Source organism: Mytilus californianus, unplaced genomic scaffold (assembly GCF_021869535.1).
Source record: "Mytilus californianus isolate M0D057914Y unplaced genomic scaffold, xbMytCali1.0.p SCAF_4, whole genome shotgun sequence".
Classification (NCBI taxonomy): Eukaryota; Metazoa; Mollusca; class Bivalvia; order Mytilida; family Mytilidae; genus Mytilus; species Mytilus californianus.
In genome coordinates this window covers 29,515,439-29,635,422 of record NW_026262690.1, presented here as the reverse complement: position 1 = coordinate 29,635,422, position 119,984 = coordinate 29,515,439, and the positions used below count along the sequence as shown (strand labels likewise).

Here is a 119,984-nt window from a genome sequence, read left to right as displayed (position 1 = left end):
ATCACCATTCAGCCTGTACATATTTATGTCATTTTAAGTAGTTTGTCATAAAAAAAAAAAAGAAAAGAGTATTGAGATTATATGTCACTATTTTTGTGACCAGATACGTTACCAACTTTTAATTAGACTCTACATTTATCTTGAAAGAATAGTTATGTTGCTTTTGAAGTGTTGGTCCATAGTTGTAACCAAAACAAAGTTATTTTATGTGTATTTATAACGATAAGAAAATTGATAAGGTACTAAACTAGGAAATGGATTTTTACGTTAATTTTTAACAGATACGTTACTATGGAATCGTTTGCATAAAAATTAACCACTTGCATGGGATCCATTTAACTGCATACATATGTTTTTACATATTTGATCTTCCTTTTCAACAGCAGAAAATGTCCTGTTATTAGAAAAATACTTGAAATAAAAGACAAAGAATATTTTGTTTAACAGATACGGTACCAAAAGTTACGTTACCATGTTTTGATTAACGATGAAATACCGGTACTAATTTTGAATTCAGACATATGAGCTATCTGCTTTAATATTTTTTATATGACCGCAAAAATTTTGCGTTCTTATAATGCTATCACGTCGTCGGCGTCTGGCATTTGGTTTCCGGACGATAACTTTAGTTTAAGTGTATGGATCTCTATAAAATTTAATCAAAAGGTTCAATACCACAAAAGGAAGGTTGGGATTGTTTTTGGGGGTGATGGTCCCAACCTTTTAGGAATTAGGGGCCAAAAAGGGGCCCAAAACAAGCATTTTCTAGTTTCAAGACAATAACTTGTGTATAAGTATTTTGATTGGTCTGAAATTATACCACAAGGTTCAATACCACAAGTAGAAGGTTTGGATTCATTTTGGGGGTAATAGACTATGTTCATATTATCGACTTTTGACTCCGGATTATATAATTTGTCGACTGGTTACCTTGGACATCATGGTACCAAGTCAGGTAAGAGCAAGCTAAAGAAGTTAAACCAAGCGTTCAATCGGTACAATTTTGGGGGAAAATTACCTGCTTTACATTTTTTTTTCACTACAAAATCATCGGAAAACAATAAACTTTCCCCTCAAATTACACCGATTATATGATTGATTTTACTCATTTTGGTTGCTCTTACTTGACCGAGTACCATGATGTCGAAGGTAACCAGTCGATAAATTATATAATCTGGAGTCAAAAGTCGGTAATATGAAAATAGTTTATTGCCCAAACCGTTCACGAATTAGGGGCCAAAACAAGCAATTTTCTAGTTTTCAGACAATAACTTGTGTTTAAGTGTATGGATGTCTCTTAAATTGTACCACATTTTACAAAAAGACAATTTCAAATTTTATTTTGTTGGAAAAGAGGGGGGGAGGGGGTAAGAAAAAAAATTTTTTTGGGGGGTCAATTTTTGTTCCTCAAGATTTAAGAAATTATCAATTTTCAAAAAAAAAAATTGGGGGTCACAATTTATTTTGCTAATTCTTTGTATATAGTCTGAAAACAGATTTACTAAGTATTGCACAACAGCACAGTGTATTGCACAACAGCAAGAAATCTTCAATTGAATATAAATTCAAATCATATAACCAATTTCAAGTTCTTTGACTGCATTTATTCTGTGTCAGAAACCTATAATGTGTCAAATATTTAATTACAATCCAAATTCAGACCTGTATCAAGCTTGAATATTGTGTCCATATTTGCCCCAACTGTTTAGGGTTGGACCTGTGCGGTCGTATCCAGCTGCGCTAGGCGAAGCTTTTTTTTGTTTTGTTTGATGTTAAATGAATTATATCATTAATACAACAAGTTATGAGCTTTGGTACCAACAGGATAAAAATAATGTTAAAGTATTGTAATTCAGGTTGCAAACATTGAGTAACGTATTTGTTTCCTATGGTAACGTATTTGTTGCATGCATTGAACAGATATGTTACATCTTATATTGTATTGGATTCGTTAAAGTAATAAGCGTTACGCTTACTTCTTTTTTCAAATATTATATATATAAAGTTTATTTATAATTAATAGTTCCAGAAACAATATAACAGAGTTTTCAATATCAAAGTTGTTTTCTCAACAGATATGTGATCTGTTCGTTTCCAAGTTGAAAATAAGATAAGATATATAAACAGTTGAAAAAATATATGAAATTAACAAGAGCAGTTGCTGATAATTGATATTTTAACATATTTGGATTATATCTTGATTCATTTTTTATTAAGAACAACTAATTGTTATGTTTTTTAGTCGTCACAGTTGTATTTGATAAAGATATGGATTCAAGAACAAATTATAAACTTTTCATGGTCTTTCATCAAGATTTATGACTATTGATAGAATCTTAGGTACCTCTAGAATAGTTTTGCGAGTTGCGGAGGGTATAATGTTTTTGACCCGTCCGTCAGTCCTGTTTCTTGTCATCGCAACTCCTCTCAAACCACACAACAGAATTTCACGAAACCTTTTTAGATAATAAGGACATACTATGTAGTTGTGCATAACGACAGGAAATTGCAATTCAATTTTTTTTCCAGGAGTTACGCCCCTTTGAACTTATTTGCCCAATATACTACTGCAACCTTTTGTCATCGCAACTCCTCTCAAACCACACAACAGAATTTCATGAAACCTTTTCAGATAATAAGGACATACTACGTAGATGTTCATATCGACAGGAAATTACGATTCAATTTTTTTTCCAGGAGTTACGCCCCTTTGAACTTATTTGCCCAATATACTACTGCAACCTTTTGTCATCGCAACTCCTCTCAAACCACACAACAGAATTTCATGAAACTGTGTAGATAATAAGGACATACTATGTAGATGTGCATATTGATAGGAAATTATGATTCAATTTTTTTTTCTGATACAATTTTTTTTTCTTACACTTATTTTATTTCTCCAATGACAATGTGGGGACGTGGGGTATGTGAGCGCTCTCACTAAGGTTCTTTCATTTTTACAGTAAGAGCCAAGATCAAACGGTTTGGAATCCCTCAAATCATATATATATATGTATCATTTGCGCATAATTAAAAGTTTGTTTACACACATTTATTTTCCAAGTATAATTTTGGCGAATGGTCCCAATATGCAGAGAATTAGTGATATATAAACTGCTGATATTTTTTATTAACACCTACACAAATTTTATTTAGGGAAAATATTAATGGCAGCACGTTCTAGCTCATCTTCAGTCTGAGGTTTTGTTGTTACTTGTCCACCATAGCTGTCATATTGTGTTCAATTATTCTTAGAACCAGGCAATTTCCTATCTCTAGATATTTCTTTTGTCTAAAAGATACACCAATTTGCCTATTAAAAAAAAACCTTATTAAATTAAAAAATCTCAATGTGCTAAAAGTAAATTGATCCATTGGCTACTGGTAATGGCAGATGGCAAAAAAATGATTTTATTTATTGACCTATTTTTTATGTGAATAAGCACAGGTGTTTGTAAAAAAATTCCTAACCTATACACCTTTAAAATATGACAACTAAGTGTCTGTGTGAAGAAGGCCAAAAAACAAATGAAAACCAAATATACTACCTGTAAACGTTTACAGCCAACTACAAACATTCCAGAATTATTATTCAAAATTTACAGCAAACTTGTTCTATGGCTTCAAATTCATTGTTCTAAGAAATGACAACTGTTTTCTTGAAAACAGAGGAAAGATGACATGAAAATAACTCAAAACTTTTCCAAAGGGTCGGCGACATCATTTTAATGGTCTAATTTGAAAAGAGTATACAAAGTCCGTTCCCTCTATGAAGAAATCCCCTGTAGGAACCTTGTATAATTTTAAAACTGGAAAAGTATTTCACGAAGTCGAAGGGGACTTAAGGTTTGCACTTCGTCCGTCTGTCTGTCTGTCAATCTGTCTGTCCATCCGCCAGTCCGGCAATCCGTTTTCCACAGTTTTTTCTTCGTGCTTGCAGATATTGGTTTGATATTTGGTGTATTGTTTTATCAGGACAAGTTACAGATCAAGAATTTTGTTCCGGTCTGATGATTTTGTGCAGAGTTATGGTCCTTGGACTTAGAAAATTCACTCAAATAATCAGTTTTCCGCACTTTTTTTCGTCATGCTTGAAGATATTGATTTGATAATTGGTATATAGTTTTATAATGACAAGTTACAGATCAAGTTCGAATTTTGTTCCCGTCTGATGATTTTGTGCAGAGCCTGGAGTTTTCCGCACTTTTTTCGTCATGCTTGAAGATATTGATTTGATAATTGGTATAAAGTTTTATCATGACAAGTTACAGATCAAGTTCTATTTTTGTTCCCGTCTGATGATTTTGTACAGAGTTATGGTCCTTGGACTTAGAAAATTCACTCAATCAGTTTTCCTCACTTTTTTTCGTAATGCATGAAGATATTGACTTGATATTTGTTGTATAGTTTACACCATGACAAGTTATAGAACAAGTTAGCATTTTGTTCCAGTACATTGAATTTTTAACCGGTAGGGGACTATGTACTATTGCCATGCAATACTCTCAGAATGCTTGTTTTTGTCGGGAATGATATAAATCCTAATTAAAAAAAAATCAAACCATTTTAAAACATGGACTACTGCTGTGAAATTCAGTATTGAGGCAATGACATTTTTGAGATTTTTGTTTTTCAGCCATTTATTTTATATAATCATTAACTGTGTAAGATTGACACATAGTTACTGATAGGTCAATATGAAGGAATTAAACTGACCCAGGAACAAGTCTAAGTTTTGTATACTAAAAATTCAGAAATTAAAGGTCAAGGTCAGTATGTTACTGCATACACAGTTTTGTCAATCTTAGTGATACAGTACAAAATTATACACCAAACTCAAATCAGACAATGCTTTACTATCACAGGGATCAAAGGTGAAATTCAAGGTCAGAGTGACCTGACTTTGATATGTGATTGGTATATGACACATCCCAAGCTCATGATGCAACTGCATATACTAAGTTTGTTTAACCTAAGTTTAACGGTACAAAAAGTAAGAGCTGGACACAAATAGGACAAGGTTTTATTACCATAGGGGGTCAAAGGTCAAAGTCAGGGTCTGAATGAACTGACTTAAGAATGCAACACATCCCCAGCCAATGATGCAGCTGCATACCAATTTTGGTTATCTTACGTTTTACGGTACAAAAGATAAGAGCCAGACACAAATTGAATAAGATTTTACAGACGGACGGACGGACATGGTGATTCCTATAAACCCACCCACAAACTTTGTTTGCTGGGGTTTTAAAAACGAATTTTTGTCCTGGGTTAGCTATAAAGAGACTAATTTGGTCGTTCCCTAACATTAAGTTAAATACTTCACAGGCGCTTGGGTACATGATTTGGATTTTTTTCATTGTTTGCACTGAATATTCAATTTTTTATTTTTATACCACATACTGAACACCGTCAAGCTTGCCTTGCTTGGTTTTGGATGAATTTATCCACCCTGAAAATATCCTTTATGTTTCTATCCATAATATTAAGTGCAAACAATGTAAAAAAAATCCAAATCCTGTACCCAAGCGCCTGTGAAATGGTTTGTTACTATTTTGTCCTATTTTGCGCTTGCGAATCACAGGCACTTGTCTCTGAAATTTTTTGTCCCCTATATACCTTGTTATTAAGGTATATAGGGGTTAAAACAATTCAGAGACAAGTGCCTGTGTTGCGAGTACAGGGTTGGTTATGTATACTGACAATGAAGCTGTAGCGACATTGGAATCGCTTTGTTAATCCGAAATTTTAAAGTTCTTGTTCACCGTAGTATGGAAGGTTTTGGTTGGTAGGATTGGGGCTTGTATAGACGCTTGACAGTTTGTTATAACTATTTGTTGTAGTTAATAGTTGGTAATAAATACATAATTTCTGTTATTTCATATTTGTTTCTTGTTGTAAATACACCAGCTATTCCATCTAGTGTCCTGTCAGGAAAACGCAAGTTTACAGTTCGTTAATGAAACGAAGAAAAAAAACCCGTACAGCTGGGAGCACACTCACAGACCTCCTTTGCCAGGCGCGTAGCTACGTTTACGTCAAAACGCCTGGGCGTACACATAAATTTTAGAGAAAAAAATATTCTAATCTAAATAAATTAAAAGAACTGGTTAAAAGCCTTTTAATTCTTTCCTCAATGACTTGTAATAGAAGAAAAAAGTGACGAAATTTACTTTTTAATCAAATGGTATTATATTATATATTTGTTCATTTTCTGTCAAAGTGTGAATGTTGAGCCTGTGACATTTATGTCGCGAAAGCGAAACAAACCGATCCTAGATTCCGCGTCGGCGTCGGCGTCGTCAACATTTAGGTTCAGTCTGTGGTTAAAGTTTTTTTAAGCATTAGTAACTTTGTCAAACCTTCATGGAATTTAATGAAATTTGGACAGAGGCTTTTTTATGACCAAAAGACAGTATCCAGAGCATAATAAACATACATTTTTCTATTTTTTGCCGTATTTTACTAATAAAAGGACTTTGTTGTTTGCAGTTAATAAGTAGATACAGTAAGATAGTCTTAGGTTAAAGTGTGTTAAACATCAATTACTTTGTCAAACCTTCATCGAATTTTATGACAATTTGGCAGAAGCTATTTTATGATTAAGAGATTATGTCTGAAGCAAAATTTTGAAAGTAAAATAAAATTTTGGAAAAATTTACTGACAAGACGGACTTATTTTTATTTTATTTTTTTTGCAATTAACAGACTGGATTAAATTTTTGTGACATGTTAAATTTGTAAACCTTCATAGATTGTTATGAAACTTGGATATAAGCTAATTGTTCAATATCATGAAAAAGCATCGGAAAAAAGTTTGATTTTTTTTTAAATCACGCTTTTACACTGACAGCAGCTATCCCAGGCGAGACACAGGGTTCCACTAAACCGGCCTTACACATTTTTATGTTACACCTGACCATCTATAAACATTCATCATTTCCTGTGTCCATAAACAAAATTTGTGCATAAAATGGGAGAAAATAAGATGAACATATTATTGAATAAATAATAGAACAACATTGAAATGGAAACTCTTTGCTTTTGTTTTTATTTTTGTCGATTGCTTGTTTAATTCAACATCTCCTTTTAAACATATTATAAAGTGACTGCTTTGGACATTTTTCTCTGAAATCTATGACCATTAGATTCAAAATAACTGATAAATTAAACATGAAAATAAACAAATTAGACTCTAAAGTATGTTACTATTGATGAGTTTTATGACAGAAATGGCATTTCTTTTCTCGATAACGCGTGAGGTTCCTGGGGCTTCACCCCAACGAACCTCTTACCAGGAAGTCCTTTGACCTCAACCCGCTGGTGGCCCTCATGTCCCTCGCCAAGGATCGGGCGTACACTTAAAAATGGCCTAGCTACGCCACTGTTTGCCTCTTTTCCTTTAACAGTACGCTACAGGGACTCTTTTCACAAAAAATCTTACAACTAAAATTGATCGTAAGTTATACTGAATTGTTCATGACTTACGAGTGTTTTTACTCGTAAGATTTTTTGTAAAAAGAGTCGCAGGCGTGTATCTTTGTGCTTTGGGGTAGTAAATAAATAAGAAAATTTTATTTAAAGTAGGATTTGGTGAACAGTTGTTTCATCAGCAACCACACTTTCCACATTATTCTTCATCATTTCGATAAATCTTCGTGTACAACTATATATATCTGTTGCAGTCGTTGCAATGCGTCTTTTCAGCAATACCGAAACCTAAATCATTGTACTTTGACAATCATTGTACTTTGACAATTACGAGATTGATCTGACGTCCCATGGTTCCAGCAAATCCAGCAAAAAACGTCAGACGTCAGAGCAATCTCGGACTATACCTTTGACATGCAAAAGAAAGATTAAAACCAGATAAAGTATACCACCAAGCTTATAATCTCTCAAACAAAAGTTTTCAAACGTTAATTAAACCACATATTTACTGAAACAAAAGGTAGTAATTGTTTATTCCATATTTCGGGAGAAAAACGTATTCAATGACAGTCTAAGTATTTCTTCATACAATTTGTACAAATCCTTGCTTCATCTAAACCAATTTTACACCAAACAGTTTACTGAAATATACATGTAAAAGCATGTGAAGTTAGCGCGGTGAGTTTTTCTCTCAAATACAGTACAATTCATTTAGAAAAACATACTACAATAATACAAATATGAAATAATCTTCAATATTTTAACTTATATTCGCTCACTTGAAAAATAAGAATAGAGAGACAGTATATATTAACTTTTCAAGTGTTGTTGTAATATCGTATGGATAGGAGTTAATTTTTTGAGGCAGTGACTATTTTGCCGGCGATTTCATCGATATAGAGTTTTGCTATTTTGCCTGTCTTAATTCAGATTTGTCAGTATATTATGTACGAATCGAAAATCTGCAGAACTATACACTTAAAAGGCATTAGCTACGAGATATAAAAAAAAATAAAATATGATTATTTTTTTGTTCAATCATTGGGTTATTTTCAAAAAATGTCGAATTTTGAATTGCAAAATTGAACTAACGTTACTACTTCAAACAACCCTCTTCATAAGCAAATCGAAACAAAAAGTACTTAAGGAATAACATATAAAAAAAATACAATCTTGATAATGTCATACAAGAATATATTTAAACATTTTTTGATAGGGGGTGCAATATGTTATAGAGAAAGTCCAAATAACTGTCCATTCCTGGGTAATAGTGGAGCGGAGGCCCGTAGGGCCGACGCCCATTATTTCCCAGGAATGGACAGTCATTTGGACTTTCGCTAACTTAAAATACACCGTAAATATTAAGAACGAATCTTTAGATTATAACATTTAAAAAAAAATTATTTCATTTTGTAATGGTTTTCTTTTCATTTCCCCGTGTTGTACCCAATAATCCACAGGCAAAATAAAAAAAAAAACTAGTATTTATGCATATATGTTAATGGATTACTAGTATGTGTGTTTTTCGTTTGATAAATCTTGGATGTAGAATCGTCTGATAAAAATGACATGGTAAAATAAAAACTAGAATAAATTTCCAGGTATGTAACACTCTAGTATAGGTTATTTAACTAATGAGGGTGTGCTCGATTATAAATCATATTTGAAACAAAATATGATTCGATATTTCAAACCATTCTATCTATTAGATCAAATAGAATTAAACAACAAAACAGTGTTTCATGTTTCATGCATAACCCAACATTTTTTTCTTTCCCTTTGCTCATAACAACGAAAAAAATGTTATGCATGTTTTAGCGGATAAGTCTTAAATAGCAATACAAGCAAACTGAAAATATTTTTCATTATATCCTATTATCAGAAAGGAGGCAAAAAGTTTTAGAAAAAAACCCGAGCGATTAAAAACATTTCTAGATTGCGTTTTGTAAATCTTTTTGATTTCATTAAAACATTTCAAGATTAACGCTGTCATTTGCACTACCGATGTAAGTGTTATATTTGCCACTGGACAAAAACAACAGTAAAGGAATTCGATTATGTTACGCGTTTCTGTTGAAACTGAATTGAATAAAAATCCCACCCAATATTTAATTCAAGTCTTATTCAAATGTTATCCATACCCCCTCAAATTCTATTCGTTAATACTATATATTCAAATTATAACAACAAAAAATCTAATAATATACAGAATACGCCATTTTGACCATTTCAGTTTCTTGAACTATTTATTCTATTTAACCACAATATTGTTGTAGAAACTATCCGAGTAATATTTCTTTTGTTAATGTACATTTATCATTAAATAGAACAAACGATTTTTGCTGTACAAAATCAAAATACAACACTTCAATTTCAATGATATCTTAAACAGTAAAATAAAAATCAAATCTGTAAGTGAATATAAAAATAAGAAAATGTAGTCTCCACAAGAGACCTAATGATACAGAAATTAACAACTATAGGTGACCGTACGGCCATCAACAATGAGCAAAGCCCATACCGCATAGTCAGCTACAAAAGGCCCCGAAATGACAAATGTAAAATAATTCAAACGAGAAAACTAACGGCCTGATTTATGTACAAAATAATGAACGAAAAACAAATATGATATACGGCAACAAACGACAACCACTGAAATACAAGCTTCTGACTTGGGACAGGCACATACAGAATGTGGCGGGGTTAAACATGTTAGCCGGCGCCCAACCCTCCCCCTAACTTTGGACATTGGTGTAACAGTACAACATATGAACAAACTATAAAAATCAGTTGAAAAGGGCTTAACTCATCCGATAGATACTATAAGTACAAAAACAAGTAACAAAAACACAGAGTGGACGTGGCAGGGTACTTATACATCCCCACAACAGTTCTTCCTGTCCAAGTTGACACAAAAACTTTGCTTTTTGGATCAACGGTACTTTCAGATGAGCAAAATAGTCTTTTATTTAGTTTGGTGCAGAAATATATTATTAAAAGTAAACGTTTTAACCCTTGATGTTAATGCTACATCATTCAATAGGAACCCAAGCATTTCACACTGTATACATTACAAAAATTCATGTTTATTTTTTTTTTCTTCTTCTCTTAAGTATTTTCCACCTTTTTCATTTTCATATTCATATATTTATTACAGAGCATGCCAGTAATTATATTTATGTATTGTTCAATAAGTGTATTATTTTTGTAAAAGAACAGATTTGTAAAAGCAAATTGCTTGTTTCTGAATCCTTGATATTTATTTCATTTGTATAATATGGTTTAATGTTGATTTATCTGAATAAATATTGTTTAAACTAAAACAGAATATGGATAATGTTGTGGAATTTTAGTGAAAACGATACCATGCCAAGAAATCTAAGCTAAAAATTCCGGTAGACCTCCTACGGCACCCATTAGTAGTTAAAGATTTGATTTCATTCAACAAATTAATTTATGACCTTCATGTACGTGTCGCTTAGAACACAGCCATATACCAAATGGTCAATATTAATCATCCATGTAATTTGCTCTATGGGATATTTGCAGAATTTCAACGGAGGCAATTTCTTGGCATGGTTAAGTTTTTATATTTAGTTTGGAAAGTTTTTGTTCTATTTCAGGTCCCGCGCGCGTCTTTGTCTCGCGCCATGTAGGTTGTGGCGTCACGTGACGAGGCTTTATAATAGCGAAAACTTAAGCATTTTTATTTCTTTTTAGGTGGGGACGTTGGACAGACAACATGTATAGCATGGAATACACACACTGTATTTCTTTTCTCATTGTAGGTAATTGATGTTTTGATCAAAGTTCACGAGCAGTGCATGCTTTGGATTTAATTGATCCTGTGTACATTTAAAACACGTTTATCGATTATTTTCATACAATGTACATTTTTCAGCACCAGTTTGTAACACAGATTTGTATTTTAATCTAGGAGCAGACATTTTATTGTAGGATTTCATTGACATTTACGGAGCTAGCAAGCGATTTTTACGGCATTGCAATTTCTTTTCTCTACGAAAATTCTTGGGCGGTGGCTGCACAACGTTGTTATATGAAGATTTAATACATGTATACCCTGCTAACTGCAGATTTTGAGGTCAATTGGACATGTAGTTTTCGAGAAGATCACATAACATTCATGTGGATTTTTTTTTTCTGAAGAGATTTAATAAAAATATTAAAGGACAAAAAGTGGAGTTGTCGTTCGTCTCCGTTGACAGGATAGCACACATGCAGCTTCATTCAAGAGTTGTAAGTGGAGGGTATAAAAAAATGGGGGGGGGGGGGGGGGGGGGGGGGGGGGGGAAGGGGGTCCCAGGGAGACATTTTGTGATATAAACGGTGCATAAGAATGGTTAAAAACGCTGATTTATAATATAAATCAATTGCTTTAAAAAAAGCAATTGTAAACGGTCTTTCTCCCTTTGAAACATGATTGATTGATATGTGTGTGTGTGTGTGTTTCTTTCTTTCTTTCCTTCTTTCTTTTTTTCTTTCTTTCTTTCTCTAAGGTGTCCATATTATTGTGTTACCCCAGTATATGTTATACAATGGAATTACGACTCGCAAATAAAAGTTGTTTATTAATAATAAGATATTTGGTGTTCATTGTTTTACTACGATCCTTATTTAAAAAAAAACTCCATTATCAGTCGTTTTAGTAAGTTTTCATCTCCATTCATTATCGCGTTTCGTCCTTTAGGATTATTTCCATGGGTGAACACTTTTTAAAAAAGTGCCCATGGAAATATCCAAAGGGCAAAACGTCCGGATGAATGAAGATGAACAAAAGAAAATAACTCTCCATTCCTGAAAAATAATGGAGAGTTTGAACAAAAGATTTACATCACAGGTGTATTTTAATTTGTCTCTCCTGTTACCATGTTCAAAAGAAATTTCGGGTTATTTAGAAAAGGTTTCGATAAAATTTTAAGCTTGTTTTTCATAGCCAATAAGATGGTTTTCAAGAGTAAAAACTTCTATATATTTTCATTCTGTGTAATGATAGATTATTTGTCAATTTTCCATGTTGTACTGAAAGTTACCTCTAAAAAATTAGTCTTCAAAGGTTATAAAAATAACCACCAGCAACGCAAGTCTAAGAGAGCAATTCATAATGTTCAGCATTTTTTTTTTCTCTTTCTAATAAACCTAACAGATGTCAATCGTAATTAAAATGCTTGAGCAAACATTTATACAAACAAAGCAAGTAAGCCAACCAAACCTTTAAACTACAAGCATTAGGAAAATAGCCCTAAAAGGAAAAGAATGGCAACATTGAAATTGAAACAAGGGTGAACCATTCGTTGACTGATTCGATCCACAAAATTGTCAAAAAATCATTCGTATACAGACAAACGATGATTAACTTATTTTTGTTTAACCTATAACATGAAATCAAACAGACCTAGGAAAGTCCACTTGCACGAGGACGCTATCTATTTATATTTATGTTTATGTTTATATCGGGTTATATGACCGTCGGCAGTCTTTGGAGATCATCTCGATGGTTAATTAGATGGCGTCTAGACTAAAATACACACGAAATGCTGATACATATCATCGAGTCCATGCATTATTAATTGTTTATTTCGGACTTATTGTAATTTGGATATACGCTTTAGTATATGAGAATTTGAATCGAATCGGTGAACATGAATTTGACAGCTAATGCCCCTTTATGTTAATAAGAAATCTCTAAAAAATATATTTTCTTTAAAAAATGTATAACGTCACGGTAAATAAATTGCACCGAGTACCCACATTGCACCTATTTAGCAAACATAGCAGCGAAAATCTTAGTTTTTTTATGGGACTAAACAATTTGTATTTTTTATTATTTGACATTTCAAATAGGTTAATATATTTAAATATTCACAAAACGTTCACAGTAAATATCAACAGATGAAGTATTCACCGGAAAAAGTCAAATCTACGGAAACGTCGCCATACGACGTTCACAAAAAAATCATCTTTTAAAAATGAGCAAATAAAATATGTTACGAACATCCATTTTTTAAGAAATAAATAGTAAGCATGAACTAATGTCAAATTTTTCTAAATATTTGAAGAAATAAAACAAAACACCTGTTATTTGATTTTTAAGGATGTGAATTTAACAATGGATGCAATTTGGGTACTCCTCATTACAGGATCATGGATCGTTTGAAAACCCCATTTTTCTATGATTCAATGTGGAATTAAAATTAAATTGGCGGAATTAGATAGTAAATAAGGATACATTTACAAAATAAACACAGAATGGAAACTTTTGTCTGGATCATGAATAAAAACAGGTTAAAAAACTGTCAAAATAGATGCAATTTGGGTACCCTCACGTTACATGAGTAAAGCATGCATATTAACTTTGATATTATAACGAAACATATCCCATAAGTTTTGAAATTAAAAGTAAAATTCAACAACTTCAAAATGCTTTACAAGTGTTACAAAACCAGTGCCTTGCTTTTGGTGCATTTTTCAGTCTTTCACAAGAAAGATGCTGCCATTACACACATGAACTGCACATATTCTATTATTATTGGTTGATAAAATATCTCCATTTTGACAGCTCCGTCAAAATGATAGCCACTGCCAATTTTTAAATATTTAAACTAAATAAAAATATTTAAAGCTCAAAAATGACCCAAAGTGTCAGTGGTTTTGAACTGTATAAAATGAAATGGGATAGTGATAGATTTGTGTTTAGTATCCAGTGGCAAATATAACATGCTTACAGAACGATATCACTCCACGACAGACACGCTGAGCCGGATTTTTACTTATAGAGTTGTCTCCCATGAATGATCTTAATTCCAGTGTAAACAACGAAGAGTGTGGTTATAACACCCGGAAAAAATTAAATCACACAAAAACAAAGGTCCTGTTTGTAAGTAGCGTTAAATACACAATTTTAAACTATATTTACACAAAGAAATGTATGTGTCAACAGAATCATACAACCACATAGTACGTTGAATAATAAGGTAATGCCACCTACTATGATCTACTATTGAATTCCATATATTAAAAGGAATATTCGGCGAGTATCATATTTGGAATCAAACATCCCAACATAAATGTAATGTTTTCAACTTCGCGTTATACCTATAGAAAATAACATTGTTAATTGCTGCTGGGACATAATATATTAGTATAATAGTCCCAGATTGCTGTAACCATTAAATATACAGCATAACTAGAGCATGATAAATGCAGGATAAGTCTCTAATAAATGATAACCATCAATGCAATTATTTTCTTGTATGCTTTTAATTGTCAACCCCTAATGATAATTTTATTTTGTAAGGTAGATGGCCTGTGACCCCAATTTTTATTTTTATTTTCTGAGAGCACAATATAAACATGAGCCCCCTCATGGGGGTGTCCAAGTAATCACACAATCACAATTTTGTTGCCAATATAATCACATAATAATTTATTATTTTTTTAAACAAGATAATCAAATAATCAAAAAAGCAGTCCTAGATAATCAAATAATCTTGAGATATTTGGTCTGGTAATCAAATAATCACTATAAAAACTGCCAAGTAATCACATAATCATGAAATATTTGGTCTGGTAATCAAATAATCACTGTAAAAACGGCCAAGTAATCAAATAATTAAAAACCCAATGAGGAGGCTCAAACATGATAAAACTATCCTCTCATATTTTATTTTAAAATACTATCTTTTAGTTTTTTCTCTATTCACACAGAATAGGGTTTTCATATACATTGTGTATAATCTATACAAAATCTGACAATGTTGCACACACTGTAGCTTGAAAAAAGCTTTGTGGCCCATACTTTTTATCATATTTAAATAAAAAAAACATTATAAACTGCATTTGGCAAAGTATAAAAAAATTCTAATGTTTTTTTAATTAAGATCCACTCCTTTTCTTGCTACAAAACAAATAAGGTAAATTTACTGCATTTAAGAATAAAAGTTAGATAATGTGAGTTATTTCCCCTTATATCGTGTTTATGGCTAAGTTAGAAAAAAAATCAAGAAAAAACATTTTGTGTTTGTAAAACAGTTGTAATTATAAGATAAATTACACAATTTTCCTCAATTGCCTTCCTCTTTCAAAATTTGCATAGTTCATTAAAGATCTAGACCGATTTTTTTCTGCTATTTTACAATCAAAGAAGGAATTTAACACCTGATCTACCTTAATAGCATAAAAAAAATACAAAGTCAAATAGATTGTAGTGGCAATTTTTTTTAGTTTTCTAAGAAATTGGCCTTAATACAGTCCGACTAAAAGCCATCCCCTATTATCCACTTACTCACAAAGGCAAGTGGATAGTGGGAGCTGGCTTAAGTCAGACTGGCCTGAATACACAACTTAACCACATTGCTGCATGCAAACTGATATTTCTCCCAAAGTAAAAGATGCAAGTAAATAATTATAGATTATCGTTGATCATCTCAACGAGATTGATTTTCTCGCTTGAGCTGGTACGGCGAAAGCGAGAAAAGCAATCGAGTTGAGATGACCAATGATAATCTGTTTATCGCTATTTTACCTATGCCGACGTTGTCAATTTCATTAGCAACGGCACGTGCCCCCTTAGTTTCTAGCAATAATTTTCATATCACTCGATTCCGCTGAGAAAGGAAATTATCAGTCAGTAAGATCAAAGGAAATTTTCGTAAAATAGTGATAATACAAGTTATTGTTGTTTATTTTCAGGATCTACCCATTTATCTACTATAGACAGTTATGGCAGATTGTGGTTGGTTATGGAGTATATTGTGGGCCATAATTTTATTGGTATTTGGATGGCCAATTGGATTTATTTGTGCAATATTTTACTGTTTACTAAGTCCATTTGCTGCATGTTGTCATGGATGTAATGAATTAATTAATTTATTAGAAAGAGGAGTAAAGTTACCTCTGACTTGTTCTCAGAATATGGTGAAGGGAAAATCTATGTGTTGATAATATTGCAATTAGCATTATGGGTTAGATAGACAGGTGCTTAATCAGGAATCTTGTGCAAGTTTTTGAAATATGTGTATGAAGGATGGATCCAAATTTTATAATTTTTGCACTTAATATATATAATTGTCAAAGTATTAAAGTGATGTACTGGTATGCATGGTATGTTGTGTTCTTATGTTTGGATGAATAACTTGAGCTCATATTCACTGGTCTTTCTAATGCTTGTCATCAATAATTTTAATCTCAGTTAACATAAGATCTCTTGTAATTGTTGTTATATATATTTATAAATATACTATAAATAATGTAGTTTTTTTATACCACAAATATTTTATGTTAAAATGTAATTATTTCATGTATGTTTCATGGTTGAATACCTTCACATTTTGTATACATATTCTTATTCAATAATTAAACAGTGTCGCTAGAATTATTTCAAGCTTACTTATTAGCTTACAAAATAAAAAAATGGATCAGCATTTCAAATGATGTACATTATGTTAAAGGTCAAGAAACAGTACATTGTATATGGGTGATGACACAGATTTTGTAAGATTTTGCAAACAACTTTGACATGTTGAACATTAACTGAAAATTATAAAATGTAATTCATTTTATTATTATATTTGCTATTTAAGATTGAATATAAATCTTTAAATACATCGAAATAGGTGTATATTTTAATAGAATTCATGTAAAATCTGTGGAAAACTGTCTAATATTTATCTTTCAACACTATTTTCAAAACTTAAACCTCAATATTTTCTTAAATATTGATGTGATGTTGCTACATAAATTTCCATTTCAAGGATGCAAAATAATCATAGTGTTCATTTATTAGCATATATCACTCAATGTTGTGCCCTTGGTGAAAATTACCACAAAATGAATCATTAAGGAGAGACATCATGTTTCACGGGCGATAACTTAATGCGGTTATGAATGTTTAATTTCCCGTTGTTACTAATTTTGTCTTTGATGATGTCATAATAACAGAAACTAATCACATGGCTAAAATATGAAAAAGGGTAACATTTCCTCTAAGAACAATCGATGGATTTTTTATTTTTATGTTTTTTTTCAAGACAGTTATAAAAAGTTATTTACTCATTTTATTTGCATTCCATACATATGTACATTTTTTAAAAATATAAATTTCATGATATAATCAGAAAATTAACCAAATTCAATATTTTTTAGAAGTATTTTGAGTTCAAAATTAACATGAAGTTATATACAAAATCTTGCAAAAAGCTGTGACATCACCTGTTTATTGTAACTTGTTACTTAACCTTAAACAAGAGTTTTTCAAATACATAACAACCGTAAATTCACAAGGTCTGCAGATATATCCTTCTCAGACATATTATTCTGAATCCGAGCTGACCAATCTTTGCAACTCCTAAATGCTGCATGCCTAGTGAAGAAGCATCAAATACCAATTTTCAAGCCTAGTTTGACCAGAGCACTCCATACAAGCAAGCTTCTATGAGACCACTGAGCCTTTTGAAACTTCAGTTTGAAAAGGGCTGAAATAATTGTCACTTGGAAGTAAAATCTAATATGAATCAATGAATGGAAGATATTAGTTCAGCATAACTTAATAATCACATGGGTCTGTTTACACCCTTAAATGTATACTGCACTTGCTTGTAGGTCACTTTCTTTTGCAAGAAGTTACTATAATTTCTTAGATGAATCCTAACACCAAGTTCTATGATTCAAGTCAAATGAAAGCATTAACAAAATTATTCAACTGTTTTGGAAGTAAAATATTACATTGATATACTACCAGTAGTTTGAAAAGTATGTCAGGATGACTGCATTTGATATGGTTGAATCCACCTACTGTATCTAATACATGATTGCTAGTTAAAAGTATTAGAGAATAAACTCAGATTGATTGATGGTTAGTGTTTAATGCAACTTTCAGCACTCTTGGCTATAATTTAGCAGCCACATTTTATTGGAAGAAGCCAGAGTACAGTACCCAGAAAGAACCACCTTCGGCAGAAAAACTGTCAAGTAAGATAATTGATCGCACTTGCTACAAAAGGGGTTCAAACTCACTATCAGTGTTTTCCAGCTAGTGATCACCATAAACAAACTACACTAAAGCTGAGGTGGATTTTGCTTTGTCCAACTGCCCACAGGGGGAGTGGGCAGTGGGTGGGCAAAATTTCTAGCTTGTCCACTCTGCCCACCCATAGGAATGGGCATGCAATTTCTTTTGTTGAATCAAAAGACTTGCATGTACAATCAATTGAAAAAAGCAGATCACCATTTGTATTCAATATTTTTACAAAAAAAAAGAGAATATAGCTAGAGTAGGCACAGGTGGGCAGGTGGATAAAGCAAAATCCACAAGGGCTGTTGTGTACTTAAACCACTCAGCCACTGATAAACTCAGATGAAAATAACCAAAGTCATTGAATAATGAAATGAAAGTGACAGTGACCTACTTTAGTTTGCAGGAAATTGCTGCAAGTATGCAGGTATGCTCCTACAGATATAACAAATTATTTGATTTGGTTACTTACTGTCTGAAAATAAAATATATAGACTTTGCCAGTGTTAATGAAGCATGAAATGCTGGGAAGTTACCCTAAATGTAACTCTTCACAGTCATAGTGTTAGGGGACGGCTTAGGACCTTGTACTATCCTGTACATTTAAACAAAATTCTGCCGCACAACATGCACTCGTTATTTGCTCAGATTCATTCATTTGCAGAGAACAAAACCTAGGTGAATGAATGGATGTAATTTTCAAGTATATATTAATTATTGACACTTTGACAACACTTATCACAATGATCAAGGGAACAAATTACAAATGTAAAATTTAACCTACCGGTAGTCGGATAAGCACTATCTGGGTTTAGAAACTGTCTGACACAACCAAATTCATGTACCAGCATTTGATGAAGGTATATTTTTGGTAAATTTGTGTGCCGACATTAGCAACATCTCAAAGAGTAAGTCTTGAATTTGGAACTGTTATCTGCCTCTACTGTTACATACACCCTTAAATGGCAAATAAAATAACTAAAACAAACCGCATTATTGATTTCTGTTTATTTCCCTATTTTTTATGGAAATTAAGTATTCCTAAGACATAAAATAACTATTTAACATTTAACAAAATGAGCTCATTTAGTAGCCTATAACATAAGATTGATTAAAATAAAAAGTATGACCTTTTGATTTTCATATTCTTGAGACAGAAAACTTATACTTTAAAATGGTTTAAAATATCAAAAATACAAAAATGTATATGTGTTATTTGTGAAAAAAGGATTATATCTAATGATATAATTAAATAAATCGTTAATAAGTCTAATATGTTCTAAATGACAATGTGTTTAACTACATCAAGTTTAAACAAATCATTACAGAATGTTTCATTTACAGCATTTGTAAACACATAAAATAATACATTTGCAAAAATGCACAGTTCTGTGTTATATTATATAGTAAATAAAATGCTCCGCTGGGGTGCAGCTTGATACGACCGCAGAGGTCGAACCCTGAATAGTTGGGGCAAGTATGGACACAACATTCAAGCTTGATACAGCACTGAATTTGGATTGTAATTAAATATTTGACACAGCATAGGTTTCTGACACAGAATGAAAGTGGTCTAAGAACTTAAAAATTTTCAATTTACCTATTCAAACCATATCATTATTATTTGCTTTTATATATAAATCAGAAATAACCAATTTAAAATGGAAAATTCTGAAGAAAAAAAAGGAAAAAAAATCCCCCCCCCAAATTTTTTGAACCCCCTTATAATTCATCACCCCCAAACTCAACCCCAGCCTTCCCTTTGTGGTATGGTACCTTGCAGTACAATTTCAGAGAGATCCATACACTTGAACACAAGTTATTGTCTGGAAACTAGAAAAATGCTTGTTTTTTTTACCCCTTTTTGGCCCCAAATTCCTAAACGTTTAGGGCAATTACCCCCAAACTCAAACCCAGCTTTCCCTTTGTGATATGGAACCTTGCAGTACAATTTCATAAAAATCCATACACTTACACACAAGTCATTGTCCTGAAACTAGAAAAATGCTTGTTTTTTTGCCCTTTTATGGCCCCTAATTCCTAAAATTTTGAAAGAATTACCCCCAAAATCAATCCCAGCCTACCCTTTGTGGTATGGTACCTTGCAGTACAATTTCAGACAGATCCATACACTTGAACAAAAGTTATTGTCTGGAAACTAGAAAAATGCTTATTTTTAGCCCCTTTTTGGCCCCTTCTTCCTAAGCTTTTTGGTCAATTACCCCCAAACTCAATTCCAGCTTTCCCTTTGTGATATGGAACCTTGTAGTACAATTTCATAAAGATCCATACACTTACACACAAGTTATTGTCATGAAACTAGAAAAAATGCTTGTTTTTTGCCCCTTTTTGGCCCCTAGTTCCTAAAATTTAGAGGCAATTACCCCCAAAATCAATCCCAGCATTCCCTTTGTGATATAGAACCTTGTGGTACAATGTCAGAGAGATCCATACACTTACACACAAGTTATGTCTGGAAGTTACAAAAATGCTTATTTTTGGCCCCTTTTTGGCCCCTTATTCCTTAACTGTTGGTACCATAACCCCCAAAATCAATCCCCACCTTCCTTTTGTGATATAGAACCTTATGGTAAAATTTCATAGAGATCCATTCACTTAAACTAAAGTTAGAGTGCGAAAACTAATGTGTCTTCGGACAACGACGCCAACGTCATACCAATATACGACCACAAAAATTTTTTTGCGGTCGTATAAAAACTGTTCAACATAATATACAAAATATGCCTGCTATATCAGTGTTAAGGAAGTTATGAAATAAAATCCACCTTACACTTTTGCTTCAAACCTAATTTGCAATAAAAATACCAACAATGCACAATGCAACATTAGAGCAAAAACTTTACAATAATTTATGCATATAAATAGGCACATTTTTAAACTTGTGTATATCTTTTTCTGGACACATTTCCACAAATTTTGACTTTTAATCCCCCACCCCAAGGAAGGAATGGTTTGTAAAATAAAAGAAGAATATGTCCATGGGACACAGATGCCCCGCTTGTAAATATGTAAGAGTCAATGTACTAATTTCTTTGAAACTTATTAAACGCGGAAACAATAAATTCTGCAATTTTTCCATTTATAAAGGGACATAACTCGAGAATGATGAAATTGATGCCACCCAAATTCAAATTTGATCTGTTTTTGGTGGTATTAAATAAGTATTGTGTATAAGTTTCATAACATTTGTTTAAGGCAAACTAAAGTTAGAGAATTGAAAACAATTCGGGGGCATACATACGGACAAGGGTTAAACCTTAAATCATAAATAAACTGTTATCACAGAGATATGTCTCGCCTTTTTGTAATTTTGATAACGCAAATGTTGAAATTAAAATAGCAATGCTTTAACACATAAGTTATGCAAATATTCAAAGTCGATGAACCATGACTGAAGGTACATGGCTAAACAATCTCCATAAAAATAAGATATGCCAATGCTAATACAACTGCATACTAAATACCATTGACTTATTATAAGTCGTTCCCTTTAAACAAACCTAAAGACAAACACTAACTTGTAAACTATGTAAAAGTTTCAAAGTCAATGAACCATGATGAGGGGTGGGCTATATAATCTCCATGGAAACGATACTTGCAAATGCCAATAAATTTGCATACCAAATATCGTTGACTTACCATTAGCAGTTCATCTTAAACTGATCTAATCACAAACTAATACATGTAAACTAAGCGAAAGTTTCAAAGTCAATAGACCATGACTGAGGGGCGGGGTCAAATATTCTCCATGGAAATGAGATGTGCTAATGCTTATACAACTGAATACCAATTAACATTGGCCTACCACTAATGGTTCTACTTGAACTGACCTAATCACATTGTTGATGCCGCCGCCTGAAACAGCATACCTATGTCTCGCTTTTTGACTACGTCAAGGTGAGACAAAAACAGAACTTTGTTCTGAAATGTATGCTTAAATGCAAGTAATTCTGCATAATTGTTTCTCCATTTTGGAATTTTAAAATATGTATCATGAATTAACTTTTCTGCAGATCATACTGATGAATAAAATAACTATATAAATAAAATGAGACCTAAAATAATGAATGGTGTTTAAATGAGACATAAAGGTATCTGTACAACGAATTATAATACATGTATAAGATAAGACTATTTACAATAGGAACTAATTTGTACAATGAATAAAATATTTATTTTTTCATGAAAGATAACAGCAGGTAAGAAGAAGGTAAAACAAGAAATAGAAATATAGAATGATGTAAATACACAAACTATCTGATACAAACAGGTGACATATCTCTGACTTCTGTGTAGAGATAGAATGATGTAAATACACAAACTATCTGATACAAACAGGTGACATATCTCTGACTGCTGTGTAGAGATAGAATGATGTAAATACACAAACTATCTGATACAAACAGGTGACATATCTCTGACTTCTGTGTAGAGATAGAATGATGTAAATACAAACTTTCTGATACAAACAGGTGACATATCTCTGACTGCTACGTAGAGATAGAATGATGTAAATACAAACTATCTGATACAAACAGGTGACATAACTCTGACTGCTGTGTAGAGATAGAATGATGTAAATACAAACTATCTGATACAAACAGGTGACACAACTCTGACTGCTGTGTAGAGATAGAATGATGTAAATACACAAACTATCTGATACAAACAGGTGACATATCTCTGACTGCTGTGTAGAGATAGAATGATGTAAATACAAACTATCTGATACAAACAGGTGACTTATCTCTGACTTCTGTGTAGAGATAGAATGATGTAAATACAAACTTTCTAAAACAAAAAGATGAGTTATCTCTGCTTTCTGCTAAGAGATAGAATGATGTAGATACAAAATTTCTGTCACAAAAAGATTGGTTTTCTCTGGTTAACCAATTTTTCTGAGATGGTATGTGTTTTTTTTAATGAAAAAAGGATTCAAATAAATGGTAAATTGAAAATTTGTAATGGCATTTGTAACAAGTAAATCTGGGATGTCAAAACAGTTATTATTTAAATATTAAATCAACTCTGTTTCACAATAGTAACGTGAAAAATACTTTAGAATAGTTAATTCTAAATAGAGGTTTATTATCTATTCCATGCTGCCATTGTATATATAAACATTAAGAATTATTTACAGTGTAAAAATTTCTATAGAATAAAACAAAAACATCAACATAAAATCAGCAAAAATTGTGTGCCAGGTAATTTCTGCTTTTAATTTTTAAAATCATTACTCCATACTAAAAACACTGAGAATTGAGAAGATATTTTTCTGTTTAGTGAACAACACTTCTATTTGCCATATGTGCATTATACTTCTGGTCTGTCCTTTTATTCATAGCAGAGGTCCGCCTTTCTTCTCTGAAATTAAAACAGCAATAGTTACGATTTAAAAAATATGTATGACATTTTATTTGACTCATTCAGCATGTTCAGGGTCCAAAAACATATCAAAATATAGACCCTTTTGGGAACTCTATCAATAAAAAAAATCGTTTTGATTTCCTTCACCTATCATACCTTACCTGGCTAGGGTATGATTTTCCACAAATACAATCCTAAAAATATAGAAGTGATTTACTATATATATCTTTAAAAATTTGTAAAGGGTTCAACCTAACCCTGTGTCTTGACTGCTATTTCTGCTGTCATAGTGTAAATGTATTGCTGACTGGCTTAAAACTAAGTCTATTTATCCGTATTATACCGGGAAAAAAACCAAAACACATTTTTCTTCATATGTTATTTCTCGATCTTAAAGAAGCTTCCATCCAAGTTAAATAACATCCTAGAAGGTTTGACAAGTAATTGATGTCTACAAAATTTATACTGTATGTAAATGTGAACTGCAAAAAGTTTGTTTTTTCAGTTAAATACCAAAAAAATAAAAAAATAAAAAAAATTTTAAGTTTGCATCAGAGATTGCAAGATATCTCTTAACCATTAAAACAAAGATAGTTTCACAAAATTTTATTACGTTTTGACAAAGTTGATTTCTAAAATACTTTAACCCCACACTGTATTTTTGCTTGACTAGAAATTCTACATCTTCTGACTTTTTTAACTATTTACCTAGCCTTGTGATATTTAGCCTGTATGTACAAAACATTAAGGTTACATTTTGTGTGCTATTTAACTTCAACTGACCTTATCTTTTGCCCATCAGATTAAAAATTTTGTTTCTTTGCCATAAATTCTTTTCTTGTCATTATTTTTACTGATCATGATCGAATATCCGGTTGGGGGGAATTACTATAGGAAGTGTGATAGGTATTAGCCGCTGAAATAGGTAATTTTTTTACAGCAACGTGATATGTTATAAGGTCGAGAATTTAAGGTGAATTATATGACAAGGTTGATGATTGAATCATAAGTATCTGAAACTACAGTCAGAAATGCATCAGATATTTGTTAAAACTATTTATCTTCCCATGAAATAGCATAAGCATGTTAGCTTTAGTATAAAAATAAGGAGATATGGTATGATTGCCAATGAGACAACTATCCACCAAAGTTCAAATGAAGTGGATGTAAGCAATTATAGGCTATCATATGGCCCTCAACAATGAGAAAAACCCATACTGTATAGTTGGCTATAAAAAGCCCTGACATGAAAAATATGAAACAATCCAATTGAGAAAATTAACAGCCTGATTTATAAGAAAACAATTTACAAAAAAAATATGACAGACATGAACCAACGACAACCACTGAACTACAGGCTCCTGACTAAGGACAGGCACATATAAAATGTGGCACGTTAAACTAGTTTGCTGGCGCCAAACCCTCCCCTAACCTGGGATAGTGGTGTTGCAGTACACTAGGCATACTTTTTGTATTTCAATTATATTTTAAAAGGTACTCAATGTCTCAGCTGCTCACCCCTACCACAAAAAGGTCGAAGTGACCCCACTCCAGGGATTGAATTCACATAAACTTAACATTATGATTATCAAAGATCCATGAAAAAAAGGTCAATGTCATATGAACCCTGTCAGACTGAAATGAGAAATCAGCTGTAGATAATGTACTCCTATATATAGGATGAAGATAAAGAGAAAGAATAATGTTCTATTGTGTACATAATGTGCTGTCCCAGGTTAAGCACATGCATGGATTTTAAGTGATAACAAAATAAATGGTTAAAAATAGTTTAGGGACTTGTATCTCTCCAACAGATATGTATAAAGAGGTTCCTCAAATCTTTTTAGAATGATATATATTAATATAACTTGTAAAATATGCAAAATTTTTAAAGTCAATGAACCATGATAGGGCAGGACATATAATTTCATAAAAACAAACAGGTACCATCAGGTCTACTACTGATAAATTAAAAACTTAAATCATCAAAATGAACATTCAAAACTTAAAACTCAAGTAAAGGTTACATTTCATATGATAAAAGAAAATTTTTAAACATGCAAACACAATATTAAACAATCACACAGAACAGATATGCTCACCATTATTAATCAATGTTTTGATACCACTATCAAGATAACAAAATTATGAAATATCTATTACTCATTTTTGTTTGATGATTAAAATTTTGAAATTACTCCAATCTTCACTGATTGGAGTGATCCTGGCCATTGGGAAGATGAGTAAAATGTCTATATCTTTTGATAAATTTGAAAGTTTTTGTTTTAGTATAGGGATTCATAAAAAGCTTTATAAACATTTCACTGAAAAGACCTAGAGTATTGGGACTTACAGTTTTTCTTGCAAAAATGAATCCTTGTTTGCTGTGAAGCATGTTTCATATCTCTGGTTGAAGACGTGCCAAAGTTATCGCTCTTTATTTGAAATCATGAAAGAAACATGGCACTTCTGTTTGTTGAAAAAAGGAGAAAATAGTCATAAAATCATGGATTGTTGGCGAATCTGAACATACTAATTTGTATAATTAATGTAAGAATATTAAACAGGGATTCAAGACAGTGCCAGATCTAGAGGGTAGGGGGTTCTCATCCTTACTTTCATTTTCCTATTTGTATTATTTTAAGCTTTTTGCATCTTTGAGATATATTTCATGTTTCAAAGTTTCATAACTGAACTTGTGCTAACATAGATTATTACAACCAAACAAGAGTTCAGTTATAAAACTTAGGATAAGAAATTTTTTTAAAATGTATGGCTTAAACAAAAAATTAAATCCCAACTACCTTAATCCCTGTTTAATCTACTTTTTCCTTTCTCAGATATTTTTTTGCCTCAAGTACTCATAAAATTCACAAAAATATGGTTTATGGGAAACTGATACAAGTTCTCAAGTTGTGAATAATGAGTTACTATCATCACAGATTTCTGTTATACTATTATCATATCTGATTTTCAATATTGTTTTTTTGATTTCCTACAATAATACTTTTCACCAATTTTATAACAAATTTAGAAATTATGCTTGCCTATATGATTATCGGCAGAGTAGAATATTACAAAACAAAAATATTTTTAATGCTTTTTGGCATAGTCCACCTTGGAATAATAGTAACGTATGTTTCTATCATTGGATTAATATCAGTTATTCAAAGGATGATTTCCATCAATATTGTCTAAATTTGCCATTTCAATTGCATAAAATTATGAGGCACAGATTTAGTCAAATTTTTGTATTTAAGGAGCTCTTGGAATATTTCAAGACCTCCATAATTCGATTCAGGATATCCATAATCATTGAAGACGTCCTAAAATATTTCAGGACCTCTATATATCAATTTCAGGATCTCCACAAATAATCTGTAAAAATTGCTTTATTTAAGAAGTCTTTGAATATCCTTAATATTCATGGAGCTCCATTATATATATAATTAAAGACCTTCACAATTCAATTTTAGGATATCATTAAACATGTTAAATGTTAATTGAGGTCAACAATTATTTCAGGACCTCCACAATTCAATTTCATCATATCCTTAAATCATAATTAAGGTACTGTGCTCATAACTATAATTGTAATAATAATTATTGTTGTAACTCTATTGCCAGGGAAGCCATTATTTGAGACTTATATGTGACTTCTATAAAGGTTGCTGTTGGTGAAGGGTTAATCTTAATAATGTAAATACCTGCCATTATTAATTTTTATGCTTGACATAGGTATTTGTAAAACCTTTAAAGTCAACCTACCTTGCCTGCACCTTGACTGATTTAGCACTGTTGCTTGAATAGGTTTCAGCTACAGATTTCAGTTTTCCTTTATGACTTTTCCATGTCATTGGTCTAGAAAGACTAGCTTTAAGGTCAAAGGATGGCCTCTTAACTGATCTGTTACCATCTACTGTGCAGTTTAATGTGGCATTAAACTTGAATGGTGTTGCTATAAAGATCAAATGATTATTTAAATAGACATTGCTAAAATGTCTTTTGTAAAAAGTCACAAAATTTTAAGAGAAATATAGATATATCAAATTAAAGAACCTTAGTGAGCACGCTCACATACCCCACGTCCTCACATTGTCATTGGAGAAATAAAATATGTGTAAGAAAAAAAATTGAATCATAATTTCCTGTCAATATGCACATCTACATAGTATGTCCTTATTATCTACAAAGTTTCATGAAATTATGTTGTGTGGTTTCAGAGGAGTTGCGATGAAAAACTGTTGCAGAAGACATTGAAGCAAATAAGTTCAAAGGGGCGTAACTCCTAGAAAAAATATTGAATCACAATTTCCTGTCGATATGCACATCTACATAGTATGACCTTATTATCTACAAAGTTTCATGAAATTCTGTTGTGTGGTTTCAGAGGAGTTGTGAAGACAAACTGTTGCAGTAGTACATTGAAGCAAATAAGTTCAAAGGGGTGTAACTCCTAGAAAAAAAATTGAACCCTAATTTCCTGTCGATATGCACATCTACATAGTATGTCCTTATTATCTAAAAAGGTTTCATGAAATCTGTTGTGTGGTATCAGAGGAGTTGCGATGACAAACTGTTGCAGTAGTACATTAAAGTAAATAAGTTCAAAGGGGCATAACTCCTAGAAAAAAAATTGAACCGTAATTTCTTGTTGATATGCACATCTACATAGTATGTCCTTATTATCTAAAAAGGTTCCATGAAATTCTGTTGTGTGGTTTCAGAGGAGTTGTGATGACAAACTGTTGCAGTAGTACATTGAAGCAAATAAGTTCAAAGGGGTGTAACTCCTAGAAAAAAAATTGAACCTTAATTTCCTGTCGATATGCACATCTACATAGTATGTTCTTAGTATCTAAAAAGGTTTCATGAAATTCTGTTGTGTGGTATCAGAGGAGTTGAGATGACAAACTGTTGCAGTAGTACATTAAAGTAAATAAGTTCAAAGGGGCGTAACTCCTAGAAAAAAAATTGAATCGCAATTTCCTGTCGATATGCACATCTACATAGTATGTCCTTATTATCCAAAAAGGTTTCGTGAAATTCTGTTGTGTGGTTTGAGAGGAGTTGCGATGACAAGAAACAGGACTGACAGACTGACGAACTGACGGACGGACAGACGGACGGGTCAAAAACATTATACCCTCCGCAACTCGTTGCGTGGGGTATAATAAACACAACTGATTATCCTAATGCTAAACTCTTGACTTATTTCAAAATCCAATTCAAATTGTGTTTGCTATATTAAAGCAAGATTTCAGTTTTTCCCTTATATGTGTGTAAGCTAAATGATCCATGTATAAAGCTGAAAGCTATTAGTTATACCCATTCATAAAACACATTTGCCTCTTGAATTTTTTACACTTCCTTCTTAGTGTTAAGTATGCTCTTGATATCTTCATTGAAACTTGTTATCTTAATTACCCTACAAAACATCTTCCATCTCAAGCTAATGAGATCTGTGACACTCACAGATGTATCTTTTATACAACACATACCAAAGGATTTTCTTTGAAGCATGGATCCAGTTGATTTCCTAGGGTCAGTCTTTGGTGTCTTGGTATCCCCATTTCTTGGGGTTGTCATGCTGTTAAAGTTCAAATTCATCTTGTCTGTTGATATTACTGTTGGCTTGAACCCAGTAACACTTGTCCTTGGAGATTTTCTTGTTTTTGAAAACTCTAGATTCATTTGCTTTGTAGATAATACTGTAGGTTTAAAAACTTTTGTGGAGTTGAAACCTGGAGACTTCAGTAGTAATGCAGTCTTAGAAGTCTTTGGTTTTGTCTGAAGTAAAGAAAATGTATGAATGAATAATGTTCAGGAAATATATTTCCTACATATTCAGGGTAACATATTGTTATATTGATATACCATGCATTGAACTAAAACACAAATTGAAATGGATTCTTAACACTCTGAATCACAATGTAATAGTCCACAATAAGATACAACTATCTACCCATTTTTTTCCCCATATTCCTAAAACATTATTTTCTATTACCCACTTACAAGCTTAAGGGGTATACTAAAATTTTATTTTGGTCACCTAATGCCTTCTTTGATGATTTCTTTCTTCCAAATGTTGTTTTAATTTATTTCTGAAATTATGCAGAAAAATTTGCAATTCTCTTTTTTTGTTTGTTTTTGGTAACAATTGAAGAAAGTAGTACAACATCCCCATTTGTCCATATTACGCATTAACCTTTTTTGTCCTAGATCTTGTAGTATGCTGTATAATCTGAACACCATTAATTTTTAGACAGTTGTGAACCACTAACAATTAAAAAATCTACCAAATACCCAGTATGCACACAGAAGTAAATTCCATAGATTTGTACTGAGCATGAATATAGAGTGATAGCAAAAGAAGTCCAGTGAATATTGTCTAGATAAAAAAAATAAAATGCCCTAAAAAACACCACTGAAGCGTTTGTAACAAAAAGTAAAGAATTCCTTACTATGAAAATCCTACATGAATTATAAGAAGTTCTAATTTTAGCAAGAATTATTCAGTATGAACCTTGTTTTCTTTTGCAGGAGTTTTATGGTTCTTTAGTCTTTTAATAGCTTCTTTTGTTTGTTCTACCAACATTCTGGCTTTCTTTACAGACATATTGGTCTCTTCTCGATGCTTTCTTTTTTTGTTAAGATAAACATCTATGGAGTCAAACTTTTCAAATTCTTTTTGATGAATCTTTGTCCAGTCTTTGTTCCCTGTAATTTTAAAAGATTCACTATTAAGGAAAGGAACTCCTAAATCTGTCTATGCATAATTTTATTTAAATGAGAACTACAATATTTGCATATTGATTAGGTGATTATTTCACTCTTTTCATGGGTTGTGGCCATTTGTTCAGCCTGAAGGGTTACAAAAAAAACCCAACAATTTCCAAAACAGTTGTTTTTTTCATAAAAATATTATAATCCAGCATTTGCTATGGCAAACATTATTCTTAAACTTACTGACTATAAAAATTATGATCCATATTGCCTGACAAATATGGGTTCTTTACGCTTAAAAATTTAGCAGAAGAAATCTTTGCTTATTTAAAGGTTCTAAACTTTTAAAACAATCAGTAGATTTATAGAAGGATTTGTCTTAAACCAATGTTTGTGGTGCTAAAGGACATTTTTAATTTTATTGAGTTATAAATTTTTTTAACGTTCTATCCATTAAAATAAACAATGATTGCCTCATGGTTTTCCTATATACAAACTCTTATGAGTTAACTATAGCTCTCTCAAGTATAAGGTTATCATTCAGAACAAAGCATGGAACAAAACGAGGCAATTAAATACTCAGCAGATGAAAAGTACTATTCCAAAAAAAAAAACATGAACAAAGTTCAAGCAGGTAGAAAGTTTTATAAATAAACACAATTTCGTTCAGTTGATTCCACTTATTTTTCTTTCAAGGTTTCCAACCCAAATACTTAAATACTTAAATAAAAGGGATATATTTCTTTTTATGTCAGCTTTTGATCTGGACTAATAAATTGATTAAATAGATTTAATGATTTGGCTGGTTACACATTCTTAGGGAAAACTCTGAAAACTGGACAATTACAACCAGTAATATTAGGTACAAGCTGAACTGGTTTCTGGCCATGTTAATTCTGCTTATACATTTATTAATATACAGGTGGACAGTAAAAAACAATATCTGGAATACATTAACACATGGTGGGATGGTTATCTAAGCCAGGTATCTAAACTATTTTACCTGGAGTTATTGGTTTACACTGTTCTTGTTTCTTCTTCTCTAAAAAGGCTGCAAACCTTGGAATTTGTGTACTGTTTGTGATTTTTCCTTTTGAACCAACTGTTTCTGCTGTAAAAATAAAGCAGCTGCATATACTTTTAACACATAAATAACTTATTTTCCAATCACTTTTTCAACGAAATAAATAAGTGAATACATTTGTTTGAGGTTACATAACAAAATAATAATTAAAACACTTCTTAAAACCAGATCCTACTCAGGCCTAACAATGTTACAATATCTTATCTTTTTCCACTACAAAAAGCTGAAGTGAAATCATAAAGTGACCAAAAGAGAAAAAAAACAAAATGGGCAGTAAAGAAAATTAGAAACTGGAAGAAAAGCATGACTTACCAAGCTTTCCTCCTGTTCTTTAGCAAGTACAAATAAATTTTATATTTTCCATCAATGTACATTATCCTGCTACTAAACCTTGACTATTTATATTCTCAACTGTTGTCTTTGATTATCTTTATAAAATTCGACATGGCTTAAACAGGGACCATGAAGAGCACTATAAAACAAGTTTTGACATAAATATTAATTTTAACATTACCTTTCCCTGAACATACGAGCAGAATAACAGGAGACCTCAAGTAAAAAAAAAGTCAAAAAAGATTTAAAAAATTACTTGTTGGAACATTAGGAAGCTGTGTAATTTCTATATGCATAATAATTTTTCACACACTTACTTAAACTTTAAATATTGTTGAGGTAATTTGAATGATGCCAATACTATTTGAATTCATAATTTTTACCTGTTTTGAAAATTGTATATTTCATAATTTCTTATTTGATTTTTCTTATGTGTGTGTTTTGTTTGATTATTTTGTAATTCTGTGTTTGTTATATATTTCAATTTATTTTTACGAGGGCCTCAGGGAAGATTAGTTTTATAGCTAACAGTGTAACCCTTTTTAAATAAAGAATTATTATCATTATATTATTATTATTTGTTCAAGTACTAATAAACCAGAAATTCATGTGCAACTGCATGTCTGCAATTTGTACAAAAGTTTGTTGATTGCAGGATAAAAACAAAAAAAACATAAGGCATGCAAACCAAATCAATACCAAATAAATTATATCATAAATTACAATATACACTTTTATGTCTTTTTTTTTTTTTTGTTCCTTTAAGGAATTTATGGTGTGGATAGCAAATCTTTAATAGTATGTTCAAATTTATTCATAACTTTTCTTGAATTGAAATGATTTAGAGATTGACATATTGTATAGACACTTGTCTATTGCTGAAGACTGTATATATTATCCTTTAGATGTCTTTAACATTTTGTGTCCTTGAGTTGCTGTTTAATTGATGTATATCTTTACCTTGTCTTCGTAGACAGGAATACTAAACAAAAATATCTCATACTATCATCAAAATGAAAGAAACTTTCATAATGTCATTATGTCACAGACAATGTTGTAGACACACTGACAATTTCATGATGAAGTACCGGTAGTCAGCTTATATTGTTAACTGGGATACATCAGTAGTTTTTACAATGAAGCAGGGGTCTAATTCTGGCACTTACTGCACCATAGGAGAATAGTTGGTATATATATTGACAGAGAAACATGAATCCATCTCAGATGGTATTTAATATAATAATATGACATTACAGATTAATTTTTAAGTTCAATTCAGTTAACTTTACAATATAAGTTATATTTTAAGTATTGTTACATTTTGCATTGATATGGAAATCAGTGAAAAGGGATATCACATTCAATTGTTTTAGTTGGTTGATCTTGTGATCATAGGAAATGATAAAAATATAATTGTTCTCTTGCTAAAATGACATATTTAAGGGATCATTTTATTATTCTATTAGATTGAATTACTGAAAAAAACAGTAATAAAAGGCAATTTGACCACGTTTTATGTAGCAAAAAATTATTTTGTCTAAAATCAGAATGATTTCATGTATGCTCCCGAGTAACAAGTACCAGAATTGAAATAAAGTATTTCATAAAAAGTTATTTATTTTGAATAACATACGATCAATCTGTATAGTCAATGCTTTTACCACCTTTATAAAACAGAAATTGGTTATCTTTAATTATAGGATGTTTGACATTGTTATTGTCATCGACTGATATTTTTTGTTACAATTTGTTTGACTGCGCATGTAAAATGCAGACCGGAAACGGTCCAGAAGTTGATATGCTTAAGTCCAGAAACTATAACGACAATCAATTGAACAAAATCCCATTCAATTATCTACCTCGCCAGGTCCAACCAACTGATTTCCAACTTATTTCGATCATCGCAACAACACTAAAATTTATGGTTATAGAAATACTCACTTTTTCCCTGTATTTTCTTGTCCAAAGCTTGCATCAAATTTTTCTTCATCTCCTCATCATTTTTTTCTGTATCCATTGAACTGACCAAATCCTGGATGCTTGGACTTCCTGATCCACTATTTATTTCTTTTTTTGTCTTTTCAACACTGAAGGTTGACCTTCTAGATGATAGTCTTGGTGAGGGCTCATTAGAAATTGCAGATTTCTCAAAAGATGTCCTTGTTCTTTTAGCTGGTCTTTCTTCCACCTGTTGTGTCTGTAAAAATATCAAAATTAAATGTTTCATTACAAATAATTAATTTCTCATTTAATCTTGTAGCATTGCATAACGTAAACTGGAATCCACTTGTATTTAATGCTTTGAACAAAGTGAAGTAGTCAGCAGGGAACCAGTTTGTGCTTAACAATGTATAAAGAATAAAGCGTAATAGGTTATTCGTTCAGATTTGTTGTTTCATACTGCTGCATGTGTTTTGTCTTGCTAAAAGTCCTTTCAATATTTCTGCTATTTTCTGGTGTATGACAACTACAGCTTTTCCAATTGTTTTTTTTTTGTGATTTTGGCTTATTTCAACACTCGATTAGAGTTCTAGAATCATTTACAAGCATTTGCTACTATTATTTTATGAAAAACAGGTATTTTCATGAAATTAGGCCAGAGAACACAGTTATTTCGTAGTGGATTTCTTTTAGACAATAAATTCAAATTAAAAAAATCGCACCTACTCTATCTCAAAAAGATTTTTACAGTGTAATGTACTAATCAGCTCTAACTCAAAATATTGACAATTCTATGCTAAGGGAGTCTAAAATTCAGTTTGACAGCTTCAGACATACTAATTTTTGACCTTTTTAAACTGGACCAAATCACTACTTAAAATAAAGATTCCGCATTTTTTACAGGAGTTATGCAACTATTACCTTTTTGATACTATTGTAACACAATGACACCTTATAAATGCAACTCCATGGAACTGTTTCGCAGAAAGATGTATTTCAAACTTGGTAAGATTGTTTGTCATAATTAGTAGTTGATGTGTCGCCATACATGTACTACATGTATACTGTGGTCTTGATTTAACATGTTTTACAACTCTTAGATTGCTGGGCAGAAAGCTTTTATACTTAATAGGATTGTTTGCCATCACATGCAGTTGACCATACTAAATTGTCATTTTATTTGACAATTTTTTATGATTTTCTATGATTTTTTTACCCTTTTGGAACTTTTGAAAAAACTATGCAACTCCTCTGAGACCATTAACTAGAAAGCTTTTATACTTGGTATGATTGTTTTTCATCATGTAGAACTGCAACAGCCAATTTTCCATCAGAAGAAATGACAAAAATCATATGACTTATACGCGGCTCAAATCTCAAGTCTTGGATTTCTGACATGAAAACGCCAATCGACTTTTACTCAAGTATCAACTGTACTTTAAACAACTTTCACTTAAACATATTAAATCATAAATATAAAAAGCCCTTGGTACCTTTGATATCTTTCTCTTTTGTGCAGATTTTGCAGTGGCACTCTGGGGTGTACCAATAAAACTTTTAGCTCTCACAGCATGTGGGGTAAATTTTCTATTATTTATTGATGTTTGTAGGCGATTTGTTCCAAATTTCTGTTGAATTTTTGCAGGAGTGGTCTTGGCACTTATAACTTTGGAAGTAAATGGACTTGATGTTCCTATTTTTCCTGATTTGGTAGTTGCTGGTGTTCTGATTTCTGGTTGAACTGAACTCTTGGATTTTGAGGTTGATGTTTCATCTTTAACTATCTTTTTGTCTTTCTGTGAAAAAAAACAAAAAAAATATATTTCTAGTGCTAAAACATTTCCCCAAATCATATAAATCTATTATCCAGGGTTTAAGCTAGGATTTTGAGGGCTTTAGTCACTTTTGCACGAGATGAAAATCAACATTATTTTGGGTAACAGCAAGGGACCAAGGATGTATGTATATTACTAGCTATATATCTTTGTCAGACTAAGGCATAAATTTACTAGGCAGTAATTGCATGATTTGACTGATGTGTCACTTAAATATGAAGATTAGGATATAAGATCTGAAAATCTAGTTCAAAATTTTACTTCAATTAGTTTCAGGGGACATTCCTGATCAACAAAAGTTGGGTTCCTTTTTTTAAAACCAGGAATCACAGTATAAATGAACTTGTTGAACTTAGTAAGACTATTACACTGCATAATCATCATCCTTATAAAAACGTTTAAATCGATATTTTGAATTAATTTCTATAAAGTTGGAACCAAGGATTTGTACAAATTCACATGGAACGATTCCAATAACTGTAAATGGTAAATTAATCGAGAATTGATCACGTTTACTTTCGATTTTCAAATGAAATGTAAACGGGAAGTGACAAGTAGATAATAAATTCAGAATGACTCCAGATTCATCTAAGGATTGGTTCGTGTTTAAAAGAGGCAGGAAATTATCATTTTTTTTTATTTCAATTTGCTTAGTAAGAACTATATTTGTCTTTCTCATTTATTTTGGCACTAAATTTATTTCGTATTTTACGTTTTAGTGTCTATAAATTCATAGGAATACTTTCACTCATGCACAGTATATCGTAAAGGAAGCACCTGTTTGACTCCTCGATGATGATGATGGAAGTTTTTAACGTGAAAACATTTCTGAACGTTTTGAATAAAGTTCTATCTTTTTAAACGAAATTGAATGTTTTATATTAAAGATGACTAAAATATGATCATTTGACAAAACTACGACAAACGAACTGCAAATTATGATTGTATTAGAAATATTGAAATTAAAAGTGAACTGTCCAGGGGAAAACAATTTTGTTCAAATGACGAAACTACAACAAACGAACTGCAAATTGTGGTCGTTGGCCTTGAGAAATATTGAAATTAAAATGCTGACTGACTTATTTTACTGAGGAAAATAATTAACCGGATTAGTGACCCATCCGATGGCGATGAGCGGATTAACTGTAATCACAACTTTATAACACCTGTTGTAAATGTTAATTAGCTGAGGGTCACAAACTTGTCAGAAATATGTAGACAGGTAGAATTATAGTATTTTCATGTGAAAATATTTTTACATTTTAAAAATTTAAGTGACGAAATTGATTTGAAATACTTTCGTCATTTTGAAAACAGTTTCGTAAATTACAAAAGTGACGAGCACTAGCAAAATCACTGTATTATCTATCTGACTTAAAACTGCAGCCTCCTGCTCAGCTATTCAGAAAATCTAAATTACAGGTTTGTGATATTTTCTATGTTACTATGTTACACAGGGTTTTACTAGAATATTTTGAGGGTTAGTCTTGGGATGGTGAGTCCCACTTGATTCTGATAAGTCCTTAAACTCAAAATACAATGAAATTCCGATTCAAAGCATCTTATTTCAATATTTGGCTACGGGCTATTCCAGAAAAAAATGTATGTGGGGTTGGAAGACACTTTATATTAATAATACATGGGTGACGGGTATCAGAGCAACTTTTCACACTATAATGCACTAGGCCAAAATAAATAGTGTGTTTCCTATTTCACCCCGAAAAAAATTAGGTAGGGTAGGTAGGTAAAACATTTTATTTTATGAAAACTTTGTATTTTTTTCTATCGATGTCAGACAGCAGAAAAAGGTTCCAAATGAAATCAATTGATGTGTCTGCTTCTTTGATATTCAGAAAAGTACTTAAATCTACAGCTTTTTTAATTTTCTGTTTTAGTTCTGTGTAAGAAATATGAAATTAAACTTTAATGCAAATTTTATGCATTTCATGGGTCGTAATGTGAATATGTTCTTGCCGATTAATTATCTTAAAGCAAAAATGGCAGTGAAAAATCTGGCATGGTATTATTGTTTGGCCTCGTTGAGGCTTACAATGTAAATGACACGCAGGGTATACATTGTACATGTGGGAACAGATTACTACCCCCTTTTTTTAGTAGTAAAAACACTGCAAATCGATGCTAAGCAACGGCTTATTATGATTTTTCGAGGGGTAATACTCTTGCACCCTCTTTATTTAATATATAGATGTGTTTTGATGTTTGACAGAATTTAATCTTGACAATATTAAAATTCCAGGTTTTGAGAAGAGTGAGATTGCAAAATCTTTGTCTTATTAAATCTATGGCAAAAAAATTGTAGATAATAATATGACATGAATTTTTTTCCTACTCTAGTATAAACTGTTGTGGGATCAGCCAGAGAAAATATAAAAGAATTAAAGTAGACCTGGTGCCGGGGCAGATTCATTTATAAATGAACATGAATTATACACCATGTCTGCCTATTGGGGAAAGCTTTCTATTTCTCATTACACATTGTCTGCCCCCTTGCCGTCAGTAACTCAAACTGTCAAAAGCTCAAAAGAATTAACAGCCCAGAGAACAATTTTTTACAACATTTGTAAGAGCATTTTTTACAACTAAAACTAGATTGATTTTAGCAGTAATTTGAACTCATTGTACTCTTAAAATTATTTGTCAATTAACCGACAGATAATTTTGAGATACAGTATGTCCAACCTGAAACGATTCTGACGTTTGGTCCAAAGAAGCACAGGTACAAAACGAGATTTTGTTAATATATGTATATAAACTGAATACATTATTCACTATATATGCAAATATTTAAAAAATCTCGTCTTGTACCTGTGCAAAGAAGTTGAGCAAAATGCGTCAACTTCGTATTATATTCGTCTATAGGTTCATCATGGTGTTCTTCAAAAAGATTCATCTATCGTAATTATCCGGAATTGATGTCATATTTTGCGTCCATGTGATCACATTTCGCATATTTGACAGCTAATACGCTGCACGGTTGTCAAAAAGCCATGCTTGTTTATTTAAAATCTTGGTCCTTGAAACGCTTTACTTATCAATATTGGTCATTGCTATCAAACATTTTGAAAATTTGTAGTTTTCTAAACAAATAATCCGATCTGAACAGACTGAAAAATCCGTATTTATAATATTTTTTAAAATTTTTGTTAATAAAATGTTTAGGGTCGGCGTCCTAAACGGAGGTAGGGTCAGGAAACCGGAAACACACTATTTATTTATTTTGGCCCTATGATTCTCAATTACAATTGTCTGGGTGGTGGGTGCTGAAACAAACTGCCTTCCAACAACCCCCCCCCCCACCCCATACATTTTTTCTGGAATAGCCCTAAGTGGACTTCCTCTACTAAAAGGATCTTTTTAAACACTGGATTATAATATGTCAAATTAATATATAAAAATAAGAAGATGTGATATGATTGCCAATGAGACAACTCACCACAAGAGACCAAATGACATAGAAATTAACAACTATAGGTCACTGTACCGCCTTCAACAATGAGCAAAACCCATACCGCATAGTCAGCTATAAAAGGCCCCGAATTGACAAATGTAAAATTATTCAAACAAGAAAACTAACGGCCTGATTTATGTACAAAATGAACGAAAAACAAATATGATATACAGCAACAAACAACAACCACAAATATTTATAAATACAAAACAACTTTGTACTCTTCTTATTCCAAACACATACAGTATGTGTTTTTTTCTGTCATTGTTGAAGGCCATATCCCATAGTTGTATACATCCTTGCCCTTGTGTGTTTACATGGCAAACAACCTATACCAAATCTCATTACATGTACCTGTATATATAATAGTAATTTAACAAGTGTCCTTTAGTGCAAATGTTGAATAGACATTTAATTTTATCAAATCCCAAAGTTTTATCATGATCAAGATGAAAATACTCATATAAATTCAAACAATTGAAAAGTACAAGTAATGGAGTTTTTTAATAAATTAAATATATTGCAACTTGTTTAAAATAACCTTCATATTTCATTTTGGGTTCAACATTTTCAGATGCATCAGATCAATTACATATTATTTTATTTAATATCATATAACAATTTATATCTTATTCAATTCCTTTTCCATTACATGGGAAACCATCATTGCATATTTCAATGTTGTTGTTTTTTTTAAGTTCTATATGGGCTATTATTGGGGAAAAGGTTAATAGTTTAATTTGATCAAACCTTGCTTTCCTGTTCTTTTTTCTTTAAAGTTCTTTTTGACTTTGCTTTCCTTTTTCCTTTAATGGCAGGCTTTTCTTCTAATAGTTCTATTTTCTCTTCGTTCTTTGGAGAAGTCTGCACCAGAAAACAAAATTCCTCATTACTTTTTTTTCACAGTATGAGATAAAAATTTGTTATGATTTCTAGCACCGGAAAAAAATCTTTTACATTTGTAATTCAATGTAAATTTCCAAAAGTAAAAGATTCAAAGTTTTTTAATTATTCTGATAAATTAATCCTCTAAATCAGGCTCTTCGTTTGTGGGCTCTTGCAAGGGATGCAGAAACAAACAATGTCTGACCTGCAAGCAAATACTGAATACCCAGACTTTTAACCGTCACTCCACTGGTACGGAATACACCATATTTTACAATGTTAATTGCAAGACTACAAATGCTGTGTATCTTCTACAGTGTAAATGTGGTACACAGTATGTTGGCGAGTCAGAACAGCCAAATAATCAGAAAATAAAAATCTTTGACACCAAATGGGATCAATGAAAAGGTGTAGTTCTAATTTGCACAGTGCTTTTCATTTGGGTATATTACATATTACTATGCAGTCTCTGTTGCTATTCATTTACCTTTGTCAACTCTAAAATTCTAGAATTATACCAGTTTAAATCGCAGGGTGCTATTCATTTGAGATGTATAAGTACCCAGCCAAGTTCAATTACTTAACCTTTGTCACAATTAAAATGTTTAATCATTATCAAACTGCCATTTATTTGGGATGTGTAAATACACAGCCTCTGTTGTAATTACTTTACCGTCGTCAAATTTGAAATTTGAGTATTATACCAGCTCAAATCGGTCAGTGCTATTCATTGGGAATGTATTTCTATGCAGTCTTTGTTGTAATATCTTAACTTTCGTCACCTGTGAAATTTTAGAAATATACCAGTTCATATCACACATTACTATTTTTGTTAGAAGCATATCTGTGCAGTCTTTGTTGTAAATACCTAACCTATGTCATTTTTGAAATCTTAGAATTGAACAAGCGTTGTTCGGTTTTAATTGTATAAATTTAAAGATTGTTATAGTTTTAAATCAGAATAGATTGATATGATTCATTTTACATCATGATCATACTGATCAAGGATATCTGTTATCCAAAATATTTATAGATAATTAAATTTAATATTTTTTTTTAATATTGGTGTTGTTTTGTACACTTTTTAGGGGTTTATATCAGGGCTTCCAAAATTATTTTTAGCCAGCCAGACATTTTATATATTATCCCGATTTTAATCCTTTAAGACTAAATAAACAAAAGTCAATTATGGTAATCAGTTGCTGAGTTGGCCATCCCAATGATTGATATTTAAACAAGAGTGCACACGCTGAAATGTCTCGCCTTCTTTACTAATCATTGATATTATGTTGATAGTCCTAAATATAAAGCTTTATTACAACTGTCACATAAACTTAACATTAACCAAGTAAACTAAACATTGACCAATGAACCATGAAAATGAGGTCAAGGTCAGATGAACCATACTAGGCAGGCATGTACAGCTAACAATTCTTCCATACAACAAATATAGTTGACCTATTGCTTATAGTTTAAGAAAAACAGACCAAAACACAAAAAACTTAACACTGAGCAATAAACCTTGAAAATGAGGTCAAGGTCACATAAAACCTGCGTGACTGACATTTAGATCATAAAATATTTCCATTAACCAAATATAGTTGAACTATTGCACATAGTATTAGAAAAAAAAACCAAAACTCAAAAACTTAACTTTGACCACTGAACCATGAAAATGAGGTCAATGTCAGATGACACCTGCCCGCTAGACATGTACACCTTACAATCATTCCATACACCAAATATAGTAGACCTATGGCATACAGTATAAGAAAAACAGACCAAAACACAAAAACTTTAACTATAACCACTGAACCATGAAAATGAGGTCAAGGTCAGATGACACCTGCCAGCTAGACATGTACACCTTACAGTCCTTCCATACACCGAATATACTAGACCTATTGCTTATAGTATCTGAGATATGGACTTGACCATCAAAACTTAACCTTGTTCACTGATCCATGAAATGAGGTCGAGGTCAAGTGAAAACTGTCTGACGGGCATGAGGACCTTGCAAGGTACGCACATACCAAATATAGTTGAACTATTGCATATAGTACTAGAAAAAAAGACCAAAACTCAAAAACTTAACTTTGACCACTGAACCATGAAAATGAGGTCAAGGTCAGATGACACCTGCCCGCTAGACATGTACACCTTACAATCATTCCATACACCAAATATAGTAGACCTATGGCATACAGTATAAGAAAAACAAACCAAAACACAAAAACTTAACTATATAACCACTGAACCATGAAAATGAGGTCAAGGTCAGATGACACCTGCCAGTTGGACATGTACACCTTACAGTCCTTCCATACACCGAATATACTAGACCTATTGCTTATAGTATCTGAGATATGGACTTGACCACCAAAACTTAACCTTGTTCACTGATCCATGAAATGAGGTCGAGGTCAAGTGAAAACTGTCTGACGGGCATGAGGACCTTGCAAGGTACGCACATACCAAATATAGTTGAACTATTGCATATAGTACTAGAAAAAAAGACCAAAACTCAAAAACTTAACTTTGACCACTGAACCATGAAAATGAGGTCAAGGTCAGATGACACCTGCCCGCTAGACATGTACACCTTACAATCATTCCATACACCAAATATAGTAGACCTATGGCATACAGTATAAGAAAAACAGACCAAAACACAAAAACTTAACTATAACCACTGAACCATGAAAATGAGGTCAAGGTCGGATGACACCTGCCAGTTGGACATGTACACCTTACAGTCCTTCCATACACCGAATATACTAGACCTATTGCTTATAGTATCTGAGATATGGACTTGACCACCAAAACTTAACCTTGTTCACTGATCCATGAAATGAGGTCGAGGTCAAGTGAAAACTGTCTGACGGGCATGAGGACCTTGCAAGGTACGCACATACCAAATACAGTTATCCTATTACTTATAATAAGAGAGAATCTAACATTACAAAAAATCTTAACTTTTTTTTCAAGTAGTCACTGAACCATGAAAATGAGGTCAAGGACATTGGACATGTGACTGACGGAAACTTCGTAACATGAGGCATCCATATACAAAGTATGAAGCATCCAGACCTTCCACCTTCTAAAATATAAAGCTTTTAAGAAGTTAGCTAACGCAGCCGCCGCCGTAGCCGCCGCCGCCGCCGCCGCCGGATCACTATCCCTATGTCGAGCTTTCTGCGACAAAAGTCGCAGGCTCGACAAAAAAACAATATTAAACTTTCTTTGATTCAAATTCGAAGTTCTGACATAAACTGTTAAATTGGCAGTGCATCATCCGAAGTGTGCAACATCAGCGTACTTATATCTGCCTTAGACTCTTTATTTGTGCAACATAACGTTGTCAAAAACTTTACTTTCGTTTTTAAATCTGAAACCAGATGTTATCTTGACAATGGTAAAACATGGACCAGAGACGGATACGTAAATTCTGTGTACGTTTGCAAAGCATGAATGAGTGTAAGTAGCTCATTCTACGTTATTTCTTCATGAAAATATTCGAAATAAACGTGAGATAAAGGTATCAATGACAATTTAAGCATTTTTTAAAGAAATAAGGATGCATAATTAAATTTCACACCTGCGCACATGCACATGCGCACACGTGAACTAGTTCAAACAGAGACATGTCTCTGGTTCAAACAACGTGGTTATGATGATTTTTCATTTTCACCTCTTTAATTTTTTCATCAAATCTTATTTGTAAATGTATTTCTGATAATTTAAATCTTTTTGACTAAATTAATTAGATGCAAACCGGTGAAATGTAAGAAAATAACTTTGAATAGACCGATCAATGTCCGGTTCAAAATAGTTTACCTGTCACCTGAACAGGTAAATTTCAGCTGTTCGACAACTAATTAATTAGCCTTGATTAAAATGAGAAGGTATTAAAGTAGGGGTTGTTTTGATAGTACTTAATGATCATGTCACTTTTATGACCGGAAATGTGTGGCTGTTAAAGGCAAAAGGTTGGGTCAAAAAGATCGCGAATTATGTTTAAATGACCGTCTCTTAAGAAAGCCTTGAAAAAATAAAAAGTAGATGACCGTTTCGTGCTTTGCCCAGCCGGACTTTTACCGGACATTATACAAATGTCCGGAATATATGACCGTTTTGAAGCCTTGGTTTATATATATATATATATATATATATTTATCTTTCCTTACAGTGATTGCTATTTCTTCTTCTGTTTTTTCCACGATCTGTTCTCCTTTAGAAATTGGTGTTGCTGGGCTGTTTTCTTTGTTTTCTTGTTGGTAATACTCTATCAGAGCTGTTTTTAATCTTGCAAACTAAAATAAATCAAATAGGGATGATGAAAAAAAGTTTTTTAAACACTAGGAAAATATCCCTCAATTGAGGATACATGTAGTTACTTATTTGGGGCACTATTAACAATTTAGCATTGTTAATAATGATCAACAATTAACTGCAAAGTTAAAGATTGCACTTTTAAGTAACTGGAGAGAAATAGAAATTTTGTTAAGGAAGATAACTTTTAAAGCCCAATTTAACTTATAAAGCCAGATCAGGCTATGTTCGACCAAAGCAGATATCCATAACCCATCTATGGTCAGTATAAGTCAGGCACTTGGGGCATGGATTCACATTTTTTTCTTTTCCATTTTTTTTTATGTTAAATCTTTGTAAGCAAATTTTCATAACATTTGAACTTATTTTCAGTTATCTAATGTCAGTTGAATAATGAGCTTATTCAACATACGATTTTCGAGATAGCAACAACAATACTTTATTTAAGAGGTTACACAGTTAGCTATATAACTAATCTTCCCTGAGGCCCTCATCATAGAAAAGCATAAACAAATAAACAGCTGCGCCATGAGCACATGATACGTCCGTCGCGTTTTCAAAGAATAAAGTTCAATAACTTCTAAATGTCATATCAGAAATTGATGGAAAACTAAAGGGAGATTATCTTAATAGATATAAACCAGTCACCAAAGTTTCATAAAAGCTGCTCAAAGCACTTTAAAGATATTGTCAGAAAACTGGAAAATCCCCCCTTTTTTATGAATAAAATCCTATAATTTGGAAACATAAAATCGAAAATGAGCTTATGTCAATAGATATAAACAATTCACTAAAGTTTCATGAAAACTGCTGAAAGCATTTTTGAGTAATTGTCCGAAAACTGGAAAATCCCCCCTTTTTTTAATGAATAAAACCCCATAAATTTGAAAAATAAAATCTAAAATTTATAAAAATTGAAAGGGAGATCATGTCAATAGATATAAACAATTCACCAAAGTTTCTTGCAAATTGGTGAAAGCGTTTTTGAGTTATTGTCTGAAAACTGGAAAAACCCCCATTTATTAATGAATAAAACCCCACAACTCGGAAACGTAAAATCTAAAATTTATAAAAAACGAGATGGAGCTCACGTCGATAGATATAAACAATTCACCAAAGTTTCTTGCAAATTGGTGAAAGCCTTTTTGAGTTATTGTCTGAAAACTTGAAAATCCCCCTTTATTAATGAATAAAACCCCACAACTCGGAAACGTAAAATCTAAAATTTATAAAAAACGAAAGGGAGCTCCATCGATAGATATAAACAATTCACCAAAGTTTCATGCAAATTGGTTAAAGTGTTTTTGAGTTATTGTCCGACATGTTGACAACAGACGGAAGGACAGATGGACAACGGTAATACAACTGCATAAATTGATATGAAAAAATAATCAAGAGAAAAAAAAAATTGATATTTATAGCAAACAAAATGAGTTGGGGAAACTCACCTACTCAGATTTTGTATCCTTATCTGATGCATGGAGAATAATGATAAGCCTATGTAGTATTTTTGTTGTTTAAGGAATAAATTATTACACATTAAATCAAATAATACTTTATTATGAAATAGAAATTTTAACTGAAAAAGATAGCATTTCTTTGTTTACATTGAAAATGACTTCATAGATAAAATTCCTAACAGGACCAACATTGAACATATTTCTGTAATTTAGTTACTTTTTCAACAGAAATTATGTTGGGAATAAATTATTTTGCAATTTGCTAAAGAGGTATTTATTGTCAAGCCCTCATTCATGAAGCCAATGATGAACGGTATCTCAAAAGTTATGGTTGGTTTTTAAATTTAAGTGATTCTTTTATGTCATAACTTGTATAATGAAAAAAAAAATTTTGATGTTTAACCCTGCCACTTTGTTTATGTGCCTGTCCCATGTCAGAAGCCTGTACATGTATTTCAGTGGTTATCGTTGGTCCATTTCTATCATATTTGTTTTTTTTTTTGTAAATTGTTTTGATATGAAATTCAGAATTAGGCCGTTAGTTTTCTCAATTGAATTGTCTCATATTTTTCATGTCAGGCATTTTATAGCTGATCATATGGTATGGGTTGAAGGCCAGATGGTTGCCTATAATTGATTTCATCCACTTTATTAATTTGAACTTTGGTGGATAGTTGTCTCATTGGCAATCATACACCGCATGTTATCCTCTATATAAATACATTTTCTGCAGTTTTAATTTTGCAAAAACATTCAGTATTAAAAGAATCATTTTTATGGACTTTGTCCTCTTTCACATGTCACACCTACCTCATATTATGAGTACATACATGTACAAATGTACATAATCGATTTTGTACGATTAAATAGAAATATGCATCTTCGCTAGCTAAGGGTTACGATCCACTTCCCTCCTCTTCACCCTTGGCGGATTGAGATAGAATTTCGGAAGACAAGGTAATGATTTTCATTGGTTGCAGTCGAAACTCACTGCATCCAATCCAAAAGCGCCTATAACATGATCACATGTAAATGTAGAAAGTGTATGTAAACAATATTGCCACGTGTTTATTGTGCAACAAGTCTTTACATCCCTAAACATACGACTATATTTAGTGACAATTTGAATGTTTTTAATCAACTAATACAGTCAGGGGTACTACTTGTACAAGTAATCTTTATTTACTTGAAGAAGTAAATAAAATAAACTTATATAAGTTAATTATAATGTTTGTATAATCTCCCCTTAATTTTCTCAAAAATTTACTTGTATAAGTATATTTTTTTTTACAATCCCACAAAAATTCTCAAGTTTTGAGATGTAAAAACATGCCTTTAACAATTTTTCTCAGGTTAGCTCATAATTTTTTATTTGAATTCAATGTTTCATCTCATTAATTCAACAAAGAAACTGATTGCGCAAAGATCTTAAGTATTTGTGCAAGGCCTTCAAAAATTGCCTCTTGGGGGCTTGTAAATGAGCAGTGTTCTGAAGATAACAGACAAATGAGATTTTCATTGTCCATGAAATTACATTTAAATGATTAGTAAAGACATCTGCAAAGGACAGTCAATCAAAAATTCTATAAGAGCAAAGAAGTCCTAAGAATTCAAGAAAAGAAGATAGGATGACTTTTTTACTTGTATAAGTAAAAAAAATCTGAATGTCTAACAGTCAGGGGTGCTACTTAAACAAGTGATTTCATCATCACTTATTTCAGTGATTTGATAAATTCAGTTATCACCTATTTAAGTGATTTTAGTGTTGTCTTTGATCTTCAAATGCTAATTTCTTTGATTTTCCATATTTTCACAATCTTTTCTATAATTTTCCTACATAAATCAATTATCCCTTTTTCTTTGTATATTAATTTCACCAGTGCGCTTGGGCAGTAAGTTAGTGTGCTAAAGCTTTTAAAAGTACCCTTGGGAATTTTTCTGTAATCAAAAATTCATTAGCTACTCTTACTATCAGACAAAGATCAACAATATTAGGTAACCTGATTGGTTTTCTTTAGAGTTAGAATGATCTACTTCAAGGTTATGACCTGATCTACAAACTATTCCAGTTTTTGCATATTTTAAAAAAACTGTAAAAGTGTCAGGCTTATCAAGCAAAAGACAATTTCTGCATATACATAGTTGTTTTTTCAATGGAATTGTTGTCTTTTTACCAATAAAAAAATCAAGCTTGTGGGAAAAATATCAAGAAAATGTTATAAACACTTATTAAAGTGATTACATTTTAACTTCTAAAATTACTTGTTTCAGTGATTTTAAAAAGTCTGTGTGAAAATTTTTAATATTTCACAGCCAAAATCACTTGAGGGAATGATTCTGTAATCACTTGTTTAAGTAGTACCCCTGACTGTCTAAGGGACATAACTAAGCCCAATTTTTGTTTACCTATACAAGTAAATAAAATACACCTGTATAAGTATCCTACAAATTTCCTTATATAAGTATATTAATATTTACTTCTTCAAGTAAATAAAAATTACTTGTAAAAGTAGTATCCCTGACTGTAATAGAAGTTCCTGTGTATGTTTCTTGCACAAATGCATTAATGTCAACGTATATTTTCGTTTCCTGCTTTACCAAGTGTGTAGAATCTAGACCTACCGTGTTTTTACTTCCAAATTGAAGAGTTCAAGTGCTACCATTGGTCAAAAATAATGTATTAGGAATGGGTGTGAATTTAATCTACCGATAGATGGCACAACATTGTTATCACAAATGTTGGCTTCATCTGCCAAGGGTGAAGAGGAGGGAAGTGGATCGTAACCCTTGGCTAGCGAAGATGAGAAATATGGTGCATAAAATTTGCTAGTCAAGCTTATGTTGTTTGTTGCTATAGTGATTAAGATTACATGTATCACAATGTTGACTGCTATATCCCAATTTTTAACATTTTTACCTATTATTTATGTTTTTTTTGCTCACACATTGTTGTCGATATAATGGAATTCTATGCGACTTTCATAGAAGTGAGAGGTTATAGCTATAAAACCAGGTTTAATCCACTATTTTCTACATATAAAGGAAATGCCTGTACTAAGTCAGGTTTCCATTCATTTGATGTGTTTGAGCTTTTAATTTGCCATTTGATAAGGGACTTTTCATTTTGAATTTTCCTTGGAGTTCAGTTTATTTTTGTAATTTTTTCTGTACATGTACAATATTTAATTTTTGCTCTTTCTGGTCTTGTGGAAAAATAAGAGGGGCAGCACAATAAAACTTCTGGGGTACTGCTATTTTAATCTTTGTACAATCGATTGTGTACTGTTAAGGGAAGGACCATTTAACTTCAAGGGGGGTTATGGTTTTTTTTCTAAAAAATATTCTGATCCCCAATTTGATGAAAAAAAAATATTGTGGTGAAGCAGATGACAAAAAAAAAAAAATCTGAATCCAGATTTTCCCCAATACCTTATAGTGTGAAATTTTGAAAAAAATAATTTGATAGCATCGAAATACTAAAAAAAATTTCTGACTCAGGCAAAAAACCATAACCCCCTTGAAGTTAAATTGTTGCTCCCTAATGTGTCTTATATAATTTGTTATGCTATTATGGCTATAATCGGTTTGTTTTTATAATTTAAAAACCAGTAATTACACGGCTGAAATTCGTCTGCTAAATTGATTGAAAAGATAATAGACAAAATAATATATTTGTAAGTGAGTGAAATCTACTCACACTGTTAGGTTGTACCTTTATTATTTGATACGAAATTGTTAGAGTTAGACGTAATATATTTCACCCACCCCCAACCCTTTTATCATAAAAATAGAAGTTTACTATGTATATGTACATTTACTAATGTACAGTTGGTTTATTTCTTTTGGGCCCTCTTTATTTAGTTTATTTGTATGTGTATCTTATGTATTGTATTATTTGAATATCTTTGTGTGTACATTATACTTATTTATTTATGCATGTATGTTAACTCAAGCTGCCAAAAAAAAAAACTACTTCTGGTTTATATCTTCTTTATTTGAAAGCCCCCGTAATATATTATTGTTAAATTGTTATATTTTGAGGAATTATAGTTATCTCGTACCATTGTAAACTCGTACCAATGTCAACTCGTACCACTAAACAAAAACTCGTACCAATGCAAACTCGTACCACTGCTAACTCGTACCACGGTAAATTCATACCATTGTAAACTCGTACCAACTTATTTAAATGCATTAAAATGGTGTTTAATGATGAATATATACTTTAATTTCACTCAATACCTCTTAAGTCTGTAAAATGTATATAATTTGAAATTACAATAACCAATTTGTAGCTAATTTTCCTTGTCTAATTGGATAGAGAAAACCGCGGCAGATTGGCTTTGTTGTCTCCCTTGAATAGACTCTTTTTTAAACTTTTACTGACAACTATTTGATTTAATTTTTAATCATTTCAAATCAGTAACATTGAATAGATTTGGGTATTTTTCTATTGTTTCTAAAAGGAATTTTATTTAATGAAAGAATTTATTGATTGTGTTTTAAAGGTTTAAAATTGTTTATGACCAACAGTTAGAAAGTATGAAATTTATTTTTATACAATATTCAGCACATTTCAACAGAATATGACCATGCTTATATGATTATACAAGTTGATTAGTTAAAGATAAAAAAAACAAGTTGATTAGTTAATAATCGCACAATCAAAGGAATTTAATATATTTATTAGCATGGTAATTAAGAAATTACATTCATATTTTTGTCTAAGTTTTCATTAAAATCTGGTATAAATTTCAAAGATATTTTAATTTTTTGTATAAAGCTTAAAAAAAAAAGATCATAAAACATTCGTATTTTTGTCTAAGTTTTCATTAAAATCTAGTATAAAATTCAAGTAATTCAACTTTTTTTATTTAGTTTACCAAAAAACAAATCATAAAACATTCGTATTTTTGAATATATTTTTAATGGTACGAGTTTGCAGTGGTACGAGTTCTGATTGGTACGACTTCCCAGTGGTACGAGTTTACGTTGGTACGAGTTAACTTTTTTGGTACGAGTTTACGTGGTACGAGTTTACAATGGTACGAGTTAACTTGCTTCCTATTTTGAGTACATGTATATGCCCAATGATTCTTGAAGGTCCATGATTGGTCAATAAAAATCTTGCATCTTATATCGTCCGAATAAGAAAGTATAATGTTATTTACCAAATATAAAAAACCAAAAAATAAAAGGATTAAAAAAAGGGGGGTCCATGACTTTACGCGCCTCTGTCTCTGATATGCTGATATGCACAGGACCAGAGAGTAAATACGGTTCCGCTTCTAGATTTCCCCATTGGATTTTTTTACCTTCATGTTAGCCTTAATGCCAACTTGTTTAGCAAGTTTTTGCATTTCATTGTACTTCATATTATGCACGTCCATTGCTTTTCTTCAGCCTAAAGAAATCGGGCAGACCAAAACAAAAATTCGAAATGTGTGTCCTGAATTTTGATTGGATAATATTGGGTCAACCAATCACCATTTACCGTATTAAGAAAATGTGAAGAACAACAAAGAACCCCTCAACATTGTAAGTTTATCCTTCACATAATAATGTTTGTCCTAAAAATGAAAATAATTGATTTTATTGATTATTTTCTTTTTTACAATTTAAAATATTTCGTCAACTTTCTTTAAACCAAACTTTATTATGGTAGGTTTGGTGTTTTGTTTTGATTTGGTAAATGGCTTATTTTTTTTTCTTCAAGGGAAGTAATTTTAGTAAACAAACAGCACTCAGAAAAGTTTTTCTCAATTAATGTAACTCCATACAGTATACAGAATACAGTATGTAACTCTTTTATGCGTTCAGAGTCAGAGTTCATCAAAACAGCAGGCTTATAAATTGGTACACCAGATGCGCGTTTCGTCTGCAAAGTTAAAAAATCTTTATTTCCAATTATTGAATCAGGTTGGGGAGGATCCGAATCCTGGCCCAAAATCACGTTCGCTCCCTAGGTCTGTTCGCACCCTTGGTCCGTTCGCACCCCTTTTAAAGGTTTTGTGTTGAATAAGGTTTTTATCGTGCTTTAGTAAGTGTATTGTTATAAAATAAAGAAAATATAAGATTTTGTTTTGTTTTAAAATAAAGTGACATTATAAAAACGTAAACAGGTTTTCTTATGTGAATTATTTTGACGAAACATATAATGAATATTGTCATGATCAAAGACTAAGTCATTCGTCTCTAAGACTTATAAAAAGGCAGAAGATTCCAAACGGCTATCAAACTCACCACAAGCTGTTAACAATAATTATCTTTCATTTTTTTTCATTTAAAATCTTCATTGTTTTTACTCCTACCAAGCTAACAACCTGTATTTTACTTTACACCAAAAAACATAACAATAATTCCAAATTATCTTTGTAATTACCAATTAATAGTAATCTTAAATAAATCACAATAAATCAGTCATTCCCAAGGTCGCCGGACATTGGGCAAAGACCAGTAAAAATTGGTTTGGTCCAGTTAAGTGATATGCATTACTGGACCAAATGACCAGTAAAATTTTTAATATTGTCCAATTCATATGTGTAAATGTCATGTAATAAAGAGTCTGGTCCAGTTAAGAAGAATTGATTACTGGACCAAATGTCCAGTTGATTTCTAAAAGCCTTGGGAACCACTGATTAATAATTAATTATCTAATCACAAAAAAAAATATTAAACAAAAAATATTCACTAATTTTATTCATGAAAATATAAACATTTTGATATATACATCTAGAAAACATCTTATAATTCAACCGGTATTTCAATAGAAATACTGTGCGAGCGGTCTCGGGGGCAAACGTGTGGGGTGCGAACGTGAACATGTACATGTAGGTTGCGAATGTGTTTTTGAAGTGAAGGGACCCGATACCGGAGGATCCTCATAAATGGGTACTATCCTCATTTATGGGTATTATACCCCAAATCGGGTATCAGTTTTCAGTGATAAAAATATAAACTTTGGATCTACAGATATTTTCTGTCATGGCGCAAACATTTGGGTAAAGTACAACATTTTGCCAAAAGACACCATGAGTCATGACTGAAATATCATAGGATAAAAGTTAACAGCCTTCAAAAAGTAAGGTTTTAGGGGGCCATTATCTTTGTATTTAGTTCTCATATGTTGATATATGGTCTTAGATGGGAAATTATGTTGCCATGTATATTGATACCCGATTTTGGGTATTAAATATCCATAAATGGGTATAAATGTCGGGGCTAACTCAACTATCGTTATACAGAAAGAACACAACCATACAGTTTAACATTTACTTCATATATATTAGAGCTGCTAAGGCTACGTCCCGCATTGACGTCAACCCTAGATACAATTGGTAAAACGCGACGTCTTAACTCCCGCGGCATTCTCAACATTCGCCGGGCCGCTAAAAGTAAATATTAAAATTAAATTACAATAAAGTAAAAATGAATGAAAATTACTGTCTATCAAATCTAAACTTGACTTTAACTTAATAACTTTAGCACAGTCATTAACTTCCAGATTAGTTATCTTCGAATTAAATCACAATGAGTCTATCTTGTATACACAAATCACAGTATGTCTATATTTTCCGTGCACCTGTTCCTTCTTTCAATGAAATAGTATCATATCATAGGTTTTTGAAAGTAAGTCAATAAATCAAACATTTTCGTAACAGTCCATAATAAGTCACAACAGTTCATTAGATACATATCATTCAGTCCATCTTTTAACATTTTCCCTGTCGGTTCTGCTTCCTCATCTCTCTCGATAAATCCGCGACATGTCTGTTCCTTTATAATTTCTTTTAAGCCAAATTCCTCTGATTTATTCGAAACCAGTACGTTCAAGATGCTGGATGTCGTAGACGAACGTACCCTTCCTGGTTGTAAGGGTCCTGATAATAAGTATCCAAGCTTTGACTTAACCGCGATCGGTCCGTCTCCTCTTATTACTTCGTTTCGATAAAGTTCCAATAGTAGTCGGCACCAATAAGTAACGATATCTCAAAAGAATCGTCCTGAGTAACTGGATGAGCGAGTCTTAATCCTTTGAGATAATCCATATTTCGGTTTACGTACCGCATATGATTATGAATTGGAACTGCTATAGTAGGAACAATAAGGACTTCAATAGGAAATTTACGACTATTTTCGGTTTCGACAAATACAGTGGTTTTGCGTAGTTCTCTCGTGCTTGTGTTGTCCTTTCCAAATGCCGATAGGTTTACAACTTCAGCTCCTTCAGTTTTCAAATTCAATTTCTTCGCTAGATCATCTGTTAAAAAAGATCTTTGTGCACCCTCATCAAATAAAACATTCGTATCCATACATATATTACCTGACCATACAGGAGCTACAGCCGTTTTCAGTAGCACATTTGTACGCATCTGTGTCGATGAATGCAAAACTTTAGTATCTTCCTTGTTTTCAGTGTCATTTATAAGATTGACGGGTGTAGATTGAATCTGTTTATTTGTATTGCTTGTAATGAATGCTAAACCTTCGCTGTTAACATTGCTACTTGCACTACATAGGCTGGAATGATGTCTCTGGTTGCAGTGTAGACACGTTCGTTTCGATTGACACTCATTAGCATGATGATTACCTAAACAATTAAAACATAAATTATCACGTTTTACGATAGACATGCAAGCTTTATGATTACTAACATTGGTACAGTGTGCTGGTGCATGTATCTCTTTACAAAAAACACATGGTCTTTCTGTAATATTCCGGGGTTGGCTCTTCGCGTTGTGTGATGTGTTTTCTCGCGGTGATTCGGTTCCTGTATGAAATGTACATGTAGATGCAGTTGCAAACTGACGGTCTAAAGACTCGAGATATGTACCTGTATTTTGTCCTGCCTCCATGATTTGAATTTCATTCAATATGCTCCTTCTCAGATCTTTCAAATTCCAACTGGACGGTCCGTGTTCTCTGGCTAAGTGTTGTCTGATTTCACTGGGTAACTTTCTCATAATAATCGGTACCAGTAAAGTTCCATATGACGTCTCAGGTTGTCCGAGCGAATCTAAACCTCTTACGTAGGCTTCACATCGGTCATAAAATAATCTTAAGCTTGACAAGGTGTATCGTGGTTGGGCAATATCTAAAAGTGCCTGTAAGTAGGCTTCCGTTATTCAGTGTGTTTGTCCAAACCGTTCCTTTAGTACATTTATAGCCTCCATGTAATTACCATTTGTAAGCGCAAATCCAGTTATCGTATTTAATGCCTCGCTTTCAAGTTGCGATTTCAGATAATTAAATTTCTCAATGTTTGTCAAAGTAGGATTAAAATGTACAGCAGATTCGTACAAATCCCAAAATGTTTGCCAATCTAATATGTTGCCATTAAACTTCGGTAGTGATAACTTGGGTAAACGATGGTTACTAGTACTAGCTATATTTTGTGGTGCAATATGACCTGTATCAGAGCCATTGTAGCTTGTCTGTGGTTGAGCGGCGGATGAAGCATAGAATGGTGTTGCGTTTTGAAAGTTATCAACATTTGACGGGCGGAAAAGAGGGCTTTCTACATTGAGTACTTGATATGAAGATTGTGTTACATTGGAACTTGGTGTACGGTTTTGACCAATTTGTATAAAATTACGAAAATGTCTAAGTTTAGTGTCTAAATTATTTGAATACTCATCTGTATCTACTATTTCACTTTCAACGTTGTCTGAATCCGTTGCTTCCAATATCTGTTCGTTCAGTTTTTCCAACAATTTTTCTTTTGCGTAAGATTATCGTACGTTGCAAGTAGTTCATCTCTGTCGAAGTCCGTGTTTTCCTTCGCCTCCTCGAATTTTCAGAAAAGTCTGGTCACTGCACTTCTATTTCCAGTCCTAATATTCTTTAACTTCTCCATCTTCGATGTAATCCTTTGGTTACGGCACCATAAATGTCGGGGCTAACTCAACTATCGTTATACAGAAAGAACACAACCATACAGTTTAACGTTTACTTCATATATATTAGAGCTGCTAAGGCTACGTCCCACATTGACTTCAACCCTAGATACAATTGGTAAAACGCGACGTCTTAACTCCCGCGGTATTCTCAACAATAGTACCCATTAATGAGGATCTCCCCCAACCTGCCGAAAGGACATTACTCATCATCCTGATCAATTTCTGCATTCTAGTCACTTCGACACGGCACTTGGTAAAGTCCGTTCGACACCTAGTTTAATCCGGACCATGTTAATTCGGCACCCGATGTAGTTATTTGAAAGTAAACTATTTGAATGCTCTGTTTTTACCATAATTTTTGTTAATATTTTATCTTGAGATATCAACGTATATTTGTTCTGCATAACAGAAGTTCCAATGGAAACTTTGCTATAAACAATGCCAGACATGGGGTAATTGAAATATGTAATTGTAATTGGCTGTAATTAATTACAATTTCTCAAGTAATTGAATGTAATGTGTAATTGAGCATTTTTTCAATTACAAGTAATTGAAAGTAATGAATTACAAAGCCAAAATTGTCTGTAATTGACAGTTACTTTTCAATTACAATTCAATTACATTTGAAATTTGGGATCAGAAAGATTGAGTCTTGTGTTTTCTCAAAAAAATATGAAATGCCATGACCTTAGCAAATGCAGTTAGCTGACAAATCAAAGCCTACACAGTATACCTTTTGTAATTACACAACCATGGAAGATTCTTTATTTTGTAATGAATGAAAAAAAAATTAAAAAGAAAAAAAAAATATGGTAGAAACATGCCATAATTTGTGTTTAAAAGAAACCATTAGTAAGTCACTGTCTTATACCTTAATTAGCTTGTTACCTACATGTATATTCAGATGGATATTGTTAGACATTGATTTAACATAATCAATTTGAAAGGTCATAAGTCAATCAATAAATATAACCTTTGGCTATTTGTTTTATCATAAACTATATAATGACTGTTTTTACAACAGTTATGTTTGCATGTTAAACAGGTGTTAAGCCAATTAGAGAGAGATAAATATACCCCTAGGTACATGATTTTTTTTTTAATTAATTAATTGTGATTAAAACTACATTATATTTTTTAAAAAATCAGACTTTCTAAATCATTTCTTTAGGAAAAATAATTTTAATAAGTTGTGATCAAAATAAAAATAATAAAATTTTATCTATAGGGCTCTCTTCTTGTATCATTTTCAATGAAATACATTAAAACATAAAATTTCAATAGGTAATTAAACAAAATTTAATATTTTCCAAATATTGAATAAGGCTTTTTATCATTTTGCGCATTAAATTAAACCAGACATCTAGTCCTAACCATTCCTGATAGACAAAGTATTATGTGCACTTCAGATTTATGTTTGTTTTTTCTTTATTCCCGTAACACACCAGATATTCAACTTTTACTCTTCTTTGATACTGGCTGAATTTGAAAATAGTCACTGTAGATCTCATGTGTTATTACTATAAAGCAATGTATGATAATTATGTACATATGATAGAATAAATGCATTTTCTAAATTTTCCTTTCAAAAGTAATTGAAGTAATTAATTACATTTGCCAAGTAATTGGAAAGTAATTAATTACATTGTCAAAAAAAGTCAAATGTAATGTGTAATTTAATTGAAGATTTTGTAATTGTAATTGAATGTAATTAATTACTTTCAAATGTAATTGACCCCATGTCTGAACAATGCCATAAAATGGTATCGAGTCTGTTCGAGCTCAAAACACATTCGCACCCCACACGTTTGCACCCCACACGTTCGCACCCCTGGGTCCGCTAGCACCCTATTTTTATTCTAATACGGGTTGAATCATTTGATGTTTTTTAGATGTATATATCAAAATATTTATATTTTTATGAATATGAATTCGATAATTTTAAATGAAATATTTTTTTTAATGATTTGATGATTAAGTATTACATGTTAATTATGTATGATTACTGTCAATTGGTATACATTTTTACAAAGCATAATTTGGTATTTTTGTTCTGTTTTTGAAAATCATGATTGTTGTTATAACTAGCTTTTATGTAAATACTGCCTATATTCAGCTTGGAAGAGTAAAAACAATCATGGAAGATTCTAATTGAAAAACATGAAAGATTATTGTTTTTAACAGCTTGGCCCCTTTGATCTCGTGTGTGTTTGGATAAGTATGATATAAGATGGTTGAATATTAAGTGTTACCATCATACATTTAATGAATATTTGCAGGGTTATTGTGATACATTTTGTACTTTGAATGACAAATAATTTTCAAATTTATGGTATAATATTAAAAAAATGCTTGGTAAAATTAGCTGCAAAAAAGAGATCCCTGCTGTCAGAGCTTCTGGACAAATTTCCAAAAAACGTGATTTGTGGCCTGGTTATTGTGTTATTTGTTGTTGTGGCAATGTCATTGTACATTTTGTAACTAGTTTGATAGCCGTTTGGTATCTTCCACCTTTCATTTACAAGTCTTAGATAAATGAACTTTACCATGATCATCATGACAATTTTTTATTTATTATTCATTTCGTCAAAATAATTTAAAAAAAAAACACTTAAAGAAATCTGTTTACCTTTTTGAATGTCACTTTATTTTGAAACCATGAAAAAATATTTATAGCAATACACTAATTAAAACATGATAAAAAAATTATTCAACACAAAACCAATAAAATGTGTGCGAACGTGTTGGTGCGAAAGTAAATGGGAGCGAAGGACCCAGATACCCATAAAATCTGTTCCTATTGGCACCTATATTATATGCACTGGCTACGATTACCCCAAAAAGTAACAATAAGAAATGACTAATTGCCAAAATGTATTCAAACAGCAAGCCAACTGATTATTTTTATTGTGTATTCTAACTGCTAAATTATATGTGCTGATTTTTGTTAACACTGTACGAAATGTATCTTTTTAATAACCTCTGAAAGTATTTAAGTTTTGCAAAAAATATATAAAAAAAAACTATTCTCCCCATACTTCAAACAAAAAGGTAAAAATAATTTAAGGTGCTGAATTGAATAACCAAATGCCGAAATTACTTTAAATTGGTGTCGATTTGACTAGGTGCCTAATTGACCAGGTGCTGATTTGACTTGTTACCCAATTTTTCAGGATTTTGAAAATGATTAAAATTAGGACTTTGCAAACAAATAGCATCGATGAGATTACAATGTTCAACTTTAAACTTTGAACAAGCCAGTAAAAAATGGTTCTCATCTTCTTTCTCTCCAGTTGAGCAATAAATACACTATCTATTTTGCTAGATAGTACCTTGATATCTTCCTAACAAAGTTGAAGTCTATGAGCTGATACTAGATAGTACCTTGATATCTTCCTAACAAAGTTGAAGTCTATGAGCTGATATAGTCTGTTAAAGGGCTCATCAGAGATCGTGTTTCTTTGTTACTATGTACATATATGCCAACTGTAAATAAAATTTACTTACTTACTTACTTTTAGTTTAAATAACATCTTATTATATAAGGTCTCACTAATTAGCGACAAGAAAAAAAAAATTAGAGCGACGAGAAGACAACTCTAGCTAAATGAAAGTTTGTAGACTATCAAAACAATAAATCAATAGAAAAAGTCAATTAATTAAAGCTGATTATTTGTTGTTTAATAAACCTTTACATTTTGTTGTATTTAGTAGCACTACAGTATGAATTTTTTTTTTTAATTATTACAACATTTTAAAGTATGTATCAATCTGAACATTTTGCAACAATCCCAGAATCATTTTCATGTCACAACAGGGAGCTAATTGATAATTAAATATTATAAATAAAAGCACATGGCAATTACTCTAAATATAAGAGAATACATGAGGAACTAATCCTTCAATCATCTGATTATATGAAGTGTTCATAAAGAATTGAGAAAAATTGCCTAATAAAATTAAAGACATAGATTTTGAGTCACTGAAAGGAAATTTGTTACCAGCAAATTCAGATGATTTATACAATTAAGTGGCTTTACTTGACAGCTTCGGTGTCAAACTTAAAACAATCTGTTAATTAACTTCTGTTACCCCAGTCTAAGTCTGAGGTCAAAATAATCTTGAAACATTGAAACATTTTATTTCACTAAAGGCCTCACATGAGGCATGATAGTACAACAATATAACAAATAAGAAATAATGCATGAACAAACATATTTACAAATGCATGAATAAATGGGAAGGTAATATCATTTGTAAACTGACATTACAATTTTACAGAACTTAGCTAAGCCAACAAGAACAAATTTATCTTTGCTGTTCATTAAATCAGAGAAACTCATAGTATTCTTCACTTTACAAGTATCTGCTGGTAAGAATTTCAGCCATTCAGCATTAAAGAAAGTACAATCATATATGTAATGAAATTCATCTCCTAGCACATTTCTGTTACATAAATCACATACATGTATTCTTTCTGATCTATCAATGCTATAAAATCTACCACATTCAATAGGTAACCTATGACTACTGCACCTATATTTACACAAATAAATTCTTAAATCAAAAGGCAATGTAGTTAAATAATCTTCAAAACCAAACTCAGACTTGTATATTCTGTAATTTAAACATTTTGATGTATTAAATATCTGAGCCTTCCATTCATTTACAAACAAATTGTGGTAATACTGTTTCACATTTTTAGAACACTGACAGTTTGTATCTATATATTGATTATTCCAGGCATTAATAAAACCACATTCAGGTAATATATCTTTTACACAATTCAACCACTTAGAGTGATATATATCACCAGAATCAAGTTTATATAGCATTTCATACAATGTACGAGAAATTTTCTCTTTTTTGCCTGTAACAATACGTTTCCAAAAAACAACCATTCTTGCCTTAATATTAACAGACATTGGTACTCTACCAAGTTCACCATATACAATGCAATTAGGTGTACATTTTTTAACTTTCATTATATATTTACAAAATTCTAAATGCAATAATTCAATAACATCATTTTTCTCATACCCCCAAACTTCTGCACCGTACAATAATATAGGGCCAACCATAGCATCAAAAAGTTGTAACAATACATCTATAGGTAAATACAATTTTCTTGCCTTACGTAATACATAAAACATTGCTTTTCTGGGTTGTTGAACCAGTCTAGATTTATTAACATGAAATGTACCTTTTCTAGAAAATACAATACCTTAATATTTAAATTCATCAATAACAGATAAATGGTCATTATTATATATGAAATGAACATTTTCAGCCTGTCGACTTTTAGAAAATATAACAACATTGGTTTTTGCAGTATTAACTTTAAGATTCCATGTTTCACAATATAATTTATACATTGCATTCAATGCTGAGTAACTCAGCTGTGGATTCTGCAAAAATGACTGTCTCGTCCGCATATAACAACAGATACAATTTGAAATACACTTCAATATCATCATTGTCAAACAGTAAATGAGACATATTACAAACATCATTCAGACCACTATAAGCATGTGACATAAACTCAGTCAAATCATTAAGAAAAATAGAAAATAATAGGGGCGACAGGTTTTCATCCTGCCTCACACCAATATTAGATGCAAAAAAATCTGAACAATTAGATCCATCTCTTACACAAGATTTTGCATTTTTATACAAGTTTTGTAATACAATCAGTAATTTACCATCTATACCATTGCGTAACAATTTTTGCCATAATAATATTCTGTTTTCAGAGTCAAAAGCCTTACTAAAATCAACAAAGGCGCAATACAATTTTTTCCTTCTAAATAAATACAAATCAATGAGACATTTCAAATTAAAGATATGATCAACAGTGCCATACCCCTTTCTGAACCCTGCCTGTTCTTCACATAATAATCCTAAACTTTCCAAATAATTGAACAATCTATTATTTAAAATACATGTAAACAATTTTCCATAACAGCTCAATATTGTAATACCTCTATAGTTGTCAGCATTTGCAGGATCACCTTTCTTTTTAAAAATAGGACAGATAAAACCCTTTATTTCAAACATGTTTTGCATTATAAATTTTGAGTTACTCCCCTTGTTTTACTTTGTTTTTTAAATTATACTCCTGAAATATTGGGCCACCCTTAACAAATTCTTTGTTTGATGTGGCCTACCCATGCCTTGAAGGGTTGGGTAGGTAGGTAGGGATTTTATTTTTTTTGGGCCAACAACATAAGTTACATGTTTTAGACAAGAAAATAATGTGAGAACACCCAAATTGTTTTTTTTTTTTTTATTTTGAAAATGCTGCTTGTTAGATGTCTAGGTAGGCAACATCAAACAATTCTAATTTTATTTTTGGCCTTGGTAAAAATTAAAAGCTAATAAATTTGTACATTTTCCCTTTGATCTTACTGCCTAATATTTTTATATCATGGACAGGACTTGATACTCGAAAATATTAGGCAATGACATCATGTTTCAGTGCAGCAACGTCACATGCTCAAGTCAATCTGCATCAATTTATCAATGAAATGCATGCGACATCATTCATACAAACGAACAACTTTCCCAATGTTCTGTCGGCGTAAAAGTAGTTTTACTTATTTTTTTTACTTTACTTCTTAACCAAAATAATATACAGTTACGACAAATTGCCGATAAAAAGAAAAATGGCATTTTATTTTTTGATACTGGCTTCATCAGCTCGAATATCAGCTCCCCCTAGCGGGCTCGCTTGATATTCTAGCTGATAAAGTCAGTATCAAAAACATAAATGCCATTATTCTTTATATAAGTAATATGTAAGAATTTTCCTTAAGTTGAGGTAATTTTCACAGTCACTTAATAATTGGGCTGTTACATATGGTCTATAGAATTGTAAGGACCTAATTTTCATGGTTTCAATTGAAGAAGGATAAGTTTTCAGGATTAGGTTAGTTTCTCAGTTACTGTAAGTAAAAGTTCAATTGTATATAGTATATAGAATGATTGTAAGGAGTACATATCTGTCTGACATATTTTACTTGACCGTGACCTTGATCTCATTTCTCATGATCAACTGTGAGTTTTCATGATATTTAATTGTTAAAGTTAAAGTTGGAACCCCCCCCCCCCCCTTTTTTTTGGCCGATCAATGCATTTGAATGGGGACATATGGTTGGAACCCCCCCTTGCTCCTGGGTTGGGAACCCCCCCCTTTTTAAAATGGCTGGATCCGCCCCTGCATTTCAATGTGTTCACACTTGTATGTTTTATAAAGACAAACATTCTAAATTATTTTTGTCTGAACACATTTGTTATTACATTTTAGGGGAAAGTTTAAACTAGTGATGCACCATGATTGGTTCTAACAGAATTACAGGTATACAGACTCAATCAACCCCACCTTCTGTTGGCTCCCTCAGAGGGATATTGATTGGATGCACAGTTTTTATTTGTGGGGAAATCTTTGGATTTGTTATTGAAAAGGGAAGAGGTAAGCTCAAAGTTTATTTATGAAAGCAATTATAAACTGATACATGGATCTAAGAAATAATTTAAAGCAGCCCATGGATTGTCAGAAATTTTGCATTGGGAAGATGTTATTTTAAAAAATACCTTGAATAGAGAAAGGGGTTAAACTTCTGGTAAAAAAAGAGTAGAATCAAGATAAAAAGATAAACCATTGAATGATATAATGTATTTAGTATCTAAGGGAGAAATACCTGAATTTATTTTGCATCAGATGATGTTATGTACAAATGAAATCTTGATGTCATTATTTTCTGTTGCTCATGATTTATGTACGAAATTATTCTTTCATGCCATTCTCTAGTGCTTGGTGTAGAATATCAACAAATCCATATGAAAATTAGCCTTGTCAATTTTGTTGTATTCAAATAAAAGTTTTACCACTTATAATGATATATTTATATAAGAAGGTTTGCTCTCTCAGACAGTTTTAGTGATATGAAATTTGAAATGGAAATTCATATTTCAATGTTTATATTTTAATTGCATATATGCTTTACCACTGATAGAAATTGTAAATTAATAGATATAAATCCTAGCAAAAGTATAAATGTGAGTTTAAATAATTGTGACAATGTATCTAGATTAAGATAAATAGGAATATAATATCTACAATACTTTTGTCATTACAGTATTTGAACCATCAGTTGTATTTGATCAAATGTTGATGAAGAGATTTGTTATGCTGAAAATGTTTTTATCAGCTGTAATTTCAGGTTTGTTACTTATAAGATAGCAGTATTTTATTTTAAGATTTGCAAACATCAATTGAAAATTTGAAGGTCACAAATTGAGTTTACTTTTGACATGTTAGCAGTGCCAGGAAACAGATATTTGAGACCTTCAAATAAAACATTAATGCCTGCATCTTAATTATTATCTTAGTTCTAATGCAACTAAAAGAGATTAAATCATACATTTAAAAAAATATTTACATGATACTATCAGCACTTGTGGAACTGATAACCTGATAATTGTCTCATTGTCCTATCATAAGAACATTGTAAACAGTGTTGCATTAGAATGAGTAGTAACTGTGCTATATGTGTACTGTAAGAGAAATTACATGTTTCATTTTGTTGACTTGGCAATATAAACAAGCTGTCTGCCAAGTAGTACTAAAATCTCCACCACCCCTACCCTAATGAAAATTCTGATTGGATCAGGATATTCTATCTACATGTTAATATATTCACATATGTACATATGTATATCCATATGAAAGATGCATTGTACCATGTTTTATGCAAATTAATACAAAAATATCAAAGGATTTGTGTTTACAAAGGTTAGTATACTGTAAATTCAGAAATTATTGCGTGCATTTATTATTGCGATTTTGCCATTTTAGACTAAAATGCGATTTTAATTTTTGCGATGTTGAGAAAAATCCTGTTTAATTCAAATAAAAAATTTCAAAATGCGAGTTTAAATTATTGCGATTATAACCCTGTCGCATTTTTCGCAATAATAAAAACATCGCAATAATTTCTGAATTTACAGTATATATAATATATGTACTGAAATGGCCAAAAATATTATATATTTTAAGGAATTTAATTCTAAATAGATAAATTAAATGATTGGTAAAAAAGGACATCCTGCCCAAATGCTGAAGACGGTGCAACCTAATTACAATAAACCATTGAAAAGAAGTGGCAATGTGGGAGCTGGAACAAGATCACAAATTGATACTCAATAGTTTGAATATTCAAACAATTGACAGTATAACCTTTTTTTTCTTTGTTTTAGGTATGTTCTGTATGTCTGTGTTGTCTATGCTGCCATTTACCAGACAGAAATTCCTGAATGCTAGACAGACTTTGGTGAATGACTTACAAGGGAAAGGCTATGTAACTGTGATGTTAGGTGGTTTTATCCTTGGAATTGGAATGGCATTAGGTGGAACAGTAAGTTATCACTGTGATGTTGGGTGGTTTTGTCCATGGAATTGGAATGACAATAGGTGGAACAGTAAGTTATCACGTGATGTTAAGTGGTTTTATCCATGGAATTGGAATGACAATAGGTGGAACAGTAAGTTATCACTGTGATGTAAAGTGGTTTTGTCCTTGGAAATGGAATGGCAATAGGTGGAACAGTAAGTTATCACTGTGATGTTATGTGTTTATATCCTTGGAATTGGAATGGCAATAGGTGGAACAGTAAGTTATCACTGTGATGTTAAGTGGTTTTATCCTTGGAATTGGAATGACAATAGGTGGAACTGTAAGTTATCACTGTGATGTTATGTGGTTTTATCCATGGAATTGGAATGGCATTAGGTGGAACAGTAAGTTATCACTGTGATGTTATTTGGTTTTATCCTTGGAATTGGAATGACAATAGGTGGAACAGTAAGTTATCACTGTGATGTTAGGTGGTTTTGTCCTTGGAAATGGAATGGCAATAGGTGGAACAGTGGAACAGTAAGTTATCCCTGTGATGTTAGGTGGTTTTATCCTTGGATTTGGAATGGCATTACGTGGAACAGTAAGTTATCACTGTGATGATTAGTGGTTTTATCCTTGGATTTGGAATGGCATTAGGTGGAACAGTAAGTTATCACTGTGATATTAAGTGGTTTTATCCATGGAATTGGAATGGCATTAGGTGGAACAGTAAGTTATCACTGTGATGTTAGGTGGTTTTGTCCATGGAATTGGAATGGCATTAGGTGGAACAGTAAGTTATCACTGTGATGTTAGGTGGTTTTGTCCATGGAATTGGAATGGCATTAGGTGGAACAGTAAGTTATCACTGTGATGTTAGGTGGTTTTGTCCATGGAATTGGAATGGCATTAGGTGGAACAGTAAGTTATCACTGTGATGTTAGGTGGTTTTGTCCATGGAATTGGAATGGCATTAGGTGGAACAGTAAGTTATCACTGTGATGTAAGGTGGTTCCACCTTATGCCATTCCAGGCAAAAATGAAAAAGTTCCAAGGTTCCAAAAAAAAGGGGCATTAGGTAGAACAGTAAGTTATCACTGTGATGTTGGGTGGTTTTATCCTTGGTATTGGAATGGCAATAGGTGGAAAAGTAAGTTATCACTGTGATGTTAGGTGGTTTTGTCCATGGAATTGGAATGGCATTAGGTGGAACAGTAAGTTATCACTGTGATGTTAGGTGGTTTTGTCCATGGAATTGGAATGACAATAGGTGGAACAGTAAGTTATCACGTGATGTTAAGTGGTTTTGTCCTTGGAATTGGAATGGCATTAGGTGGAACAGTAAGTTATCACTGTGATGTTAAGTGGTTTTGTCCTTGAAATTGGAATGGCAATAGGTGGAACAGTAAGTTATCATTGTGATGTTAAGTGGTTTTGTCCTTGGAATTGGAATGGTAATAGGTGGAACAGTAAGTTATCACTGTGATGTTAGGTGGTTCCACCTTATGCCATTCCAGGCAAAAATGAAAAAGTTCCAAAGTTCAAAAAAAAAAAGGGGCATTAGGTGGAACAGTAAGTTATCCCTATGATGTTAGGTGGTTTCATCCCTTGGACTGGAAAGGGCATTAGGTGGAACAGTAAGTTATCCCTGTGATGTTATGTGGTTTTATCCTTTGGACTGGAATGGCATTAGGTGGAACAGTAAGTTATCGCTGTGATGTTAAGTGGTTTTATCCTTGGAATTGGAATGGCAATATGTGGAACAGTAAGTTATCCCTGTGATGTTAAGGGGTTTTATATCCTAATGGTTATCATCATTTGCCAGACTTAGGATCTTGGTAATTTTCCAGCAATACCGGGTATTTATGAAAGCTTGTACCAGTTTCTTGTAATTAACTTCTCTTACAGTGACAGTTTTCAAACCATATCACTGAAAATTCATAGAAAGATTACACACATGTTGAAGTTGTGCAGCTGCTGTTATAGAATTGTTTGAATAATATTTTCCTATTTTTTGGAACTTTGGAACTTTTTCATTTTTTAGCAAAATTCACAATGACAATACCAATTTTGTGTTATCAACACCTCCTACAGTTTTCCATCCAGTATCTTGAATCTTCACAGATTGATTGCACATCTATTGAAGTTTTTGCATTTGTTATTATTGAATTTTTTGGGGAAAACATCCCATTTTTCCAGACTCGGGAACTAAGTGATTTTTCAGCAAAATTTTTCAAAAGATGGTAACAATTTTATTTTCAACCAAGATCTTTGGAACTTCATAGAGAGTTTATGAACCTATTGAGGTTATGCACATTCTATTATGAAGTTGTTTAAAGATTTTTTTCCTTTTTTTACATTTTATATTTTCATATACTTAAATGTTCAGTTTAGATCATTCTCCATTATTTGATAAACAATGTGTGCAATCTAGCATTTGATTGATCGATTATTTTTTTCAAATGCATGGATATGAAAACTAAGACGACAGCTTCAAAATTCGTATTAAGTATTGAGTAAACATGGCCATTTTTGTGTTGATAAATTCAGGAATATTATATATAATTATAATAAATCTACAATATCTAAGCTCAAATTTAGATATAATTATAAAAGAAAGGAAATTGGTTATGAAACAACATCAAATGAAATATTGTGGAAAACATTCTGATTCCTTCACTTAAGTTTTATGTTGATTTATTAGATAATGATTGGAGCTATATTTATATTTTTCAGTGTCCAGGTGTTGTATTTGCTCAGCTTGGCACAGGTACACAGAATGCTGGTAAGTACAGTAATATATTCTTTTTTTTATAATGAATTTCTGTTTATTTGCTCATGAACAACACGATGACTTTATGCTTATTTCAACATTTTGTGGTATTTTTTTCACCTAGAACACCACTTTGTCTGATGGAGACTGAAAAAAAGAAGTATCCATCAGTTTATTATATATTTATTAAAACAGAAATTTATGTATCAACAACATATCAATTTTTAAGGAAAATCAATTCATTGGTGATTGGAGATTTGATGAAATTAAGACAAATTTAAGAATGATTTTCACTGATTTTATGTGCTTTCTATACAATTGTTAATCTATTTTTAAGAATTCATTTGATTAAACATCAGAAAATAAAGGATATTAATGCATTTTTTAAATATAGTTATAGTTCAACGTTCAAAAGTTGTATGCAAAATTTACCAAAATTTGTGCCATAGCGTATTTACTGTACCTTGACCTTAATAGAGTACTACAATATAGTATGAAAAGTAGTCACTCTGAACTATATTTAAGGTTTTATTGATTCACACCAAATATGTTTACTCAAGTTTGCTTTTTACGGTCTTTCAAGATACAACTGTGATTTATGATGAAATATTTTATTTTACAGTGTATACATTGCTTGGAACGTTAGCTGGGGCATTGTTATATGGAGTTTTGGAACCAACCTTGATGTCATTAACTAAACCAAACAAACCAGTAAAATATCAGTTGTATGTACATTGTATATTTTTCACTGAGCTAATAACTTAGCAGTCTGAAAGAAGAATGAAAGATATTATTTCTTGATGTGAATTTTTTTTAATTGATATCAACAAATATTGGTTTATTGATTTAGCATTGGTGTTTTTTATATAAATGTATAGTTATACCCTCACTCTAAAAGTTGGGTATATTGCATTAGTCTGGTCTGTTCCTCTGTCTGTTTGTTCATCCAACAATTATTTCTGTCACACATTTCTCAGATATATCGCTGCACAGAATAACTTCCTATTTGGTTAGCAGTTTGATAGCGAGCGCTTTTTATATTGGTATGACGTTGGCGTCGCCATGTCGTCGTTGTCGGCGTCGTCCGGCGTCGTCTGAAGACACATTGGTTTTCGCACTCTAACTTTAGTTTAAGTGAATGGATCTCTATGAAATTTTACCATAAGGTTCAATACCACAAAAGGAAGGTTGGGATTGATTTTGGGGGTTATGGTACCAACAGTTAAGGAATTAGGGGTCAAAAATAAGCATTTTTGTAACTTCCAGACATAACTTGTGTGTTGGTGTATGGATCTCTCTGACATTGTACCACAAGGTTCCATATCACACAGGGAATGCTGGGATTGATTTTGGGGGTAATTGCCTCAAAATATTAGGAATTAGGGGCCAAAAAAGGGGCAAAAAACAAGCATTTTTCTAGTTTCATGACAATAACTTGTGTGTAAGTGTATGGATCTTTCTGAAATTGTACTACAAGGTTACATATCACAAAGGGAAAGCTGGAATTGAGTTTGGGGGTAATTGCCCAAAACGTTTAGGAATAAGGGGCCAAAAAGGGGCCAAAAATAAGCATTTTTCTAGTTTCCAGACAATAACTTGTGTTCAAGTGTATGGATCTCTCTGAAATTGTACCACAAGGTTCCATATCACACAGGGAATGCTGGGATTGATTTTGGGGGTAATTGCCTCAAAATATTAGGAATTAGGGGCCAAAAAAGGGGCAAAAAACAAGCATTTTTCTAGTTTCATAATAATAACTTGTGTGTAAGTGTAAGGATCTTTCTGAAATTGTACTACAAGGTTACATATCACAAAGGGAAAGCTGGAATTGAGTTTGGGGGTAATTGCCCAAAACGTTTAGGAATAAGGGGCCAAAAAGGGGCCAAAAATAAGCATTTTTCTAGTTTCCAGACAATAACTTGTGTTCAAGTGTATGGATCACTCTGAAATTGTACCACAAGGTTCCATATCACACAGGGAATGCTGGGATTGATTTTAGTTTAAGGGGGGGATTTTTTTTTTTCCTTTTTTTTTTCTTTTAAAATTTTCCATTTTAAGTTGGTTATTTCTGTTTTATATTTAAAAGCAAATAATAATGATATGGTAGGAGATACACACCAAACAGGATGTGTAAATTATTATATAATAAGTATTGTGCAATAGCAAGAAATTTTCAATTGCACAGTATTGCACAATAGCAAGAAATCTTCAATTGCACAGTATTGGGCAATAGCAAGAAATCTTCAATTGCATAGTATTGTGCAATAGCAAGAAATATCCAATAGCACAATATTGCGCAATAGCAAGAAATTGTCAATTGTACAGTATTGCGCAATAGCAAGAAATATTCAATTGCACAGTATTGTGCAAAAGAAGATACTTCGTATAAATTGCTTATTTCTTGACCAATTTCAATGGGGTTTTATTCTTGAATTCTTGGGGTTCTTTAATATGCTGATTCTAACCGTGTATTAAGTTTTTGGATTTTGGGCCCCGTTTTTAAATTGGTCCACATTGAGGTCCAAAGGGTCCAAAATTAAACTTTGTTTGATTTCATCAAAAATTGAATTATTGGGGTTCTTTGATATGCCGAATCTAACCGTGTATTTAGATTCTTAATTTTTGGTTCCGTTTTCAAATTGGTCTATATTAAGGTCCAAAGGGTCCAAAATTAAACTTAGTTTGATTTTAACAAAAATTGAATTCTTAGGATTCTTTGATATGCTGAATCTAAACATGTATTTAGATTTTTGATTATGGGCCCAGTTTTCAAGTTGGTCCAAATCGGGGTCCAAAATTAAACTTTTTTTGATTTCAACAAAAATTGAATATATGGGGTTCTTTGATATGCTGAATCTAACCATGTATTTAGATTTTTGATTTTTGGGCCCCATTATCAACTTTGTCCACATTGAGGTCAAAAGGGTCCAAAATTAAACTTTGTTTGATTTCATCAAAAATTGAATTCTTGGGGTTCTTTGATATACTGAATCTAACCATGTATTTAGATTTTGGATATTGGACCATAATAGGTGAATGTCCAATTTAAAAATTTTAAGTTCTTAGACCACATTCATTCTGTGTCAGAAACCTATGCTGTGTCAAATATTTAATCACAATCCAAATTCAGAGCTGTATCAAGCTTGAATGTTGTGTCCATACTTGCCCCAACTGTTCAGGGTTCGACCTCTGCGGTCGTATCAAGCTGCGCCCTGCGGAGCATTTTATTCTAGTATGTCAGACCAAACTTCCTGTTTGCATAGACATTGAATTTTTCAATATGTTGAATGAACTTTAAATATTTCTTCACCTATCTAAAAAAAATGTGCTCAACAGAATGACTTAATGTTAAGTCATCATCATCAGTTGCAATGTGTAAGCACTTTTCAGAGCTGTCAAATACCTCCTTCCTGTTTTCCAATACTTTGAATTATGAATAGGGGTTTGCTTAGCATAGCAAAATGTGCATTCTTATTTTTATCAGCATTATTTTATAACATTTCAGTTTATTCCATCTGTTAGGCTCCCCATATCATACTACAGCAATTCCTGTGGCAGCCATATTAAGTGTTATTGTCTTTACGCTTGAAATAGTTTATCCCTGGGATACTGAAGTGAAGGTTAGTTTGAAACTTTTTTTTTGTATACAAATAAAGGTCAATTACTCTGACTTCATTCTAAGTGTTTCAGTTCATTCAAAATTCTTACTAAATTGCAATTTGTTTTTTCAAATCAAACTGCCAGAAATTTTAACTAACAGCTGTAGAAAAACCACAGACAAGTCATCAAAGTGAGCCAGTTTATATTAGATATCCTTATTGATATACTAAAACTGAATGATTGTATTTTGTGCATTTCTTTAGAGTCAAAGTCACAATTATTAAAAAATTCCTCTTATTATATCATTTGATAAATTATACAGCGCAGTACAGTTTAAATACATAATGTGGCTACAGTCCTTTCCTATACATAGATCCAAGTTACAAAGATACTTTTATCATTTATTGAATGTATAGATCAAAGGTTTATACATGTAAACACCTAAATAAAGAGTGTAAATGTTCTACATTTTTGTACTGGTAATTGATGTGTAAATATAATTTGAAAGACTATTGGTAAATCTTTCTTTTTTGTGTTGCACATATTAAGGATTCAGAGAGTACCAGCATGTGGAAAGCATCAAGTTGGCCACCATTTTTTACTGGTTTAATAGTTGGAAGTCTTGAGGTTCCATTGATCCTGATAGCAGGTGGACTTCTTGGCAAGTTATATTAGAGAAAGTGTTATAATTATAATAATATTGATAAATGGATATTGTCTACAATATTTGAGAAAAAAATGTTCAGGTCAAAGATGAATACTTAGTTATGGACTTGAATATCTCAGAAATTTCTTCTATTTTAATATTATTTTCAGTCAAAAGCTGTTTCTTAATTATTTACTTGATGAGATATAAACATGTGTTATTCTAATATGACGCCCTACTTTTGCTTTGTTAATAAAGCCATGTTCTAATTCTATTGAAACATGAGGTGCATGTGTGTGACATCATCTCTAGAAAGATGAAGTTTTACCTGAAAAGAGAAACCATTTTTTTTCAGAAATTTTATTGGGGATATGTCCTTTCAAACTAACTGGACATAGGGAATATATTTATAGATTGGGTTCCAAATTGGATTTTTACTGACTTAAAGGTTCTCAATGATTGCAAAGAACACACAAATTGTATGTTGCAGCATTCTTAACATTAGGTAATAGAAACCATGTTACAGCCTTCTATGCATATCTTGTTAAATTAAAGGAACACATTAATATAAATTTGGTAATTTAAGACATCAAGTTAAATGTCTGGCTGAGGCATATATTTCTTTCTCTAATTCTTACCCGATTTATCTTTTTCCAGACCTGTTGATTATTTATAGAATAACTAATCGAAGAATTCAAATAGAGAAAAATATTCAACGAGTGACCAAACAACACATTAATTCACGAATGCGCGTAGCGCATGAGTTAATTATCAGTGTTGTTCGGTCACGAGTTGAATATTTTTCGATATTTGAATTCTTTGATTAGTTATTCTTTTTATTACATTGGCAAATGGCTTTTTTTAATGAAATTAATGTAGAAAATGTAAGGAACTATATCTTTTTTCTACGCATTCACAATTTGTTTTGAATCGACGTCTTGACAACGCGTATTGTTGTATGACGTCAGAGAGTGAAATAACCACGTTTATTTCACATGTGAAATTATCGGTTTTTATTTGACTGGGAAATCAATGTAATAATTTTATTTATTCAACTTGTGGTTCATTTAATCTCAGTTCTTCATTGGTCAAAATACGATTATGACGTCAAATTTTCTGGCTTTCCTCTGAATTTCCTATTGTGACAACATGAAAAAAGGCAACCATACCTGATGACGTCACAAAGAAAGAACACATCTTTTTGCCAATCATTTGAAAAGAAGAATTAAGATTGTCTGTATATCATCTAAAAATTATTAAAGAATCAGATTCCATCATCAAATCTCGTGCAATACAATATTTATCCACTCTCGGTGAGCCTCACGTATTAAATTTGAAAATATAACTGTCTCGAGTGGATTATTATTGTATCACACTTGATGCAGTAGTAGATTCTATAAGTACACAATTTTACATTGAAATAGAATATTCATTATGAAATTTATATTGAGAATGAAAAAAAACAATATATAATATAACTTTGAAATATGCTTAAAGTATATATCTGGCACTCTTTTCTTTGTTACATCATAAACCTTGTAATTTTTTGAACTGAAACAACAATGACATGATTATTTATTGAATCTTTTAGGTGCTAGCAGTAGTTATTGTACAGTGATGGCACAAGTTTTGGTAACAGATAAAATGAAACAAAAAGTACCATATCTTGTCAAATTTAAATCAGGATTGTCTAATTGGTGGCAAGTAAGTGTTTTATATGAAAAGTTTTAAACCAAATAATACATGAAATAATTATTTCCTTTTGAATTTTCTTAAAATAAAAAAGTCTTTATTTAATAAATGATTTATAATATTAATGTCTATTAAACAAAAAAAAAGCACAGACACTTCTTTTTATTTTATATGACAGTATGTTTGTCAGACTTTAATATACAAGATAGTAAGCATGTGCCCCGTGTCCTTACAATATAAGTGAAAAACAAAAAGATGTTTAAAGGTCAGTCCATTTCATGCCTATTTGCCACTTATAAATTACTTACAAAATGACAGCAAAATAGGTTTTTCTTACATTTATTAGTGTCTTTGTTAAAGCAATCAAGGGCCATAACTCTGAACAACAAAAGTGAAAAACCATTTTGACCACAATTTTTTCATTGAAACAACATTTCATAATTTGAAAAAGAGTAGATCAAACATTCTCATGTTATCGCATAAAATCTTTTAATCAATCAAGGACCATAACTCTTAAATGGCAAAAAGTGAAATCATCAATCTCTGATTAAACCCAGTTTAATTATCTGTAACAGCCTATGGAAATTTGAAAACCATTGGTTGAAAGGTTCTCATCACATAATGTGAAAAAGTAAAAAATTAAAAATAGAGAATAGGTTTTTATGCCCCCGCCGTAGCGGAGGGGGCATTAAGTATTACCTTTGTCCGTCTGTACGTCCGTCCGTCTGTACGTGCCAAAGTTGGTTTCCGTTCCCTAACTTTAGTTTGCTTCAACCAAATGTTATGAAACTTATACACAATGCTTATTACCACAAAACACAGATCAAGTTTGAATTTTGGTGGTGTCACTTTAACCATTCTAGAGTTATGCCCCTTTACAAATGGAAAAATTGCTGAATTTTTCGTTTCCGTTTTCTAACTTAAGTTTGCCTCAACCAAATGTTATGAAACTTATACACAATGCTTATTACCACAAAATACAGATCAAGATTGAATTTTGGTGGTGTCACTTTTACTGTTCTAGAGTTATGCCTCTTTACAAGTGGAAAACTTGCTGAATTTTTCGTTTCCGTTCTCTAACTTAAGTAAGCATCAACCAAGTGTTATGAAACCTATACACAATACTTTTTACCACAAAACTCAGATCAAGTACAAATTTGGGTAGCTTCACTAATACAATTTTGTAGTTATGTCCCTTTATAATGTTATATGATATCAGATATGCAAGCGGGGGCATCATCTGTGTCCCATGGACACATTCCCCATTTATTTTTTAATTAATTTAAATTTTAATGGAATGTTATGAACCACTACAGAAAGGTTAAGTTTGATTTTTTGTCATTTTCACTTTTACAATTTCAGAGGTATTGTTTCTTGATTGTTGGAAAAATTCAAAATTTGCTGGTTTCCAAAGGGTGATAAATAGAGAAACACTTTTTGAAATTATTTTATATTAAAATGGAAGGTTTTGGACCACTGAAGACAGAGGACGTTTGATTTCTCTCATTTTCGCTTTTGTCGTTCCAGAGTTATGGTACTTGATTGTTTGAAAAATTCAAACTTTTTGGTATCAGATGAATGATGGAGAACCACTTTTTGAAATGAATTGAAACATTAATGGAATGTTTTGGACCGCTAATGACAGATTTTTTTTTATTTTTGTTGTTTTTGCTTTTACTGTTCCAGAGTTATGATACTGTATTGTGTGTTTCCAGATAAGAAACAGAGAATCCCTTTTTGAGATTGATTGAAATTTTAAAGAAATGTTTTGGACCACTAAACAAAATCTTGATCTTTCAGTTGCTGCAGGCTGGGTATCTGTGATGACTAGATCACCTTTCTAGTTTAAATACGCCACAGTTATGCCAGCGTATGTCCCAGGTATAACCTACATATGAATTCTCAGAAATGTAGATTTGATAATGTCTACAGGATGGGGATTTGTATCATCAATGCATCAAATTAAATACACAATTTTAAATTTTAAAAATAATTGGCAGCATTTTTTACAAAAAAAAAAAAAAAAATGCAATGTAAAAAAATTATGAAACATAAGTTTTAATTGATTATGTTTTATAACCACGCCGTCACCAGAAGGGGCATTAAGTGTTACCCTTGTCAGTCTGTACGTACGTCCCAAAATTGGTTTCCGTTCTGTAACTTAAGTTTGGCTCAACCAAATGTTATGAAACTTACACACAATGCTTATTACTACAAAACTCAGATCAAGTTCGAATTTGGGTGGCGTTATGTCCCTTTATAACATTATATGCTAGCGTGGGCATCATCTGTGTCCCATGGACACATTCTCCATTTATTAGTTGTTCATTTGATTGACTATATGTTGACTTTTCAATCAAGAAAGCTTAAGTGATATTCTACTGACTGAGTCTACAAACAAACACTAAAATCTCATGGTTTGTCAAGTTACTACTGACCGAGTCTACATATTCAAGTGAAACTATTGTTACCATTTATGTTGGTACTTTGATGTTTCACATTCAGTGCTTATACTTAAACAGGGATTGCTTAAGAAATAATTCTTCCATGCCATGCTCTACGCTCATTTTAACATGGGTAGGCATTATATTTGTCAATATCTTTATACAGAGATAGAATGTTGACAAATATAATGCCTACCCATGTTAAAATGAGCATAGAGCATGGCATGATAGGATTATTTCAGTCCTAATAGGAAAATTTTGAAATTATGTACAACGAAGCAGACCTATAGTACATGTTCGAAAGGCAGTCATTTTGATTTGATGAAGCCAAAACATATTAGAAAATCAACTGTTTCAGAATAAAACAATGAACAGATACATGTAAACTTACTTTTATAATGATTTTATTTAATTTCCTAGTGAGCAACACCAACACAAATGTCCATTTTGATCTCCGGCGTTGTTAAAAAAACAACTGACATTGCAATTTCAATTGACGTCAATCATGTGTAGTCCATGTTCTATTGGAATTAGAACATGGCTTTGTTTCCAAAGCAAAAGAAGAATGTCATATTTGAATTAACAATAGTTTCAGATAAAAAAAATTAACCCTAAGAATAAATTGTGACAAAAAAAAAAACACAATATATATTCTATTTTAGGTGGTGTTTGTTGTAGCAGCCATCCATGGAGCCAGTTCTTCATCTCAATTGTCTGGGACATATGGAACTATAGAAGGCCAATCGGCACTAATGTCATTCTTTGGTGGTGTATTAATTATTGTTGGGGCAAGACTTGCTGAAGGTTGCACAAGGTACTTTTTTTTTGAGTTTTCAGGATTTGCAAAAAAAATCTACAAAATGCTTGTTATTCAGATATAAAATGTAAAGGTTTTGTAACATTTGTTGTCCAGAAGAAGAGAACATATGATACCAGTTTTAGTGGACATGAGACATGTTTATGAAATAACCTTAATTAGGTATGCTCAAGATAAAAGTTTGGAAAGCATGATAACCAGGACAGCCAAAAACTAACTTAATTCAATCTTGACTGAGGGAGTTTAATTACTTATTTTTTGGATAGTCCAGCAGTATTAACCTGGCAAGAGTATAAATGGCATATTCAGAATATTAGTCTTCTGGTTTTTGAACTTCTAGTGGCAAACAACAAATGAATACAAACCGCTACAGATTATGCTCTTTTTCATAATTATATTTTAAAGGTCAAGATTAAATATGAGATTATAAAAACATCATTGTCGATCTGTAGAATTGGCTAAAGTATGCTTGAATGGATACTTGAATGAAGTTGTATTGTATTGTTTATACATTTTTTGTTCTTTTCAGTGGACATGGAATATCTGGTATGGGACTATTAAATAGCTTATCTATAGGAACTATAATGAGTATGTTTATTGGAGGAATGTTGTCTGCCAAGTGTATCCAAATGCTGACATAAAATAATATTACAATATGGTTTGTTTGCATTTTTTGGGTTTTTAATTTGTTTTGTTTTTTGCAAAGCTAATTTTTGTAAAGGGCATTTTTCAGGCCTTTTTGTAATGTAATTTTTCATGTTTTATTTTTTATAATGTTTATATCATAAATGAAATATGTGGGATGTTTTTGTAAATCATAATTTTTTTGTATTTTTACTTTACAGTATATAAACAGCAGTCTAACTACACAATATCTTACCACACTTTGTCTTTATGTTTTAATTGATATATACATTAGTATTAAATGCAAGTAAATTTTATGTGTAATTCAATCAATGACAATCATTCTGTATCAGCCATCTGTGATGATATCTATATCAGTCACAGTTGCAAACACTTTATCAGGCCCTTATTCTGTATTACCTCATGTCACATGAAATATATCCGCAGCCTAACTTAGATCATATTTTTTTCTAAACAATTCCTAAATTTGTGATATGTATATATAAAAGTCCTTTTCAAAGGAACACTAGAAATTAAATCAAAGCCAAAGTAAATAAATAATTTCTATAACCTCACAGAATTGCTGCAAGTTTAACTTCATCTGTTTCGGTTCTTATATATCTTTGAGTGTTCCTGATGAAGGTAAATCCAGAAAAGTGCATCAGAGGCATTACATTTATATAGTGTTGTTTTAATTTTTTTAACCTCCCCAAATAAAAAAATAAAGAATATCAAAAGAGGCAATTATGTCTTAAACAGAGAGATAAAAAAAAGAGGAACAAACAAAATATTGCACAATACTATTCCTCTTTATATTTCACTTAAACAGAGCTTAAATTTCAAGTGTTAATTTTACCTCCCAGAATGGAGAAGATATGATAAAAAATACCAAAAATAATATATTTTCATCATCAGATTTGTGAGACCTCTGAGTCTTATAATGAAGTGATATGAACAAACAATGAAAATTTGAAAAGACCTAAATTATCAAGATTTGACTTGTATCCCCATCAGTTAAAAGTAAAATAACAAAAATACTGAACTCCAAGGAAAATTCAAATCAGAAAGTCCCTTATCAAATGGCAAAATGAAAAACTCAAAACACATCAAACAAATGGAAAACAACTGTCATATTCCTGACTTGGTACAGGCATTTCCTCATGTAAAAAATGGTGGATTAAATCTGGTTTTATATCTAGCTAAACCTCTCACAAGTATGACAGTCGCATGACATTCCATTATATTTTTATAGCCAGCAAACCCTCTCACTAGTATGACAGTCGTATAAAATTCCATTATATTGAATAAGATATAAAAAGATTAGTAAGACTGACTAAATAAATTCAACACAATACACTGTACTTTATCAGAAATGAATATTGATATTTACAACAAAATCAACTGAAAATAAAGGTATACCTGTATATTGATGGTGTAATAAGTCACACCATGGACATCTTCATGATATATTTGTTATTCAAACTTATTCTCAGGGATTTAGTATTTTTGTGATAATTATTTTTTAGAAGAGCAGTTTTCAAAGTAATGGATATTTTTTAAATGAACTTTTGTGACTGCTGCTTTTGTGTGAAGAGATACTAGTAGATATTAAGTTTAAAGTTGGGGCCTCAGTGGCCGAGTGGTCTCAGTTGTTTAACTACTGTATCACTAGCCTGTCAACACTGAGGTTATGAGTTCAAATACTGCATGTGACAGGTGATCTCAACTCCAATCTTAATTGACAAGGATTGTTAGTTTTCCTACAGAAGGTCAGTGGTTCTCTCTGGGCACTCTGGCTTCCTCCACCAATAAAAACTGAACGCCACAAAATAGCACAATAGTGGTGTTGATTACCAATCAATAAGTTTTACAGAATTTTTTTTTAGAAGTATTCATGTTTTTTTTATCACTCAAACTTTATATTCAGACATAACTGATTGGTTTCTTCCTCCCTTCCCTACATTGCTGTAAATATTTACTTGCAAAATTTTTTGTGAAAATCATTTTTATTTAAAAAATATACACTATACATTATTCATCACATTTAAAACCATAAAGTATTTAGAAAATTTATTCACAAGTAAGGATTGCTACCTTCATATAAATGGCAGCTATATAAGCTACTTTAATTTTTTTATCTTTTATTCCTTACTTTCTGAAACGACAGTACATAGTGACAATGTATTCATTTTTTGTTTCATTCGGTTGCTATTTTGTGTGTCTTCATCACTTTTTGTCAGGATATCTATATTAATAAGAGACTGCATTTCAATGACATTTTGTATCTAATACTGTTGTGTACCAGCCTATTTTATTTTTTGGTACAAATTTCTTATGGCATAACATGTCATATCTACAAATGATGTAGACATCATGTATCCATAATTCCTCCATATAAACGATGACCTATTTCAATGAAATTTTCATACAAAATGCCATTGTACATTTTCTATTTTACACATCCATTCAATTAAGTTTTGTAATGGCAGCAATAACAATGTTTTAGTTTGTCATAGTTTGGTTTTAAGAGAACCACTAGTGTTAAGTCAATATTTGGTATGCAGTTGTATTAGCATTGGCACATCACATTTTCATGGAGATTAGTTGCTGCCCCCTTAGTCTTGGTTAATTGCCTTTGCAACTTTTACCTTAGTTTTATGTATTAGTTTGTGATAAGGTCAGTTTAAAAGGAACCACTAGTGGTAGGTCATTGGCATATATATCTCATTTCCATGGAGATTATTTCATCGAAAAATATATTTAGGTTCCACTACTGTTTCTAGAATGTCACTACTGTACATTTTATAATGTTAAGGGAGTTCTCAAAAGATATACTCTGCTACATGTATACCTGCAAGTCCCTATCCTGAGCGTTAATCTTTAATTAGATTCACAGTTTGTCTATACTCAGTGTGGGGCTGATGTTAGAACTTGATATTTGGTTTGACACTTGTCTGTTGTTAAAGACTTCTATTGTTGGTTACTGTTTTCAAATAGACTATACCTTTGCACCTAAACTCCGGAAGGTTATCCAAAGGCTATACTGATAGCAGTATTTCTTTTATGCATTTGTTTCTCACTACATTGTATTTAGAACATGTGGTAATATATATATTTGATGTTTACACATCCTTTCAGGATGATCTTTCAAATAAAACGTAAGGCTATACTTTCTTTTAGTTTTAACAAGTAACAACTGGCAGCTAAATTCTGACAATATTTACTACAGTCCCATAAAACATTTTGTATTCATTTGTTAAACAGATGTTGTATTGTTGTAATTTTCTGTCCTATAAGCTAATTAGTTCTTTTTTATCTATTTAATTCAGTTACACATTTGCTTTTTGGTTTTGTTTATTATTTATGTACTATATTTACTAATTGTTGCAATTGTTTACATGATTATAGTAACAATAATAAAATTTTGTGAAAAAATGTTTGCTTTTTTATGTTCTAAAACATGACATATTCTATAGGTTGTTGAATTTGGAAATACTAAGACATGACATATCCAATATGATTTTGTTTTTGGAAGTACTAAGACATGACATATCCAAAAAGGATGTTTTTTTTGGCAGTACTAAGACATGACATGTCATATAGGTTATTGTGTTGGGAAGTTCTAATTTTATTGATGTAAGCGTCTCACATGTCTTGTATTGATGTAAGCGTCTCACCTGTCTTTTATTGATGTTTGTCTCTCATGTTTTCAACTTGTCTTAGTATTTGCAACCCCTCTGATGTTTTCCTAGCTTTGGCTGAACAACCACTTTCAAGTTAGATGAAGGGTGAGAATGACGATTTTAATTTGCTACAGTTTATTATATTATTCCTTTGTTTGTCTTCTTGTTAAGCTCTAAAAATTATAACTCAAAATACATGTACATTTAACTCAAAATATATAAGTATACTATCAGATAAATATTCTCAATTCTCATTTGGCAGACTGGAGCAATCTCCCATTTCGGTAGTGCAACAAATTTTGAATTCTTTGATCTCCCAATAAAATAAAAACCAGTATATTCACATATGGAATAAATCTTGTTATTTCACTCCTAAACGCCATTCAAAAATAGGTGTTGTCAAGATGTTGTCAGTGATGTTGCATCAATTTCAGTTATAAATAACTATTAACCTTGGAGTTGGCTTCCTTAATTGGAAGTCATAGTATATTTATACAATCTGCACAGAAAATCGATCAATCAATCATTAAGATTTGTTGTAAGGGCTTATGTATGCCCATATAGCATGCCATACTACCAATCATGTATTTTTTTTTGTGTACTTAATCTCCAATACAATCTTAAAGATAATTTGAAAAAGAACAGAATATACAAAATGTAATCAGTAACTAGCAAGATTAAACAATACACAAATATATTGAGACTGATTTGAACCTCACAAAACACAACACTGCACAAGAAAGTCAAAACAAGTTGAACTGAACTATTGTTCACTTATGATACGTAAGGATTCTGTAAACAGAAAGATAAAAAGTTATGGATGGGAAAACACAACACACATTATTGGTAATTATGTGTAATAATATATATGTATACAGTAAACAGGAATTTGAAGAGGAATGAATGTGAAAATGCATCATACAGTATAGCATGTTCACATGAAGACTGATATTCAGGAAACTCTTACTTGTTCTTTCCTAGAATAAACTGTTAACACAGAGATATGTCTCGCCTTTTAGTTATTTTGATAGGTTAGATGGATGGAATGACCGGGTTAAAACAGTTTACCCCACTCCTTTGGAGCAGGGGGTATAAGCAATAAATTACCCCCCCCCCCCAAAAAAAAAAAAACAATTTGCCAATAGTACCACTCAGCTTTTGTAGCAAGTAACAATTTACAGTGAAAGTATTATAATTGTGGGATACAAATTTTCTTGAATTTCTTGGATTTTCTCACACCACAAAATTTAGTGCTCAACAAAATTATTAATTTCCATTTAGTCTGAAAGTATTTATCTATAAACCATCATAATTAAACCCCATGATTCAATGATGTTTTCACAAATAACAAACATTGATAACCAAGAAGGGAAGTTCTGCAACATTGAACAATCCTTATCCAAACAACCATTTCTGCTAATCAAAATATGTCTGTACATTGTACAAAGAAATAAACACAGTTTTAGGATTATTTAATATTGACTAATGTAAAAATAAATTTACTAATGAAGATGACATGACTATCACAAAATGTATCAAAATAAAATGTTCTCTAATGTGTAGGAATAAAATGTCAGTAAGGTATTTCTCATAAAACATAACAAACAACAGTAACTAATCGGTATCTAGTATACAAACATAGCATTAAAAAGTTATAAAACATTTTCACATGTACTTTAATAATTCTTATTTTTAAGAGAAATATTTTTATATGAACTGCTGTTTATTTTAAGGTTTATTTGGATCTTTTTATATTGTTATTTGTGCCTTGAGATAAATAGCAATGAGAGAAATGACATCTGAAAATTGGAACTTTGTTAAAGTTTAGCTAGGAAAATATAATTAAATTTATAATTAAGGATTAACAAAAAGGATTGCATCTTTGCAATTTTAAATAACTTGAATGTCTTTTTTCCAGAATATTTGGTGATTTTTACCTTTGACCTATAACAACACAATACAGTCTATTACATATATATTTCAATACATGTGTATACATATAATCACTCATTTTTTTATCTCAATAATTCTTAATACATGTGTACATATATAATCACTTATGTTTTTATCTCATTCTTTCTTAACACATGTATATACATATTATCACTCATGTTTTAGCTCATTATTTCTTAATACATGTGAATACATATAATCACTCATGTTTTTATCTCATTCTTTCTTAACACATGTATATGCATATTATCACTCATGTTTTAGCTCATTATTTCTTAATACATGTGAATACATATGATCACTCATGTTTTTATTTCATTATATCTTTAAGTAATCTATAATGGTTTGGTTTTTTCTCATAATTGAAGTCTTTGCATCAATTTTGTTTCCTTAAAAGAAGTCATGTAGACTTAAAAAGCAATTTAAACAAAATGGCACTGAAAATCCATAAACACTCTAAATTGGAATTACAACACATTTATATGGAAAAACAAGAGTGCACATGCTGAAATGTCTCACCTACTATACTGACCATTGATTTTATGTTGATAGTCCTACATATAAAGTTATACTACAAGTTTCACATTAACATTTATGATCCAAGAAAATGAGGTTAAGGTCAGATAAACAAAGGCGGAAATACATGTACACCTTTAATACAATCATTCCATACTCAGAATATAGATGACCTATTGCTTATAGTATAAAAGAAACAGACAAAACCATCGAAATTCTATATTGACCAATGAACCATGAAAATGAAGTCAAGGTCAGATGAACCCTGCCAGACAGACATGTACACCTTAAAATCATTCCATGCGTCAAATATAGTTGACCTATTGCTTATAGCATCTAAGAAACAAAGTAAACCAGGAAAACTGAACATTGACCAATGAACCATGAAAATGAGGTGAAGGTCAAATGATACCTGCCAGACTGACATATACACCTTACAATAATTCCAGACACCAAATATAGTTGACCTATTGCTTAAAGTTTAAGAAAAACAGACCAAAACACAAAAACTTAACATTGAGCAATGAGCCGTGAAAATGAGGTCAAGGTCAAATTAAACCTGCCAGACTGACATGTACATCGTAAAATATTTCCATACACCAAATATAGTTGGTCTACTGCTTACAGTATTAGAAAAACAGACCAAAACACAAAAAAAAACTTAACATTGAGCAATGAACCCTAAAAATGAGGTCAAGGTCAAATAAAACCTACCAGACTGTCATGTACATCGTAAAATATTTCCATACACCAAATATAATTGACCTATTGCATACAGTATTAGAAAAACTGACCAAAACACAAAAACTAAGCTATTACCACTGAACCATGAAAATGAGGTCAAGGTCAGATGACACCTGCCAGTTGGACATGTATACTTTACAATCATTACATACACCAAATATAGTAGACCTATTGCTTATAGTATCTGAGATATGGACTTGACCACGAAAACTTAACCTTGTTCACTGATCCATGACATGAGGTCAAGGTCAAGTGAAAACTGTCTGACAGACATGAAGACCTTGCAAGGTATGCACATACTAAATATAGTTATCCTATTACTCATAATAAGAGAGAAATTAACATTACAAAAAATCTTAACTTTTTTTTTCAAGTAGTCACTGAACCATGAAAATGAGGTCAAGGACAATGGACATATGACAGACGGAAACTTCATATCATAAGGAATCTATATACAAAGTATGAAGCATCCAGGTCTTCTACCTTCTGAAATATTAAGCTTTAAAGAAGTTAGTTAACGCTGCCGCCGCCGGATCACTATCCCTATGTCAAGCTTTCTGCGACAAAAGTCGCAGGCTCGACAATAAATATACCAAATTGTTATATCTAAATATTTCAACATTGTATGAGCTTATGTACTGTGACACAAAAAATAAATTTGGTAATCGATTTCAACCTTTTTCTGAATATTTTTTTTTTTCATTTCAGAAACATTTACAGCTTTCCATGACTAACTGAATGTTTGTGATAATGTTTCCTTTTATCATCTCTCAATAGCAAATTTTTAGCAATATTTTTAAAATAATATATATTGCACATGGTTTCCATATTCTTTAAAAAAAATATATCCAGTTTTAGATAAAACTGATTTAAAAATATTGAACTTCAAAAATTACCTAATCAGTAAGGGACACAACATAACAGAAAGAATAAGAAGATGTTGTATGACTATTAATTAGACAATCTTCTTACAACAGAACTCCAAATTTCTTTAAACTTTTTCAAAATAATGACATACAGGTAATTGTTTAAAAAATAAACATTTAACAAAAGTGCACACACTAAGTTATCAGGATTGTTTATTTTGTTAAAAGTCTTTCATATAATTGTCTTGCCTGTTTAAGTTATCAGGATTGTTTGTTATGTAAAAAGTATTTCATATAATTGTCTTGTCTGTTTAACTGATCAAGATTGGTTTTTATGGTGTTGAAATCTTTAAGATAACAGTTTTACTACATTTATCACATAAACTTAACATTATTAATGATCCATGAAAATGAGGTAAAAAATCAGAAGCACTCCCTGACAGACAGACATACATGTACACCTGATTATCATTCCAAACACCAAATATAGTTGACCTATTAATTAAAGTAGTAGAGAAATGGAAACAGACCAATGAACCATGAAAATGAGGTCAAGGTCAGATGAACTCTACCAGACAGACATTTACATCTACAATCATTCTATACATCAAATATAGTTGACCTTTTGCTTATATTATCTGTGATATGGATTTAACAATGAAATCTGAACTTTGATCACTAATCTATCAAATGAGATCAAGGTCAATCCTAAACATTACATATAGTTATCCTTTTGCTCATAACAAGTGAAAAATTTACGTGATAAAAAAAAGTTGACGAAACATTAAAATGAGGTCAAGGAGAAAAGAGAGAAACTTCAGAACTCATGAGGCATCTGTATACAAGATATGAAGTCTTCTACATTCTAAACTATAAAGCATTTCACAAATAGTTTATACCGTTTGATTAGCATTCCTCAGCCTAGCATTCTGTGAGATTTGTTGCAGACAAGACAATAAAATTCCATTCAATTATAATAAAAAAAATATTACATTTAACATTCATATAAAATTGAATACAACAATTAAATCTTCACATTTGTACTACATGTATCTACTTCTAGTAAAGGGTAAAAACAATGTTTAAGGTCAAGTTACTGTATATGGGTCATATCAAAGATTTTTATAAGATTTTGCACACAGCCACAGTATGGTAAACTTGAACTAAATATCCAAAAGTAATGCATTAATCTCTTCTTTTTTCTGAAATATTATTGAAGTTATTCTTTTAAAGTAGATGTACATTCATATTGAAAACACATAAAATCTGTGAAAAATGTTCTTTTAGTTGTCTTTTATATGATCAAACTCCATTGCATAGATATAAACATTTATAGGTTGCTGGTTTTATAAATTTCTGTTTTACTGATAGAAAATAATCATTGGACAAATGTATTAAAAATAAAGATAATTTGGACAGATTTTATGTACATTTTATATAAATGTTGAACTATTTCAAGGATTTTTCTTTTTAAAAAAAAGTCATATTTTAGCAGTATAACATTTAAATAAATTATTTTTTTCGATTTTCAACGTGTAAAGTCAACAAAGTTGTATGCATTTTTGTAACAAAATCTGTGACATAGCCCATTTACAGTTCTGTGACATAGCCCATTTACTGTTCCATGACATATGACATCACAACTTGCAAAATTTATTACAAAATGGAAACTTTCACAAATTTATTGCACTATTAAAATTTTCTATCTTAAACAAAAACTTTATACAAATTGTAACTCCAATCAAATATGTTACATTTTCTTTGCTTTGATGTCTTGTCAAATTTTGTCTACTTGTGCAATTTTGTACAAAAATAAGATGTGGCACAATTTCAATAGAGACATAAACCAAAATTACATAGATCTGACCATCATTAAAGATCAGAGAAAACATCAACTTCTTTTTTATTTAAAAAAAAGTCTTGCTGACATCATTTAAATCCAAGGTAATCAGGTGTTAAAATGTAGACAGATAGGACAAGAAAATTCTATAAATGAATAATCATCTCCATTGATTCTAGTTACCCTTGCAGACTTATGTTGGTGTCTAAGACCCAAAAGATCCTTTTTAAAATACAAAACACTACCTAATAACATCATTCATTTAATCATTTACATTAAGATTATTGTTGTAGTAAGCACTTTACATAAAGATTGATAAAAATGCTATAATGCATTAATATGTTTATTTCCAAGACCTCAGAACATTTCAACAGTAACTGGTGGTAATTTCTTTGGGTAAACCAGTAGTTTCTTGTGCCCAAGTTTTCCTTTCATTCATAAAACCATTACAGTTTCACATGCAGAAGTTTCTCTACCCTTGGTTAAACCAGTAAAATTTCAAATAGCTTTGAAAAGCATGGCTTTATAATAGTAACTTCTGAAGAGAAAGAGAAATGCAAAAAATTTCAAAATCTCTTCCTTAATAAAAAAAAAGTAATGACTTTGGTGTGAAGAATTTAACAGAACAAGAATATTGATACTGACTTGGGACTATAAAAAGTATTCTCAATTGATACTATGTTTTGTGCTTACACTAGAATTATAGGAAAGACTTTCTTTTGAACCCCCCACTATTGACAGAATAAGCAGAGACATATAAATGGGGGTTCAAAAGGGAGTCTTGCAATTACATACATTGTTCAAATATTTGTCTTTTAGCTTCATCCAGTCAGACTTTAGCAGCTTGAATATGAAAACTAATCTTGCCTAAGCCCAAGATGTGAAAAATTTCCTTCTTGTACCACACTTCATCATTATGATTTTTTTATAATCAGTTGGAATGTGTTATGTTCTAGTTTAAAATTTTAAAGAATTAATATGCATGGAATTAAAATTAGGGGTAAACATTTGAATTCAGTGATAAGAGAAATAGTGCAATATAAAAATAAGTCACTGTGGTATGACTGCCAATGAGACAACCAACAACCAAAGACCAATGGATAACTATGTAAACAACTAGAGATCACTGCCTTCAATGTATTCAATAGGAAAAAAATCCAAGGCATCTTTTTGAAGTACAATGTAGACATTACTTTAAAAACAAAGTGAAATCTATATTAAAAAAATATGCATTCAATTCTTAAAAATACATTATATAATTAAAATCCTTATCATTGTTAATGTAGACTGGTATATGAAGACATAATAAATCATTGTACTAAAACATCCTACGTATTCAGACATTTTATTTCTAAAGTTGTCATGGAAATATTTGTTTATATTGAACTTTTTAAGCAAACTGCATCTAATCATCATTATTAAGAGATAAAATTTGAAAAAAGATTGGCATTATGTATTCATCAATTTGTTTATATATTTCCATAGTTTCAGAATTCTTTTTATAATTTAAAACAGTAATCATATCAGATCTTGTCTTTTTGTTCATTCATTCAAATTAAATAGAACTCTGTACTGTTCTAAATTCAAAGTTTTAAAGAATTGGCAACAATCCAGGAAATATCTTAAAGAAAGTGTGACATTTTTCCCTCCATATTTTTTTGTGTATTGCTACTGATTATGGGAACTTGTTTATTAGCTAACTTAAATGTCAGTTAGAAAAAAATTGTCAGGAAATTTTCTTCCTCCCCCATAAAATTTAAAACAGTCACTAAAGTAAAAAAATGTCAACTAGTTTTAAATTTTCTGATTAACAAGAACAACCATGACCACTTAATTCATATGATAATGATGTAGAATAATTAAATCTGGTATTATGATTTTTTCTGTTTTGTTTTGGAATGACCCAATCCTGTTCTTCTTAGTCTTCTGTATGCTAGAACTGGTGTTTGTATGCCTTCTCCTTCTGCTCCAAGACCTGATCCTGGTTTCCATCCCATACTTTGTAACATTTTATTGCCTATGTTAGATTCTGGTATAGGACATGCTTCCTCTCCTACAAAACCTGGAAGCGTCATGATAATTATAATATTAGTATCTATATATTCATCATATCAATATAAAGTAGTTAATACAAGACACTAGAAATAGCCCAAATTGCTCACAAAGCTTCAAATAAAAAAAAAAAAAAATTCAAATCATTAATTAAGAGTGTACCATCCAATATAATTTTGAATTGAAATATTCTGTGCCATCTTTTGTTTAATTATATATTTTCAATAAAAGTGCTTGCCAAATATAATAGCTGTTTGCGTTATCAAATTCTCATAAGGAACATACATACATCATTTCTCAAAAGTCTATTGCAACTTATACTTTAGAGAGTTTTTTGGAATTTTATGTTATTTTTTTGTTGTAAAAGTTTCTATATTTAGTAATTACTGTGCTACATTTGGAGGTGGTTCGGTTCAATTTATGTTAGGTAAAGGGGCCGGGGTCTAAAATGTATCATTTGATCAGTTTATTAGCTATTCGGCTTTTTTTTTTATTATTCTTATTGAAAACTTCATCAATCCCCCACTGCCCAGAAATTGCACCCAATCACAGGCTTTCCTGATGATCATAATCATCCAAGGTTTTGAGGGTCTGAAACACAGTTTCAAAAAAAAATGTTAATAAATTGTACAAAATCTTCTGAATGGTACACATCATGTGAAAATAAAAATTTAAAAATAAGAAATCTCTTTCTACTTATATAGGAATTCATTTTATTTTTTTTTTCCATCATGTAATTTTAAACTGGTCAGACATTTACTCATTATCTTTTCTTTCTTACATAAACATTAGTTGACCTTAAAACATATATTTATAAATATTAAATTATGACATCACATTTACCCAGTAAAAGATTTTTGTAAAATAAGTCATAATCTTTACTTCCATAACATATACATCCATTTTTATAGTACATGGCATACTAGTATTTACCTTCAGGATTGGTTAATGCAGGTGATTTTCTGAGTTTTTTAGAATCTTTATTCTCCTTACTGGGAAATGGTGGAGAATAAACTCCTTGCATGGAATTCCACATTTGTTTGTCTTCTATATAGTTTGATACTGTATAACCAGGAGTCTGATAATAAAAAGACATAGTTTAAAACATAATGGATATAAATAACAGAATTCAGGTGTATATAAACAACTTCCATGTTCTCTCCAGAGAAAGTAACTATAATTTGTTTTTGTTTGTTTTGTACATAAATCAGGCTGTTAGCTTTCATGTTTAAATCTTTTTACATTTGTCATTTCAAGGCCTTTTACAACTCACTGGTACTAAAAGGTATGGGCTTTGTTCATTGTTGAATGCCGTATGGTGACCTATAGTTGTTAGCTTCTATTTCATTTGGTCTCTGGTGGAGAGTTGTCTCATTGGCATTCATACCACATCTTTATATTTGCAGATTTTTTAAATTGTTAACAGTGGGTTATAGACATGTAATTATGGGCTATCTTTTCACACATCTTTTGTGTCCATCAGATTTCTGATACTTATTCATTTAATTTTCACATCCATGTGCTATTTATAGATGAATTAGAGTTGAAATGAAAGGTAAACAAATTTCAATACATACTGCATTATTCAAGGAAATAATTGATACATATTGACTGCCAGTATTCGGCCCAGGCCGTTTTAGCTCTGCGGTATTCAGCACTATCACAATTCAGTGTTGTGGTATTGGGACAGACTGCAGCGGTATCCAATCACAACACAGCGCTTGTACAAGCTATACAATTTTCAAATTCCCATGTATACCTGTACCATTTCCATCACGTGATTGCCTGGTTGTTTTGCCTAAGATTGTTTATTTTACCTTACGGTGTCAAATATCAGAGGGGCCAGTTCAATTAAATAAAAAACATGGCGTCATTGTCAAAACTTTGACTGTCTTAAAGACCTATTTCTTTATAAGTTTTAAACTTCAAAGAATAAAAAAGAAACAGAAATTTCAGGAAAGATGTGGAAATATTCTCAGCAGAGGTCCAACCCTGAACAGTTGGGGAAAAAATGGACACAATATTCAAGCTTGATACAGGTCTGAATTTGGATTGTAAATAAATATTTGACACATTATAGGTTTCTGACACATAATGTAGTCAAAGAACTTGAAATTGGTTATTTGATTTGAGTTTATATTCAATTGAAGATTTCTTGCTTTTGTGCAATACACTGTGCTGTTGCGCAATACTAAGTAAATCTGTTTTCAGACTATATACAAAGAATTAGCAAAATTTAAATCTTGTGGGAAAAAAATTGCTCCCCCCCCAAAATTTCTTTTTTTACCCCCCTTTCCAAAAAAAAATTAACATTTGAAGAAATTTTCTTTTTGTAAAATGTGGTACAATTTCAGAGCAATCAAAATACTTATACACAAGTTATTGTCCTGAAACTAGAAAAATGCTTGTTTTGGGCCCCTTTTTGGCCCTTATTCCTAAACGGTTGGGACCATCACCCCCAAAAACAATCCCAACCTTTCTTTTGTGGTATTGAAGCGTTTGATTAAATTTCGTAGAGATCCATACACTTAAACTAAAGTTATTGTCCGGAAACCAAATGTCTTGGAATATGTTAGCCAGTTGTTAACATGTTTTGGAAAGTGTGCTTATTTTTTTCTTTGATATGAAATAATTTACCCATTGTACACGCTGATTGAAATTTGAAGATGTATGATATCCATTTAAAATAAAAGTTAAAGAAAAATCATCAACATTAAATTTGTTATTAAAATCTTTCTTTGTATATGTGTCAGTAAATTATGAAGTTGTAAATGAAATATATAAATATATGTAAAACACAGGGGGGAGGGGATGGTAATCAAATCAAAATACTTAAAACTATTTGGCATTTTAATTTTCAATGCTAAATAAAATGTAAATGTAACTTATTTCCCTTTCTGTAAATGCATATATGTATATAAAAAAAACAGGTTTTTTAATGTCTATTTAATACTATATAACCAACATGACAGTACAAATGTTAGATTACGACACAAATGCATAAGGTGAATCAATCTAATATCACGCACTTACTACAGCGCTATCAAAAAATCCTGGGGAGAACACTGGACTGCAGTATATATTTCTGTGCCATTTTAATGTTTACATCATTTGTGTAAGAGGCCCTTAAATTTCAAAATGTGCATATGGAAATTGTGGTGAGAATGAAAAGGAATATTAAGAAGGAATCTAATCAGAAATCAGAAATGACTCTGTAGAAAAACTTGCACGAGGATATCCTGAAGCATATAAATATTGTATCAAATCTGACCTTAAAAAGTCTGACAACTCTGAAATGACAAACCAAATATTTTTAAAATACAAAGCAAGTCTACATTCACCAATCCCAACAACAGTGTAAAGTGTGTAGTAATTTGATCCAACATACTAGAGCTAGTGCATGACATGTAAAAAATTTGCTTTTATTAATCTAACAGTTAAGTGACATAATTCTGGAATGAAAATTTTAAAAATCGATAGGTAACTTACTTTCACCAATTCCAACAATTATTTTAAGATTCTTGTAAATCAATCCCAGCAAACTCATGTTATGGTAAAATTTACTTAAATATGATTGTTAAAGTCTCTTAACTCTGAACAACAAACCAGAATTTTTTTTTTTAATTGAGAGGGAGCTTCCCTTTATCAATCTCAACAGGAGTGTAAAGTTTATAGGATATCAGTCCAAGCATACTGAAGTTAGTGCAGGATATGTGAAAAATTCCGCTAACTCTGCTGGTAAAAGTATCAAAACCTTAGAAGGACACAACCAGACAAAATTTTAAAATCAAAAGGAATTTTCTTCTGTCAGTCCTACTGTTTTATTAAAATTTCATGCAAATTGGTAAAAGCAAATTTGAGTTATCGTAGGAAGTGTTGACAAACAGATGGAAGGAGTGATAGATGGATAGTATACCATCATTGTTCTTAAACTTAATATTATAAATAAAATGCTCCGCTGGGCGCAGCTTGATACGACAGCAGAGGTCGAACCCAGAACAGTTGGGGCAAGTATGGACACAACATTCAAGCTTGATACAGCACAGAATTTGGATTGTGATTAAATATTTGACACAGCATAGGTTTCTGACACAGAATGAATGTGGTCTAAGAACTTAAAAAAAATTTTAATTTATATTTTATTTACCTATTCAAACCATATCATTATTATATGCTTTTATATATAAATCAGAAATAACCAATTTAAAATGGAAAATTTTAAAGAAAAAAAAATCCCTCCCCCAAATTTTTTGAACCCCCTTTTGATTCATCACCTCCAAACTCAATCCCAGCCTTCCCTTTGCAGTACAATTTCAGAGAGATCAATTGACTTGAACACAAGTTGTTGTCTGGAAACTAGAAAATTGCTTGTTTTTTGGCCCCTTTTTGGCCCCAAATTCCTAAACGTTTAGAGCAATTACCCCCAAACTCAAACCCAGCTTTCCCTTTGTGATATGAAACCTTGTAGTACAATTTCATAAAGAGCCATACACTTACACACAAGTTCTTGTCCTGAAACTAGAAAAATGCTTGATTTTTTTCCCCTTTTTGGCCCCTAATTCCTAAACGTTTAGGGCAATTACCCCCAAACTCAAACCCAGCTTTCCCTTTGTGATATGAAACCTTGTAGTACAATTTCATAAAGAGCCATACACTTACACACAAGTTATTGTCCTGAAACTAGAAAAATGCTTGATTTTTTGCCCCTTTTTGGCCCCTTATTCCTAAAATTTTGAGGCAATTACCCCCAAAATCAATCCCAGCCTTCCCTTTGTGGTATGGTACCTTGCAGTACAATTTCAGAGAGATCCATACACTTGAACACAAGTTATTGTCTGCAAACTAGAAAAATGCTTATTTTTGGCCCCTTTTTGGCCCCTAATTCCTGAACTGTTGGTACCATAACCCCCAAAATCAATCCCAACCTTCCTTTTATGGTATTGAACCTTATGGTAAAATTTCATAGAGATCCATTCACTTAAACTAAATTCCTAAATGTTTAGAGCAATTACCCCCAAACTCAAACCCAGCTTTCCCTTTGTGATATGAAACCTTGCAGTACAATTTCATAGAGATCCATACACTTACACACAAGTTCTTGTCCTGAAACTAGAAAAATGCTTGATTGTTTGCCCCTTTTTGGCCCCTAATTCCTAAACGTTTTGGGCAATTACCCCCAAACTCAATTCCAGCTTTCCCTTTGTGATATGGAACCTTGTAGTACAATTTTAGAAAGATCCATACACTTACACACAAGTTATTGTCATGAAACTAGAAAAATGCTTGATTTTTTGCCCCTTTTTGGCCCCTTATTCCTAAAATTTTGAGGCAATTACCCCCAAAATCAATCCCAGCCTTCCCTTTGTGGTATGGTACCTTGCAGTACAATTTCAGAGAGATCCATACACTTGAACACAAGTTATTGTCTGCAAACTAGAAAAATGCTTATTTTTGGCCCCTTTTTGGCCCCTAATTCCTGAACTGTTGGTACCATAACCCCCAAAATCAATCCCAACCTTCCTTTTATGATATTGAACCTTATGGTAAAATTTCATAGAGATCCATTCACTTAAACTAAAGTTAGAGTGCGAAAACCAATGTGTCTTCGGACTACGATGACGACGACGCCAACGTCATACCAATATACGACCGCAAAAAAATAATTTTTTTGCTGTCGTATAAAAACTGACCTTTTCTTTCAATCGTCTTCTACCAAATCTAACTTCTCTTCCAGACTAAAACCATAATTTTTTGTCAAATATCATATAACAGGTTAATATTATCTTAAAGATATCAACAAATTATCAATGAAACAGATCAACATGTAAGTACTAAAAGTTCAGATATTGTCTGAATATATAGGTTAAATTTCAGAAAATTCTTTTATTAATTTAATTACAGTGTAATGTGCAAGATTAAAACATGAAACTTATACAGAAGATATTGCCTATTATAACCATTGGTTGTTGTTGATATGAAAAAGACAATGGTTTCCGTTTTATTTGATGGTAGTGAACAAAAAAAGTATTGCCAAGGTACTTACTAATAATATTGACTTATTTTACACCCAACTTCTTACAGTAACACTATTTATAAAAAAAGCAAGTTAAGGAGTTGTCCTTCTTTCTGGTTAAATGGTTTATTTATATAGGTTATAAGTATACAGTTGTTGTTGAATCATTGTGTCTGGTAATTATTGAATTAATATATATTTGATTTTTATAGTCTAAAAAAGCCTTAAAAGCTTCTTTTATTTTTTTCTATATTGAAACTCTGTAATAATTTACTATTGGCATTCCTTCCTGTATGATTTCTATATCAAAAGGTTCAGTGCTATGAGTTTGCTTTCAGTAACTGCAAGCATTCTTTGATATGCTGTAATCTAGTATTGTTTTATGTGTACTTGTGTTTTAAATACCGGTAAAAACAGCAAAAATTCAATAATCGATGGTTGATTGATTTTAAAAAGACACAAAACAACTATAAACTTGTAGAAAATTATAAGTGAATTATAAATATGTAATGAATATATACCTTTGCCATCAATTTAGTAACTCTAGCTTTAAATGCTAACTGTGAAGTTTTGGACATATTTTCAAATGTTCCTGACAGTATTTGATGGAATTCTTTTTCAGATTCCATCTCATTTTCATCCTTAGCTTCATTTTCCCACCACGGAATGATTCCAGGTATACCACAAGCTGGTCCAGGCTCATGAAAGAAATCACTTTGTTCATCATCAGCTGTAAAAACAGTAATTTTTGGTCAGAAAATTCAATAAATGCAGAACATAACTTTCTTTGTAAGACGTATGTCATGCTATTGTTTCAATGAATTCTGTGTTACAATATTTTTGCTTGTCATTCTGTGATCCCCTGGATTTTGAACATTCTATTTCACAATGTAACAGTCTTCAAGTAGACATGTCACCCTATCGGATATCCAAACACATTTTTCAGAATTTGAGCCTATTAGTCTTTGCTCTTACTCCTTATTGTTGCATGCTTAGCAGAATCACAGCAAATACCAATTTCAAAGTTTTTGGTTTGACCTGAATGGAGATCAAACCCATAACCTCCTCCACTTGTGGCGAATACACTACAATGAGACCGCTGAGGCAGTAATTGTGAATCTGCCCTAATTTGGCATATATTTTTTTTTTTTTTAATTCATAATGAAGATGTGTGCTGTGTTTCAAGTTGATGTGACCACAACTTAATCTTTAACTACCTGAAAGTGTTGTTTTCATTTGTTACAGCACTTGGGTTGACACTGCTGGTGGTCGACTATCAGTCCCCAAGGGTATCATCAGCTAAGAAGTCAGTACTTCCATACTGACATGATTTATAACAAACCTTTCTTAAATTGTTCATTTATAAATTGATAAGTTATTAAGAAAATAAGGTTTCAACTCCCTCAGGCAAAGTTGACCGTAGATGGATTTTGCTATCATTTATAAGTCTTTTTTGGTCATATAGTTTTTCTATTGTTCTGGATCTTATACATCCTTGGCTTTCAAATATTTGATGAAAGTAAATCTAGAAAAGCACTTTAAACGCATGAAATTTATAAAGTGTTGTTTTCATTTTTCAAACCAAAACTTAAACATGATACAAGACGGATGAACAGACATCAGCACAATAAAAAATAAATGTGGATAGTGTCCACATGTGGACACAGATAATGCCCCCGCTTGCATATCATATAGTTATAAAGGGACATAACTGAAGAACGGTAAAAGTGACCCTACCCAAATTTGAACTTGATCCGAGTTTTGTGGTAATAAGCATTATGTGTAAGTCTCATAACATTTGGTTGAGGCTAACTTAAGTAGAGAACAGAAACTAAAAATTCAGCAATATTTCTATTTGTAAACACGCATAACTCTAGAACGGTTGTGTATAAGTTTTATAACATTTGGTTGAGACAAACTAAAATTAGAGAACGGAAACGAAAAATTCAGCAATATTTATGTTTATAAAGGGACATAACTCAAGAATGGTAAAAGTGTCGCCACCAAATTTCGTACTTAATCTGTATTATGTAATAATAAGCATTGTGTATAAGTTTCATAACATTTGGTTGAGGCAAACTAAAGTTAGAAAGTGGAAACAAAAAATATGTACTTGATCTTAGTTTTGTGGTAATGAATAATGTGTATAGGTTTCATAATGTTTGGTTGGGGCAAACTTAAGTTACAGAATGAAAACTAAAAATTTTCCAATCTTTCTATTTATAAAGGGGCATAACTCAATAATGGTTAAAGTGACACTATAATTCAACTTGATCTGTGTTTTATCAGTGGAAGTCAAAATTAAACATTGCATTGTATGAAGCATTGATTGTAGTTGATTCAACTACAATCTAGTTGATTCAACTACAATCATGGACAAGAGATAACTCCAATTTTAACAAGAGTGCACACGCTGAAATGTCTCACCTTCTTTACTAATCATTGACATTATGCTGATAGTCCTAAATATAAAGCTTTATTACAACTGTCACATAAACTTAACATTAACCAAGTAAACTAAACATTGACCAATGAACCATGAAAATGAGGTCAAGGTCAGATGAACCATGCTAGGCAGGCATTTTCAGCTAACAATTCTTCCATACAACAAATATAGTTGACATATTGCTTATAGTTTAAGAAAAAAAGACCAAAACACAAAAACTTAACACTGAGCAATGAACCTTGAAAATGAGGTCAAGGTCAAATAAAACCTGCGTGAATGACATATAGATCATAAAATATTTCCATACACCAAATATATTTGAACTATTGCATATAGTATTAGAAAAAAAGACCAAAACTCAAAAACTTAACTTTGACCACTGAACCATGAAAATGAGGTCAAGGCCAGATGACACCTGCCAGCTAGACATGTACACCTTACAATCATTCCATACACCAAATATAGTAGACCTATTGCATACAGTATAAGAAAAAAAGACCAAAACTCAAAAACTTAACTATAACCACTGAACCATGAAACTGAGGTCAAGGTCAGATGACACCTGCCAGTTGGACATGTACACCTTACAGTCCTTCCATACACCGAATATACTAGACCTATTGCTTATAGTATCTGAGATATGGACTTGACCACGAAAACTTAACCTTGTTCACTGATCCATGAAATGAGGTCGAGGTCAAGTGAAAACTGTCTGATGGGCATGAGGACCTTGCAAGGTACGCACATACCAAATATAGTTATCCTATTACTTATAATAAGAGAGAATTTAACATTACAAAAAATCTTAACTTTTTTTTCAAGTAGTCACTGAACCATGAAAATGAGGTCAAGGACATTGGACATGTGACTGACGGAAACTTCGTAACATGAGGCATCCATATACAAAGTATGAAGCATCCAGATCTTCTACCTTCTAAAATATAAAGCTTTTAAGAAGTTAGCTAACGCCGCCACCACCGGATCACTATCCCTATGTCGAGCTGTCGCAGGCTCGACAAAAATTACTTGATATTTAAAAGAAAATATTCAAGTGACGCCACCAAAATTCAAACTTGATCTGTGTTTTGTGGTAATAAGCATTGTGTATAAGTTTTATAACATTTGGTTGAGGCAAACTAAAGTTAGAGAACGGAAACAAAAAATTCAGCAATTTTTCCATTTGTAAAGGGGCATAACTCTGGAACGGTAAATGTGACACAACCCAAATTCAAACTTGACCTGGGTTTTGTGGTAATAAGCACTGTGTATAAGTTTCATATCATTTGGTTGAGGCAAACTAAAGTCAAAGAACGGAAACCAATTTTTGGGACGTACGGACGGACGTACGTACAGACGGACAAGGGTAAAACTTAATGCCCCCTCCGCTACGGCGGGGGCATAAAAAACATTTTATAGAATTGCTTGAAAAGACAAAGTATTGGTCAAAAATATTTGATGATGGATGGTTGCTTAAAGTTATAACTAGAACATGTATATTCAGGACTAAAACTTGTAAGTGCTATTAGTATGCCTTGCATTATACAACTCACACATCCAATTTGTTTCCAGTTTGCACACAGCATAACACCTGCAGGAAGAAATATAACCACAGTAATAACACTTTACTATGAGCAAACTAGTATTTGATTTTACAAAAAAAAAATTAAAAATTTTTAATCATTTGTTTCACTCTGGCTTATAATGGAAACCCGGGACCATACACATAAGAGACAAGTAGTCGATTGAAGGCCTTCATTACAAATAAAAAGTAGCATCTCAATCATTTACCCTCTCTTCCTTCATCATGTGTACTAATTCCTTCACTGTCACTGCTACTAAAACTTGTCCAGGAACTACTCTCCCTGAAATTATACAACAGAAATAAGAAGCCAAAACACATACAGGACGATACTCTAACATGAAATAATATACATAGTCCTGTATCATCACAGAAAAATTGTCAATGCTAAAATACATGTTTCATTTATCAAAATTTCAATATTGGCGGTGTAAGGAGCATATATAGCTCAATTAACATTTATGATGACCATCTATTCTGTTGTCAATAGTTCTAATAATACTGTCATCAATTCTTTTGAAGTGAAATAAATGTATCAATAACATTAATTAAAAAGTTTCACTTTGAGAGCAATTGGATTTTCACATGATTTTTCATTATTAAATTTTTTGACAAAAAATTGTCTACCTGTACAAACAATTTTCTATTATATATCGTAATGATTGCGGTCATGTTTGATGACAGTGCCATGAGGTTTCAGAGATTAAAGATAAAAAATAATGTGTCATCGTAATCAAGGCTTTTACAAAGTTCATGCTGAAATTAAACAAAAAAAGTCTGTTTTAAGCACCAATATTGAAGAATTTAAGATTTTTCTTGTTGGCCATGTTTTCTTTTTTTTTAATTTCTAGACGTATCTCTTAGGGGAAAAAATTAAACAAAAAAAAACATTCAGAAATATATTTGTCATGGAATTCATTTTTGAGGAAAAAAAAGATAATAAAATTGAGAATGGAAATGGGGAATGTGTCAAAGAGACAACAACCCGACCATAGAACAGACAACAGCAGAAGGTCACCAACAGGTCTTCAATGCAGCGAGAAATTCCCGCACCCGGAGGCGTCCTTCAGCTGGCCCCTAAACAAATATATATACTAGTTCAGTGATAATGAATAATGATAACTCTATTCTTCTTAACAAAATTGAGCTTTAAACATTTGCCCAGAATTGAATTTCCAGTGGAAAGACCCAATTTGTAGATTTACTTAAAAATAAATTATATGTGGTCAGTTTTTTTATTGTATAATTCTTCAAATACCTTTTTTTTTAAATTCTAGTTAAATTAAATAAGACTATAATTACTTTTATGAATGTAAATAAAAAAATCCATGTATGTAATAATATAAGTATTAATTTTGTCCTAATGTTTTCCAATATAAAGTATCCACTGCCACCCTTTTGTCTCATCATAAAGACAAACAACTCTGTATTTTGCTGAACAAATTCTGATGACAAGGATAATATATAAATATAAATAAAAGAAATACCCTTAAAACTTACTGTGATTCATTTCCAGTATCCATGGTATCAAATTTTTCCGAGTTGTCTTTGTTATTATCTGATTTAGATTTCGAACTTCTCTTCCTTTTTCCCGGAAATATTTGTTCTCCAGTGGTTTCTTTGGTGGTTTCTGGTATTGGTGATTCTTTCCGAACTTCTACTTCCATTTTAGCCTTACTTTTTGATTTGAATGGCACCACTGTGCTCTGTGGAGCTGGCATACATTCAACATCAATGACCATGGATTTATATTTTTTTCTTCGTCTTTGTGGTTTTACAGGAGATATATTATCTGTAAATGAATCTGATTCTACAGAAGGGATATATTCAGTTCTTGCCGGCATGGATAGTCTTGTATAGTAATGCGTTTTACTTAAAACATCGTCAGAATCACTCTGTTGTAAACGGCTTTCCATGTAACCCCTAAGTGCTCCTTCTAGACTGCTTTCAGACGCTTCACTTGTGTTGTCAAGTTCAACACATGTTATTCTTTTCTTTTTTCCCTTTTTTTTCTTCTGTCTTTTTGAAGAAGCCATAGCCATGTAATTTTTTGATGATTTTGGTGATCTTGTAGTTTCTTCCAATGCCATGGTTAGATCACTAACTAGGTCGTCCATCCTCAGACCATTTGTTTTTGACAAAACTTGCAAATTCTGAAACTGTCGTACTATATGTGTATCCATCAGGGTTTTGTTTTCGCCTAAAACCAGAAAATTATGTTTCTTATTATTAAATATTCAACAATAAATACTGTGATAAATGCATCTCTTTTTTTGTCAGATAATAGGCTAGAAATATTATAAAGTGTTGGATTAAAAAAGTATAATAACATGATTTTAAAGGGATGGACTATCATTAAAGAAATATGAATAAAATGACAAGTTTCTGGTTACAAGGTCAACCTTCTTATATTACCCACAAGACAATTTTTATTGTCAATCATGTTAAAAAAAAATGCTGCACATGCATTGTTAGCCAATTTGTTATTGATAACTTTTATCAAAATACATTTAAAGTAAGAAAATACCAAAGAGCCAATAAAAAATTCCAAGTCAAAGAAAAACAGAAAAAATACAAAGGCCAAAATAAAACAGAAAAAAATAAAAACAAATAACAGTCCACAAATCATCATACACCAAACTCTAAAGATGGACCCCTTCAAACAAACCAAGGTGAACTCAGGTGTTCCCATGGGGTAAGAATTTCCTGCTTCAGTAGCCTGTGATGTACATGTACGCTCATGTCATTTAAAATTTCAGTGAAAAGTCAAATACATGTCCAAGGTTATAGTTGTCTTTTTGACATTTTGTAGATCAAATTTATTCATTCAGTGTATGTTTACTTGTTTTTGTTATGTCTTTTTGATTGAGTTAAGCCATTTCAATTGATATTTTATAGTGTGTCTTTCTCTGTTGTAATGTTACACTATTATTTCAGGTTAGGGTGAAGGTTTGCGCCTGTTAAAACGTTTAAACCCGCTGCATTTGTTTGCACCTGTCCTAAGTCAGGAACCTTTTTCAGTAGTTGTCGTTTGTTGATGTGGTGCTTAAGTGTTTCTCGTTTTTTATATAGATTAGACTGTTGGTTTTCCTGTTTGAGCTGTTTTACACTAGTCATTTTGGGGCCCTTTATAGCTTGCTGTTCGGTGTGAGCCAAGGCTCCGTGTTAAATTGATAAATTGCTGAATTTTTCAATTCTGTTCTCTAACTTAAGTTTGCCTCAACCAACTACTTTGACCTATAATTGTTTACTTTTTACACATTGTGACTTGGATGGAGAGTTGTCTCATTGGCACTCATACCACATCTTCTTATTTCTATATAGTAATACAATGAAGTCATAAATAAAGCAAGGAGAACACTACAGTGGCAAGTGGGACAATATGTGTGGTCAACCAAATCATGATGTCATCTTTCAAACTTTAGATGTTTTCTTGGCTTGATGAAAGGGAATGATCAGCTTAGCTTCAGTATACATGTCACCTCATATTTGCCCCTGCCAGATTTTTCTGTCTATAGGGGTTTTCAAGATAATAGACAAAATTGCATTTTAACACAATGTTCTATTTTTAGCCCTGTCTACAAAGTTGGTTAACATGCAGGATCATGAGATACAGATCAAGTTTGAATTTGAGTGGTGTCACTTTTATCATTCCAGATTTATGCCCCTTTACAAACGAATATGGGTGGCTTCGCTTTTACTGTTCTTGAGTTATGTCCATTTGTAACGTTATATGTAAGCGGGGGCATACTCTGTGTCCATGGTGTCCCATGGACACATTCTCCATTATTCAAACTAGATACCCCAATGATGAATGTGGACAGGTTTGATTCCAAATGGCCTAGTACTTTCAGAGGAGATTTTTGTTAAAAGTAAATGGATGCTGGAATTTTCCTGTAGGTGGTTCCATAAGATGTACATATCTGTGTTGAGATGAGGCTTTTAAGTTGTAAAGCACAGAAAGGGTTAAGATAACACTACTGGAAATTCTGATGTTCAAATTTAAAAGAACACTAACCAGCAGTATAGGGATTTCTAGAGACTTGAAAGTCTTCTTTCTCCTAAAAATTGCAGATTTGTAGTTTTACTTTACATCAGTGCTGACAAGATTAAGTTGCAAAATTTTATACTTCATTTTATTATAGACTGTCTATGTGCTTTATATATGTGTGCTTTTAGTGTTAGTTTTTGTATTTTGAGTTATACACTTATACTATTTTATAATTATTTGCATACTTAAATTCTTGTTTTATCTGTTTATTTAAGATTCATAGATTTACCCAAAATCACTGAAATTTATCCATTAACAGTAAATAATAAAATGCTCTGCAGGGCACAGCTTGATACAACTGCAGAGGTTGAACCCTGAACAGTTGGGGCAAGTATGGACACAACAGTCAAGATTGATACAGCTCTGAATTTGGATTGTGATTAAATATTTGACACAGCATAGGTTTCTGACACAGAATGAATGTGGTCTAAGAACTTAAAAAATTGAAATTGGACATTTACCTATTATGGTCCAATATCCAAAATCTAAATACAGTTAGATTCAGCATATTGAAGAACCCCAAGAAATCAAGAATTGGAATTATACCCCGTTGAAACTTCAAATTGGTCAAGAAATAAGCAATTTATACAAAGTATCAGTAAAGTTTTGTGTTTAGCCCCTAATTCCTAAATGGTTAGGGCCATAACCCCCAAAAACAATCCCAACCTTTCTTTTCTGGTATGGATCCTTGTGATACAATTTCATAGAGATCCATACACATATACACAAGTTATTGTCTTGAAACAAGAAAAATTATTGTTTTTGGTCCCTTTTTGGTCCTAATTCCTAAACAGTTCGGACAATAACCCCCAAAATCAATCCCAACCTTCCTTTTGTTGTAGGATATGGAACCTTGTGGTAGAATTTCATAAAGATCCATTCACTCATACTTAAGTTATTGTCTAGAAACCAAACAACTTTGGACGACGACAACCACAACGACATACCATTATACAGCCGCAAAAAAATTAAGGTCATATATATATATAAAATGCTAATAACTTACAGGCGCGTAGCTGCCTTTACGCAAAAAATCATTTGCTTGCACATTTTTTTCACAAAAAAAATAATTCTGAAATTAAATTACGAATGAGTAGGAAGACAGGTCAACCGGGCTAACTATCCAGCTGACACTCCAAGTCAGTATTGGAAGCGAGCCTTGTATTTCTCACTTCTTGACTATTTCATTGAGGAACTCACAGGACGTTTACTGGATAACTCTGATGGTTTTCAAGGCCAGAACCTTATACCTGCACAATCAAGAAACCTTCAACTCTGAGGTAAAGAGATGGCAGAGACGCTGGTCGGGTCCAGATGTTATAGAGTAGCCCAAATCTCTGATGTCGTCTCTAGCAGTGACTAAAAAGGAACTATATCCTTCAATAGTTTGCAATCGTGTCAATCCTAGTTACAATGCCAGTAACTACATCAATTACTGAACGGTCATTTAGTGCATTACGGCGACTGAAAACTATCTCCGTTCAACCATGGTATAGGACAGACTATCTTCGTTGGCGCTCATACATATTCACAGAGAAGTGAATATCGACACCGAGAGAGTTCTGCGATCATTTGCCTCGGCAAAAAATAGATATATGGACTTTGGATATTAACTATACTTTAAGTCTTACATGCAGTATTAACATTTAATAATACAGGCTCAATACAATAACCTTGAAAACATCTTAGATTTATATCCCTCACTTATAAGTCAAGACTTAAAAGTCGCCGTTTGATTTCGTATTCCCATTGTCCGTTCGTCCAAAAGACTATTAATTCACCTTGGGTATCTGTGTCCCAAGTGACCTTCATCCGTTGTCGTAGAAACCCCTCCTTTGATTCGAAAATGACCTTAGTGAGAAACGCTACGATCGGGTGTCTAGCAAGAAGCAGGACCTGCTTACCCTTCCGGAGCACTGGAGGTCGCCACATTTTTTTTCGGGGTTCGTGTTTTTTATATGTATTTAGTTTCAACATTGAATGTTTTTGTTTGTTCTTTTGTGTCTTATCTGTTCCCGGGTTGGTCATGTGTCCATTGATTGCCGTTCTATTGATAAACGCTTCGGTTGACTTGTCGACTGATCTTCCCGTTTTATAAAACTTATTTTATATTTGAAAACAACCATGTTAATAAGGAGTAATGTGAATTTCATAAGCATGGCATACCTGGAAAATGACCGAAAAATAATAATTTTCTGCATAAAAAGGTCCCAAAAAAAATTTTCGCCTTTAAGGTGGAAATAAAATGGTTTAGGGTCGGTCAGCAGTCAGGGGTTCTACTTAAACAAGTGATTTCAGAATCACTCCCTCGAGTGATTTTGGCTGTGAAATATTAAAAATTTTCACACAGACTTTTAAAAATCACTGAAACAAGTAATTTTAGAAGTTAAAATGTAATCACTTTAATAAGTGTTTATAACATTTTCTTGATATTTTTCCCACAAGCTTGATTTTTTTCTTGGTAAAAAGACAACAATTCCATTGAAAAAAGAACTATGTATATGCAAAAATTGTCTTTTGCTTGATAAGCCTGACACTTTTACAGTTTTTTTAAAATATGCAAAAACTGGAATAGTTTGTAGATCAGGTCATAACCTTGAAGTAGATCATTCTAACTCTAAAGAAAACCAATCAGGTTACCTAATATTGTTGATCTTTGTCTGATAGTAAGCGTAGTTAATGAATTTTTGATTACAGAAAAATTCCCAAGGGTACTTTTAAAAGCTTTAGCCACTAACTTACTGCCCAAGCGCACTGGTGAAATTAATATACAAAGAAAAAGGGATAATTGATTTATGTGGGAAAATTATAGAAAAGATTGTGAAAATATGTAAAATCAATGAAATTAGCATTTGAAGATCAAAGAAAACACTAAAATCACTTAAATAGGTGATAACTGAATTTATCAAATCACTGAAATAAGTGATGATGAAATCACATGTCTAAGTAGCACCCCTGACTAGTGATCAGGTAACCCAAAACAGACATAATCTTTTTGGCCTTCATACACATATCTCAATTTCAAATTGATTAATTTGATCTCTTAATTATCAAATAAATTAATTGTGTGTAACAGATCTCAAATAATAATAATACTCTTTTATTCAAAAGCAATACAGCTTGTAGAATTTACATATACAAAAATGTGTACATAAAAAAATGAAAAAGAGATTAAACTTACACATTAAAAATTTATGTGTGATCCAAAATCACAATCATGTAAAAACTCATTAAAATTTATACTAAAAAATTCGCATAATTTAATTTAAACAACGATCCTTGGTGTATATAATTATAAAGAATACACAAATGCTTCCAATAATTACAAATTTTGGGGAACTTCTCCCCATCTGGTGAAGTACCCAATCAGTTTAACGATATGTGATGTGAAAAAAAATGAATTAAGTAATCTTTGATAGCTCATACATTTAGCATTTCAATAAAATTAGCATAAAAGTGAGAATAAACTGCTTTCTGTTTGCAAAAAATGCAATATGTCACAGCTGAGCCTCCATGTTTGTTTTCATCTCGCCACTTCTCGCACAATCTCGTGTTATTTCAATCAGCAAAATGGAAGGAGCAGGAAAGGCAAAAATCAACCAAAAATTTGCTGAAAACCTTTTTAAATACAGTCGTCAGAGGTAGTTATACAGAAATTGTGCAAAGATTAATGCATAATGTTATATTATGCTTTATATTCTGTTAAATTTTTCTGTTAGGGGCCAAAAATCACAAAAATGAGCAGTTGCCAAGGACAACAAAATCATGAAGTGAGAACATTTAGCATTTACATGCAGTAACTCACTTGACTGGCTGGAAATGGCATGATTTTAAATGAATTACAGTCTTAAAGATGAATTGAGTATTTTTTCTAAAATACTAATCATGTAATCCCTTTTGGGATTCTGTGCCTAGTGACTAGTGTGATTTTCTTCCGCCATAGAATCCTAAAAGAGATGCATCATTTTTCAACTGGCGCCTTTTTGTGGTAAAATTCGATGTCACATAGCAAATAACTTCACGTCGCAATGTCTCATGACTCATTTTACCCCTACTGACCCAAGGTGAACCAGGCAATACACCAGTTCCGGATACTGTAGTTAGATGAATCTGTCATGTGACTTCCATCACCATGTGACCAAAATGTAGACATTGTCACTTCTAACATGTTGAGCGAACGAGTGAAAAAGTATGATGCTATACTGCACAAAATATTCGGGAAATTAAAATCTTATTAGTTGGTCACCATCCCTTTAATCTTACGGGAATGAGATTACGTACTTACAGAACATCAATTATTTCTAGACTACCCTGCAGGATGACGATCCTGAAAATGCTTGAATCTTTAATAGTGCAGGGATACAGGCGTGCCTTCTATCTGGTAAATGAAGTACGTCATAAAGGCGTGCACAATTGACAATCTTTTCCATCGAAACACATGATTCGAGAAAAAGCCTATTCATTCATAAAATCAAAATTGGAAACTTGTCTTACAAAAAAGACATAAGCATTACTAAGAGTCTTTTTGAAATGATTAATGGAACATTTATCAGATCAGAAATATCCATTAATTGGCAGAACACTTTAGTCATGTGAACAGCGATACTCTAAGAAAGGAACCCTACAAATGGGCACCTGTCAATGTGACACCTGTAGAAAAAGTCATATTAATATCTAGTGAAATGGGCAACAATTAAAAGTCATTGCAGATATACTTTTACTTTGTTACATGTAGGTTGCCTGTGAAATATATTAAGTAAGTTCAGGTCAACTTTAAGGAAAAAGTTGCCTCTTGGTTTTTATTTTCAGTGTGTGGACAACAAGTACCAGTATATCATGTTCTCATGGTATACTATGCATTTGATAACCTTGACAAAAAAGATTTCCATTGTGTCAAAATAACTTGGAAAACTGCTTTTTCTGAAGTGCCAGGTTATAAGAATTTATTGCTTCAACTGAAGTACATGCTAAGGCTGCATAAATCATTGTCTTTTCAAATTACCTTTTTACCAATGAAAATTGGCATAGAAATGGCAAGAACAGGGCATTTTTTAAAGAATTAAGTCAAAGTTTTCAGTTTTGCTAAAGGTAATTTTTCATGAAAATTACACAGATGAATAGGTAATCTGTTGCAATTCTTGAAAAAATAAAAAGTTTGAGTTTTAAATTCGGTATTGTGGTGTTAAATTTTAGCCCTTCCCTTACTGGTATCTTACATGTACATGTGCCAAAAAGGATTTCCAAGAAGTTAAAAGGACACGCTAGCTGACATTTGTCATTGTTAACCCTTTGTAATGCAGCATAGGGTCAGTACCTGCAATTCTGAAAAGCTCAAGCTTCTTTTGGAATTACAAATAAGGTTCATATGCTCTTCAATGAAACTCTGGAAGGAACATGCAGCTGTACTCTAGCTTGTCTGTATGCAAGAGTTAATCTCTCTAGTCAGTTTGGTATCTATTTAAAAAGTCACTTACAAAATGAATCCTTACCAAAATTTCTTGCTTCACCGACTATTTCTTTGATTGTTTTTAATCATGTGACATAGTATTGAGAGCATCTTTTAATTGGTAATATCATCAAATATAACCACTGGCTATTTTTTAAGTCCTCAGTGAAAGTTCATTTTATTCTCATATTGAGACGTGACGCTTGTTCTGTCAAAAGCTTGAGAATGAGCTGCTTCTCCACTGAGCAGCAAAAATTGAGAAGTACACCAAAGTGGGACCATGTACACCCATTACAGAAGATTAATACTGTAAACACAATAAAATTACTAAGATTGTGTGTTTTCTTACAAAGCAGGATTCATCTCAAGAATAAAATAAAATTATCGTTACTTGATACAACGAACACATTGCTAATAATTTATTTTATTTTATTGTTAAGTTGTCCACACACACTCATGAGATGTATACTTGAAGAGAAGTCAAAATTCATATTAAGATCAAGACATTTTATTTGTCGTACAAAACGTTTGCAGCATACATTATGCATGCTTCCGAACACTGGTTAGCCCATCTGCAGACCAAGATCATCTTTTATCCGTCTTTTTCCCCATGGTTTGCTGTCCGACTTAGTTTTACATATTTTTGTAACCTCCACCTCTAATGCTCAAAACTGTTCAGGACTTAAATCGTTCGTTTCATTCTGTTTCCTTTCTATTGTATGCATGAAACCTTCATCTACAAATCTTATTCTCCTGTCTGTCAATCCATTCAATTTAATAACATTGTATTTTAAAATGTCACAATATCCTAACGTCATGCAAAACCATCGCACTTCAGCGAAAGGACCATCGCACTTCAGCATCCCCATCGCACCTCCTAGTCCTACATATATAATCTAATTTAGTAACTGCATCAGTTTATTTTCAAACTGATCCACGCCTAGATAGATTGAATGTTGATGGTTGTTATTTTTAGGCTATATATATAGGTTTTAACGACTATACTAAGTTTATATTGTCGAAAGAGCCATTTTGAGAAAAAGGCATTCTTCACAAACATACATTTCCAACAGTGTGTGTTTGATTTTTCAAGCATGGGTTAACAAATATCTCTTTTTAACAGTTCATTTGTTCTAATTTTATGTTAGTAACATTTGATTCTTTAATGATAATTATATATAGTCTGCTTTATATATACAGCATATATATAAGACAAGTGAAATTTTTGAATTGATTTTTTTAATTTTCTTTAACAGAGCTTTCAGGTAATCAGTTCACATTTAGACAGCTAGATTTATACATTAAACATTCTACAGATTTATTTTTCACTTTATATAGTACACTGTCAACATGAAGGTTTCAATTATTATATGACACTTTCTGTATTTTCATGATTCATTCAAATGTATGTCTGAGAGGCCAAAATTATTTAATAAAATCTTTTTTAAAGGTCATGTCTTAGTGACATCCATAATTTTAAAAGACAGAAATATTGGACACCTCAGCTAACACCAACCCTTTCCTTATTTTTGTCTTTGCATTTTTTATCTCTTTTTCTGCCATGTGAACTTTTGCCATCAGTTGAGTACCACAAATTAAATCACACTTGACATGGCAGAAAAGATCATTCAGGTTCCTTTCAGTGGATTATTACATTGGTGCAGATTTGTCAATTAAACATGGCCTAATCTTATTTCTGAATGACTTAACATAGGAAACATCTTCTCAAGAAAGGCTGAACAAATTGCAACCAAGCTTGACAGTTATATTCCTGTGAAGGTCCTCAACAAGTGATGCTACTTTGGTCATCAAGAAAAGTCAAATACATGTATGGCTTCAAGGGGCTTGAAAGTCAGTCAAGTTTTCAAGAACTTATACAGAGGCGGATTTAGAGGGGGGCTCGGGCCCCCTTTTCTGGGAAAAAATTGGTTGATTATATAGGGAATCACTGAAGCATGACCGGAGCGGGCCCCTCTTAGGCAGTCAGTGGGCCCCCACTTATGAAAATTTCTGGATCCGCCACTGTTATACATATGTACTGAACCAAGTGAAACTTGCTAGGTACATGTTTGTTGTTCATATAATATGTTATTCATTTGGTTCTGATGGTTGAAAAGCATATTCTTGCTGTTTAGGAAAAATAAATGCAGTTGAGCGATTTAGACGTTAGGCTTAGTTCAAATTTTTTACCTAGTTTAGCTAATTTTTAACTAAAGAAAGGCAAGAATTCATTAGAAATACTTATAGTATTTCAAATACACAGTTACATTTCTCATTTTAAAGCTAATGGCAAGATTGGGAAAGTAGAAAAAGAGCAAGGAGAGGAAAAAGCTTCCCTTTGACCATACTTCAATAAATGGTCAACAGAATAAAATGTGAACAGTGCATACAACTGGCCCTTGAAATTCCAAAAAATAAAATGCTTTAACCCTTTCAGAATTGTGTTAATTTTATTGATAAAGGAATTCAATGTAGAATGATATAAATGATATGATATGGACATTTGAGTGCAGAAATGTCTCATTAAATTCAACAATTTTGAAGCCCTTATACAAAATTTAAGGTTAAGATTCTGAAATATAAATAAAGTATTATACTGATATGTGACAGACTAATGTCTTATAAACATCTGAAGGAATAATATACATGTATGAGAAATTTAATACTTTTTGATTTTTCAAATTTAAGGTGTTTAAAAAAGTGGCCTTATAAAACCTCCTAACCATTAATGAATTCATTGTACAGAAATGGTCACTATCTTACTTGTAATCATTTCCTTAGTAAGACACAGTGTGCTTGATTATGGGTATACCTACTTAGTTGTATTTTTGCAAGTGCAGTACAGTGTATATATATTGTGTTTTAATGGCAAATCACATGTTATGTCCTTCACTTTTATTTTATGCAGTTTTGAAAAAACAGGTAATAGTTATTTAGAAATGTTCACATGTATGCTTCCTTTTATTATATTTGATAAATTTATATGAATGTGTAATGCTTAGATAAATAGACTATATTTAACAATAATGGATCGTTTTTTAACAGAACTATATAATCAAATATGCATGGCTTTGTATAAATAGTCACACCAAAAAGTAAATATGCAGCTTTAAATGACATGATATTTATACATACACAAATGTACATGTGTATATATAGTATTACTATAATAAGAGAACTATTATGAGGATAAGCAGTGCTATTCCCAAATTTTGTAAGTAAAGTTTAATGTGGGTTATTTCCCTTGTGGGCACTGTAGCTTGAATGCATAATTTTTATTTCTTCCCCGAAATAATTCTTGCAGTCCTCTCTCATTGATTTTCAGAATTTTACTGGTTTTACATGTTTTTTATCTTTGCTTCAAAGTTCTCTATGGCATAAAATTAAATTTATGTGAAAAATTACCAGTTGCCCATTATAGTCTTTAGATAAATGCAAAATACAAGTAGTTTCAAAAGAAGAAATGGAAGGTTTTTAGTATGAAAACCCCAAAAAGGGGGAGTGTTAATTGGTGCTGTAATATAAGCGAAAACATCTAACCATTTTTTCTATAATATAACATTAGATGAGGCATAGTGCCAATGAGAAAACTTTCAAACATAGTCGAAATAACGTTGATTTAAGCAATTATGGGTCACTGTACTGCCTTCAACAATGAGCAAAACCCATATTGTATGATCAACTATAAAAGGCAACTGACATAACAAAACGTTATACAATCTAAACATCCTGACTTTTAAGAACTTTCCACAATGGGTAGTGCTGCCACATTGTACATTATATCATAATTGCCTGATTTTTTTCCGTATATGTGTTTATATATCAAAATACTTTTTGCCAAGATTAAAACAACAGATTTCATCTAATTGGAGATATTTTCTTACTCCAGGAGATATTGATCAGAAAAATATGTCTGATTGTCTTTTTTTGTTTCATCTTTCTTATAGCTTTCAAAATTTGCCATAAAATGGAGTTTTAATAAGGTTCAATCCGGTCTTTTGTGCTAGAATTATAGCAGAAATTTAAAGTGGGAGGTTTAGTTATGTTATTTATTTAGATTGTTTTTATCTTTCAGTATTCCAGTGTTTTTCTACCAATTTTATTTTAAATAAGGAATTTTTAGCATAGTAAAACAGATGAAGAGATATTTGATGCCAAATTTTCACCATATAAAAATATTATGCACTTTTGTGATAAAAATACTGCATGATTATGATTAACATACTTATATTATTATTTAGACAACATATTACAAAGAAAAGAATATGCATTGAAATATTATAAATCTATTTATGTACATGTCACAGATTAAAGATAGAGTTTATTTATTTCAATATTTGAAATGAATGTTTCTTGTTGAAAACTGTAAATTCAGAAATTATTTCAAGCATTTATAAATGCAACAGTTGAACAACAGACAAATATGCAAGCCATGATGTAAGAATCGTTGCAATGTTTACAGAAGTTAAAATGCGAGTTTTGTCAATTTTTAGCTTTTATTGAAATATTGTAAAATGTCAGAGTTTACAGTAGCCTTATTTTAACTATGTTTTAAAATGACAACTCAAACATTGTTTGAAAGAAAAATCAGTTGGTAATATTCTGGTTTTTGTCGAGCCTGCGACTTTTGTCGCAGAAAGCTCGACATAGGGATAGTGATCCGGCGGCGGCGGCGTTAGCTAACTTCTTAAAAGCTTTATATTTTAGAGGGTGGAAGACCTGGATGCTTCATACTTTGTATATGGATGCCTCATGTTACGAAGTTTCTGTCAGTCACATGTCCAATGTCCTTGACCTCATTTTCATGGTTCAGTGACTACTTGAAAAAAAAGTTAAGATTTTTTGTAATGTTAAATTCTCTCTTATTATAAGTAATAGGATAACTATATATGGTATGTGCGTACCTTGCAAGGTCCTCATGCCCATCAGACAGTTTTCACTTGACCTCGACCTCATTTCATGGATCAGTGAACAAGGTTAAGTTTTCGTGGTCAAGTCCATATCTCAGATACTATAAGCAATAGGTCTAGTATATTCGGTGTATGGAAGGACTGTAAGGTGTACATGTCCAACTGGCAGGTGTCATCTGACCTTGACCTCATTTTCATGGTTCAGTGGTTATAGTTAAGTTTTTGTGTTTTGGTCTGTATTTCTTATACTCTATGCAACAGGTCTACTATATTTGGTGTATGGAAGGATTGTAAGGTGTACATGTCTAACTGGCAGGTGTCATCTGACCTTGACCTCATTTTCATGGTTCAGTGGTTATAGTTGAGTTTTTGTGTTTTGGTCTGTTTTTCTTATACTGTATGCAATAGGTCTACAATATTTGGTGTATGGAATGATTGTAAGGTGTACATGTCTAGCTGGCAGGTGTCTTCTGACCTTGACCTCATTTTCACGGTTCAGTGGTCAAAGTTAAGTTTTGTGTTTTGGTCTGTTTTTCTTATACTGTATGCAATAGGTCTACACTATTTGGTGTATGGAATGATTGTAAGGTGTACATGTCTAGCTGGCAGGTGTCATCTGACCTTGACCTCATTTTCACGGTTCAGTGGTCAAAGTTAAGTTTTTGAGTTTTGGTCTTTTTTTCTAATACTGCATGCAATAGGTCTACTATATTTGGTGTATGGAATGATTGTAAGGTGTACATGTCTAGCTGGCAGGTGTCATCTGACCTTGACCTCATTTTCATGGTTCAGTGGTCAAAGTTAAGTTTTTGAAATTTGATCTTTTTTTCTAATACTATATGCAATAGTTCAACTACATTTGGTGTATGGAAATATTTTATGATCTATATGTCAGTCACGCAGGTTTTATTTGACCTTGACCTCATTTTCAAGGTTCATTGCTCAGTGTTAAGTTTTTGTGTTTTGGTCTTTTTTTCTTAAACTATAAGCAATAGGTCAACCATATTTGTTGTATGGAAGAATTGTTAGCTGAACATGCCTGCCTAGCATGGTTCATCTGACCTTGACCTCATTTTCATGGTTCATTGGTCAATGTTTAGTTTACTTGGTTAATGATAAGTTTATGTGACAGTTGTAATAAAGCTTTATATTTAGGACTATCAACATAATATCAATGATTAGTAAAGAAGGTGAGACATTTCAGCATCTGCACTCTTGTTTTTATAAAAGATATTTGTCTTGTTTGATTGTTTTGATTTAAAATCATCTAAAATATCCAAACTCTACTGTTTTATTCTTTCTAAGTATTGAATCTGGGAACAGTATATCTTAAATAATGTCAATATATATGTTCCTGATTTAATATAATAATATCAACAAATATTTTTTATTTATTATTTTTACAGGAAGACTTAGTTAGGATACAAAATATCTATTATGATTTAATAATTAATTCAAAAATGAATTTAGGAAATAATTGGTATTCCATTTGCCTAAATAATGAAATACCAAACAAAGAATAATGATTTCCTTTTTGACTGTTTTATTAGGGTACCAGACTACTCCAGAAATCACCCAGTTGTTCCTTCATTGTATGTACCAGAATGGAAAACAGACATGAAAAACAGGAAATTAATAGTACAGGTATATATTTATATGGAAGTTGAATAAACAATCTTTATGAATTAAGTGATTCATTTGTCTATGTGCAGCTTGTAAGGCATGTATTTCTACCCCCTCCCCCAAAAAAAGAAACAAAGGAAAACTAAAATGTTAACAGATAAAAACATACAATAAGTTGACTTTGATCTGAAGTTGTCTTTATCATTGTTGAGGTCCAATAAGTTAACTTTGATATTTGTGCTGTTGTCCAATAAGCTGAGATTGATATGAAGTTGTCTTTATCTATGCTGAGGCCCAATAAGCTGATATTGATATGAAGTTGTCTTTATCTATGCTGCATGAGGCCCAATAAGATGACTTTGAAAAGAAGTTGTCATTATCTGTGCTGAGGTCCAATAAGCTCACATTGATATTTGTGATTGCTCTGAAGTTGCCTTTATCTTTGCTGAAGTGCAATAAGCTGACTTAGACCTGAAGTTTTTTATTTCTTTGCTGAAGTCCAATAAGCTGACTTTTATTTTATTTTTTTTATACAACCGCAAAAAATTTTTGCGACAACCGGTCGTATATTGGTATGACGTTGGCGTCGTTGTCGTCCGAAGACACATTGGTTTTCGCACTCTAACTTTAGTTTAAGTGAATGGATCTCTATGAAATTTTACCATACGGTCCAATACCACAAAAGGAAGGTTGGGATTGATTTTGGGGGTTATGGTACCAACAGTTAAGGAATTAGGGGCCAAAAAGGGGCCAAAAATAAGCATTTTTGTAACTTCCAGACATAACTTGTGTGTTAGTGTATGGATCTCTCTGACATTGTACCACAAGGTTCCATATCACACAGGAAATGCTGGGATTGATTTTGGGGGTAATTGCCTCAAAATATTAGGAATTAGGGGCCAAAAAAGGGGCAAAAAACAAGCATTTTTCTAGTTTCATGACAATAACTTGTGTGTAAGTGTATGGATCTTTCTGAAATTGTACTACAAGGTTCCATATCACAAAAGGAAAGCTGGAATTGAGTTTGGGGGTAATTGCCCAAAACGTTTAGGAATAAGGGGCCAAAAAGGGGCCATTAATAAGCATTTTCTAGTTTCCAGACAATAACTTGTGTTCAAGTGTATGGATCTCTCTGAAATTGTACTGCAAGGTACCATACCACAAAAGGAAGGCTGGGATTGAGTTTGGGGGTGATGAATCATAAGGGGGTTCAAAAAATTTGGGGGGGGGGGGATTTTTTTTTTTTCCTTTTTTTTTTCTTTTAAAATTTTCCATTTTAAGTTGGTTATTTATATTTAAAAGCAAATAATAATGATATGGTAGGAGATGCACACCAAACAGGATGTGTAAATTATTATATAATAAGTATTGTGCAATAGCAAAAAAATTTCAATTGCACAGTATTGCACAATAGCAAGAAATCTTCAATTGCACAGTATTGCGCAATAGCAAGAAATCTTCAATTGCACAGTATTGTGCAATAGCAAGAAATATCCAATAGCACAATATTGCGCAATAGCAAGAAATTGTCAATTGTACAGTATTGCGCAATAGCAAGAAATATTCAATTGCACAGTATTGTGCAAAAGAAGATACTTCGTATAAATTGCGTATTTCTTGACCAATTTCAATGGGGTTTTATTCTTGAATTCTTGGGGTTTTTTAATATGCTGATTCTAACCGTGTATTAAGTTTTTGGATTTTGGGCCCCGTTTTTAAATTGGTCAACATTGAGGTCCAAAGGGTCCAAAATTAAACTTTGTTTGATTTCATCAAAAATTGAATTATTGGGGTTCTTTGATATGCCGAATCTAACCGTGTATTTAGATTCTTATTTTTTGGTTCTTTTTTCAAATTGGTCTACATTAAGGTCCAAAGGGTCCAAAATTAAACTTTGTTTGATTTCATCAAAACTTGAATTCTTGGGGTTCTTTGATATGCTGAATCTAACCATGTATTTAGATTTTGGATATTGGACCATAATAGGTGAATGTCCAATTTAAAATTTTTAAGTTCTTAGACCACATTCATTCTGTGTCAGAAACCTATGCTGTGTCAAATATTTAATTACAATCCAAATTCAAGAGCTGTATCAAGCTTGAATGTTGTGTCCATACTTGCCCCAACTGTTCAGGGTTCGACCTCTACGGTCGTATCAAGCTGCGCCCTGCGGAGCATTTTATTTCATCTGCGCTAAGGTCTAATAAGCTGACTTAAATTTGAAATTTTCTTTTTCTGTGCTGAGGTCCAATAAACTGACTTTGATTTGAAATTTTAGTTATCTGTGCTGAGGTCCAATTAGCTGACTTTGATTTGAAATTTTCTTTATCTGTGCCTAGGTATTTTAAGTTCAGTTTGAGATGTTTTATATCAATAAAATTAGACATGTTCATTTAAAATGTTGGAAATAGTGGAATAATTATTTATGATTGATATATTTTACAGAATGCTGAGCTTGGAGGTGTCCCACATTTTGAGCATGATGAGAATCTATTTTTAGAAAAGAGGGAACAAATGTTTTACAATGTTGAAGACCGCAATAGAGTGGAGTCCAAATACCCAGCTCGTGATCGTAGTAAACTCCTTCGCCCAGATTTTCACCACGAGACTTCAAAATATCAGAGTGAATTAATGTTTAGACGGGATGAGGACTATGTTATGAAGGCTTAATAACCTGTGATATTTATTACCACTTTAGACATCAGTATTATTGCACCATGTTTTGTTATTCTAGTACTGTAATGTCTTGCCACTTGTTGAGTAAGACATTTTTTATTGCCAACAGCTGTATACAGTGTTGTGTTTTTATCATTTTTACATTTTGGCTATCTTTTTTAACCAAATTTTGTTACAAACTATATTCTCACTAGGGCTTTCAATAAATTGGAGAAAGGGATTTCCTTTATTTTAAATTCACACATACAAACATCATTCACTTCAAATTAGTGCTTAATATTATTAAGTACAGATATTTTTTTATCACATTTATTCTTGTATGATGTTTTTGTAAAATATCTATTTATACATAATTTTTTTTTTGTTTTGTAATTTTCATGATACTTGTTTGATTTTTTTCTGCATTTCTATTTCTTAATTTCAATGATAAATTAAATATGAATTTTAATTGTTTGAGGTCAGAATTATTTTTTGAATAATTTTATCAGTTAAATCCATCAATTTTACTTTATGCATAACCTCATGTTGGGTTTGTTTCTAGAGAAACCTTTAGCAAATAGTACTTCACAGTTTACTTATTTGACTGAGATGGAAACATTGTTGCAGAAGGTATTTGCTTTACCTCTCTGGGATCATTGTCAATACCTATAATGATTTTTATCTCGCCTTGACGGCGTCAAAAAGCGCAACATAGGTATGCTGTTTCCATCGTCGGCGGTGTCAACAATGTATTAGTTTGTGATTAGGTCAGTTCATGGAGAACCACTAGTGGTAGGTCAATTATATTAGTATGCAGTTGTATTAGAATTGGCACATTGCATTTCCATGGAGATTATTTGGCCCTGCCACCTCAGTCAAGGTCTATTGAATTGAAACTTTTGCTTAGTTTACATGTATTAGTTTGTGATTAGGTAAGTTTATGGAGAAACACTAGTGTTAGGTCAATGATATTTGGTATGCAGTTGTATTAGCATTGGCACATTTCATTTCCATGGAGATTGTTTGGCCCTGTACCTTCAGTCATGGTTCAATGACTTTGAATATTTTGCATAACTTACATATTAAAGTATTGCTATTTTAATTTCAACATTTGCCTTTTACTATCAAAATACTTAAAGGCAAACCATATCTCTGTGTTAACAGTTTATTTTCTGAGGAGTTCCATTTTGAATTAATATATTTGTTATTATACCTCATAATATACAGGATGGTAAGATATTGCATTAGCATTAGCATGGGGGAAGGGGGGCACTTACTATGTAATGTGTTATAGGGATGAGCTGCTGGAATTTACCTAGCTTCATGATATATGATAAGGTAGAGAAATTAAGATGAACTATATGACAAGGTTGCTGGTTGCTGCATCTAGTATCGATTATTTAACAGATGTGATTAAAACTACATTAGTCAATGCATCAGATATTTGTCAAATCTGTTTATCTCTTCATGAAATATTCATAATATATAATAAAATTCGTAAGGGTTCCGCGGAACCCAGTGTCTCGCCTACTGTTGCTGTTAGTCGCAGGCTCAACAAAAATGGGGAAAAAAGGGTGGGGTACCCAATGTCCCAATGAGATAACTATCCACCAGTGACCAATGATGTATATTTTAGTAACTATAGATCATTGTACAGCTGTCAACAATGAGCAACACCCATACTGTAAAAAGTAAGGCACACTCAAAATGGTACAGTGGTATAGCAGCACAGCAAAAGAACTAACCAAAAATCAATTGAAAAAGGCTTGACTCATCCAACTCATCCAATCGATACAAAGTA

General features: G+C 31.9%; 4 protein-coding genes and 1 long non-coding RNA gene across 6 annotated transcripts; 3 read left to right on the top strand and 2 right to left on the bottom strand.

The window, feature by feature from the left end:
* Positions 1-14,235: 14,235 nt before the first annotated feature.
* Positions 14,236-16,825, top strand: LOC127698210 (uncharacterized). Its single transcript, XR_007980751.1, has 2 exons — positions 14,236-14,326; positions 16,141-16,825. It is a non-coding gene; the product is annotated as an uncharacterized LOC127698210 (long non-coding RNA).
* Positions 16,826-19,451: 2,626 nt separating this feature from the next.
* On the bottom strand, positions 19,452-51,370 carry LOC127739445 (nucleolar and spindle-associated protein 1-like). Of its 2 annotated transcripts, XR_008000447.1 has the most exons (11): positions 51,229-51,370; positions 44,309-44,434; positions 39,987-40,100; positions 35,426-35,728; positions 33,933-34,188; positions 31,578-31,685; positions 30,375-30,568; positions 29,350-29,638; positions 27,617-27,806; positions 20,723-23,845; positions 19,452-20,399 (listed from the first exon to the last, which is right to left on the bottom strand). XR_008000447.1 is itself a non-coding variant. In XM_052251221.1 (10 exons), the coding sequence occupies exons 1-10, from the start codon at positions 51,301-51,303 to the stop codon at positions 23,761-23,763; spliced, it is 1,740 nt and encodes a 579-aa protein (XP_052107181.1). In that variant the 5' UTR covers positions 51,304-51,370; the 3' UTR covers positions 19,452-23,760. The 2 variants fall into 2 exon arrangements, 1 of the variants encoding a protein (XP_052107181.1); XM_052251221.1 differs by having other exon boundaries at positions 19,452-23,845.
* Positions 51,371-51,634: 264 nt separating this feature from the next.
* LOC127698174 (UPF0394 inner membrane protein YeeE-like) lies at positions 51,635-81,231 on the top strand. The gene is made up of 11 exons (XM_052201526.1): positions 51,635-51,708; positions 63,119-63,283; positions 63,951-64,034; positions 65,071-65,228; positions 67,947-67,995; positions 68,606-68,708; positions 71,489-71,603; positions 72,133-72,244; positions 73,821-73,933; positions 77,028-77,179; positions 77,712-81,231. The coding sequence occupies exons 2-11, from the start codon at positions 63,145-63,147 to the stop codon at positions 77,821-77,823; spliced, it is 1,137 nt and encodes a 378-aa protein (XP_052057486.1). The 5' UTR covers positions 51,635-51,708; positions 63,119-63,144; the 3' UTR covers positions 77,824-81,231.
* Positions 81,232-82,946: 1,715 nt separating this feature from the next.
* LOC127739455 (G patch domain-containing protein 2-like) lies at positions 82,947-107,088 on the bottom strand. Its single transcript, XM_052251241.1, has 7 exons — positions 106,976-107,088; positions 100,999-101,698; positions 99,708-99,781; positions 95,995-96,203; positions 95,151-95,195; positions 90,394-90,538; positions 82,947-89,470 (listed from the first exon to the last, which is right to left on the bottom strand). Exons 2-7 carry the CDS (start codon positions 101,679-101,681, stop codon positions 89,280-89,282), a joined length of 1,347 nt encoding a protein of 448 aa, XP_052107201.1. The 5' UTR covers positions 101,682-101,698; positions 106,976-107,088; the 3' UTR covers positions 82,947-89,279.
* Positions 107,048-118,652, top strand: LOC127698201 (uncharacterized). Its single transcript, XM_052201557.1, has 3 exons — positions 107,048-107,190; positions 115,456-115,549; positions 117,974-118,652. Exons 1-3 carry the CDS (start codon positions 107,063-107,065, stop codon positions 118,196-118,198), a joined length of 447 nt encoding a protein of 148 aa, XP_052057517.1. The 5' UTR covers positions 107,048-107,062; the 3' UTR covers positions 118,199-118,652.
* The last annotated feature ends 1,332 nt before the right edge of the window (positions 118,653-119,984 follow it).

Coding starts and splice junctions, on each gene's coding strand:
- LOC127739445 (XM_052251221.1), bottom strand. CDS start 51,303: ATGGACGTGCATAATATGAAGTACAATGAAATGCAAAAACTTGCTAAA. Junction 44,435..51,228: donor GCATTAAGGCTAACATGAAG/GTAAAAAAATCC, acceptor GATTTATTTTAG/TTTGCAAGATTAAAAACAGC. Junction 23,846..27,616: donor TCAGTCAAGGTGCAGGCAAG/GTAGGTTGACTT, acceptor TTTTAATTTCAG/AGAAGAAAGGCGGACCTCTG.
- LOC127698174 (XM_052201526.1), top strand. CDS start 63,145: ATGATTGGTTCTAACAGAATTACAGGTATACAGACTCAATCAACCCCA. Junction 67,996..68,605: donor CACAGGTACACAGAATGCTG/GTAAGTACAGTA, acceptor TTTATTTTACAG/TGTATACATTGCTTGGAACG. Junction 77,180..77,711: donor CTTGCTGAAGGTTGCACAAG/GTACTTTTTTTT, acceptor TGTTCTTTTCAG/TGGACATGGAATATCTGGTA.
- LOC127739455 (XM_052251241.1), bottom strand. CDS start 101,681: ATGGATACACATATAGTACGACAGTTTCAGAATTTGCAAGTTTTGTCA. Junction 96,204..99,707: donor ACATGATGAAGGAAGAGAGG/GTAAATGATTGA, acceptor CTGTTTTTACAG/CTGATGATGAACAAAGTGAT. Junction 89,471..90,393: donor TGCATTAACCAATCCTGAAG/GTAAATACTAGT, acceptor TGACGCTTCCAG/GTTTTGTAGGAGAGGAAGCA.
- LOC127698201 (XM_052201557.1), top strand. CDS start 107,063: ATGTTTGTTTTCATCTCGCCACTTCTCGCACAATCTCGTGTTATTTCA. Junction 107,191..115,455: donor TTTAAATACAGTCGTCAGAG/GTAGTTATACAG, acceptor CTGTTTTATTAG/GGTACCAGACTACTCCAGAA. Junction 115,550..117,973: donor ACAGGAAATTAATAGTACAG/GTATATATTTAT, acceptor TATATTTTACAG/AATGCTGAGCTTGGAGGTGT.